Source organism: Schistocerca nitens, chromosome 10 (assembly GCF_023898315.1).
Source record: "Schistocerca nitens isolate TAMUIC-IGC-003100 chromosome 10, iqSchNite1.1, whole genome shotgun sequence".
NCBI lineage: Eukaryota > Metazoa > Arthropoda > Insecta > Orthoptera > Acrididae > Schistocerca > Schistocerca nitens.
In genome coordinates this window covers 62,248,575-62,392,753 of record NC_064623.1, presented here as the reverse complement: position 1 = coordinate 62,392,753, position 144,179 = coordinate 62,248,575, and the positions used below count along the sequence as shown (strand labels likewise).

General features: G+C 40.0%; 3 protein-coding genes and 2 long non-coding RNA genes across 7 annotated transcripts in view; 3 read left to right on the top strand and 2 right to left on the bottom strand.

Annotated features, from left to right (window-relative positions):
- Positions 1–2,311, top strand: part of LOC126210084 (uncharacterized) — a 2,674-nt gene extending 363 nt beyond the window's left edge. The window contains exons 1-3 of the long non-coding RNA XR_007540607.1: positions 1–984; positions 1,129–1,258; positions 1,937–2,311. The exon at positions 1–984 is cut by the window's left edge and continues 363 nt beyond it. This is a non-coding gene — a long non-coding RNA (uncharacterized LOC126210084). The remainder of the gene's footprint in view (positions 985–1,128; positions 1,259–1,936) is intronic.
- Positions 2,312–4,271: 1,960 nt separating this feature from the next.
- On the bottom strand, positions 4,272–12,191 carry LOC126210083 (uncharacterized). The gene is made up of 4 exons (XR_007540606.1): positions 8,228–12,191; positions 7,721–7,853; positions 7,488–7,635; positions 4,272–5,270 (listed from the first exon to the last, which is right to left on the bottom strand). It is a non-coding gene; the product is annotated as an uncharacterized LOC126210083 (long non-coding RNA).
- On the top strand, positions 8,582–44,111 carry LOC126210081 (casein kinase II subunit beta). Of its 2 annotated transcripts, none has more exons than XM_049939209.1 (2): positions 8,582–8,606; positions 41,285–44,111. In XM_049939209.1, exon 2 carries the CDS (start codon positions 41,383–41,385, stop codon positions 42,046–42,048), a length of 666 nt encoding a protein of 221 aa, XP_049795166.1. In that variant the 5' UTR covers positions 8,582–8,606; positions 41,285–41,382; the 3' UTR covers positions 42,049–44,111. The 2 variants fall into 2 exon arrangements, with proteins under 2 accessions (XP_049795166.1, XP_049795165.1); XM_049939208.1 differs by lacking the exon at positions 8,582–8,606 and adding an exon at positions 28,051–28,075.
- On the top strand, positions 12,328–34,658 carry LOC126210080 (casein kinase II subunit beta). The gene is made up of 2 exons (XM_049939207.1): positions 12,328–12,480; positions 30,709–34,658. Exon 2 carries the CDS (start codon positions 30,807–30,809, stop codon positions 31,470–31,472), a length of 666 nt encoding a protein of 221 aa, XP_049795164.1. The 5' UTR covers positions 12,328–12,480; positions 30,709–30,806; the 3' UTR covers positions 31,473–34,658.
- Positions 44,112–60,418: 16,307 nt separating the features above from the next.
- Positions 60,419–143,681, bottom strand: LOC126210079 (1,5-anhydro-D-fructose reductase-like). 2 transcript variants are annotated; one of them, XM_049939205.1, is made up of 7 exons: positions 143,469–143,680; positions 130,989–131,156; positions 120,673–120,873; positions 109,351–109,607; positions 90,821–90,980; positions 65,153–65,250; positions 60,419–60,929 (listed from the first exon to the last, which is right to left on the bottom strand). In XM_049939205.1, the coding sequence occupies exons 1-7, from the start codon at positions 143,541–143,543 to the stop codon at positions 60,887–60,889; spliced, it is 1,002 nt and encodes a 333-aa protein (XP_049795162.1). In that variant the 5' UTR covers positions 143,544–143,680; the 3' UTR covers positions 60,419–60,886. The 2 variants fall into 2 exon arrangements, with proteins under 2 accessions (XP_049795162.1, XP_049795163.1); XM_049939206.1 differs by lacking the exon at positions 60,419–60,929 and adding an exon at positions 61,610–62,601 and having other exon boundaries at positions 143,469–143,681.
- Positions 143,682–144,179: the final 498 nt, after the last annotated feature.

Here is a 144,179-nt window from a genome sequence, read left to right as displayed (position 1 = left end):
TGTAGTGGGAGAGGGGAAGAGAGTGAGTGAACTAGAAAAAAGTGTGGAGTGTGCTATCTGTGACGAGTTTGAAGTACCAGTTCATTGAAATTGAGTGGTTAGTTCACACTTCACTGAAGTGAAGCGTTCATTTGAACGACTCATTCACGAGCTCCCCATCACTAGGTATTACACTGTCATCAAATTTTTCGTCCAAGTTCAAGATGGCTGACAACAACTTGTTATTAACCGCAGCAGTTGTACGAACCCCAATTGCATTGTGTGCACATGCGGAAAAGAAGTGGGGGAAAAATGGACCCATACATACGAGGTTGACAGTCTTAAAAGTCCTGGGATTACAACTTGATAATAAATTCAGTTGGGAGGAGCACACCACAGAACTGCAGAAAGGCCTTAGCAAATCTGTATTTGCAATTCGAGTGTTAGCAGACATAGGCAACATAAAAATGAAAAAAAAGCTTCATTCCATAATGTCATATTGGATAATATTTTGGGGTAAATCTTGAAGTCAAACAAAAGTTTTCAGAGTCCAAAAGCGTGTAATACGTATTATTTGTGGAGTAAATTCATGGACGTCCTACAGATCCCTCTTCAAAGAACTGGACATACTAACTACTGCCTCTCAGTATATTTAGTTCTTAATGAAATTTGTCGTAAATAATGTATCTCTTTTTCCAACAAACAACTCAGTTCATACATACAATACCAGGAACAAAAATGATCTGCACAAGGACTTAAAAGCACTTACTATAGTTCAAAAAGGGGTCCACTACTCAGGAACACTCATCTTCAATAATTTGCCAGGAAACATAAAAAATTTAGTTAGAAATAAAGATCAGTTTAAAAGGAGCCTGAAAAACTTACTACTGGCCAACTCCTTCTAGTCCAAAGGATTGCCAAACAAAGTTTTACAACATGAGGAACATGAATGTTCAGAATAGAAAATGGAAAGAGAGTATGAGAAGCGGAGTTGGAACAGATGATGTAAGTATTCACCGTTCATCTAGTGGATTATTAATAACTTGGTAATTTCTAATAACTTTAATACCAGTATTCGATAGTACACTCTGACCTGGGAAAGAAGTACCGTACAGCACATTTCATAATTTGTTTTCAATCGTTTTTCAGGTGTATACGCCTGCTTTGTGGTACTTTCACAGATAAAAATTTCTGGAAGAACACTACATTCCTCGCAATAGCGTGGCAACACCATTATCGTCGTCATCCTCACCATCAACTGAACAGTTGTATTTTTCAGGTTTGTACATTTACTTAAAACCGATTTTGTCCTAGTGTTTGGTATTCTGAAAACACTGTTAACTGCACGGAAATATTTCCCCGTTATTCATGTAGTTATGTTCGAATTGCATACTATTTGGCATTTGGAAATAAATGTGTTGTGTATAGTGTACTTTTCTATGTAAGATGCAAGTAGCCTGATTGTTAAATGTTGCGTCTATTTACGTAGTAGCATCAAGTGTAATATATAATTGAAGCATTTCGTGTGTTGAGAGTGCAGAAGAGAGGACGGAAATATTACTTTGTCGAGAATTTTCTTCTTTGAAAGTGAATCTGTAATTGTTTTGAAGTTTCTGTCTGTATTTCACTGTCAAATCTGCATAGGCCTCTTTTTAACCTGTTACGTGGTAATGTTGTTCATTGGTTGACTTTAATACTCACCAGTAGCAGGAGTGTAAGGATTACTACTTTCAACTAGCCTAATCTTCATTTGGAGTTTCCGTCTTTAATATTTTTTAAAAATATGATTGGGATGTTGTCTGGCAACATAGCTAACCCATCCTAATGCATTCTTCTGCTGCTGGTGGTTACTGATATCAATGTGAGTTTGTCACATGCTCATAAAAAGTAATTTTTGTTACATCACCCTAAAATACAAAGCTGGATACTTTTATCTGAGTTGTTTTATGTATTTCAGATGGATGAAAGCTCAGTCGATAATAATGCTGTGTGAGCTTCCACACATGACATGATGGTGGAGAATGATATAGATTTCAGTGAAGAAACTGAAGTAATAGCTGAAGTATCTTCGCCAGTAACTACATTGAGTATAGGACAGAGTGGTGCAGCAAGTAATTCTTCACCAAAAAGAAGGACATGGAGTGAGGAATTAATAGCTGAAAGATTACGGACTAATAGTGATGATGTTGACATATTTGTGAAATATTTGTCCACTGAGATGAAGGCCATTAGAAGCCACAAAACAAGAATGTTAGTTAAACAACAAATTCTCCAACTTGTGTATGAGGCTGTTCTCAATCAATAAATGGTATCTAATCATTTTTTCATGGAACCCACAGCGAATCTTATTTTCTTACCAACCCATAGAGATCTGAGAGTAGGCCTAGCCTATTCATATGTGTGGCTTACCAAAATACTGTCAGCAGCAGCAGTTATGTACCTTTGTGCTACCAAATCACATTAAATCCCATCAGTATGAAGAACGATGGTAAGGTGTGGGTAGTATTAGTCATATTTTCTTGTATTCTTCCATCAGTGGTGTGAGTTGCATCATAAAAGTGAAAGTGATACATGCTAAATTAAATGCTATATTTTTGTACCATAACTATGGGACCAAACTTTTAAAAGCACATTAGTGAAAGTTGTAAAAGTAGCTGCACAATTCATATGTACATTGAAGACCACTGCTGGCAGTGTGTTTAGAAAAGTAAATCAGTCTAAAAGTGAAAGTATGACTCCACAATTTATGTGTGCTTACACAACTCCCATTTTTAGTGTAGAATTTTGAAAGACAAGTAGGTTAATTTTTTAGTTATCATTTGGGAATGGCAGTGTGAGTATAGTTGTTACACATTTCAAATCATCACTCTCAGCACAGATTTTTTTTAAAGTCATAAGTGATAACTGTAGACTTCAGCCTCAATATTTTATGTTACCCATTTTGTACATGAGTATCATCAGTACTTAGAGGCAGTGTCCTACCTTGAGGTTTAGTCATCTTCATAACCAGCAGCAGCAACAACAACAACAAATGATTAATAATGGAACAGCAAATAATTGCTAATGCAATACATACCAAAACAATGATAAACTTAATTTAATAAAGTAAATAGTGACGGAAAAATTTTACACCTGTAATAGGCTTCAAGTTCACCTTAGTCATTCTCACAAAGAATAATGAAAACTGTCATAGGGACTGTTAGGCAACACCTCCATATAGCCAAGAAAAGTTAACACTACTGAGCTGTTAACTTTTATATTCCAAAAGAAATAGGTGTAACTTTAACCCAAAACAAATACCGGTTAGTTTCATGGTCCGCGGATCCCTTGCACGAAATATTGTAGTGATGTAGAAAAAGTGATTTTTACATACACATTGTAAATTAGTTTTGAAATATGGCAATATGCTGGACATTTTATAAAGACTGTTTAAAACAAAAAGGCAATTCCTGCCCACCACCTTTTACAAATTATAGTTGTGCATGAGAAACTTTAGTTTGCTTTAAAATTTTAATTTGCTGTCGGACATTTTGTATTGCTGGGTAAGTTATCAATTTTTGTCGCAGCATTGTGCAACACTTCTTTGTTCTAAAGACAACCTTAATATTGAGTAATGAAAGTCAGCTTCCCTTCTGGTATTGTAATTTTGTACATTGTTGTTTCTTTTGAACTGCAGTAGCTTTCAATAAAATTCTCAAGGGAATATACTATGCAGCCCCACTCCTTAATTCCTACAAGATCATAAATGATGCACCAGGTGTTACTCTTACAGCACATTTTTGAGCCAAGAGTGACCCCAAAGCATTATTCCATGAAAACTTACTGATTTAATGTGGCTGAACTCGGTAAACTGGTAAAATTAAGTTATTAATATGTACATTATTGTTAACCAGTATCTGCATACCACAGTTCAATAGTTTTTGAAGAGTAATTAAATGTTTTTGGTAAATTATTTGTGTGGATCAGGAATAAGACGGAAAAGTACTACCAAAATCTTAGAAAATAGCAGCAGGAGTATTTATCCTGTTTGGTTCTAACAGAACACAGTTCATGAGCTCATTTCTCCAATCTATTTCATGAAATAGATCACTTTAGCACTTCCTAATATTTTCAGGAGTGTTACGGTAGGGAACAAACCAATGTTGGATTCAGTAACTATGTGCCTTAAATCATTGCTATTAGAGACTGAATAAATATTGAAATTACCACCAACTATGATGTAACTGTTAATTATATTTACTCTTCTGTATAATTTTGAGCAATAAGCACAACTTCATAGTAATTGCTGTAAGTCTTTATTGTTATGGAAAACTAAATTTTTTTCTCAACTGGGCACTGGTGCTCACAAAATAACATTTATTATGTGTATTATGTACAGGAAAGTACACTAAGTTCTGGATTACAACTTCTGTACACAATAGAAGTTGAGTACAAATAGCAGAACAGAAATATTTGATGATTTAAAAAAAAAAGTTTCTTACATAACAGATATAAAATACATATAATTGTGTAGTTGTCCAAAGCTCTACTGTCATCACCACCTCCCAGCATCAACAGCCTCTTCTTGCCTTGGGACAGTACCTATGGAGTTGAAATACATCTTGAAGTCATCTCTGACTTTCAATGCATCTGCAGCTGCATGCCTTCCATGTTGTCTTGGAATTCCTTCCATAGATATGTTATGTATGTCTCCTGGCACATACCATCTGGGATTTTGCTCCAGAATAAAATTGTGCAGAACACAGCAAGTTCTGATGATTGTGTCAACCTTATTCGGTGATATAATAATTGGGCTTAGTAGAACTCCAAATTTGTTTGACATTATGCTGAAAGCATTCTCCACTAGTCTCCGGGCTCTGCTTACCTTCTGTTCTTTTGACAACCCTCTCTCTGGATAGGGTTTCATCATATATGATTTGAGAGCAAAAGCATCGTCTACCACATACATATGGCAGGTCAGGCCCATTGAAACACTCGACTTTCTCAGGGGGCGGCAAATTCATGTTATTGCTCTGTAAGGCCTCTGATAGTTTGCTTTGGTTAAAAATTGCCACATCATTAACTCTACCATTAGCACCAATGTTTGTATATAAGAACCTATAATGGGCATCAATAACCGCCAGGAGCACAATGCTGTTGTGGCCTTTGTAGTCTCTGAAGTAGGCGCCTGCTGCTCTCGGAGCCTGGAAGGTTACCTTTTTACCATCAACTGCACCTATGCAATGGGGGAATTGCCACAGCAAATTGAATGAGTGCGCTACTTGCTTCCACTCGTTAGCCGTGTTTGGAATCTGAAACAATATATTTCCATTGCACATTAATATCATTAGTGGACGTCTTGTAAAGTCCTATCTTAGAATCCAGATAGGTAATGCAAACTGTAAAGTTTTAAATTACTCAAAAAAGAAACAGTTCTCAACACCAGATAAAGTGATTCAGTCTACTAAGAACAGTTGTAACATGCAGCACCAAAATAGAACATGATGTTCCCTTTCATTAAAGTCATTCACTTTATAGCTACTATTCTTCTCCAAAATGTGAAGTCTATGACTAATAAGTACACCTGCTTCACACTGATCTACAGTCCTTGCACAGCTTATAAGTAGTACGCATTAGAGACCACTGATATGGACAAAAATACAGCATGTAGTGCTGTCAGCATACAAATGTGGAAGTTGCTACTGTAGATCTAGCTGCCTTACAGGGGGAAAGAGACATGGCACACATTTTAAAGCTGTAGAAGATCTGATTGCATATAGCGCAGATAAACGGTCGAATCAGTATCCTTTGAACTAACCAAGCTAGATAACCAATGGAAGTTAATCAGTCTGTGCATGTACTGCTCGCTCGCTGTAATGTGGACACTTTCTTCAATATGTTAAGGCATGGGAAGAGGCTCAGTCCCAAAGAACAATAATTTATGTACACAAGTCATGAATATTAGAATTAGTGTTCATGGTGAAATTAGTGAATACTTCCTGAACATTGTGAACACTTGTGGCACAAATGGTGAACACTGCAACTAGGGTATCTAAAAGCCTAGCATTGTTTAAGACCACGTACTTCAGGCAAAACTACAGGTTTATGAGAGATTTTGGCATCTCTGATTATAACTGTCAACTAATTAAGCAAAAAACAGGCTCCGTAAAGCTGGCAGAACTGCCAGCCTACAAAAGGATCTTCTCATAACTTCAAATACATACTTTCTCTTGGGCATTGGTAATTCAAACTTAGCAATCAAGTGTATATGGAAAACAATGCATATGCACCTTGTTGAAACTAATTTTTGGCATTCCGTAGCTAACTATGATAGGTTCAAACTGCAGATACTGGTACTGCTTGGTGAACAGAAAACCATTCAGTTACAAAATAATATACACCGCAGAAAATAAAAATCTGAGTGGGATGTGTGAAAACACAAAACTAAAAAGACATACCTGGATATAACATACAAATTTATCATGGGAGTAAACAGAAAATTCCCAGGAACTGGCAAATTTTATGAATCAGTTTTCTCTGGTATGGTGGAGTTGCAGGAAAAACAAAAAACCTCAAAACAATTTTATCAGGGAATGAAATTGTACAGTACATTGCACAAGGAGATGGAAAAAGATTTCTAAAATACATCATTCAGAAGAGGCAGCTAAAATGTACTTCAGGAATAACACATACTGCACTATTAACAATTACCGTATAGTATCATTAAGTGATCAAATGTACTACTCTCACAGAGAAATCATCTACCTAGACCTAAAGTGTATGATAGTAATGTCTTTCTCCTGAGCTCAACATGTCATTCATCATGCTGGGATGCTGACTTAGTTTTACAAGTGGACATGAAGAGGTGTAGCTGATGTCTACGGGCATGGAACCACTTTTTTGAACAAACTGGAGGGAGTGCATGGAGCACAGCAGCATGTGTTTGGTTGATGAGTTATTAGCTGGTGTCCATAGTGAGTAAAAGTCTAGAACAGGGCCATGCCAAGACTCCCGCTGGCCCTCATCTAGGCCTTAGCCTCCATAATTTGTGGAGTGATAAACTATGTTTCATATTACTGTATAAGTTATCTTTAAAGTGTGAATTATTTAAACAACATTGTATGACAGAGACCAACCTAGTGATGCAGTGCAGTTCTCAACACACAGATCTCATATGGGGGGAGGATGGAGTTTGCTCTGTCCAGCTATCCTGATTTGGATTTGATTAAATCATTTAAGGGAAATTCTGGGATGATTTCTTCAGTAAGGTCACTGCTGATCAGCTGTCCTACCCTCATAAAGACATAATTACATATTCTGTGTGTATGTACATATGAGCTATCTACTTTCATTAGCCCTATATCATGGTTAATATACTACTGAGAGAGGATTAAAATAAATAAGCATGATCACAACAAAAATCGGACAGCACTATGTACTTAAAGCATTACTCTTCCTAACGCACTCAAAAGTTGATAGTAGGATTACCGTAGCCAATTAGTACTAAATACGTGAAAGGTACACATTACCTTTATGCACTTGTTTTCCAGATTATTAAGAATCGCCTACAGCGTTTCTGGAATGATTTTTGACAATGTATATGGCGCAATTTTTGTTGCATAATCCAGAGACTGGAACGTTTCTCCAGTCGCCAAAAATCTTAAAGTGACTGCCAGTCTACAACAAAATCTGGTATAAGCAAAACAACATTACACGCTGGATGTTTTTGTTATGAACGAAGATTTATGTAAAGTATACTTACCGATAACGGTTTTATCAATTGTCTCATGTTGGTGTCTTGGCGGCAAATGTCATTGCCAGTTATACTCAGTAACTTCGAAAACACGTCTTCATCCATTCTGGTGAAGTTCCGAAACAACTCTGCGTCTTCTAATCTAAGTGAGAAAATAAGTTACATTAGGGCAGTAACTGTATACAAAAAATGGTTCAAATGGCTCTGAGCACTATGGGACTTAACTTCTAAGGTCATCAGTCCCCTAGAACTTAGAACTAATTAAACCTAACTAACCTAAGGACATCACATACATCCATGCCCGAGGCAGGATTCGAACCTGCAACCATAGCGGTCACGCGGTTCCAGACTGCAGCGCCCAGAACCGCTCGGCCACCCCGGCCGGCAATTGTATACAAATTTAAAAAAATTATTTATGCAAAAGCTGAAGGTTGACACTATATTTTAACAGTTTCCAACACAAATCTTCAATGCCTGACAAATTTGTGTTGTTGAACAACTACTACTAGCACGTACCTCAGTTCATGGTGCAGCATATGAATCGTTCCTCTACCATTATCGCGCTGCCGAATCCACTGGCGTGTCCATTAACTTCTGCGGTGTTTTCTCCGCTCATCTTCCACAATAGCCAATAAAGCCAACACAGCTAATTGAGTTTGATCCATATTCACTTTGTGAAACGTGTGCTTCGCGCACTAAATAAATTCAACAACTGCTGCTGGATAGCGCTGAGAGCTCAAGATCACGTTAACTGGCTCATCCTGTGTGCCAGCTGTGCTGTGCCTCGTGACGTGGTGTATCCCGTTTGCGTGCACTTCAACATTAGCTGCCTCATCGCATGTGTAAGCAGCTTAACTGACATAGAACTTTCTTCCATTCTTCCATTTAATTTCTGGTGAGTGAAAACTGAAAAATGTGTTCTAGTAGGGCAAAAATACGTTAACTGAATTTGCAATCTGTGATAAATTGTACAGAAAAAACTTTTCAGTCATAATACTAGGTGACTTTAATGTATGTAAAGTTCCTAAATGAAAGTTATGACAGAATGGAGCTGGAGCAACTGATGAGCTGTTACAATCTAATGCAAGTAGTTAAATTTCCCACTTGGGTAACTGACCACTCCAGTACTCTAATTGATAATGTGTTTGTTGATAAGTCTAGGCGCAATAGCCTGACTGTCAGTCAAGTCCTAAATGGGCTGTCAGACCATGATGCTATACTTCTGACAATCCCCCATTTAAATCTTAACAGAAAATCAAAAGCTATCTGGAAAAATGTGAGACCAATAAATAAAGAAACAATTGAGACATACAGTAAGAAGCTACAGTTAGTTGACTGGTCTGAAGTATTCAACTCAGCAGATGTCAACACAAAATTTAATGTATTTATTAATTTACCGACTGATGACCATAGCTGTTAAGTCCCATAGTGCTCAGAGCCATTAATTTAACATCAAATATTTTTGAAGAGGTCTTTCTACATAAAAGAGTCAGAGAAAATCAATGTAACCCTGCATTTAAGCCATGGATTACCCAGGGCATCAAAATTTCATGTAAAACAAAAAGAGATTTGTATGCCTCAGCTAGACAGTCTAACAATACTGCAGTGATGGGGCAATATAAAGTGTACTCTAAGATATTAAGGAAGGTGATCCAGAAATCTAAAAGTATGTATCTAAAAAAGGAAATTGACAAATCAAATAACAAAATGAAAACCATATGGAAATATGTTAAAAGCGAGATGGGGAAAAGCCTATCTGCCACAGAAATGATTAGCTTAAGAACTGGGAGCCTTTCGGTGGATGCTCCCAATCATTTCCTAACAGTCACCAACCGAATGGGATGCCAGGGTTCTGTAAAGAAAGCTACAGAATACTTCCATAACACCTTAACTAACAAAATAGATGAGATGCATCTTCAAAAAACTACAGTGATAGAATTAGAAAAAATAATTATGTCTTTAAAATGTAAAAATTCTGCTGGAGTTGAAAATATTTCCAACAAGTTACTGAAATACTGTTGTAAAGAAATAAGTACAGTCCCCTGCCATATTAGTAATACGTCATTGGAAGAAGGTGTTTTTCCTGACAGGCTAAAATATGGGCTTATATGACCAATTTATAAAAAGGGAGAAAAGACTGAGGCTACAAACTATTCACCAATTTCATTACTCTCAGTTTTCTCCAAGGTACTAGAGAAATTGATGCATAGCAGAATGGTTGAGCATCTTAGTAAATATAACATCCTCAGCAAATAGCCAGTTTGGCTTTCAGAAAGAGGTATCAACCGTGGATGCAATACATGCCTTTGTTGACAATGTTATGGAAGCCATAAATAATAATATCATGACGGTTGGAATAATTTGCGACCTGTCAAAAGCTTTTGACACTGTAAGTCACCATATTCTCTTGAGTAAAGCCAAGACCCTAGGAATGGGTGGAACCGTAGGCATGTGGCTTGAATCCTATCTGTGTGATAGAAAGCAGAAAGTAATCGTGGAAGGACTGCATGGTGGCCAGGTATCTTCAGAATGGGGCTCCATTACTGCAGGAGTACCCCAAGGCTCAGTACTGGGCCAACTGCTCTTTCTAATATTTATAAATGACTTAGCACTATATACAGAATATGGGAAAATACTCATGTTTGCTGACGACACCACTTTATCAGTTAATAATCTCTCAGGGAATGTGTCAAATGAGGCTGCAAATAAAGCTTTTGCAGATTTGACAAACTGGTTTGAAACCAATGGCCTTACAGTCAACCTAAAAAAGGCAAATTACATTCATTTCTCTTCTAACACAAATGTTACTAATGAAATGAACCTAAAAATGGGTTAGCATGAGATTTTGAAGGTTGAGTCCTCCAAATTCTTGGGTCTGCTTATAGATAGCAAAATGAAGTGGCACCACCATATTCAAGATCTGCGCAAAAGGCTAAACTCAGCAACGTTTGCCTTAAGAATAATTTCAGACACTAGGGAAATTAGCACAATAAAAGTGCATATTTTGGCTATTTTCACCAACTTATGGCCTATGGTATAATATTTTGGGGAAATCAACCAACAGCAAAAAAAAGTGTTCCATGCACAGAAGCGAGCAATAAGAATTGTGTGTGGAGTACATCCTAGGCCCTTGTGCATGGATCTGTTTAGAGCTCTACAAATCCTTACAACACCTGCCCAATATATTTTTTCCCTGATGTGCTTTGTTTAAAAAAATAGCAACTTATTCAAAATCAATAGCTCATACCAGAGTTATAACACCCGAAGGAAACTGGATATCCATTATGAACTAAAAACGAAAAGCATGGTCCAGAAGGGGGTTCTATACAGTGGCACCAAGATTTTTAATGCCCTCCCACCGCACATTAAAGAACTGGTTGGAAACATGCCAAAGTTTAAAGAAAATCTGAAGCAGTTCCTTTTAGATGAATCTTGTTACAGTATTGATGAATTTCTTAGCAAAAATGCATAGAATCTCTTGTTTGTGTTTAAACCTTACTGTGTGACCTCTACAATTGATTAATCATACTCTGTAAGTACAGTGTAACTAATACAATACAAAAATTTATGTATGTCTGTATATGGCGCCTGTGTAACTTAAGAACAATTTTACCCAAATTTATGTATGACTGTATATTCTTTCAGATGTCCTGTATCTTAACTAATATGTAAGGGTATATGCTAAACTTAACAGTTTCTTTAATCTAATGATAAGATCAATGTATCTGTGCACAAAACAATAATCTGTAAAAACCTTGACTCGTTCTATATCCAGGGATATGTTCCCATATGGATCTATGGAACACGAAATAAATAAATGAATACATGCTTTGTTGGCATGCTTGTAACTGACAATTAAGCTTAAACGTAATAACAATGAAATTCGAGAATTAAACTAAAACGTAATAACAGTGAAAAGTATTATTTTATTATAAAAAAACACTTGTGTGTTTACAAATAATGATGCATGCAAAAATGTGTATTTTTAACTTAAATACGTCACAAACATCTGCGTTTCTCTATCAGATAACTTAGGGGAAGCAAATGAAACTAGTGACTGTCGAACGATAGATGGTTTATAATGTGCAGTCTTCTTTATAGGAATCGCAACACGTTCTACAATACGTGTTTCACCAATAATTGCATTGCATTTTCCGTGCACCGAATGACTTTCTTTCACAGAAGAGTCGTTGATGTTTCTATGTCACTTTACAACACACACATTAATGGGTAATAACAATTAACAACCAATCCCACGCTACATCACATCAATTTTTTTCTGCGTTTCTGATAATTTACTGGCTAGGAAGTCTCGTTTTCTTCGTAGCCACCATAAACGAAATTCTTTCATTTTGTATCCAAGTATGAAGCCCGTTAAAAATGTCACTGTTAAAAGCGTCTTCAATCTACCTTCGGATATCTCAACCATTTTTGTTGAATTGAAAGTATAAGTTCTTTCGTCAAGGTAAAGAAGGGACATCAACTAGACCAGTAGACCACGATGATTTCATATCAGAACATTTAAGTATGTGATATCGGGCTTTTATTTGTCGTATAAATATTATTCTGCATTAATTCATGACGGAAAAAAGTGAATAATTATTATTTCCGCTACAAAAATTAAATGACAAATGTCATCCTTGACACGATGCTGTACCATGTCGCTATTCTTTTGTTCGTTATTACGTGAATTGTTGGTTTGCAATAGGTTAGTACACCGGGAAAGCGAAAGTGTGTTGTATAGATTTTTGTGGGCGTTAGTGTTGAAGGCAAGTACATTTTTCATTCAGCTAACGATTTTTGTGTGTGGACATACATAAGTTTTTTATGTAAGTTTTACTTTCTCTCCTGCAATGTCCGAAATTAATTTTAGTTTGTATGGGATCTCGTGGAACTGTGTTGTGTTAATTAGTTGACTGTACTTTCGTCTTATCGCCAGAAATAACATGTCGCTTTTCTAAAAAGTATATAATATTTACATAAGTAGCTAGGAATATCCTGGTAAGGAATCTGTCCATGAAGTGCAGAACGTAGGTGTATACCTGAAAAATGTTAGGTGTCTCCCATTTATTTTCTGACGAGAAATAGATGGAAATGAGTTTGTGGCATGGAAGGATATAATGTCCAATTCAACAAGTCGAATTTTGTAACAATTAAGCCAAATTGATAAAGTGAATGGGGTGGACATGCATTGGCACACACAGTAGGTTGGAAGGAGCTGGAAATCTTCCCAAAGCACATTGGAAACGATAAAGCTAAGCCGACAACTATTCTTTTATATATTTGGATATATGTCGCAATCACAATATTCATTAGGCCCAGGAAATGAAGATGGTAAAGTATTACAGTCCATACTGATTGGTAAATGTGGAACTGCATAGCCTACATATTTTAAAGCACGTGATAAGAAACAAAAATTATAGAGAGAGAGATAATATTGAGCACGAAAGGAAAAACCTGGGAAAATGACAATTTGTGGGAGGAATTTGCATTTTTTCTTCGTTGTTAATCTTTTGTTATTTGCTGCCTGCAGGAGAGGCGTTTTTCTTGCAAGAAATTTGAGAAGAATTACATTTTCATCATGATTTTATTTATGCAGTACTGTGAGGGTAATAAAAACGTTTTCTTGATAAACAACCTAATGAGCAGCCCTCTTGTGTGCATTCTTCTGCCACATGGTTTGAGAGTTACTTCTTTTATTCTCTTAATTTCGTATGTTTATCATTTATAACTTCCTTTTAAGCAGTTTATTCACTCATTGATTGCACCATAAACCATAGTGGTTTGTCCATCTGTTTCACGAAACATTTTCACAATATCACACTGCAAAAGAGCGTTGTCAGAATTCTGTGAGGATCAGTTTCAATTGTGGGTGAACATCAGCAGTGTGTAGTTAATCTGGATTTTATGATAGTTTGTGTGCATGCTGTATTTATGAACTATATTAACTCACGTGTATTGTAATTGATACCAGAGTGGGTGTTTGAGATCTTGAATCCAGAAATTGAATTACCCGTAGAAATGTGGTAGTGCTATTTGCTTTGCTGTGTTCTACAAGGCATTCCGGAAAGTAAGTACAGATTAGGACAAAAATATTTTTCAAACCAAAATTTATTTTTGTGAGGAAGAGCATTTCTTGTACCATTTTTCTACATAGTTGTTACCATTGTTCAGACATGTGTCACAATGGGAAATCCACTTTTGTATGCTCTCTTCATAGAAAGATGTCACCATTGAAGACAGCCATTGCTGAAAACCATCTTTTTGCAGAATAATTACTGTCAAAGTGTCTTCCTCTAACTTAAAGTTCAACAAGTGGTAGGTCAGAAGATGCGGGATCAGGGCCCTATGGCAAATGATCGCACTGCTCTCAACTGAATTGTTGATAAGATTTTGAGTGACACCAGCAGAATAGTGTGTGGTGTTATGGAGCAATGCAATGTCTTGCCTTTTGTTTTGAACTGTGTGCTGAAGTTTTCTCAGCATTTCACGGTATCATACCACATCGACTATTTCACACCTGGGAAGGATTTCAACAAGCAGAAAACTAAGCACAAAATGGTGTTCAGCAGTGGCTGTCTTCACTCTCAGCATTGTTCTCTGAAGAGAGTATAGGAAAGTTGATTTCCTGCTTTGGAAGATGTCTGAACAGTGATGGCAACTACTTAGAAAAATTGGTTGAAGAAATGCTCTTCCCTGTAAAAAGAAATTCCAATCTGAAAATAAATGTTTTTATGAGTTTTTTAAAAGCTTTGCTTACTTTAGAAAGTAGAACTAGACATTCCTCATATATCTATGTCTGTAGGCTTCCAGTTTCCTTGCTTACAACTGTTGGTAGCTAGTTACCATATGAATTTATCACAATACTGGACAGGCTTTGAACTCTAGAGAAACATTCAGAGTGCTCATCAAAATTATTCCCATGTTATGTCTCATGATTCAGCGTTTCTCAGTTTTTTCTTAACTATAACAGCAAAACTGTTGGCATGGTTGCCTAAAAAGATCAGTGATCATGGAAAGTTACATACTGGAATGTTACTACTGCTATGCAGTATTTACAAAATTTATTTCTGTGCATATTTTATCATATTGAACTGTGGCTTGCAAGAGCTAATGAATATGTCAGAGATAGATGAAAAAGGCAATGTGTGAGTGTAATTTTTGCATGTGTATTAAGTTTTTCCTTATACAGGAGTACTTTCAGCGATATAACTCTGTTGTGAGGGATAAAGTGGTGTAACAGGAGACAATGTGACCTATTTTTTTTTTTTTTTTTTTTTTTTTTTTTTTTTTTACATCTTCCTTTGAGGAAAAACATGAGTCAAATTAATGGCTTCGTCTGAATATTTCTCTCAGATAACCTTTCCGTAAGGATCCATAAAGTAGTCCACTTACATTTAATATCTTCTTTGGAGTAAACACACCCTTCCTCCCACCCAGCCCCTTCTGCTCCCCTCCCGCTTTCCCAACTCCCCCACCACGGACTCCCTTATTAGCCGGTAAGAAGTTAATGTTCATGAGGAGTGTTCGAAACACTCCACCGATTATGTGGAATGTATGAAATAATGTATGAAGTTATCGCCACACAGTGCTCTTTTCCTTCTGCACAAGTGCTGATGCATGGAAATAAAAGCGAATGCACAAATATTAGTGAAACAAACTTACTATACACATGTGTGCTTTTATGTCCACACATTGCCTAATTGTAGAAGCAATCTGCTTTTGATCCTCGTGTGTGCTTTCATGTCCACACATTTCCTGATTGTAGGCGCAATATGCTGTTGATCCTCGTGTGTGCTTTCGTGTCTATACATTGCCTAATTGTTGAAGCAATCTGCTGTTGATCCACATTTTTGTTCTGTTTTTATAGTGATGACAGACCTCAAAAAAGGGAGGCAGGATGCAACTATGGGTAAAGTGCTATATAAATAACACAAAGTGGTGAAGAGGTTATGATTGCAAATTTCTGAAGACTGTGATAGAGATTCTGATTTTTCTGCTTGGGAAACTGAGAATGTGTATCTTCAGGGAAGCTACTGTTACAGTTCTTGCAGCAGTATGGCAGTCAATAATGTTTTGTTATTTAGTAACCAGTGATCACATACATGTTTCAGCTACTTATTTTACATTTCAGGGGTTATTTCTGAAACCATTGGTTAGTTGGCTTTTGTAAGGCCATTTATATTTTATTTTACAAGACCAATATTTATACAATTTCTCTCTCTCAAAAAGTGCTTGGATTCCACAAATTAGGGAAGGTCAAAGACCCAGAATCCACTACAATGAAGACTGTGTTTTCCAAATTTGTATTTGCATCCTCAATATCCTGCAATTCAGTTTCTAGTTTTATGAGCTCCACCTGTGCCATCTCTTTCAGTTGTAACATGCCTCAGTTTTTGTACCATAAAGTTGCCAGAGCACGAATAATTGTTCAGTTTTTTACCTGCACTTTTAATAATGTTGTATGCTACTTCTCTGTTTTCCTACACAAAGATTTATCATATTCTTTAAGTCATATGATCAGAAAATTTTTACTATCTAGTTTTTATTTTCCACCATGTGAAGACTCCACTTGGCATTACGGGCATCATATCTCAAATTTTTGTTCAGATAATCTTTAGAAGCAGAGCTCTATAAAACTTTCGTCTGTCTGTGTGTAATCTGTAAATTTCAGTGCACTTCCTTTCAACGTCAACAGGTGTCATTGTGCATAAATCAACTAAAAGCATTACCCAACATTATACAGAATGAAACACACAATGGGCACCATCTTCTTGTTATTGGCTAAACAATGGAAATGATTAACATTAAATGTAGCCAGCAATGCTCTATGATGCCCACTTTTATTTCAAACAAATTACGGTTGCGTACATGCACATGAATGCTTGCTTTGTTGGAAATTTGCACCGCATGCTAAAGTTGAACAGAAAAAAGGCATTGTGTAGGTGCACCTTAAGAGTAGTAATTGCTAATTACTGACCATTTACATATGTGAGCTGTGTTGTTTATCTTAAACTTGTACTTTATGTAAGGTGATACGTTTTAGGCAGTTTTAGCTGTGTGAATGACACATTAAAATCATGGAATATGCAATCTGTTACTGGGAAGTACACCTGCCTGTAGAATGATCATTATTATCCAAAATGGTTACCTTTCCTTTCAGTGTTGCCATACAACTAATGGAAAACAATAATGCAGTGACCCAAAACTTTATATAAACAGTCATCCTTTTTCCTCCTCTTCACATTTGGTCGAAGTATTGGCTCTATACACCTTTCGTCTTTGTTCCTTTTGATAAAATAAGCTTTCCTTACAATAGAGAGCAATGTAAAAGTAAAAGCATTACATCACATTACATGTTTGGAGTTGTCAGCACTTGGAAGTTGTCATCTTTACATTCTGCTGGCTTATAAAAGGTTTGACAAGAGCTTTTTACTATGAATTTTTTGGTTTATATCTGCCATTCCCATGTTACTAATTTCTTTTCTGCTTTCGCCTCTACTGCATATTGAGCTCAGTGGTCACTTCTTTATTAATGGTCTTTAATTAGGGCTTACAATCGTCTTAATGATCTCTCTTTGTGATGGTAAGTTCAAGTTTTTTCCCATTATAACATTTAGCTGACAGTATTTTGCCTGTTGAAGTAATCTATCATGATATTTATATGCAACCATGTACGTTAATAATAGAGATTTTGTGGCAGCTGGCTTCTCAAGATTTTTAGGTCCGCAGCTCATGGTCTAGTGGCTATCATTGCTGCCTCTGGATCACAGCCCTGTTCCACCTCCTTTCCGGGCACCTCTGCGTACACCCCCGTGGTGTGTTCCTCGCCCTTGCCTTCGGTTCGACTTGGCACGGGCCTCGAAGGACTCAGTCCCTCCAGAGGCCTTCCGCCGCCGCTTTTATTCCATCCTGGCCACGTATCAGGGCTCTGGAATTGTTTACACTGACGGTTCAATGGTTGCTGGTTGTGTCGGGTATGCGCTAACTCTAGGGGACCATTCCGAACAACGTTCCTTGCCGGATGGCTGCAGCGTTTACACTGCTGAGCTGGTCGCCATCTTTCGTGCCCTAGAGTATATCCGCTCCTGCTCAGGTGAGTCCTTCGTTATCTGTAGCGATTCCCTGAGCGGTTTACTAGCTCTTGACCAGTGTTTTCCTCGTTCTCGTCTGGTGATGGCTATCCATGAGTCTCTGCATACTCTTGCACGTTGCGGCCGCTCTGTGGTCTTCGTGTGGACCCCAGGCCATGTTGGGATACCTGGCAATGAGAATGTTGACTGCCTGGCGAAAGAGGCCACTAGTAAATCGTCTCTGGGGATTGGACTCCCGGAGACTGATTTGCGGGCAGTCTTACGCCGCAAAGTTCTTTCGGTTTGGGACGCTGAATGGCGCAATCTGCCCACGCCCAACAAACTCCGTTCAATCAAGGCGACGACGACTGTGTGGCGGTCGTCCATGCGGGTCTCCCGCCAGGAGTCTGTTGTCCTCTGCTGGCTGCGCATTGGGCATACTCGGCTTACGCACGGCCACTTATTGCGCCGTGAGGACGCACCTCTATGTCGCTGCGGCTCCGTTTTATCTGTGGTCCATATTTTATTGGAGTGTCCGCTTTTAGCTGTGCTCAGGCAGTCGTTCGCACTGCCTGACATGCTCCCTGCCCTTTTAACAGATGACTCTATATGGCTGACTTAGTTTTACGTTTTATTCGGGCAGGGGTTTTTTATCGTTTAATCTAAGTGTTTCTGTTTTATCTTATTGTTTTGTGTGGATTCTGGCCTTTGGCCTCCGGTTTTAAACTGATTTTTTAATGTGTTTTAAGTGGTTGGCTTTTCCTTTTTTATTTCTATGGTCGGCCAACCACCGTCACACACTGTGTGATTTTAGTTCGTTTTGTCAGGTCTTTGTCTCAGTTTCTCTTGTTCTGTGTCGTCTGTGCTCTAGTCTGTTGATCGTTTTTATTCTCTGTGTGTGTTTTTAGTGCTTGGAATAAGGGACCGATGACCGTAGCAGTCTGGTCCCTTTAATCCCACTAACCAATCTGGATCACAGGGTCCTGGGTTTGATTCCTCATCAGGTTGGGGGTTTTCTCTGCCCGGGGTCTGGGTATTTGTGTTGTCCTCTTCATATCATCACCATCATTCATGACAGTGGCAAAATTGGAATGTTAAAAAATTGGGACTTTGTACAGGCACTGTTGACCGCGCAGTTGAGTGACCCACAAATTCAGTGCAAATTATTGTGTGTCATTAGCCTTAGGAGTGAAATGCTTATTATTTTATCCAATTTCAGTGCATCTAGAAGTTATTGAATAGTCATGGATTAAAGGAGACCACTCCTTTGATCAAAAAGTATTTACATTCTACTAGAATGTTCCTACAACTGGTTGGTTGAATAATCAGCATTACAGTGGTAGAAAGGTCTTCAGATGATAATTGGAAAGGGGCTGTTAAATTCTCACTCTGTGACACTTAATTGTTCACCTCTTGGAATCTAAAGAAATAAGGGAAGGGAAACTAGTATAAGCCAGAAAAGAAGTATAGAGGATATGTGAATGTGTATGCAGTGTGGTGCAAAACATGTATTGTCTCCCAGGTGAAAATATTGAGGTCTTTACATCTGGGCGCTTTTGGATATGGAAGACGAAATGTTGAGGAAGAAGAAATTCTAAATCTGTGCATAAGGTATCACCTTTTAGTGAAGATAGCCATAAGCTTACTAGATATGGCTGGGATGGCAAATCTAAGACAGTTATATACTATATATTAACGGACAAATTAATTGGAGGAAAAGTAAGGGACACTAAAGTCATACCAAGTGAGCGCTTGGATAGCGACCACAGGTTACTAGTAGCTGATCTAAATTACAAGATGCAAAGATTGAATGTTGTACAGAGAATACCAAAAATTAAGGAGTATAACTTGAAAGAAGAAGAAAATAAGAAAAGTTTCCAAAATATTGTAGCACAAAAATTGCCAAAAACCGAAAGGGGTAGTGTAGAGGAAGAGTGGAACCTATTTAAAACATCAATAGTTAACAGTGCTGTGCAGACATGTGGCAAAACAGAGGGTTATGTGAAAGACAAAGAAACCAGTTGATGGAACAATATAGTAAAAGATGCAATTAAAAATGTAATATGGCAAAGAAAAGCATGGAGTCTGAAAAAAGAAATCAGAGCCAGGGGCTGGTGCCAAAAGATGAACACAAGGTGAGAACAGTGGAGAAGGAATACCAACAAAAGAAACTCCAAGCAAAGACAATTGTGAAAGAAGAAAGGAGAAGAGTTGGGAAATATTCACCCAGAAACTAGAGCAGGATAGCAAAGGGAACCAAATCTGCTATATAGGTTATCGAAAAGTAAAAGATCTGATAGAGAAGACATCAAAGAGATTGAAACAGAGGATGGGGATATTACCAGGGACATGGAAGGTAACAGGGAAGAGATGAAGAATTATTTTGAAATCTTACTGAATGGGGAAGGCGCACAAGAAATTGACACCAAAGTCATTGAATTAGAGGAGGAGCAGGATCCAATCTCTTGGTTAGAAACTGAGAATTCCCTGAAACTGATGAAAAGTTGGAAGGCAGCTGGAGTAGATGAGCTGACAGTGGATATGATTAAAGCCGCAGGAATCCAAGGAATACAATGGTTACACTGGGTGCTGTGGGTGATATGGAAAGAAAAAATAGTGCCAGATGAATGGAAAAAAGGAATTATAACAACATTGTTCAAGAAAGGTAGTAGAAAGAAATGCACCAACTACCAAGGAATCACACTGCCTTAAGATCATGGAAAAGGTCATAGAAAAAAGATTGCAGAAAATTCTAGAACACCAGTTGAGGAACAACAGCGTGGGTTCAGAAGTAATAGGGGAACTGATCTCATTTTCTTCCTCTGTCAGTCAATGAAGAATTATTAGGAAAATGGAAAGGTCTTGATAATGGTATTTGTGGATTTGGAAAAAGCATATGACAGTGTACCGAGGAATAAAATATGGGAATGCTTGAGATAACATAATGTTCCTGATTCATTAATTAAAAAAGTCCAGATGCTGTACGATGGTTGAGAGAGCAGTGTACAAGTAGGAGGTGGAATATCAAAATGGTTTAAGACAAAGAGAGGTGTTCAGCAAGGCAGTTTGCTCTCCGCTTTACTCTTCATTACACTTATGGACACAATCATGAAAGAAATGAAGGAAGAAGAAAATTAAGATCTCAGTGCTTTTGTTTTCGCTGATGACATCACCATTTGGGGAGAGAAGGTAGCTTCTTCCACCAAATATGAAATCCATCTGGGACAAGGAAATCCCTCTAAGAACCAAACAGACCAGGTACAAAACTTACCTCCTGCCAATCATGGTGTATAGTCTAGAGGCCCGTGTCATAAATAAGAAAGAAGAGAGTCAAATACAAGCATGTTAAATGAAGTTCCTTAGTTCAGCTCTACAACAAACTAAGAGAGATAGTCAGGAGCGATTACAGAGGAAAGGATGAGTGCTTTGAGATTGAAGAGGCTCGGTCATGTGAAGTGAATGCACCCGACTTGAACTACACGCCAGTATTTGAAGATGAAGGTACCAGGAAGAAGACCAGTTGAGTGGCCTAGAAGGCAGAGATGGACAGATCAGGTTAAGGAAGATCTCAAAAGTAGAGTAACATGAGATATAGTGGTGAAGGGGAAAGCTATACCAGGACAGAAACCAATGGAGGCATATCGCTCACAAAGTTCCTACCCGGCTCGCTGGAAGGCAATTGATGATGATGATGATGATGATGATGATGATGATGATGATGATGATGACATCCATATGCACTGCAAGGAGCGATTAATTCACCTTGGAATTACAAAGTGGCTGGTAAGGAACAAACACGTGGCAGAATTTATAAGTATGCAAGTATACAAACTATTCTGAATTTACACAAACATCTTATTGTCATTTGAAATACTGAGAAATTGTCAGAGTAATGGAATGTTGACTTAATCCGTCCACTACACAAGGTAGGACATAGATCAGATCCAAATAATTACAGAGGTATATCCTTGCTGGATACTGCTAAAAAATATTTTGTAAGGTTCTGTATTTCAGAATTCATGAACATCTTGACGGTGAATTAGTTGAATATTAAGGAAGTTTTTGTGCAGGACAAAGCTGCCCTTATCAAATTATTGGTCTAAATGGATAATGAAACACCAAAGGGCCAGCAACAAGAAGTTAGTGATCACCTTAGTCGATTTAAAAAAAAAAAAAAAGCCTGTGATAGTATCCATCCTGATTCACTACTGTCTATCTTTACAGAATTTGGTTTGTATCAGAAACTTTTCAACCACATTGTGGTCACCCTTTGAAATATTAAATCGAGAGTAAGGTTCAGAAATGAATTGTCTGAACCTTTTGAGATTTTGAAGGTGTCTCCATTGCTGTTTAATTATATGCTAGAGAAAATCGTGCTTGAATGGAACAAGGTGTGTCCACCATCTGTTAAGATTGGAAGAAAGATTTGATTTAATCGTCTTAGGGTTGCAGATGATTTGGTGTTGTTAGCAAACAGTATTGATGAAGTAAAGTTTCAGAGAGAAGAGCCAGAGCAATTAGTGACAAAGGTTGCATTCGAAATTGATTTTGAAAAAACAGAAATGATGCCCACCTTCCCTGTTGACACATCCTATATTATACTCCACAATGCACAAAAATTAAGGTCACCACTTACTTTGATGTTGTGACACTGAAGTCAATCCACCATCTCCTCTTTTCACATTGCTGTGTAGATGCATTGTCACAAATACAAAATGGTAAGAAGTGTTATTGAGAATAATTGTTGACCAATTTTTGAATATTTGGTATTAGTTAGTCTGAGTCACTTATAAATTTATCATAGTTCACCGTCACCTCGCACTCCTACCTTCTACCTACTTCCTAAAATTCACAAACCCAAACATCCCGGCCTCCCCATTGTAGCTGGTTACCAAGCCCCCACGGATCGTATCTCTGCCTACGTAGATCAACACCTTCAACCCATTACATGCAGTCTTCCATCCTTCATCAAAGACACCAACCACTTTTTCGAACGCCTGGAATCCTTACCCAGTATGCTACACCCGGAAACCATCCTTGTAACCATTGATGCCACTTCCCTATACACAAGTATCCCGCATGCCCAGGGCCTCGCTGCAATGGAGCACTTCCTTTCACGCCGATCACCTGCCACCCTACCTAAAACCTCTTTCTTCATTATCTTAGCCAGCTTCATCCTGACTCACAACTTCTTCACTTTTGAAGGCCAGACATTCCAGCAATTAAAGGGAACAGCCATGGGTACCAGGATGGCCCCCTCGTATCCCAACCTATTTATGGGTTGCTTAGAGGAAGTCTTCTTCGTTACCCAGGCCTGCCAACCCAAAGTTTGGTACAGATTTATTGATGACATCTTCATGATCTGGACTCACAGTGAAGAACAACTCCAGAATTTCCTCTCCAACCTCAACTCCTTTGGTTCCATCAGATTCACTTGGTCCTACTCCAAATCCCATGCCACTTTCCTTGACGTTGACCTCCATCTGTCCAATGGCCAGCTTCACACATCCGTCCACATCAAACCTACCAACAAGCAACAGTACCTCCATTATGACAAGCTGCCACCCATTCCACATCAAACGGTCCCTTCCCTACAGCCTAGGTCTTCGTGGCAAACGAATCTGCTCCAGTCCTGAATCCCTGAACCATTACACCAACAACCTGAGAACAGCTTTCGCATCCCGCAACTACCCTTCCAACCTGGCACAGAAGCAAATAACCAGAGCCACTTCCTCATCCCCTCAAACCCAGAACCTCTCACAGAAGAACCCCAAAAGTGCCCCACTTGTGACAGGATACTTTCTGGGACTGGATCAGACTCTGAATGTGGCTCTCCAGCAGGGATACGACTTCCTCAAATCCTGCCCCGAAATAAGATCCATCCTTCATGAAATCCTCCCACTCCACCAAGAGTGTCTTTTCGCCGTCCACCTAACCTTCGTAACGTCTTGGTTCATCCCTACGTAATCCCCAAACCACTTTCCCTACCCTCTGGCTCCTACCCATGTAACTGCCCCCGGTGTAAAACCTGTCCCATGCACCCTCCCACCACCACCTACTCCAGTCCTGTAACCCGGAAGGTGTACACGATCAAAGGTAGAGCCATGTGTGAAAGCACCCACGTGATTTACCAACTGACCTGCTTACACTGTGACGCTTTCTATGTGGGAATGACCAGCAACAAACTGTCCATTCGCATGAATGGACACAGGCAGACAGTGTTTGTTGGTAATGAGGATCACCCTGTGGCTAAACATGCCTTGGTGCACGGCCAGCACATCTTGGCACAGTGTTACACCGTCCGGGTTATCTGGATACTTCCCACTAACACCAACCTATCACAACTCCGGAGATGGGAACTTGCCCTTCAATATATCCTCTCTTCCCGTTATCCACCAGGCCTCAACCTCTGCTAATTTCAAGTTGCCGCCACTCATACCTCACCTGTCATTCAACAACATCTTTACGAACTGCACTTCCGCCTCGACTGACATCTCTGCCCAAACTCTTTGCCTTTAAATATCTCTGCTTGTGTCTGTATATGTGTGGATGGATATGTGTGTGTGCGCGTGCGCGAGTGTATACCTGTCCTTTTTTCCCCCCTAAGATAAGTCTTTCCGCTCCCGGGATTGGAATGACTCCTTACCCTCTCCCTTAAAACCTACATCCTTTCGTCTTTCCCTCTCCTTCCATCTTTCCTGAGGAAGCAACAGTTGGTTGCAAAAGCTTGAAATTCTGTGTGTGTGTTTGTGTGTTTTTTTATTATGTCTATCTACCAGCACTTCCCGTTTGGTAAGTCATGGAATCTTTGTTTTTAATATATCATAATTCATGTATACACTGTAACCTCCTGTATCCTACCAATTTAAAAAGCATGTGAGGTGTCTGCATCCAGTAGAATAAGTCTGCTTCACTAGCTGGAAGGCATTACCATTGTTCCTCGAGTTGTCATCTGCCCAGTCTAACTCGAGAACATAGCAACAATTGACCCAGGTATGATCAAGCCCCACTACTTCATCAGTATTTATTCCCCATACCTGTCTTAAAAACTGGCATCACTTCACAGCTACACCTTTTGAGCAGTAACTTGTCGAAAGTCAATTTTCCCTTTCTGTGATGATAATCTAAACCAGACAGTGTTATTGCATTCACTGTAAATGGCTGTACTGAATGTTTCAGAATGAATATGACTGTTTTTAAACAATTATAAAGAATACATCAAATCAAAAAGTGACTCAGTTTTTCTTTACAAGTATAGAATATGAGCACCATTCGCCACTCAGCACAGCAGTTACAGAACAACATGTGGAACGAGTGTGAGGATCTTTCACATGTAGCCCCAAGAAATCAATTCAGAAGGCTAGTCGTGAATTAGCTTCCAGTGACATTTGTGTGGAGATGCTCATAATTATGTCCTTTTTGTTTTTTTTTTACAAGCTCGAAAGCCTACAGACTAGGATTTATGTGCCAGCTGTGCAAACAAAATGTTACTGCATGAACTTGAAGATTTTCTGGATCATGTCTTCTTCAGTGATGAATCGACAATTAACGTAAGTGGAATTGCCCCCCCCCCCCCCCCCCCACACACACACACACACACTGTGTGTGTTTGCGCATCTGGGGGTTAGCAAACTCCCCCCTCACACACACACACACACACACACACACAAGATGTTACAGTTGCAACGATACTACCATAAATTGAATGCTTTTTGTGTCATATTCCAGTGGAAAGTTTATAGGCCTTTTTTATTTTATTTATTTTTTCCCCCTGCTCAAGATTTGGAAAGAAGTCTCCCAGCGACTTGATCTGTGCCACTTGACAAATGGTGCTCACATTAAACGCTTGTTACGGTTGCTCTTTCATATGATATATTATTTATAAATGTAAATTGGATTTAATAAATACTACAGAGCCTTAAAGCTCAGATATTCATTTTCAAGCACACGGTATGATGATAAAATCAAACAATGGAAAATCCAGGATGAAATGTTACAATAAGTGTGGATTTAGCTGCCAGAGACACTCTCTCTCTCTCTCTCTCTCTCTCTCTCTCTCTCTCTGAGTGTGTGTGTGTGTGTGTGTGTGTGTGTGTGTGTGTGTGTGTGTGTCCGAAAACTTATTTTGTGACAGCCTTTTTTGTTGTGCCTATCTGCAACTCAGTATCCTGGATATGATGAGGTTATCCATACAACATTTGTATCACTTGAGTTTCCAGCCTTGATTATTTTACTGCTTCTTATTTGTGCACAAACCTTTTACTGTCAAATCTTCACAACTAAGTTTTTGTGTGCATTTGAAACTGCAGTTGTCTGCTATTGTTAACGGATAGAAGTGGGCCAACGTTTGTGAATGGAGATAAGTGGGCCAACAAGGGGTTTAACAATGGGAAATTTTCGTCTCTTTGGGAAAATGCCTTGAGTTAGTGATGCATTACGTATTTCAGACAATACCGGACTTATTATATGGGAACAAATCTTTAGTACTGTATTGGAAACACCATCAAAACTAGAAGAGCTTTTATTCTTGAGAGAATGTATGACCTTAATTTCAGAAGTCGAAGATAAGGGTACATTCATATGATGTAATTTTATGAGAGTTGCTTCTTCAACATATTGCTGTGATCTTTCTCTTAACCTGTTAGTCCCAATGCTTTCTGCTATGTTTAATAAATGACTATTAAATACATTTGCTACCTATGACTTGTCATTCATGAGCCTTCCATTCAATTCAGTTGTAATGTTCAGTTGTGTGTTTGGTTGTCCTGTCTCTTGCTTCACTATATTCCTTATTGCCTTAACTCTGTTGTCAGATGTACTTATTTCCGACTTTATGTGCATGTTTTTTTGATTTTATTAGTAATTTTGAGTAGTTTATGTAGTGCACAACTACTGCAGGGTTTCTATTTGTTCTTGCCAAAGGATACATTTCCCTTTTCCTTTCACAAGATACTTTAATGGCCTTAATGATCCTTGACTTTTTACATGGCTGTATAATGTCCCTCCTGATTAGCTTATGTGGAAAGCTATTTTCATATACTGATATGAATTTATCCTGGAATAGATTAAATTTTTTATTGGTATTTGGTTCTTTATAAATTTCATCCCAGGTTGTTTCTTGTAAACTACTCTTAAAAATATTTGCCCTGTAGTCGCTAATGATTCTGTCTTCCACTGAGGTGTATCCACACTGTAAGGCACTATGTCATTTATCCTGATTAATTGTGCATCATGATCAGAGAGAGCATTTGTTACTGGGTGTAAACAGTTATTTTCTTGCTTCGTGCCTCATCAAAGAAAACATTATCAATTAGGGATCTATTGTCTTTATCCACCCATGTTAAAAAGTTAACTACTGAGAGCAAATTGTAGGATACAGATAAGGTTTCCAGAGCATTTTTCCTACCAGAATCCTATAGAAAATATACATTGAAGTCACCACAGACTTGCTGATGTATGACCAAATACAAGCCTATAGAATACCAGATTGGCCTTATACTTGAATTAAAGAATTCTTAATTAATAGATGACAGCATGTCATTCTTAATAGACAGAAATCTTGAGGCGTAACAGTAACATTAGGCCACTTGACCCTCAACAAAAACTAATGTAATGTATAGCCCAGAAATAGGTGGAAAAATGCAGTATTGTGTGACTACATAACTGCAGAACAACGCTGGGAGTGCTCACATCTGTTAAATACCCACATCTGGGAGTATGCATATGGAGGAATTTGAAGTGAAATGACCACATAACAGGTTGGACAGATGCTACAGTGTGATTCACTGGAAAAAAAATCTCAAGAAGTATAGTTCATCTACAAAGGAGGTTGATTACAAAACCCTCGTTCAACCAATGCATGAATGTTGCTCATCAGTCTGGGGCCCGTACCAGATAAGATTTATAGAGGAAACAGAGAAGATCACAACAACAACATCCTTTTTCATCACAGCTTCACTTAGTATAAGCACGAAAGTGCCACAGTGTTGTGTTTGTGTGACTGGGGTAGGGGGGGGGGGGTGAAAGCCTGGTAACCTTTGACCTTTGATATTTTACCAATTTCAACAGTCTTGTATAATCACACTTCATGGTACCATTACTTCACTTTTGTTACTACCGTGTCCTTCCCAACTGTGATATTGAACAAGTCAGTTTTCATTTTCACAATTTATTATGACCTTTTCAGAGGTACTAATTTGAATTGTCTCCTTAGAGAAATTATGGAGGAGGAAAAGAAAGAAGTGATTAAGGAACAAATATGTTGCACCTTTTCAAGCTGAGCAACACCCAGGTCAGTCAAAACAAGATGGTGCCAAAAACATGAAAATTGCTTGGTTCACCTAACTTTTGATACAGCTTGGAAAGATTGGAAAAAAGTATTGGCACAGATGAAGTTCCATCTGAGTTGTAGAAAGTACTACTAAATGTTTGTAATTATTAAAAAATGCTTTTGATGTCATTGGAGTACGAGAGGTCTGACTTGTTACTAATATTTATAATAAAAAAGCTGTAGTTAAAGGATGCAGAGATACAAGAATTGTTAGGCTACCAATATATATAGTTAAGCAGTGCTTTCAGTTCGTGCAAGTATTTTGCTAAAATATAAAAATTCTAAATTTCATTCTTTCTGTCATTTTATTGATGAACATTTAGTAGATAAAAGCTTCCAAAAGAAGTTCTTGATAGTGTGTAATGCACCAGCCGGTATTCAGTGATACACAGCAGAAACGTGCAAATACAGAATATGTCAGTTTAGGTAATAGCTACACTTTTATGTTCCAATGTTACCTTGTTCTCTTACTTATCTTTCAATGTACTATGGGATTAAAACTTTTTGATTTTAGGTGCTATTATGTTTTTGGTATTTCTGATAAAGATCCATGACTGGTCTCATTCTTTGATGTTTTTTGTGTTTTATTTTCATGTTACAAAGCACAGTTTCTGAGAGGAGAGTAAGATAGGCAGTTAGATCCCTGTTATACTGTTGTACAGTGTGTTCCAAACTTCTTGTATTATCACATGTTGTACTCCTGATTCTGGTCAACAACTTAAGATTCTACTTTGAAAATTAGACATGGTGAATCTGAGTAGCACCTCTATAGGAATAAGCAAAGATTTCAGGAATAGTGCTGATACAAGACCCAGGTCTCCCTTTCCACGTATGTTGTAGAGACCCGAGTAGACAATTCCATTCTAGTGAGGGTCCTATTTCACGGCTTTCTTAAAGCCTTTTATTGTAATACATAGATGTGTGTGACCAAATATATATCTGATTGGGCTAGGATTTGCAGACTGAAAGTGTGGATTATTATTAGACCCTATGTATATTGGCAGTCATCAGAAGTTAATATAATGATGCATGATCATTAGTGGAGTTGCAAATAACACCACTGTCAGGGCACTTTTGGGGAAAAAAATATTTTGCGTGAAGACTGTGATTAACTTTTCTATTGGTATATTTAATACTAGAACTTGCTGAAAAGTAATGCCTCCAAATCTGTCATATGGAAACACTTTAAAGTTTTCACAATAAAACAGACACTCTTAACATTCTACATCTTCATTCTTTATGTCTACATATTAATTTTCAATATGTTGATGTTGGCAGCAAATACATTTCACCCAGTGAGAGACCAGTTTGTTGATACAGTCACTATAAAATGTTGTTGATGGAGCCACAACCTCACCTGTGCTTACACTGCTTCGTCACTATCAAAGTGAAGCCCTTGAAGGTCTTCACGTTTGGGGAAACACTCAGAGGTCTGTCACACACATTGAGGTTAGCACAACCATTTCCTTCATTACAAGCACGAATAACTCAACATAGCACATTACAACTGTCGATACAATCATCACCGTAAACAGCTTTTGTCCTTGTATGGATTTCAATTGGAGTCACATTTTCTGTGGTTAGAAACTCAATTACAACAAGATGTTTCTCATACAGTGACGTAGTTATGTTACTCACTACAATTCAGAGCCCTTTAGCAGCAGAGGGTTGCTAATTGGGTCAGCGAAGGGGTAAAGTTGACAGAGTAATATGTGTCACATATACTACCTCTACCGATTTTGAGAACAGAATAAAAACTGCGAAGGCATTACTTTTTGGCAGTCCCTCTCATATTTTCTTTGGAGTGATCAAATAAAAATTTTATACTCTTAATTGGCCACCACCAGAACAATTAAAACAGCATAAGGATCAATGGGAGTATGAAACTTTCACATGAGTACCAAAGAAATGATTATGTATGCCCCCCTCTCCAAGAGTAATTTTTTTTAAAGTAATGGAAGATTAAGCAGGCATGGCATTTGATTGTTGTGACTGCCAGTATCAGATCGAAATACTTTTGAAGCAGTATAGTAAAGCCTAGATTGTCTGTAAAGTAAAATACAACATTCCTATGTAGCCCATTCGTGAGTAGACGCATGTCATCTCTTTGGTATTCTTACCAGTTAGAAGTGCTAAAGAGTGTATGATGATTATAACAAGACTTGCTCATTGTGTGACAAATACCTGCAGTAGCAGCAGTAGTGAATGCACCACAGAAATGTGTGGCAAACTCCAATTGGAGATAAGACAATAGAGGTTGGCGCAGTGCCCAAAAGGCAATAAATCTTACTCCATACCTTCTGCTGTACAAAATGCTCAGGGACTACAGTTAATGACTTGGAGAATTTAGTGTGCATATTGATGTACATTTTCTCCCCCCCCCCCCCTTTTTTTTTTCTTTTTTCCCCACTCTGCAGAAAAGTAAAAAGGGACAAGAGGATGGGCGAGTGATAAGGGATGAAAGTATCCTGCCATGCAGAAAAAGTGGCTTGCAGCTGTAGATGTAGATGAAAAATATATTGGTTAATACTCAATGTTTCATTGACAGTAATGACTAAGTTAATGAAAATGATTTCTCTGGCACTCTGTTCCAGATGATATAGAAGTTCACCTCATTAACAAATTATAAAGGCGCCCCTCTGCACAAGTGTCCTTGACTGATCAGCAAGGAGAGAGAAATACAGATCTGAAGATGAGTAGTTCTGAAGAGGTATCCTGGATCTCATGGTTTTGTGGCTTGAGGGGCAATGAGTTCTTCTGTGAGGTGGACGAGGATTACATTCAGGACAAATTCAATCTGACTGGCTTGAATGAGCAGGTGCCCCATTATCGTCAGGCTCTAGACATGATACTCGACCTCGAGCCGGATGATGAGCTGGACGACAATCCGAACCAATCAGATCTGATCGAGCAGGCGGCGGAGATGCTGTACGGCCTCATACATGCTCGGTACATATTGACCAATCGGGGGATTGGCCAGATGATCGAGAAATACCAATCTGGAGATTTTGGCCATTGCCCACGGGTGTACTGTGAGAGTCAACCTATGTTGCCTATCGGATTGTCAGACATACCTGGGGAGGCGATGGTCAAGACATACTGTCCCAAGTGCATGGATGTTTACACACCGAAGTCATCACGTCACCACCATACGGACGGTGCTTATTTCGGCACTGGTTTCCCGCAGATGCTTTTTATGGTGCATCCAGAATATCGTCCAAAACGTCCTGTTAATCAGTTTGTCCCACGTCTGTATGGCTTCAAGATTCATCCACTTGCATACCAGATCCAGCAACAGGCAGCCAGCAATTTCAAGGCCCCACTTCGTGCTATCAGCTACAACAATGGGAAGCGTTAACATTTGGACTGGCACCTGAGAGAGCTTTTTCAGCTTTTTTCTTAGCATCAATATTTAATAGATATTCGTTCTTTGTCTTTGTAGGTTAATGTAATATTACATGGGCTACTGCCAAATTTAATCACAGTGTACTTGTCATACATTGTGTTGTGGAGTGCTTCGTGTTTTATCATTCCTCTTGTGCTGAAATTAGTCCAGAATAATTTGAGTGTATTTATGTCTGGTACATTTACATCTTGGATAAATTGTCTCAATTGTGTTTACTGTTTGGTTGGGTGAATTTCATTAATTTAATGATTTTATGAGAACAGAATATGTAACAGTTCATTGTTGTCATTGAATATCACATGACATTATCTTCCCCTTTTATGCGCTGCACCCATTTCATGTTGTTCATAGGAATGATGTATTGCAACTATTTATCTTTTCCATATTTCAGTATTTTAAACATAGCTGCACAACAGCAACGGTTCCACGTAATAGAATTATGAACAGCCGACCAGTTGCAATGGGTAAAGAAATCTTTACCTAGGTTTCAACAAATTTAAATTTGTCTTCTTCAGAAGGTGGCAATTTTACATTAGTATGGACTGATGTATCATCGCCGTTTTTACAAATGTCGCTTGTGAGCTCTGCAACATCCATGTACTAATTTATATTTACATGACAAACCCTATTTTTAAGGCTATATTTTAATTTGGACAAATGGATCCATGCAGACATTTGTAAAAACGGCGATGATACATCAGTTCATACTAATGTAAAATTGCCACCTTCTGAAGAAGACAAATTTAAATTTGTTGAAACCTAGGTAAAGATTTCTTTACCCATTGCAACTGGTCTCCTGTTCATAATTCTTTTCCATATTTGTTATTCAGCATCAGGGATTGTAATTTTGATAGAGGTTTATTCAATCTAATTGGATAAAATTTTTTCAGCTTGATGCTCATTCATATAGATAAAATTTTAGGAAGTAGTGGCACAATAAGACACTTATTTACACATACTAGAACTTTCAGTTTTCTAATTTTTTATTTAAAGGATTCATAAACCTTCTTATTTTGTAATAATACAATGCTGGGAACTGAGAGTGGGGCCTGGGCTCAACATTTTTGTGTTTGTAGAGGCAGAAGGGATTGGAAAAATTCCCAGGATATTGATTGTAGTGAGGAAATTGTAATTTGTACTGATAAATTTCTTAACAACCACGTGGTTTAATGAACGCAATAGGGCTGCCACCCATGTTTGTGATATGTAACTATTATTACAGTGTACATTAAAAAGTATTTTAAAAATATTCCTACAAATTGAAGGAAAGATAAAGTTTAAGCTGATGTGATAAATTTATTCTGAGAGCATTGAAAGTTATAATGATACGTAATATGAGCGTATCTCACGCATTGAAACAAGAAATTTCATGGTATGGCACTCGTGTAACAGAGGGCCATACCAGAGGATATTTTTTACATTGGTAATTGAAAGTTACCAGAAAGATAAACTAATTAATTCAACAGGCAGTTTAGGTTTGTGTATAATTGAAAACATGTAAGCCTTTGCATCAATACTGGTAATGTGACACCAGACTACATGGGTCCAATTAATGGCATTCTGACTTCGTGTGAAAAGTTTATGATTTTCATTTTTTAAAAAGAATTTCCACATATGGAAGGGAGTAGGGTTTAAAACAGTTGGGTGTCAAATATTGTTACCATAATTGTTTGAGATCCTCCTCTTGTCAAAATTAGTGCATATTTGGTAATTTAACTATTTATTGAAATATAAGATGCAGTTAAGAGTAACCATAGAATGTCTCATGACTGTGAACTGTTTAATTAAGCTCTTGTAATTGGATTGTTTTTTCATGAATATGGCATTACTTCATCAGATATTCATGTAGGAACACACTCAATGATTGCATGATGCTCTGGAGGCTTGAATACTATGGAACAGAATTTTTATGATAGTAATTGGATATTATTATATACAAGCAGAGTATATTTTAAAAATTACTGTAGATGGTTACGTACTTCTGGGTGATTTCACGCATGAAACAGAAATGAGTTTGGGAATGACTGTTGTTTATGGATGGATCATTCCAATAAATATGTATGTTAATTCTAAGAGTTTCCCAAAGAATATGCTATTCTGTGAACAACTGAGCTGCTCTGCTCTTGGTATCAGATAATCTTTCACTCTCATAATAGTAAGAGTGGAATCAGTGTTCTGTATCAGTTTTACAGTGTTCTTATAGCATCGTTTGTAACTGTCTCTCTGCATTATAAGATTATTGGGAACAATGTACCAAAATCGAATTACTTATTTTAACAAGTGTTAATCCATTACTATTGCGGTGATAATTTTGTGGGTCAAAGGCAAACAATGTAGGTGTGAGAATATTATAATTGCAGACACAGGAGGTCAGTAAATGTGTAACAGCAAATAAGCATTGTATTATGCTCACTTCTGTTTATTCTCTCATACTTTTAAACAGAATGAATTTTCTCATATGCCAAATTAATGATAGTTGCTGTGTTTGGTTCTTGTTATATGCTGACAAGTTTCACAATACTTGAGTACAAAATTTATACAAGTGTTTGCTGACACAACTGTTTGGAGAAATATGGTAATAAATTACCATTTAGCAGAATGTATGTATTGTCTGCATCTTTTAGCTATTCCGATAATATGATTAAAAAAAATGGGTATTTCCACAATGCACTTTTCAGCAATTGTTGACACCATAGTTTCAAACTTTCATTATTTCATGTCATTAAACTAGAAAGTATTACTAGTCAGTCATGAAAGGTTTTACACTTTGCAGGTATAAAAGGTACGTGCATCAACAACACTTGGTCTCGCACAGTAATTGTACATAAATATTTTTGAAATGTGTTCTTAATTAAGATAGAAATATTGTGCTACTTCAAATATAAACTTTACCTTATTTAGTAGGAACTCAAGCCATGTGTGTAATTAGTACTAGTTTCAAATTTTACTTCAGGTCTGAACTTCTTTACTTTCTCAGTCTTTGTCAATATTAAATAAGATTTCTGTTCCTTTGTAGTGTTGTACACACATAATTTGTATGTTCAGTATTTGTTGCAATTACAAGTTTACTCTGTATTCATTACAGTACTCTTTAGTACAAAACTTGCCTTGCAATGTAAAATTTCTTAATAAATGAAATGTCACATACTAAGCGTTTGAAGCAAGCTAATTTCTATTGTTCACCTATATGTATTACATTTGGGTGTTCTGGAAGAAAGAGTGAAATCACAAAGCAAAGCAAAGCAAAACAAAATATGAAGCTGAATACACAGTGTGATCCAATAACAAGTGGTAGAGGGGGTGTCACCTAAGAAGTCTCCATGTTTCCAACAAATCCACATTCTGCACTGATGGATCTACACACACACACACACACACACACACACACACACACACACACACGCGCGCGCAAAGGTAGATCCATCTATGGCAACCAAGTAATCTAAGTGAGCGAACATTTACAGTGCTCTATTAATGTCTGTTGTATCTCTGTTTATCATTTTAACAATTTGTTGAATGATTTGGAGAAATCAGTTTCATTGTTATGAATGAAATGCTGTGGTGAGTAACATACTACAAACTGATGGGGTAACTTCTTATAAAATTGTAAGATGGTAACATAATCTTATACACATACAAAAAACCTTTCCTCCAACATTCCCATTTTTACAATTCTTAAGATGGCAATAGGCCTTTATGTTAAAAGGTATCCTTCTACATTATTAAAGTAATTTTGTAGCAAATAATTATGGGCAGAGGTTTTAACTGTTGAAGTACATTTTATCATTTTGCTGTTGTCAGGTCAGTTTTATTGTACAGCTTCTTCCATATTTGCAGTGATTGTATTTGTTTTGGTGATACATTTGCATACTGGCTATTTGTCCTGTTTAGACAACAGGAACTGTTTAATTGGGTTTAACAGAGAAGAGCAGTAGTCTCTGGAGAAGCTGTTGCGTCCAAATGGGCGAGATGAATAAATAGATGTTGGAGCTATGTTGTAACTCTGTGCAGTAATGTTTTCGTCCACATGGGTAGGCCTGGAGAAAGTGAAAACAGTGAGAGCTTAACTGCTTCTGATCAAAATCATGACAATAGGGATACAATCCCTCCACCCTTGGGTTTTCCCATACTGAATTCTTCCTCACTGCATAATAAATGCAAGGCAGTGTTTTGTTCCTACAGTCCCCATCTCCAGTAAGATATTAAACTTTATTGCATCATGAATCATTGCCTTACTGCACTGTTCTTCCTTTTCACATTACATATTGTATTTCATATTGTTAGCACACTGGACTTGTGGACTCTCATTCGAGAGGGTGACGGTTCAAACTCTCGTCTGGCCATCCTGATTTAGGTTTTCCACAATTTCCTAAAATTGCTCAGACAAATGCTGGGATGATTCCTTTGAAAGGGTACGGCTAATTTACTTCTCCATCCATCCATAACCCAAGCTTGTGCCATTTCTAATGACCGCTATGTCAACAGGACGTCAAACACTGATCTCCTCCTCCTCCTATATTTCATGTTTCAGTTAACCATCACCTTACATAAATTATTTCTTTTACTTTCTAATTTATCATATTGTGTTTACTCTACTATAATCTTTCCACTGTGGGTCAGAAGACAACATAATAATTCTATTACGGAGTTATAGACAGAGTGAAGAAACAGTTTTATGTTCCACTTTTTTTTAAATTATCTGTTCTATTATGATTACATTTCACATTCTGATTTTAATGGCAAACTGTTTCCTTCATCATTCGCCTTTCTTTTCAGTCTTATGTTTGAGTAAATATCTTATGTGAAGTGGTTTTACATTGCAGTGTAAGAGCTGCAACTTCTTCCAGTTGACTGTCAGGAAACCTAACAAATTAATGGTTATGTTGTGTGTTTGGGTCTTCAGTCCAAAGACTGGTTTGATGCAGCTTTCTATGCTACTCTATCCTGTGCAAGCCTCTTCATCTCAGAGTAACAGCTGCAACCTATATCCTTCTGAATCCACTTACTGTCTTCATCCCCCAGTCTTCCTCTATGATTTTGACCACTCACACTTCCCTCTGGTACTCAATTGGTGAACCCTTGATGTCTTACAATATGTACTACCAACTGATCCCTTCTTCTGGTCAGGTTGTGCCCACAAATATCTCTGCTCCCCAATTCTATTCCGTACCTCCTCATTAGCTATGTGATCTACTCATCTGATCTTCAGCATTCTGCTATAGCACCTCACTTCAAAAGCTTCTATTCTCTTCTTGTCTAAACTTTTGATCATTCACATTTCACTTTCATACATGGCTACGCTGCATATAAATACTTTCAGAAAAGTTTTCCTGGTAATTAAATCTATACTCGACATTAACAAATTTAATTTCTTCAGGAATGCTTTTCTAGCAATTTCCAGTCTACATTGTTGTAGGACAGTCTATATTTTATATTTTAATTAGTGGTTAGCCTTCATTTATTATATTTTCTACTCATGAGATTAGTAATTCTCCTCCACATCCATGTAGGAAGTAACATCATTTTTGTCGTTTAGTAATATGTAGTACTTACGTTGTGAGGCTACCCGCCAGGTTAGCCGAGAGCGCTAATGCACTGCTTCCTGGATTCGGGTAGGTACGCCGGCCCCAGATCGAATCCGCCCGGTGGCTTAACGACGGAGACCGGTGTGCCGACCAGCCTGGATGTGGTTTTTAGGCGGTTTGCCACATCCAACTAGGTGAATACCAGGCTGGTCTCCACGTCCCGCCTCAGTTACCCGGCTCGCAGACATCTGAACACATTTGCACTATTCCATGGATTACACTAGACACTGACAGGTGGGGTACACTAATTCCATCCTTTGGGGGGGGGGGGGGGTACAGGGTGGCAGCTGGATGGGGGCATCCGGCCACTCCTTAAATTAACCTTGCCAAATCCGATTAACCATGCTGACACTGAGTACAAATTATGTGCCAGATGAGAGCTACATGGCGAACGAGATGCCGTGAACATTGCGGGAAAACGGCACAAGCAAAAGAAAGAAAAGAGACTCATGTTGTGAGGCTCTAAAGCAACTGCTTCGTTCTTTTCTATTTTCTGTTTGATGTGTTTCCCAAGTTTGTACCAAATTTTAGTTCATTGTGAATACCAGTACTCACAGTTTCATACAACAAGTAATGAAAAATAAGCAAATGTTATTTTCATTCCCAGTGTCTTTACAATTGCAAATGATTATGCTATCCACATAGCTACCACTGAATTCATTAATTAGCAATGATAATTTTATACTTAACAGCTCTCAGAAATCTCTAAGGCGTTTTTAGGGAGGATTCCGTCATATTGCTTTAGGAAATTTTTGTCCAGAATTAAAAAGGGCCAATTTGGAAGGTCCCCTTGTCATATAGTTATCAAAAATCATTCAGAAAATCGTGGATTTTGATCAAAGAATGGAGGAAGCTGGATTTAGTAGATAGACCACAGTGGACCATGTAGGAGTCATCACATTTTTATAGATGGACTAATGAGTACAAATTATGGGATTTCCTGCAATTCATGGAGTTTGATGAAGCCTTTAATTTCAACATAATGTATACTAACAACCATCAAGAAACTAGCAATTAATGGAACCTGTGTAAGTATGCAGAGGAATATGTGCAGAGCAGTTCAGAATGAATTTGCTGATAAGAAATTACTGTAACAATTTAATACAGTGATACATCAATAACAATTACAGGAATGTAAAAGAAATTTAAAAAAAAACCGTACATGCTTCTTAGGTGTTAGACTCGTACATCATACCACTTGCTCACACAGACCACATCTAAAAGTATTCCATTTCACACTGTACATCCTGAAGCGTGTGTGAAATTGTTGTAAGCACATTATAAATGCACATTTTTGAGTTTTCTAAGAGTTTTCAGCAAAGGAGACAAATGCCATAGATCCTTCACAGAACACCACCAAATGAAATCTGTGGACTGGTTTAAGGCCCAATTGGCTGGTTGGGGTTGTAAGCAGAAGAGGGCAGCGGGAGGGGAGGTTGGCAGAATATGTACGGGAAGCGTGTAATAGTTACTAGTGGAAAAACAACCCATTTCCAAACACGCTAGATTTAGATTTATTTTTAAAGGCTTTACCGAGAGCCTGAGGAACAGCAGAGGGGAGGAGGAGGGAGGGAGGGTTAAATCGTGTGTTGCTTGTGTGGAAAAATGTTCTCAGACCAACTCTGTGCAAGGGGGTCAGGTCCAAAGTGTCTAAAACTCCATACCCCAAGGTAGGGTGCTCCTTCTTGCTGGAAAATATAAACCTTATTAAGCTGTGTTGTCAATTATTGCTAAAAATGTCCAGGTAAAAATTTGTTGAAACTCACTGAAGAAAAATGAACCATACAGGTTTTGTGCTGCAAATTAATTTGTCTACATTGTCTCAAAATATGGAGGAAGCAGGTTCTTGAAATATTCATAGAGATAACATAGATATTGGCCAAATATTGAATGAAAAGATGAAGAATTGTACATCCGGAAAATACGTAATGTAGAACTAACATAGATATTGGCCAAATATTGAATGAAAAGATGAAGAATCGTACTTCCGGAAAATACGTAATGTAGAACTAAATATTGTGGACCAAGAATTGGTCGTACAGTGCCAGTCAAATTGTGGTGATCAGTTTAGGGTATCCAATTATACAGTCCGATGGGCTTTGTATGTTGTTGCCAGTCTCAAGACTGAATTACAAATAGTCTGGCTATGTAACATAGTGGTGTTAGGAAGTGACTCTTATGGAAACACACAATTTCGATAGCATTATTGACAGATGCCAAGCAAGGCCACTATAGTTGCCACTGTTGGAAAGGTAGCATATTGTCATGCTAAATGTGCTGAAAACTCGCCCATGTGCGGAATGAGCTAGTGACAGAAATGACAGTGCCGTGTTTATGCGGACTGTGTGTGTTAACAGTTGTCTGCAGGTCTCGAGATCAGCATGACACGCAGCTGGAGTGGTAGCTGTACAGACCAACAGTGTTTCGCAAAAAGAACGTTGTCTTCCCTCCAGGAATTTCAGTTTGAGTTCACGGAGCATTTTCATAATAATTGCTTGTTGATCAAACCTACGAATAACAAATCTAGCAGCATACCACTGAATTGCTGTGATGTCTTCATTTAACCCACTCAGGTGAGCATCTCAAACATTTGAGCAGTACTCAAGAATGGGCCGTACAAGTGTTATGTATGTTGCCTCCTGTATTAATGAGTTTGCGCATATATAGAATTCTCCCAATAAGTGGAAGTCAGCCATAAACCTTCCCTACTACCAACTTTATGTGCTCGCTCGATTTCATATCACTTTGCAGTGTATGCCTAGATATCTAATTGGCATGACTAGGTCAATCAGCACACCACGAATACTGTATACAAGCACTATAGGATTGTTTTTACTACTCATCTACATTGGCTTCCATTTTTCTACATTTAGAGCCAGTTGCAATTCATCACACCAAATGTTGTCTTGTGTCCTATAGTCACTCAAAAATGGTGCTTTCCTGTATGCTACAGCGTCATCAGAAAACAGGTGCAGATTGCTGCTCACACTATCAGAACAAGAACCATCCCATCAGACTTGCAGCAGCCCTGATGATACAGTTGTGTATGCCTGCTTGTTGTCTTTAATAGTGCAATCTGTTACACTGGAGAAATCATTTGGTAAACTTCCACTTTTGTGGATATTATTCGCAAGTACAGTCAATGTGTGTTTTTCACTGCCTCGTAATGCCTTCACCAGATCAGATATTATACCTTTATCACTTTTTACATTAATAGCTCAAACTTCTTTGGTCTCTGAAATTTTAAGCCTTTTGTTGCCATCTTTTATTCCCATTCCACATAAGTTAAATTTCGATGAAATCTTCTTGTTCTACAGATCCTACTTGCATACATCTTGGAATGTTAATGTTTTAGCTTATCAGTTACTCCTCCATTGCTGGCGAGTTTTCTGGGTTGTAAGATTATGGTCCATGAAAGTTTTTTGTACGTGACATATTATCGAGGATAATCTCCGAAGACATTTCGTCTATAACTTCATTGGATGTTGGAAACAAAAATTTTTATGGACCATTACCATACAACCTAGAAGATCCACTGTCAATTTGCACAGCTGGTTGTAAAAGTCTTCATTGTATGATCAGTGACTACTTGACCTTGTTTGTTTATTATGATGCCACTGCATGTGTTTCTTCTTCCATGTCTCCTGCCTTGTTCTTGCACATTTTGGTTCATCGTATCATACCTTACTCATTTTCAAAATTGTGTTATTTCTTTACATAGCTTGTATACATACTTTCCTCTGGCTTTGTTTCCCTTCTGTATTCTTTGTCATCTACATCCTCTCCCTTTGTTACATCATCGTGAGTACTGCCTGTGTTACCCATGATTACATAGTATTATTTTAATCTGCCCCATTAGGATCTCCATAATTTGTCCCCAAATGTTTCACTGTTACCTCCCTTGCTACTTGCTTCCAAGAATGTGGTTTCCATTTTGGTTTCTTATTCTCTGTTCAGTGATTTTTAGCTGTATTCAGTAACTATATTTTATAACTTATACATTTCTTATTTTCTGTCACGTAAGTAGTGATATGACATAACATAGATTATGTTAAAATTCTGCATAATAATGTTGCTGTGAAATGTAAACATGTACATTTTATTTCGTGATCATTGCAATGATTCATTACCTTCCACAAATAAATGACTCAAAATTCTTTTTATGACACTTTGTTCCAGATGGTGTAAAAGTTTCACTCAGTAGAAGTCTATGAAGGTGGCATTCCTCATTAGAGACCCGAGTTCCTGACAGACCAGCAACAAATAATATACTGAAGATGAGTAGTTCTGAAGAGGTGTCTTGGATCTCATGGTTTTGTGGCTTGAGGGGCAATGAGTTCTTCTGTGAGGTGGACGAGGATTACATTCAGGACAAATTCAATCTGACTGGCTTGAATGAGCAGGTGCCCCATTATCGTCAGGCTCTAGACATGATACTCGACCTCGAGCCGGATGATGAGCTGGACGACAATCCGAACCAATCAGATCTGATCGAGCAGGCGGCGGAGATGCTGTACGGCCTCATACATGCTCGGTACATATTAACCAATCGGGGGATTGGCCAGATGATCGAGAAATACCAATCTGGAGATTTTGGCCATTGCCCACGGGTGTACTGTGAGAGTCAACCTATGTTGCCTATTGGATTGTCAGATATACCTGGGGAGGTTATGGTCAAGACATACTGCCCCAAGTGCATGGATGTGTACACACCAAAATCGTCACGGCACCACCACACAGACGGAGCTTATTTTGGCACTGGTTTTCCTCATATGCTTTTCATGGTGCATCCAGAATACCGACCGAAGCGTCCCGTTAATCAGTTTGTTCCCCGTCTGTATGGCTTCAAGATTCATCCACTTGCATATCAGATCCAGCAACAGGCAGCCAGCAATTTCAAAACTCCACTTCGTGCTATGAATTACAACAATGGCAAACGCTAATATTGTTTGACATTTTGAATGTTGTTTAGTTTTAAGATCAACATTTAATAGATGTTTCTCCTTTGTATTTATAGTTTAGTGTCACATAGGCTACGTAATTGTAGTACATGCATGATGCATTGTATGACTGTTCCTTTGAGGGAGCTTGGCAGTTGTCTTTGTTGCTGGAATTTCTGTGTAAGTTGTTTATTATATTTAGTTGTGGATGTTTACTTCTTCAGTAACAAGTTCTTGATTACATGTATTCCTCTATGCTCTAAGTATTTGACATTAAAGTGGGAAATTAGCATTTTCTTCTCTATGTACCCTGTTACTTAAAACTTTCTATACTTTCTGTTAACTCCCCAACAGTTTGCTGTCAAGAGAAAAAACGTTTGCGTGTTTCACACAAAAAGAACATTAGTCATATCATATGTCAAGGTGCTAGATATTTATTCCGATCATAGTTTGTTGTAATTGGAGAAAATTGCTGTTATGATGGTAGAATTGTTTAATGTAGGCACAAAAAAGATGTTTTTACTAATTTAACATTTTTCAGAATTTCTGATAGTCACTTGTTACGTGCCATTGTTTGAAGGATCGTGATATACAAACTGTGGATGTAATGTGGAGTACCTCACAGTTTAAATAAGAGGGGGGTTGCTCAACAATTTACAGTGAAAGGAGGGGGGGGGGGTAGATATATCAAGTTTAGAGTGTAATTTTAATGATTTTTAAACTTCATGTATCGTCTATAACATATAAATAAAATGACAGTAGTGTGATTGTTCTAATCAACAATTACTGCTGTGTCAGTGTACATGTAGTAGTAATTAATGCATACTTATTCCAGCCTGTTTAAATTATTGTCTTTTAGAAATGGAAGCCTAGAAAATATTGATCATTGCAGTCTTTTCAGTGAAGCAGCTAATTTAAGAAAGATTGCGAAATACTGGGATGGACCGACGTTTACTGATGGTAAAATGCAGCTTGTAATCTAACTACTTTTATGACAGGAAGGGCAGAATGGTTTCTGATTAAATCAGACTGCCTTAACGTAAAAGGCCTAATAAGCTGATGTACCATGTTTTGCCTTTTATAACAACTACCCCTTCGATTTGGACCAAGATCTCGTGAGCTCTGCCTGCATCGCACAGTTATTTCGATGAGATGTGTATAATATTCACTAAATAGTGAACGGTATGTGGAATGAAACAGATAGTATAGATAAAATGGACTGTTAATGATAACAGATCATTTACAGTTACAAAACAGTGAGACTTATCGCCAAACAGTCGATTATTTCGATCTGATTAGTTCAAATTCAGTTGACATGGAAGTGGTGGAGATTCGAAAGCTATTGTGTTCAATTTTTTCACGTGTAATTATTCTGAAAACATGATGCTTTCACAGTCATTATGACAACTGGGAATTTACTCAGGTATCATACACATACAGTCACTTTTTTGAGTTTTTGGTAAGATTTATTTAGTATACCAATAACAAATTTTCAAGTGACTGCAGGCTCATCATCAGACAGTGGACCATGTGCAGCTAGATGCTATGGTCGTGGCAATTGCAATGCCTTGTGGAATCACTGGCAAATTTATTCTGATGATGTACATTTTGCATGTTTTACACACACACACACCTTTTGTGATTAGCAAATTGTTATTAGAAAGTAAGTTATTGTCTTGAATCTGACTGTCCAAACAGCAAAGTCAGTCAATGTTGTGCAAAACTAACTTGTTACTCTCGCATAAATTAATAGTAGTATCATTGTAACATTACGTACGATATTCTTTGTCATGACAAAAACGTGTTTTTTGGTTTTGCAATTTTATTTATAATTCACTGTTAAAAATGTTGTGTGTCATTATGGTTATCTATTTACAATGTAATGGTCTGGAGAAGTAAACTGAACTGAGATGATTATACAAAGACACAATGTTTTAATGTCACAGTGTTTATATAAGCCAAAGGGGAATAAGTAGAAAAACTGCAGAGCTCATAAAAAAGATTTTTCTTGTCTATATAATAATGATAAAATGTACTTGTTAATAAAAATTCCATTTTGTATTGTATTACCTAAGTTTTATTTCCTCAAAAATGACTTTTTGTTATTGGTGCACCTTTCAGATGAAAGTGAAACTCATTTTATGTCATTCATTTTTCCTCTTGTCCCTTTCCCTTATATTTTCCTTAATTAAGAATCTTATCTGATGATCCTACTTGAGCACTGAATAATTCTATCCCTCCCAACATTCTTCTAGCTATTTGCAAGATCAAGATGCTCTGTCCTCTCTGTCTGTGTATACCTCCTGGAATCTGAAGCTTATCTTTGTTAAATATCTTTAATAAGCACACAGTTGCATCTATCTTCCTTAAAAGTGAAATAAATCTGCTAAGTTTATTTCTAATTATAAGTTTCTGTAAATGGTTAAACAGAAATTAACTTTTATGGTAATGAGGGCACAAACAGCAAGAGATGTTCAATAATATAAGAGGAGCCCGTTGAAACTATGACTGTGGTAGTGTTTATATATGCCTGGTTTATAAATTTTTTTTATTATACTGATTTGAGTTGCATAATAGCAGAAAAATTGGAACTGTTGTGTTGTATATTGTTAGTCAGGTGTCAGATTAGAAAAACGCGCGAAGAAGATTCTCGTATCTTCTGTTACGCGAGTGAGTTGGTGGCTCACATTCAATATAACTAAACATTTGAGATTTGTCTAGAAATATTTATAGTAAGTTCAAATGTTTCCAAAGACAAATATTTACATAGCAAGTTTATAGCTGAATTTTATTTCATTATTATTTTCAGCCAAAATATTAAAACATGGAAAACTACCATCAGCTTCATATTACTTTTAACTCTATTTATTAGTTTGTGTATTTCTGTTATAAAATTGGAAAATATTGGTCTGTCCTCAAGAGAACGCTTGTCAGGTTACAGTAATTTTAAATACATGACTAGTTTGTCTTTTCAGACTCCCCAAAATGCAGCCTAGTTTGATCAGACTTTTGCCTGTTTGAAATAGAATGTTAGATTTGTTGAATGTTCCCTGCATTCCTCACCTTCCTAAGGGATTTTCCCAGCGTATTTGACCAATTTATATTTAGGTTATACTTGTCAAATTCCTTTCCATTCTCTCAACAGTTGCATTAGTTTGGTGCAAAAAATAATGTAAACATATTAAAATAAAGTATAAATATCATTGTCGATTATTGCACTAAACACAGAATCCTTTGGGTGTGTTTTTAATATGTACAGTATCTATGCAAACTGTGTAGCGACTAAAAGCCCGGAATATTACAACTAGTGTAACAGTGGGAATGTTGAGTTTTGGAAACCAAAGGCCCTTTTAGGAGCCAGAAGGAGAATAGTTTGTAGTATTCTCGTTGTATTTCAGAGTTTAGATTTACTTCAAGCAATGAAGACTAAATATTATTCTGCTTTTCTTCCATCACTGCTAACTGTAAATTGCATGATTTATGCCAGAAGGCAATGGCATAAGACAATTTCTACTGTTCTTCAATAATTGTTCTGATATATATAAAACAGAGATGCTGTAACTTACCAAACGAGAAAGTGCTGGTAGATAGACACAATAAAAAACACACACACAAATTTCAATCTTTCGCAACCCAAGGTTGCTTCATCAGGAAAGAGGGAAGGAGAGGGAAAGACGAAAGGATGTGGGTTTTAAGGGAGGGGGTAAGGAGTCATTCCAATCCCAGGAGCGGAAAGACTTACCTTAGGGGGAAAAGGGACAGGTATACACTTGCGCATGCAAAACACACACACACACACACACACACACACACACACACACTAGACACAGGGTGTCTGCCTGTATATGTGTGTGTGTGTGTGTGTGTGTGTGTGTGTGTGTGTGTGTCCTTTTCCCCCCTAAGGTAAGTCTTTCCACTCCTGGGATTGGAATGACTCCTTACCCTCTCCCTTAAAACCCACATCCTTTTGTCTTTCCCTCTCCTTCCCTCTTTCCTGATGAAGCAACCTTGGGTTGCGGAAGCTTGAAATTTGCGTGTGTGTTTTTTATTGTGTGTATCTACCAGCGCTTTCTCGTTTGGTTAAGTTACAGCACCTTTATTTTTTATATATATTTTTACCACGTGAAATGTTTCCCTCCATTTATTTCCAAAGTTGTTTATGAAGTCGATCACATAATAAAGTACTTCGGTCTCTGTATTCAAATGTGACACACTACTTAAAACATCAGAATTCTGAATCAGAATTGACACTTCAGTTTGTTTGTTTTACAGATATATCCATTGTTACCTGTGTGCATCTATTCTAGGGACTACACACTACTACTACTACTACTACTACTACTTAGGCCAGTAATTCATGGAGTGTGTACACACAGGTACTGCCTCTCACTATACTACTGTGATCGTTCGTGAAGTTACTGTGATATCTGCCCCATTTTGGAGATATGCTTCTGTATGTGCAGATACGACAATAAATCCACACAATAGCTGTATTCTCTTGTATAATCTTTGTCCCTTTTCGGTAAGGCACACAAGAAGTGTTTTTCATTATGGGCAGTTAAAAATTCTTGACTTCCTGCTGCTATGGCTGCTCCTACTCCTGTTTCTGCTTATATATAGCAATTACATATGGCTATAACTATTTAGTGCATAGTGATACATCAACAAGAATTACAGAGAATGTAAAAATAAGTTTAAAAATAGCGTACTTTATAGGTGTTCTTATGACTCTTCGGTCACACAGACAATCTCGTGATAGTCCATTTCATACCATACATTCTGAAGCACGTGTAGAGTCATTCACACAAGCATCATAGAAATGCATTTTATGAGTTCTGGAATAGTTTTTGTCCAAAGAAGCCAATACACTGTTTTTCATATCACCACATAAAATTGATTCTTGGGTTCCATGTTCAGATGGTGTCCAAGGGCAGAACACAGCGTCATTAGTCCATAGTGCTCCCATATTAGGTTCCCTAAAGAGAACTTTTCTGTTAGTGAAAAAAATCTGGTCTACTGTCACCAAGACAGGTAAGTATTGGAGTGAGTTAAGCTTGTAATTTGATTATTTGCTCAGAAACTGGCCAATGACAAATCACTCGTGCTTTCATTAATGACACAGCTGAGGAGGCAGTCCATTATATCTTTGTCCAAATTGATAGTAGCAGTTGGTGGGTAATCTCACAGTGTCACCTTGTCTGGCTTTTATTTCTTTGGGGTCATCCACTTTCTGATTTGCCATTTTATCAACTGTTGTGCAAGTTGAGGTAATGCTTCCACAGCGCACAGCCCAAAGGCACCCCAAAAACAGAGTGCCTCTCAACGCCAACTTTTTTCAGAGAAGGTGGCTCTAACCGCCCCACTTCCCCTCATCCTTGCTGGGAAAGGGAGTGGGGAAAGGAACTCAACATTCGGGTCGAAAACTGAGCCTGGTGCCATCAGACGTCATTCTGGCGCATCTGACTGATGATGACGACATCATAGATTTTGATGCCTCATCACCAGACGCAGTCAGCCTCAGCACTCCGCCTCGCTGTACAAACACCTCACCACCTTGGCACAAAGACGGGTAAGTCAAGACTACAGGACTCATCTGGAGGAATTGAGACTCATTGTACAGGACAGACCCTTTTGCGTTTGCCTTCAAGAGACTCATTGTAAAGAGACTGACACACCAGTACTTGGGGAAGCTATCACCTTTACAAAAAAGATGACCTTACTGGTGACAGGGTAAAAGGTGAGGTTGCAGTGTTCATAAAGGACACTTTTCACACCTCACCTATTCACGTAACAACACTACAAGTGGTTGCTGTTCTGATAGGGGCCCATGTTGTACTGTGTACTCATTGACAGTGGGGTCCTCATTCGTCTTCCTGATGAACTCCCCCACACCTTCCTCCTTTTTTGGGACTTTAATGCACACAGTGCACTATGGGGTTCTCACACCACTTGTCCAAAGGGTTGGGCACTTGAGGATCTACTGCACACAACAGATCACATACTTTTGAACACGGGTCAAGCTACATATATTAGCACCACTACGGGTTCGTCTACCACCATAGACCTCTCCTTCTGCTCACCTGCTCTTGGGGACACTGCTCAGTGGGCAGTGGACGATGACCTTCATGGTGGTGACCATTTCTGTATCTGGATCCATCTTGTTGGAGCTGATTCTGAAAGAAAGCCTCCGAGATGGTTGTTCAAATAGGCTAACTGGGTGCTTTACAGTCAGTTAGCTGTTTTCGAGCAATGTGACGGCATCCAGGACTGGGTGGATCACATTACAACTGTGATTCACCATGCTGATGATGCATCCATCCCAAAGTCTGTGGAAACGCCTAGGAAGCGACCTGTCCCTTGGTGGAACGATGAGTGTTGTTTTGCAATCAGCCACAAGAGGGCAGCAATGCGCAGATTCAATTGATGCCCTACAGATGAGAATCTTGCAAACTTTCAAATGGCACGTGAAAAGGTGAGGAGAATAATTCAGGAGAGTAAGCAGAGGTCTTGGCAAGAGTTCCTGAACTCCATTAATAGGTCCACACCTGCATGTAAAGTATGGGAAGCCATTGGAAGGATCTCAAGGCACAACTCTCGACCACCAATAGCAGGTGTACGAATAGAGGGGTCTCTTGAAACATTGACAAGGGATATAGCTCAAACAGTGGTTGAATCATACAAATTCATTACGGCCGATTCCAGCCTTGATCCCGCCTTCCGTCGATATCAGGAGGCACAGGGGAAGGCTGATCTTGATTTCTGTTCCACCAGCATGAAAGAGCACAACCAGCCTCTCTCTCTGTGGGAGCTGGATTCTGCATTGTCAGTTGCTTGTGATACGACCCCTCGAAACGACACGATAACCTACAGCATGTTGCAACAGTTGGACCGACGGTCAAAAGAAGCCCTCCTTCAGCTCTTCAATAAAAATTTGAATAACTGACGACTTTCCCAACTTGTGGAAGGAATCTATTTTAATCTCAATTTTAAAACCAGGAAAGGATCAGATGGACCCTGGTAGTTTTCATAGTATTAGCCTGACAAGCTGCGTAGGAAAGACAGTGGAGCATATGGCCAATTGGCACCTTGTGCGGGTTCTGGAAACCAGGTCCCTACTCAGTTGCTCCCAGTGTGGGTTCAGGAGGTATCACTCCACTCTCGATAACCTGACCCTGGTCAAAGCTGCAATTCAACAAGCTTTCCTTTTTAAGCAACACCTTATCAGTGTTTTCTTCGATTTGGAAAAGGCTTACAACACTACTTGGAGGCATAATGTTTTGTCCCAGCTCCATCAGTGGGAATTCCGTGGGCATCTACCGACCTTCATGCGGTCCTTTCTCTCTGACAGATATTTTAGATACAGGGTTGGGAATGTCCTGTCTGACCGTTTGAAGCAGGAGAATGGTGTCCCTCAAGGGAGTGTTTTAAGTGTCACAGCTTTTTCCATTGCAATCAATATTATTATAACCGCAGTGGGATGTCCAGTACTACGTTCCTTGTTTGTGGACGACTTCTCCATATTCTGTGCATCCTCCAGCCTCGCCATGGCTACTTGGCAATTGCAAATGATGATCAGGTGGTTGGAGGAATGGTCTTGCACCACAGGTTTTAAATTCTCATTAGAAAAAACAGTTTGTGTTGATTTTAATCGTTCCCACTGTCTGTTTAATTTGCCTGTTTTGAAATGGGGACACTGTTCTCACTTTTAAGGAAAAGGTGAAGTATCTGGGTCTTCTCGTTGATGAGAAGTTCACGTGGTTGCCACGCCTTAAAGACCTGAAACTGAGATGTCTCAAGGCCTTAAACATCCTTACATGTGTGATTCTTGAGTTTCTCCCGGGGCATTTGATAATCAAAATATCCACGGCTGTACTGCCGGTCTACAGTGTCCAACGGGCACAATATTTCGGCGATCATACATGTCGCCATCAGGTGAACTGACGGACTGAGCTCCCGTGAACGTGCCGGCACGGAGATCCGTACACTATGGCTGCTCAGGGGGAACCAGTTCCCCCTGAGCAGCCATAGTGTACGGATCTCCGTGCCGGCACGTTCACAGGAGCTCAGTCCGTCAGTTCACCTGATGATGGCGACATGTATGATCGCCGAAATATGGTGCCCATTGGACACTGTAGACCGGCAGTACACCCGTGGATATTTTGATCCTTATATGTGCTAAGTCATAGGTCTTGGGGAGCCAACAGAGCGCATCTTCTCCAACTTTATAAGGCCTTTGTGTGACCCTGGCTTGAATAGAGATGAAAGATTTATGGGTCAGCAAGGCCTTCATACCTTAAAATGCTGGATACAGTTCTCCACGAGGGTATTAGGCTGTCAACAGGGGCTTATTGCACAAGCCCTGTTAGCTTGGTTGCAGAGGCTGCTGAGCCTCCACACTCTATTCGATGTCGTCTTCTCATGGTACACCAATGCCATCATCCAATTAGATTGTTCAGCTGCCACTGGAACGGCTGTTTGATCATCAACCACTAACATGGCCATTTGGGGTTTGTGCAAGGGAGAGCCTTGAGTTATTACGTGGGCGGCGACATTAAGGTCCAAAGCCAGGGGTGGAGTAGTGTCTCCCCCTGGCTACTACCAAGGCCTAGACTGCTTTTAGAACTGACTGCTTACTAGCAGCATTCTACCCCAGACCATGTTTTTAAAATTAAATATAATGAAATTTTACATAGCCGCCCATATTTTATTACCATTTACATGGATAGTTCTAAGCAGGGAGATGTTTTCAGTTGTTCCGTCATGTTCCACGACATTGTCCTCCGGGTAGGGCTCCCAGAACAGTTTTCAGTTATTACACGGAATTGTTTGCTATTCTGAGGGCAATAGAGCAGATGGGACGGCGTTATGACAAAAAATTTATCGTCTGCTCCGATTCTCAAAGTGCCGTTCTCGCAGTTGGACAGATGTGCTCAGCACATCAGATGGTGCAACAAGTGCAGGACGTTCTCCTCTTGTGAAGGCAAAACAAGGAAGTCATTTTTTGCTGGGTTCTGGGGCACATAGGCATCCAGGGAAATGAACTCTCTGATGCTGGTGCTAAGGAGGCTTGCTCCCTTCCTCCTCCTGTCCCTGTTTCACCACAAAGTCACATACAAGACATTGTCACTATGTTCACTACAAAGAGCACAAGCGACACTTGTACATAAGATCGGTAAATACCAGTGGTGTACATGTTGCGCTTTTAACCCGCCCATGCTTGCCCGGTGGCCAGGCGGGCAGGCCGCCGAGTGTTGTCAACAGAACGGGCAGGCTGCTTCACTCCCAGCCGAGCCAAGCACAACCCAACCTGGGCAGGCTGCGGGAAACTTGCTTGTCTGCCCATATTACTGCTGCGCTGCGCTACGCAGCCGTTTAGTCTGCGCGCGTCATTGTCGTATTATGAACGTTAATTAAAAGTTTTTATTTTACCTGAGCACCAAAAGACAAACCCCAACATTTTATAATTATATATATTAATTTCAGGTCAAAAAATATTGGGTTTTATTTGTACGGGCTTATTATCTATATAAATAAAAATGAATTGCCAAATGTGTTGATAAGCGTAAAACTCGAGAATGGCTGGACCAATTCGGGTTGTTTTTTTTTTTTTTGCTGTGTTCGTAATTCTCAGGACAAGGTTTTCATGAAATAAAATTTTGGAAAATCGACCGAAAAATTGGAAAATTTGAGAAAAACTGAAAGTGCATTTTCATTGTGTCCGTGTGTTCGTATTGCATACAATCTTGACGAAATTTTGCACACTATACCTTGAAACCAAGAGGAAGGTCACAGTCTACATAAAATTTCATAGGGTGCATGGCAGAGGTTACTTCACCTAATGGAATTTGACAAATTGTACGTTTTTATTTCTATCTTGATGAAATTTGTCACACTTGATATTCAAAGCAGGTTGAAGTGCGCTGTCTGCTTAAAATTTGGAATGGTGCATGGTGGGGGGTACTTTACTTACACACTTCTACACCAACCTACAGTTTTATTCGGATCTTGAAGAAATTTTGCACACTTGACCATCATGAGGAACATCACTGTCTACATAATATTTCGGACAGTGCATGGAATAGAGTACCTTACAAAAGATTTTGACATCGTTTGCGGCCTCATAAACACACGAAAACGTTTCCCATGTGGCAGTTGAGCTCTGTTTCGTTCAAATGGCTCTGAGCACTATGCGACTTAACTTCTGAGGTCATCAGTCGCCTAGAACTTAGAACTAATGAAACCTAACTAACCTAAGGACATCACACACATCCATGCCCGAGGGAGGATTTGAACGTGCGACCGTAGCGGTCGCTCGGTTCTGGACTGTAGCGCCTAAAACCCCATGGCCACTCCGGCCGGCTCTCTGTTTCGTTACCAGCATGTCTTCGCCAATTGTCAATTTTTTTTCAATCTCACTAAAGTTCGACCTATTCATCGTGCTGCCCCCACTGTTGCGATAAATGAACTGCGGGCTAACTACCTGGCTACTCTAGTCCGGTAGCTTGACAGCGCAACCTGTTGTCAGGCCCAGCAAGCTGAGCGGGTCCCGTGAAGCTTGGCAGGCCTGCGGGAACCCAGGTAGCCCGGGCTTGCGGGAGCCCAAGTCGGCCGCATTACCCACTATGCCTCAGTACACGCGCACTCTTGTGTTTACGTCGCGACAGGCTGACCTGCATGAATGGTTGCAGAGGAGCTAGGTGCAAGCAGGCTGCAAGGGGAATTTGTACACCTCTAGTAAATACCACACGGGCTTTTGACCAGGACATTTGTGTATAGAGCAGATCTTAAACCTGAAAACAACATTGAAGTAGAAGGTAACCCAAGTCAGCCGAACCGTTTTCACTTTCATCAACTTCAAGAAGACACTGACTCCACTGACACAGTATCTTTTTAACTAGGCCTAAAGACATAAAGTCTCATCAAACAAAGACACTAAGTCCAAAGCAAAATGTTGGGGGAAAACATCAGAGCCTATAACGAAGCAGGATGTTTTTCTATCCCGCAAAGTTATTTTATTTGTTAAATTTTATTATATCATGAATGCTAATTTTGATTCACGGTTTATTCATCTTAACTCTACTACCTATTATATTACTATGGTTATTTGCAGTCAATTAATGTAATTAATTTACCCAAGAACCATGCTAATTACAAAACATCAATAATTTCAGACTTCATTATCAATGTTCATATATAAACATATAACCAATTACTAACTTCATGATAAAGGAAATGAAAAAGCTACATACATAAATGAAGCATCCATACGATCAATGATGAAATTTTTTTAGCAGTACTTGCACTCATTTGATTCCAGAATCATTAAAATATGGCTAAAACTTTGTCATTAAAATTGAGCTGTAACATGTCATTCAAAGAATGAGATGTTCAACTTCCTCGATATCTATTGACTGACAAAAGACGTTCATGGACAAAGGAAGGTAGTAAGTAGCAAGCACCCTACTATTGGGAGGTTTTTTAATTGTACCGATCTTGCACTATCGACAATGTGGACTGTGGACTGGCAGTTCTTCTGGCTGGGTAGAGTCGTTTGCTCCATGGGGCCGCAAGAGAAAGGCTTGGAGCACACATGATCTCTACAATGCCAGTAAATTTCATGAGGGACAGGTGTTTGTAGATCTGACTTTTCACAGTTTTAGCAACTATGGTTTATTGGTACTGAGTTCAGTTTTATCATGCAGTAGCATACAAGGACGACTCAAATGAATATGAGACAAACTATATAATGAGCATGGTGCAGATATCTATAACACAGATAGGTGTGTGTGTATAGTATTGCTTGCTATTTGGAATCAGGAAGGAATGGCACGAACGTTCACCACCGTGCCATTTCTCTGTTAGACATGCTCAATGTGAGATCGGCAAGTTGTGTGTTTTTCTGACTTCACTATGAAGGCCACAAAAGAGGAACAGCAAAGCGTAGTGTGTTTTTTTTGACTGTAGAAGGAGTATCAGGAAGTGAAATTCATGCTACCGAGCCCCAACGCCCAGGAATGTGGACAGACAGCATTATTCTGCTGCAGGATAATGCCTGCCTACATGCTGCCAAGGTTATTTCAACTATGCTGCAGAAGTTTCACTGGGGAGCCCTGAAGAAGGATATTCATAGCTGTCAATTTGCTGTGGATGAAGAAATGCACATTTAGGTACAATTGTGGTTCCATAGGCACCTGCAAACATTTCCCCATGAAGGCAGATCATCTTGTCTGGCAGTGGGATAAAATTATTAATGGTTACAGTGATTACTTTTGAAATAAGAAACAGTTTATTACTTCCCTTTCCATCTGCCTTGTTTTCATTGGACTGTCCCTAGTATTGTGCTGTAAAACTGTTCTGAAAATGCGAGTGATATTATATTTACCATTTTGTAACTTCTTTTGTGAATGGGTCACTTAGGATTAAACAAAATCAACTTGGTGTTCTGTGGAGACCAGTATATTTTTTTGTGCCCAAGGAGTGAGTATGTTTCCAACCCCCCTCCCCCCCTCACACACACACACGTGTACAGGGTGAGTCAGGAGGAAAGGTACATGCTTTGAGGGGTGATACTAATGGTGATTCTGAACAAAAAACTCCTAATAGACATATGCCCTTTTCGTGACCGTTTATGGGAAAACCAATGAAAACAACTAAGAAAGGGAAACGTGTAGTGTTGTCCCTACTAACCATGTCAGTACGCAGTTCACTTGCGCACGTGCAGCTGTTTACATCTCAGTCCGACAGTGTTTGTCATAGTGCACGGTACTACAGTACTGTTACGTGAACAACGAATATAGTTCTGTGTAGTGAAAATGCCATGGATCTTCACACATGCAGAGTATGTTGTCATGTTGTTTGTCTATGGTTTGTCCAATAGGAATTCCAGAGCTGCTGTGTGAGAATACCAGCAACAATTTCCAAATCGCAGAGTGCCAGATAGAAGGGTGTTTCACAGATTGCGTGAGCATGGTACGCTTCCCAGCATAAACATTGTCTCTGAATGTCCCATACAACAAGTAGTGGAACACAACCCTACTACTAGCTCTAGAATAATTGCTGCCCAACTTGGTATTCCACAAACACAAGTGACGCGCACAGTACATGTGCATGGTCTGTATCCCTTTTATTAGCAGAGTGTACAACATCTGCATGAAGGAGATGCTGCCACCCAGCAAGCATTCTGTCAGTGGATCATTGCCAATGAGTGATTAATTCCACATATTCTGTTCACTGATGAGTCAACATTTACCTGCAACAGAATCAACAACATCCACAACTCTCATGTATGGGCAAATGAAAATGTGCACGCAACTGTGGAAATGAATTTTCAATGACGTTTCTCAGTCAATGTGTGGTGCGGTATTATCAATGACCAACTCATCGGTTGAGTTGTTTTAGATAACCGTCTTACTGGAACACAGTATCTTCAGTTTCTGCAAAACGTGCTACCAGAATACATGGAGGATATCTCTTTGGCAACACGAACTCGTATGTATTTTAAGCATGGTGGAGCTCCTACACATTCCATATGGCCAGTGACACAGTATCTCAACACAACATATCCTGGTTGTTGGATCGGTTGCCGTGGAGTCACTGCCTGGTCAACAAGGTCACTCGACTTTACCCCACTGTTTGTGGGAATGGCTGAAGAGCGACATCTGCAAGTGCAGAGTGGACACGAGAGGAACTTCTCGTTCATATTTTACATGCTTGTGCCCAGGTAAAGGAATGCAAAACTGAGCTCTGATCGGCGACACAACACCTGTCTACAAGAGCAGCAACATGCATTGAAGTTGGTGGTGGACTGTTTAACATCTTCTGTGAGGAAACGTACACAATTAAACAAGTCATAAAATAATAGTATCTTAATTTACCATCACCTGCACCTTTCCAGTTCCTAGCTGTTTTCATTAGTTTACCTGGAGACGGTTAAGAAAAGGATATATGTTTATTAGAAGTTTTTTGTTCAGAATCACCAGTAGTATCACCCGTCAGAGCATGCTCCTTGTGTGTGTCTGTGAACTGGTTCTAGTAAACTAACTTTTTATTAATGAAAAAATGTGATGGGTTAATACTAGCTTTAATGTTATTAAATTACTGATTTCAACAGTTGCTTCATCAGGAAAGAGGGAAGGAGGACAGGTATACACTCGCATACACACACATATCCATCCGCACATACACAGACACAAGCAGACATTTGTAAAGGCAAATGTCTGCTTGTGTCTGTGTATGTGCGGATGGATATGTGTGTGTGCGAGTGTATACCTGTCCTTTTTTCCCCCTAAGGTAAGTCTTTCCACTCCCAGGATTGGAATGACTCCTTACCCTCTCCCTTAAAACCCACATCCTTTCGTCTTTCCCTCTCCTTCCCTCTTTCCTGATGAAGCAACCGTTGGTTGCGAAAGCTTGAATTTTGTGTGTATGTTTGTGTTTGTTTGTGTGTCTATCAAGCTTTTGTTTGGTAAGTCACATCATCTTTGTTTTTATATATAAGTATATAAACAAAGATGATGTGACTTAACAAACGAAAGCGCTGGCAGGTTGATAGACACACAAACAAACACAAACATACACACAAAATTCAAGCTTTCGCAACCATCGTAACTTTTCCAGCAAACCTCAACCTTCTCTCATTGCACACAAACCCAGTCTCTCCCATCTACTCAATCTCCCACTTCCAGCTCCACTCCCTCCAAAACCTCAAAATTCCAATCAACACAATCTAGAACCACAACACCCTAATTCAGCAGTTAACGTTTCCTCCAAACCTCTCTCCCAATCCGAAACCTCTGTCCTATCCAAAGGCCTCACCTTCAGCCCCACTCCCAGATTCAACCAAACAGCCCTCGTCAAAGATTTACTGTCCTACACTCGTACTCTCTGCTGGAAATATCACTTTGTCACGAAGAAAAATGATCCTAATCCTACTCCTAATGATCCAACACCCCAAGACACTATCCAAATTGAACCCTGCCTGGAACAGTTCCGTCCTCCGTCACAGCAGGACCCACCTCCTCTTCCTCAAAATCACCCTCTCCAAACCTTCCAGGAATTTCTGACTTCCAGCCTTGCCTCTCAATCCTTCTTAAAAAACCTTAATCCTACTCCTAACATCACCACTGCTGAAGCCCAAGCTATACGTGATCCGAAGGCTGACTGATCCATCGTCATTCTTCCGGCGGACAAGGGTTCCATGACCGTGGTACTTAATCGTTGGGAGTATGTGGCTGAGGGACTGCGTCAGCTTTCAGACAACACCACATACAAAGTTTGCCAAGGTAATCCCATTCCTGATGTCCAGGCGGAGCTTCAAGGAATCCTCAGAACCTTAGGCCCCCTACAAAACCTTTCACCTACCTCCCATCAACCTCCTGACCCCACCGACACCCCGCACCCCTACCTTCTACCTATTTCCTAAAATTCACAAACCCAATCGTCCCGGCCGCCCCATTGTAGCTGGTTACCAAGCCCCCACAGAACGTGTCTCTGCCTACATAGATCAACACCTTCAACCCATTACATTCAGTCTCCCATCCTTCATCAAAGACACCAACCACTTTCTCGAATGCCTGGAATCCTTACCCAATCTGTTACCCCCGGAAACCATCCTTGTAACCATTGATGCCACTTCCTTATACACAAATATTCCGCACGTCCAGAGCCTCGCTGCAATGAAGCACTTCCTTTCACGCTAATCACCTGCCACCCTACCTAAAACCTCTTTCCTCATTACCTTAGCCAGCTTTATCCTGACCCACAACTTCTTCACTTTTGAAGGCCAGACATTCCAACAATTAAAGGGAACAGCCATGGGTACCAGGATGGCCCCCTTGTACGCCAACCTATTCATGGGTCGCTTAGAGGAAGCCTTCTTGGTTACCCAGGCCTGCCAACCCAAACTTTGGTACAGATTTATTGATGACATCTTCATGATCTGGACTCACAGTGAAGAACAACTCCAGAATTTCCTCTCCAACCTCAACTCCTTTGGTTCCATCAGATTCACCTGGTCCTACTCCAAATCCCATGCCACTTTCCTTGACGTTAACCTCCATTTGTCCAATGGCCAGCTTCACACATCCGTCCACATCAAAACCACCAACAAGCAACAGTACCTCCATTATGACAGCTGCCACCCATTCCATATCAAACAGTCCCTTCCCTACAGCCTAGGTCTTCGTGGCAAAGGAATCTGCTCCAGTCCGGAATCCCTGAACCATTACACCAACAACCTGAGAACAGCTTTCGCATCCCGCAACTACCCTCACGACCTGGTACAGAAGCAAATAACCAGAGCCACTTCCTCACCCCATCAAACCCAGAACCTCCCACAGAAGAACCACAAAAGTGCCCCACTTGTGACAGGATACTTTCCGGGACTGGATCAGACTCTGAATGTGGCTCTCCAGCAGGGATACGACTTCCTCAAATCCTGCCCTGAAATGAGATCCATCCTTCATGAAATCCTCCCCACTCCACCAAGAGTCTCTTTCCGCTGTCCACCTAACCTAACCTTCGTAACCTCTTAGTTCATCCCTATGAAATCCCCAAACCACCTTCCCTACCCTCTGGCTCCTACCCTTGTAACTGCCCCCAGTGTAAAACCTGTCCCATGCACCCTCCAACCACCACCTACTTCAGTCCTGTAACCCGGAAGGTGTACACAATCAAAGGCAGAGCCATGTGTGAAAGCACCCACGTGATTTACCAACTGACCTGCCTACACTGTGACGCTTTCTATGTGGGAATGACCAGCAACAAACTGTCCATTCGCATGAATGGACACAGGCAGACAGTGTTTGTTGGTAATGAGGATCACCCTGTGGCTAAACATGCCTTGGTGCACGGCCAGCACATCTTGGCACAGTGTTACACCGTCCGGGTTATCTGGATACTTCCCACTAACACCAACCTGTCAGAACTCCGGAGATGGGAACTTGCCCTTCAGTATATCCTCTCTTCTCGTTATCCGCCAGGCCTCAACCTTCGCTAATTTCAAGTTGCCTCCGCTCATACCTCACCTGTCTTTCAACAACATCTTTGCCTCTTTACTTCCGCCTCGACTGACATCTCTGCCCAAACTCTTTGTCTTGTCTGCTTGTGCCTGTGTATGTGCGGATGGATATGCGTGTGTGTGTGAGTGTATACCTGTCCTTTTTCCCCCCTAAGGTAAGTCTTTCCGCTCCCGGGATTGGAATGACTCCTTACCCTCTCCCTTAAAACCCACTTCCTTTCGTCTTTCCCTCTTTCCTGACGAAGCAACAGTTTGCTGCGGAAGCTAGAATTTTGTGTGTGTGTTTGTGTGTCTATCGACCTGCCAGCGCTTTCGTTCGGTAAGTCACATCATCTTTGTTTTTAGATATATTTTTCCCACGTGGAATGTTTCCCTCTATTATATTGATATCATTAATTTGAACCCAACAATTACGTTTGTTATTGTCACTGTTGCATTTCGAAATCTTTTCTGTCGTCTTATTTTCTCTTTCTGTTTTTGCCAGTAGTTTCACTTTGTATTCACCTTCTCCTTTTTACCGTAATCTGCTATAAAATTTTATCCCACCTATATATACTGAATAATACGTAACCCACTTCCAAACAGGCCCAAACTCTTTGTCTTTAAATATGTCTGCTTGTGTCTGTATATGTGTGGATGGATATGTGTGTGTGTGCGAGTGTATACCCGTCCTTTTTTTCCCCCTAAGGTAAGTCTTTCCGCTCCCGGGATTGGAATGACACCTTACCCTCTCCCTTAAAACCCACTTCCTTTCGTCTTTCCCTCTCCTTCCCTCTTTCCTGACGAAGCAACTTTGTTGCGGAAGCTAGAATTTTGTGTGTGTGTTTGTTTGTGTGTCTATCGACCTGCCAGCGTTTTCGTTCGGTAAGTCACATTATCTTTGTTTTTAGATATATTTTTCCCACGTGGAATGTTTCCCTCTATATATATATATATATATATATATATATATATATATATATATATATATATATATATATATATCCCTCTCTCTCTCTCTCTCTCTCTCTCTATATATATATATATATATATATATATATATATATATATATATATATATGACAGAGAGACGGGGAAGGAGGAGAACAACAGAGGGAGGGGGAAGGCAGGAGAAGATGGAGAAAGGGGGGAGAGGGGAGCTGGGTATTAGGACATACCTCCAATTCCCATGCATATTGAGCAATTGCGAAGTATTGTCAGGTTTGCTAGCTGTTTACGAGTCACCACATTGCCAGATTTGCTACTTATTTGCAACTACAAGATGCACATTTTTTGTTGTTGTTTACTCTATCAAAGTTATGAAAACATTGTGGCAATAAAAAAAATCACCACATACAAAACTATAAAACAAGCACACCACGTTATGTCTTCTACAATATCTTTAGAAAATACAACACTTTGCACTTTGTTTTAATAATAAAAAATATATAATTCACAGTAATTTCATCTATATCAGATGGGCTGCCACAGTAAAATTTAGTCAGCAGTGTTGATTGTTCATCAAAAATATTAGTGCAATCATATCACTGCAGACTCCGAGTTTATGCTACAGGCTTGTCTGTAGCATATGACATCATACTCGAGCTGTAATGGCTTACTGTCTAGGTACGTGGTATTGCATTGACACACAGCTGCTTGATAATATTGGTGTCTCCGTGACCTTGGACTGTCCCACTTGTTTAGAAATTGCTGTCAGGCATTTATTTTACACTATTGTTTTTTCTAGGTATTTAAAGCTCTTGCAGTGCATTAACCACCAATTAAGATGCTACTGCATTTCAGTATCTTCTCATTGCTGTATAATGTTTTCACAACAATATCCCATTAATAGCGGTACTTCCATGGATATTTGGGATGATTTTCTTGTCTGAAAATTTAAGAAACATAAGTTGGGGAGAACATTACAAAGAACAGTATGAAGATAAACTTAACCAGTCATTAAGAATGCAGAAAGGTAACAATCACAGCTTAGTTTTAATGTCAGTAACATTTTCTGTACTACACACCTTTTTTAAAGCTTTTGTTTCTTTCCTTAATCATAAAGCATTCTAAGCAATTAGCACCATAAATACATCTTATACATTTGCGAAAAATTGTGTGTTTGAGCAGTTTTTCATACAAACTATGTTTAAACATCTGTGAAATAAAACTCACTCACAAATATATAGAATACTGACCATAATAAAACTGAAGGGTTGGTAGAAGAAAGTGCTAACCCTAGGTAGTTAAGGGTTAGGATGATCAGATTATCTGTTTTGTTTTCGACTGCACCGCATCTTGGTAACACCTAATTCCATAGGTAATGCCAGAAAACAATGCCAACTAAATAGTTTTGTGTTATTGTTTATTTTATTTATTTATTTGTCCATATCTCTTTTTCAGTACATATATCATACAAAAGGTTATTGGACAGAAAATCTTTTTATCTAATGGTTTTTCAAACATCAAACATACATTATTTAAATTTTTATAACAAATTGGATCTATACAGTTAATAATTACAATTTTTAAAATACTGTATATTTTTAACTTATTTTTACTGTTAAAGCTACAAATTACATTTTTTCTTGCGTGAGATACTGTGAGATTGAATAGTAGCAGTTTTTCAGAAGGTAGGCTGTCACAGACTTTTTAAAGGTTTGTAGTTCAGGAAGAGATTTTATATGTCTTGGTAACCTCTTGTATAGTTTTGTTCCTGCACAATATACACCTTTTTGGCATAGTGTGGTGTTACAATGATTAACATGTATGTCACTGTCTGACCTGGTACTATAATCATGGACATTTTTGTTTTGAGGAAAAAGGTTTTCTTTTCTCAGTATACTTTTTTTTGACATGCATGACTACTTCCAATATAAAAATGCAGGGAAGGGGTAAGATATTTAGATCTTTAAAGATCTGCTGCTCACTTGTTCCATTACTCTTATAATTGTCTTTTGTATCCTGAAAACTGTTATATGTACTTGAGTTTGAATTTCGCGATAGGCACAATAAAAAGATTCACACAATCTTGGCTTTCGGCCATTAAGGCCTTTGTCAGCAGTAGACACACACGCACACACACTGCAGTGTAGTTTCAGCTCTCTGAGACTGCAGACGTGTGTGCAAGTTGCGCTTGTATGAGTGTGTGTGTGCGTCTATGTATGTGTGTCTACTGCTGACAAAGGCCTTACACTGCAGTGTAGTTTCAGCCCTCTGAGACTGCAGACGTGTGTGCAAGTTGTGCTTGCGTGAGTATGTGTGCGTATGCGTATATGTGTCTACTGCTGACAAAAGCCTTAATGGCCGAAAGCTATCATTGTGTGAATCTTTTTATTGTGCCTATCACAACTCAGCATCTCCGCTATATGGTGAGTAGCAACTTTCCTTCTCTCGTATTGTTACATTCCATCCTGGATTTTCTATTGTTTGAATTTAACGCTCTTGGCCTTAGCATTTTCTTCTGCTGAATCCTCCAATTACACATATGCAGATGTAGGATGTTCAAGATGTAATACTTGAAATGAAGAGCTAGTTATTACACTTTGCAAACTCCAACACTGTTAAAAAAAGTAAACATGTGACAGAAATCTACATTTAAAGTGACAACAATGTAGGAAAAGATAGATTGCTACATACTGTAAAGACGACATGTTAAGTTGAAACAGGCACAATTAAAAGACATTCACTCATAAGCCTTCAGCCACAGCCTTCGTCAGAAAAAGGAACACACATTGCTCATTCATACAAGCAAACACTCCTCATGCACACGACTGCCAACTCCAACAGCTCTGACCGCCAACTCTGACAGCTCAGACCAGAATGCGACTGTCATGTCGAATGGAAACAGCAATCTGGAAGGGTGGGGAAGGGGAAGGAATAGCAACGTATGGGTGGGGGGCAGGGGAGGGGAGAGAAAGGAGTGCCATCTGGTGGAGTGTGCAGGGACTACAACAGGTGCAATGTCGGGAGGTTGTGGAGCAGGGAGGTGGAGAAAACGGCAAAAAGGAGAGAAGTGAGGAAAGACAGGTGGGCGCGTTGGCTGAGGAAGCCAACAAAGAGGATGAGGGATGAGAATGGGAGGAGATGATAGGACAGAGGGGATGGAAAGTGCTGGCTGGAGGGTGTGGGAACAATATGTTACCACAGGGTGAGGTTGGGATAATTACGGGGGCACAGAATGTGTTGTACAGAAAACTCCCCCATTTCATAAAAAGCTGATGATAGAGGGGAGGATTCATATGGCTCAAACAACAAAGAAACCATTGAAATTGAGCTTGTTATGCTCAGCTGCATGCTGTGCCACAGGGTGGTCTACTTTGCTCTCGGTCACAGTTTGGCAATGGCCTTTCATCCTGGTGGACAGCTGGTTGGTAATTACACCGACAAAAAAAGCTGTGCAATGATTGTAGCAGAGCTGGTAAATGACATGCCTGCTTCACAGTGGCTTGTTCCCTGGTGGGGTAGGATAAACCTGTGTTAGGACTGGAATAGGTGGGTGGATTTGGCAGTCTTCCACCTGGGTCTTCCACTGGGATATGATAATTGTGGCAAGGGTTGTGACTGGGAGCGGCATAGAGATGGACTAGGGTGCTGTGAAGGTCGGGTGGGTTGGCACTGGGAGTGGCATAGGGATTGACTAGGATGTTATTGAGGTTGTGGGTGACATAACACCACTTCAGGAGAGGTGGAAATTATCTCGGGTATGATGTCCTCATTTCAAGGCAAGATGATAGGTAATCAAAGCTCTGATGAAGGATGTTGTTCAGTTGTTCCAGTCTGGGGTGATACTGGGTCAAGGAGGAGGAATTTCTTTGTAGCTGGTTCTTGGGGGTTGGGGGTGGTGGGGGTATTGGCAGTGTATGGGGATATGGCATGGGAAATCTGTTTGTGGACAAGATCTGGGGGATATTGGCAGTCTGTGAAGGCCTTTGTGAGTCCTTCAGCATACTGGGCAAGGGAGGTCCTGTAACTGCAGATATGCTGTCCCCAGGTGGCCAGGCTACATGGGAAAGATTTTTTGATATGGAAAGGATGACAGCTGTTGAAATGCAAGTGTGGCTGGTGGGTTTAATGAGGATAGAGGTGCAGATGGAGCCATCAGAGAGGAGGAGGTCAACATCCAGGAAGGTGGTGCACTGGGTTGAGGATGGCCAGGTGAAATGGATGGGGGAGAAGACGTTGAGGTTGTGAAGGAATGAATGCAGGATATCTTGGCCCTGAGTCCAGATCATGAAGGTATTATCAATGAATCTGAACTAGTCTAGAGGTTTGGGGTTGTGGGAGCATAGGAAGGTCTCCTCTAGATGGCCCATAAACAGGTTGACATAGGAGGGTGCCATATGGGTGCCCAAGCCTGTGCCATGGATTTGTTTGTACATCTTCCCTTCAAAGGAGAAGTAGTTGTGGATTAGGATGAAGTTAGTAATTTATGAGGAATGAGGCAGTGGGTTTGGAGTCTGAAGGACATTGGGAAAGGTAGTGTTTAATAGCAGCAAGACCATGGATGTGAGGGATGTTGGTGTATACGGATGTGGCATCAACAGTGATGAGTAGGAATTCAGGAGGTAAAGAGGTAGGGATGGTGGAGAGTCAGTGAAAGAAGTGGTTGATATGTAGGCATGGGCTAGATTATGGGCAGTTGGTAAATGAGGGTTGAAATTCTTTCAGCGGGTGCACAATAACCAGCCACAATGGGGCGTCCAAGATTGTTGGGTTTGTGGATTTTGGGGAGCGTGTGTAAGGTAGGTATGCGGGGTCTCGTAGGGGTGAGGAGGGAAATAGATTCAGAGAGGTTCTGGGAAGGGCCTAAGGCTGTAAACAGAACTGGAGGTTGTGCTGGACTTCTGGGATGGTATCACTCTGGCAGAGTTTATAGGTGAAAGAGCAGAAACAGTCACAGAATTTATAACAATCATTCTGCAATTTATAGAAAACTATCACAATGAACAGTGGCTGGTTTTTGTGTAGTAATACATAATCATCTTTATGCAGAAAATAAAAATCTGTCATTGCAATCAAACTGTGTCCTAACAAATCATAAAAATGACTAAGTAGTTTTTGAGGAACAATGGAGTTCAATGACATCCAGTATCAGTAGTAAAAACTTACCCTGGAAAAATTACGTCATTCACTTGTCGGCCACGTTCTCCTTTATCCAAAGCTTCCAGTGAATACATATCTTCTGGAGAAAGTTCAAAGTCAAATACCTGGAATTTAAAGACTTTATTAGTTTAAAAGTACAGAATTAAAGAGATGGGCATGGATAAACTAAAGGGACCAGAGGCTGTTGAGAGTTTAAGAGGGAGCATTAGGCAACATTTGACGAATTGGGGAAAGGAATACAGTAGTAGAAGATGAATGGGCAACTAGCAGATGATACAGCGAAGGTAGCAGAGGAGCAAACAGGTAACAAGATAAGTTTAATTGACAAATTGAAAAAATACAAGAAAGCAGTAAATGAAGCAAGTGAAAGAGAGTACAGGCATTTGAAAACTGAGACTGACAGAAGGTGCAAAATGGCTGAGGAGGAATGGCTAGGGGACAGATGTGAGGCTGTAGAAGAATGCATACCTGGGAAAGTTAGAAGCTGGCTATAGGGAAATTAAAGATACATTTGGATCAGAGAAGCAACTGTGTGATATCAAGAGCTCAGATGGATAGCCAGTACTCAGCAAAGAAGGTAAGCCCAAAAGATCGAAAGAAAATACAATAGGGCTATACAAGGGAAATGAATTTTAAGATAAAATTATATAACCAGAAGAGGATTCAGATGAACCTGAGCTGGGGCATACGATAGTGCAGAAAGAGCTGAGTAAATGGTATTCCTTCATAATTTTTATATCCTCGAGAGAGCCAGAAATTCTAAAACTATTTCTCCTGGTGTGCAAGATATTTGAGACAGGCGGAATACCTTCAGACTTTGAAAAGAATATAATGATTACAATTCCAAAGAAGGCGGGTCCTGAAAGCTGGGAATATTACTGAACCATCACTTTAATATGTTATTGTACTGAAATACTTACACGGATTATTTACATAAGAATGAAAAAACTGATACAAGTCAATCTTAGAGGATGCAAATTCAGGTTCCAGCAAAATGTAGAAACACGCAAGGCAATACTAACCATACAACTTATCTTAGAAGGTAGGTTAAAGAAAGGGAAACCTACAATTACAGTACTTATGGGTTTAGAAACAGCTTCTGACAATGTTGAGTGGAACACACAGTTTGAAATTAAGAAGGTGACAGATATAAATGCAGGGAACATAAGGCTATTTACAATTTATGCACCAAACAGTCTACAGTTATAAGAGTAAAAGAACACAAAAGGGAAGCAGTGATCGAGAAGAGGGTGAGACAGGGTCATAGCCTATCTGCAATGTTATTTAATCTGCATATTAAGTGAGAAGTAAAGTAAATGTTCAGGAAGGAGAAATAAAAACTTTGATGATAATGAAAAATGCGGTAAATCTGCATTTAGCACTACCATTTGACATCCACCAAGCTTTCAGCTTAGCACTCCATGCTGGCCGCGCAAGCAACACCAGACAGGCGCACCAACTTGACAGTAACACTGACAACACTGGTGACCACTACAATGGCACACTGGTGACCACTACACTGGCCTATATCTGGACCCATCCCAGCTTCTGACAATCATTCTTTGTCTTGCTACTGTCACCGTACCATGCTGCACCTCAGATCTGGTTACACTACACTGCTTGGACTTTGCTCTCAGTAACTTAACATATCTGCAATGCTACACTACACACTACAGTGGACTTGAACTTTGCTACGGACCTTTTCTCATCTCCAGCTGTTGCTTCCCTGTTGTTGTACTCTGCACCATTTTGTGTTCGATTCAATAAACAAGATAGAGCACGCACAGAATAACCTTGCCAGTAGACGAACAATCGGCAGGGCAAGTGGGGGGAGAACGGTAGTGGTGAAAGCTGTGGGCAGGCATTGTAAGGGAAATGCCAAGCACTGGACGGGACGTGCCGTCTTGAACTGAAGCCTACACTCACATTTTTTGTAGATATTAAGTCGGCCCTTTCCACAAGGTGACCATCCAAAAAGATCTGCTGTCACCTCTGCTTTGGCTAGTGTCTAAAAAGAATTCCATCTGACTTATTAACAATTTTAAAGTTTCAGAGAAGCATTGTGAGAGGCAAATTTTGAGTAAAACCCACATTCCTCTTGTTGCATGTTAAAATTTGCTGCTTTTGCCAAAATACAGAGGAGTTTACACAATATCACCTCACTAACGAGTTGTGAAGACACAGTTGTGAGAGAATTCTGAAATAGTTGTTTATTAATTTTATTAAGTGAGGAACTAAGCAAAATAAGGTCAATAGCTAACAAAAAAAGCACATCCTTAGTAGAAAAATAAATGTATTATGTCTTCAGTTTTGCTGTTCCAAAATCCACAACATTTCTCATTTTAACAGCTATTGATGGCCCTTAAAAATTACATTCTTTCATCAAAAAAGTATGTAGGAAGCAGAATAACACAGTGCGCAATGGAGTTTTACATAGTAACCATGTGGCAAAGTACTCCCTTCTGTGCGCTCTCATTCGCCAAAACCTTTTGCGAAATATGAGGAATGTTGCAGATATTTCATTCTCGCTTTATCGCTGGTGCGCATGATCACAAATGTATTTGTTACATCAAGTTTCTTGAGATTGGTGACAAACAGGGACTCCACCAACTCTGAAGTAAAATTCAATGTGTTACCCAAATTTCATAAACAGCAACATATTACGTAATATGCACCAAATGCAAAATCATAGTGACTCCTATTTTTCACTCATAGTGACTCCTATTTGTCACTGCAAAGTTTTCCGAATTTTGCATGGAATCTTACTTAATTCCAAATATCACAATAACTATGACATTAACAAAATATGGCCAAGTCATCATGAAGCTGACATATAAAGCTAAAAATAATGCAAAAATGATTTTTTTTTAATGAATCGTTTCTGTAAAATCGTTGGAGAAAGATTGCGGGGCATGCATCTCAATTCTGTCATCGCAGCACGTAGCCATCTGGCTGAAAGTGGTCAAACAATGTCGGCCTCCCCTTCCAAACAAATGAGTGAACTCACCCACCACATTGGATGAAAATTGGAAATTGGAGACAAAGAGATGAATACCGTAAGCAGGTTCCAATGAATGTAGTTTACAGTAGTTATTTGGAGATAAAGAGGTTTGCACAGGATAGACTAGTGTGGAGAACTGTGTCAAATGAGTCTTCAGACAGAAGACTGCAACAACAACAACAACACAGTACAATATCAAAAACAGACTTGTGACAGAGCTTCATAGTTCAGTTGAAAATATGTGTAAAGCAAATGGATTGCTCCACGGGCTGAAACCTAGACGAGAAGTGGGCACACATATATCTCAAGCTATTTTTCACAATCCAGTTATTACACACAGTTAATGAATGTGAAAAGCAGAGAATGAAAAGAATGTTCTTGGATTTCAAATTGTGTAGGTTTCTGACTGAATTTTTGATTGTTCATTGTGTGGATACATGTGCTGCAAAACACTGTTTAGTGCACGACAGAGATACCCCATAACATTATCACTTATTTCCTTTGCTGTTTCATCCATGTACATACTGACAATCCTCAATATGTGTTCTGCTCTCTTTATCTTATCCTCAAGGTCCTTGTACAATATGTGTGACCGAGGCATTGTAAGGATTTTTCAGTCTACTTAAAGTATCAATTTTCTACACAAGGTATGATCAAAAAGTAATAGGGATTTTGTAAATTTGCATGCTGTATTAGCTTCATTCACATGAGGATCCTGTATTAGCCCAATTGCATGATTTCTTTTGTTGTTGTGTTGGTAAACAAGTCTCAAAAGTATCTGTACAGTGCCATACCACATATTAAGCCTGCTATCAGCTGTCAAAAGTGTTACATGTGTTTTGTTACCATTGGCAATTAATCGTGTGGTCTATAATGGATCAGGTAATTCATATTAAATTTTGCTATGAACAATGTTTAATGCCATTTGTGTGAAGCAATGAAACAATTCATGGTTTATGCACTATGATAATGCATTCTTGAATGAATTTTTGGCCAAAAACAATACTTAAATAGTGACCCACCTCCATATTTGCCAAACATGGCCCGATGTTTTTTTTTCTGTTCCCGAGTACAGATGAGATTAAAAATACACTATTGAGAGAGCTAATATTAAGAGTTATAATAAAGATCAATTTCCACAAGTGTTTTGGGGATTGAGAGTGTATAAAAATGTACAATATCTAATGGGAACTATTTTTAAGAGGATTACATCAAAGCAGAAGAATAAATAAAATTATTTCCCAAAACGCCAAAGATTCCCATCATCATCATTTAAGACTGATTATGCCTTTCAGCGTTCAGTCTGGAGCATAGCCCCCTTATAAAATTCCTCCATTATCCCCTATTCAGTGCTAACATTGGTGCCTCTTCTGATGTTAAACCTATTACTTCAAAATCATTCTTAACCGAATCCAGGTACCTTCTCCTTGGTCTGCCCCGACTCCTCCTACCCTCTACTGCTGAACCCATGAGTCTCTTGGGTAACCTTGCTTCTCCCATGCGTGTAACATGACCCCACCATCTAAGCCTGTTCGCTCTGACTGCTACATCTATAGAGTTCATTCCCAGTTTTTCTTTGATTTCCTCATTGTGGACACCCTCCTGCCATTGTTCCCATCTACTAGTACCTGCAATCATCCTAGCTACTTTCATATCCGTAACCTCAACCTTATTGATAAGGTAACCTGAATCCACCCAGCTTTCACTCCCATACAACAAAGTTGGTCGAAAGATTGAAACGGTGCACAGATAACTTAGTCTTGGTACTGACTTCCTTCTTGCAGAAGAGAGTAGATCATAGCTGAGTGCTCACTGCATTAGCTTTGCTACACGTCGCTTCCAGTTCTTTCACTATGTTACCATCCTGTGAGAATATGCATCCTAAGTACTTGAAACCGTCCACCTGTTCTAACTTTGTTCCTCCTATTTGCCACTCAATCCGTTTATATTTCTTTCCCACTGACATTACTTTCGTTTTGGAGATGCTAATCTTCATACCATAGTCCTTACATTTCTGATCTAGCTCTGAAATATTACTTAGCAAACTTTCAATTGAATCTGCCATCACAACTAAGTCATCCGCATATACAAGACTGCTTATTTTGTGTTCACATATCTTAATCTCACCCAGCCAGTCTATTGTTTTCAACATATGATCCATAAATAATATGAACAACAGTGGAGACAGGTTGCAGCCTTGTCTTACCCCTGAAACTACTCTGAACCATGAACTCAATTTACCGCCAACTCTAACTGCTGCCTGATTATCCATGTAAAGACCTTTAATTGCTTGCAAAAGTTTGCCTCCTATTCCATAATCTCGTAGAACAGACAATAACTTCCTCCTAGGAACCCGGTCATATGCCTTTTCTAGATCTATAAAGCATAGATACAATTCCCTGTTGCACTCAAAACACTTCTCCATTATTTGCCGTAAGCTAAAGATCTGGTCCTGACAATCTCTAAGAGGGCTAAACCCACACTGATTTTCATCCAGTTGGTCCTCAACTAATACTCGCACTTACCTTTCAACAATACCTGAGAAGATTTTACCAACAACGCTGATTAAAGAGATACCTCTGTAGTTGTTACAATCTTTTCTGTTTCCATGTTTAAAGATTGGTAGATTACTGCTTTTGTCCAGTCTGATGGAACCTGTCCCGACTCCCAGGCCATTTCAATTATCCTGTGTAGCCATTTAAGACCTGACATTCCACTGTATTTGATGAGTTCCAACTTAATTTCATCCACCCCAGCTGCTTTATTGCATTGCAATCTATTGACCATTTTCTCCACTTCCTCAAATGTGATCCTATTTCCATCATCATTCCTATCCCATTCTACCTCGAAATCTGAAACATTACTGATCGTATTTTCACCTACATTGAGCAACTCTTCAAAATATTCCCTCCATCTGCCCAAGGCATCCACAGGATTCACCAGCAGTTTTCCTGACCTGTCCAAAATACTTGTCATTTCGTTCTTACCTCCCTTTCGAAGACTGCTAATTACACTCCAGAATGGTTTTCCAGCAGCTTGACCCATAGTCTCCAACCTGTTTCCAAAGTCTTCCCAAGATTTCTTCTTGGATGCTGCAATTATCTGTTTGGCTTTGTTTCTTTCTTCAACATAACTTTCTCGGTCTACTTGAGTTCTAGTATGTAGCCATTTTTGATACGCCTTCTTTTTCCTTTTACAGGCTGCCTTGACTGTGTCATTCCACCAAGCTGTTTGCTTCATCCTACTTTTACACACCACTGTTCCAAGACATTCTTTAGCCACTTCTAGTACTGTGTCCCTGTACCTCATCCATTCCTTTTCCAATGACTGTGATTGACTACATTCAACTAACTGGTACCTTTCTGAGATCGCTGTTATGTACTTGTGCCTGATTTCCCTATCCTGAAGTTTCTCCACTCTTATCCTCCTACATATGGACCTGACCTCCTGCACTTTCGGCCTCACAATCCCAATTTCACTGCAGATTAAGTAATGATCAGTGTCATCAAAGAATCCCCTGAATACACGTGTGTCCCTCACAGCCTTCCTGAATTCCTGATCTGTTATTACCTGTATATAGTCAATGACAGATCTGGTTCCCCTGCCTTCCTAAGTATACCGGTGAATGTTCTTATGTTTAAAAAAGGAGTTTGTGATTACTAAGCCCATACTGGCACAGAAATCCAAGAGTTGTTTCCCATTCCTGTTGGCCTCCAAATCCTCTCCAAATTTACCCATAACCTTTTCATACCCTTCTGTTCGATTTCCAATCCTGGCATTAAAATCACCCATGAGCAGAACACTGTCCTTGTCCTTTACTCTAACAACTACATCACTGAGTGCCTCATAAAGACTATCCATCTAATCTTGATCTGTCCCTTCACAATGCGAATATACTGACACAATCCTATTTTTCTCGCTAGACACTGTCACATCTATCCACATCAGTCGTTCGTTTACATACCTTATTGCAACTACACTGGGTTCCATTTCTTTCCTGATGTAAAGCCCTACACCCCATTGTGCTATTCCTGCTTTGACTCTTGACAGGTAGACCTTGTATTCTCCCACTTCCTCTTCTTTCTCACCCCTTACCCGAATTTCACTAACAGCTAAAACGTCCAGCCCCATCTTACTTGCAGCCTCTGCCAGCTCTACCTTCTTCCCAGAGTAGCCCCCATTGATATTAATAGCTACCCATCTCATTACCATTTGTTTGCCAAGTCGTATCTTGGGAGTCCCTGGTTTGTCAGTTAGAGGTGGGACTCCGTCACCTCCAAAGGTCCGAGGCATTTTGCTCTGATTGTTGCCAGCATCATATTTAAAGTACCAGGGAAGCAGGTTGCTAGCCTTACTTGCCCCGAGTCCCATTGGGTTTTACCCCTACCGGTTGAGGGACTAACCGGTGGATTTGGTAGTCTTTGCCGTATGAGCACAAAGGTGACCACGACTCAGAATATGTCCGAGATGCCCAGCCTTATTCCAAAGTAACTGGTATCCCGACTGTCGGGACCACTTACTTGGCCACTCATACGTTGCCCGTGGTTCATGAACTAGGACATGACTACAGGAACCCACACCATGAACCACAAAGATTCCCATTTTTTTTTTTTTTTTTTTTTTTTTTTGTTTTTGAACACACCTAATCTTTACTTATCTATGAGAAGTCATTATGTTCCTTCCAATACTCACATTCCCATGAATCACTTAGCAATTCTGAATGGACTACACCAACACATAACAACCCATGTAGCATATGTCTAAATTTATTCAAGCTCTTCATTCAGGCCAATGTTATAAAAATCAAATACTGGAGGAATTATGAATACCAACATAAAAGTACAGAATGCAGTGTGCTGGTTGCCGAGCCTTTCTTTCACATTTTCATTTTAATATTTTCAAAAATGTAGAAAAAAAACCAGATTCCTACTTATCATAAAGATGCAGATAGGCAGATAGTGCAGATAGGCACAATTAAAAGACACTTGCATAATAATTATTTTCTTCTAATGGTCAAGTATAGTTCATTGTGACTTACATCCCAAGTAGGTTCGCACTTTAGGGGAGGTCGTACATTCCTGTGGATAGTGGGCTCCCAACGACAGGCTCCCTGTGCACCCATTGTTGGTAGCTGATACGATGCATGTCAGAGAAATCACACCACACCTGCCAGTCGCCACCTGGAGCACACTCTAGCTAGCTCTGGCTTCCATCTAGCAATCTTCATCTACATCTACAGAGATATTCCGCAATCCACCTTAGAGCTCATGGTGGAAGGTACCCCTCAGCACTGCTACTAACTTCCTTTCCTGTTCCACTCGCAAACAGAATGAGGGAAAAATCACTGTATATATGTCTTTATACAAGCCCTAATTTCTCATACCTTATATCTGTGCTCCTTACATCCAATATAGGTCCAAGGCAACAGAATCATTCAGCAGTTAACTTCAAATGCCAGTTCTCTGCATTTTCTCAACGGTGTACCTTGACAAGAACGTCACCTCCCCTCCAGGGATTCCCATTTGAGTTCCTGAAGCATCTTTGTAACACTTGCATGTTTTTCAAACCTACCAGTATCAAATATAGCAGCCTGCCTCTGAAATGCTTCAAAGTCTTCCTATAAACCGACCTAATGCAAATCTGAAACACCTGAGCAGTATACAAGAATAGACTGCACTAGCATCCTATATGCAATCTCCTTTACAGATGAACCACACTTTCTCAGAATTCTCCTACTAAACTGAAGACGACAATTCACCTTTCTTTCTACAACCCTCACGTGCTCGTTCCATTTCATAATGCTTTGCAATGTTACGGCCAGATATTTAAATGATGTGACTTTGTCAAACAGGACACCACTAATGCTGTATCCAGACATTATGGGTTTGCTTTTGCTGCTCATCCACATTAACTTTCATTCTTCTACATTTAGAGCTAGCTGCTATTCATCACGCCAACTAGAAATTTTGTCTAAGTCATCTTGTATCCTCCTACAGTCACTCAACTTTGACACCTTACCATGCATACAGCATCATCAGCAAACAACCACAGATTGCTGCCCACACTGTTTATGTATATAGAGAATAATAGCTGTCCTATCACACTTCACTGGGGCACTGGAGATAATAGATTAATATCTTTGTCTCTGATGAACACTTGCCATCGATGACGCGATACTGGTTTCTGTAACTTAAGAAGACTTTGAGCCATTCACATATCAGTGAACGTATCCTCATATCTTCTTTAACAGCCTGAAATGGGGCACCATGTCAAATGGTTTCTGGAAATCTAGAAATATAGACTCTGCGTGTTGCCCTTCATCCATAGTCTGTATTATATCACATGAAAAAAGGGCAAGCTGAGTTTCACATGAGTGATGCTTTCTGAAACCATGCTAATTTGTGGACATAAGCTTCTTGGTCTCAAATTTGTTGTACTTGAACTGAGATTATGTTCAAGGATTTTGCAGCAGACTGATGTTAGGGATATTGGCCTGTAACTTTGTAGGTCTGTTCTGTTGCCCTTTTGTACACAGGAGTCACCTGCACTTTTTTACCAGTCACGTGTGACTTTGCATTGGGTGACAGATTCACGATAAATGCAAGCTCAATAAGGGGCCAATGCAGTCGAGTATTCTGTGAAAAACTGAACTGGGATTCCATCACGACCTGCTGACTTACTTGTTTTCAACTCCTTCAGTTGTTTCTCTACACCAGGGATGCTTATTAGTATGTCATCTAAATGGGAGTCTGTTCAATGGTCAAATGATGGTTATGATCCACATCTACATTTATACTCCGCAAGCCACCCAATGGTGTGTGGCGGAGGGCACTTTACGTGACACTGTCATTACCTCCCTTTCCTGTTCCAGTCGTGTACGATTCGTGGGAAGAAAGACTGCCGGAAAGCCTCCGTGCGCACTCGAATCTCTGTAATTTTACATTCGTGATCTCCTCGGGACGTATATGTAGGGGGAAGCAATACATTCGCTACCTCATCCAGAAACCCATCCTCTCGAAACCTGGACAGCAAGATACACCTCGATGCAGAGCACCTCTCTTGCAGAGTCTGCCACATCTGCTAAACATCTCCGTAAAACTATCACGCTTACCAAATAACCCTGTGACAAAACGCGCCGCTCTTCTTTGGATCTTCTCTATCTCCTCTGTCACCCAACCTGGTACGGATCCTACACTGGTGAGAAATACTCAAGTATAGGTCGAACGAGTGTTTTGTAAGCCACCTCCTTTGTTGATGAACTACATTTTCAATGAATCTCAACCTGGCATCCACCTTACCATCAATTAATTTTATGTGATCATTCCACTTCAAATTTTTCTATACGCATACTCCCAGATATTTTACAGAAGTAACTGCTACCAATGTTTGTTCCGCCATGATATAATCATACAATAAAGGATCCTTTTTCTATGTATTCACAATACATTACATTTGTTTATGTTAAGCGTCAGTTTACATCAATCCTATAATGCAAAAAAGTAGTGTGATTTTGCCTGTCTTTTCATCAATTTTATGAACATTACTTAAAGCTTTTTTGCCCTATCAAGTATATCCATTGAACATTGCTCTGACCAAGCACACCTACAGTACAGTATCCATATTTCCAATATCAAAACATGGGACACAAATTAGAAGTTGAAATGAATCAACATTTTGTGAAACTTTCATTAATACAATATCTACAGGGTGAAAAGTATTTAAACGGACAAACTCTGGGAGGTTGTAGGGGACATCAAAACAAATATTTTTCCCTAATGTCATTCTTTCCTAGGAGGATTATTTAAACTGGTGGAGGCCGTATTACACACTTCAGTTATTAGAGGGCGTATTACGCTCTTCAGTTGTAGGCAACTGCTGTCCACCAGTGTAGTAGTGCATTGTCTCTGTTTACTAATGGAGCGATACACCTGGAGTGAGTACACTGATATGGTTGGTGCATACTACGTAGCGCACTACAACAGACAAGCTGCACAGCATGTTTATCAACAATATCCTAATCACCGTATCCCGCATCATACGACCTTTGCTGCTGTGTACCAACGCCTGCGTGAGACCGGATTATTTAGCAGATTACCTGGACATGGACTCCGTCACACAAGAAGAACGCTGCAATTTGAGGAAGCTGTCTCGCAGCATGTGGAATGGGATCCTTCAATCAGCACTCGTGCAATTGCACGTAACATGGGGACGAATCAGACGACTGTAATAACAGTCCTTCGAAAGCAATTCTTACTTCCATTACACTTACAGAGTGTCCACAACCTGGAACGAGTTGATTATCCACCCAGAGCACAATTTTCGCAGTGGTACCTGGAACAGTGTGAAATGCATCCTACATTTCCATCCTCTGTGTTGTTTACCGATGAAACAATGTTCGGGTGAGATGGAGTCTTCAATGTGCACAATTAGCATGTTTGGAGTGAGGATAACCCACGTGCCACAGTTACTAGCGCTCGTCAAGTGCAGTTCTTCGTTAATGTGTGGGTTGGTGTTGTTGAGGCCGTATCTGCTACCTAGGCCATTAAATAGCAGGCGCTATTACAATTTTCTCGCCAGAGCATTGCTAGAATTGCTGGAACACGTTCCGCTTCCTACAAGACAACGTATGTGGCTCCAACATGACGGGGCGCCGGCACATTTCAGTCATCATGTGCGTCGATTTCTGGACCGACGGTTCCCAGAAACATGGATTGGCAGAGGTGGTCCTCTACCATGGACTGCTCGATACCCAGATATGTCCCTTCTGGACTTTTTTGTGTGGGGAGAGATGCACAACTCCTGTTGCATCAGAAGAGGATCTGTTTGCCCGGATAGTAGCAGCAACAGGAACAATTCAGGATACTCCTGGGGTTTTTGCCCATGTCAGACAGAACATGATCCGACGGTCTAATCTTTGTTATGTGTTGTTTACAAGGCATTTTTGAAAATCTACTGTAATTGAAAGTGGGTTGTGTTAATGTGTTGCCTCTTGGTCATAAAAAATTGGAAAACTGTTTGTTGGTTTGATTAATTTGCCGCCAGAGAAATCTTCCTCTACCGGTTTAAATACTCCTCATAGGAAAATATGACATTAGGGGAAAATATTTGTTTTGATGTCCCCTACAACCTCCCAGAGTTTGTCGGTTTAAATACTTTTCACCCTGTATACAGTAGTTCTTTGTTAAAACACACGGTATGTGCTACAACTACATAGACCAGTGTGCTTTTTGTTAAAACTTGCACTAAAAAGAATATTAAAATACATTACATTAGTATGCAAGTAAATCTTTTATTGTATTATTGCTGTCACGTGGAAACAAGCATGTAAAATAATTTCTCACTTCGCTGTTCTAACTTCAGAAATGGAAACTCAACTTTAATTTTATCAGTAAATACTAACATTTCATTGGCATGTCAGTGAAAAGTTAGCAATATATCACACCAAGTAACATAAACTGTGAGTCTGACGGTCTAAAATAACACTTCTAAATGCAGTGACCTGAAGCAGTAGGTAATGCACAAAGAATGTGGAAGTGATAAAACTGCTTGCCACGTAAAAGTGTTACATACTGTCAATCAAATAACTTTACAAATCAATCCTCATTCAGTATGGCTTAGTCAAAGAGTGAATTTATTTTATTCTTTGGGTACGACCAATTTGTGCAACATTTGGTTATGCAACACATTACTTAGAAACACAGTGCTTCAAAATGTACATGACAGGTAATGAAAGACGTGATAATATATGTCCAATAAGTATTTTGCTGAGACAATGGGACACTTAATCTAAATATGGGACAGTCCCATAAAATACAGGATGTCTGGTCACTCTAACCTATTGACACTAGAGGAAAGTGCTGTCCTGCTTTTGAAAACTTGAAATAAATTGTTCTTAAGTTCTATAAAACGATCTGTGTTCTCTGCTGTATCACTGTGTGATTATTTAGTTGCTACATAAGTTCTGACAGCTGCAGCAATACAGTGGCTTAGGACCAAAACTGTCATTTTCACATTAATTTTCTGGAATGAGTCTGGTTACAAATGGCTATCAGTGAATTTTTCTGCTCTTTGTGTGCTTCTTGTCAATGTTGAATGTCTTCTGGATCTCTTTACGTGGAACAACAGCATTATTGAAAGTGACGTCACCACTGACTGTTCTGTACACTTTGGAACAAATGTGGAAGAACATTGTTGTGACTCGCCAATCTTTCAAAGTGCTGCCGCACAGTTTCACGCGTCCTCTACATGCGGCGCTGTCTGCCAGCCATGCAGCAGCAGTGCCACCTAAGCGGCCAGCCAGCCAGTGGCCGCTGGACTCGGACTCAGTTATGATTTGACTGTTAAAGTGTACACACGTCTTACTCTGTTTACTTGATCTGTGACTTTCATGTAATGCGTCTTCCTTGAAATATATTTGTTCCAAGAATCGCTGAAAGCAAGTTTAGTGAACAATTCTTCAGGTCGAGGCACAGGGTAAGTGTCGATAAGGCATTGAGCATTTACAGTGGCTTTGAAATCGCTACAGAGACAAATATCACCATTTGGCTTAGCAACGACAACGACAGGAGAGGACCACTCACTGGAAGTGACAGGAAGCAAGACCTCTGAAGCAGTGAGACAATCCAGCTGCCGTTTGACCTGATCACAAAGGGCCACAGGAATGGGCCAAGCCCAAAAAAACTTAGGCCGAGCAGTGGGTTTGAGAGTGATATGAGCTTCAAAGTCGTTTGCACAGCCTAACCCAGGAGAAAAAAGGGACGAAAATGTCATTGACAAGGAATCCAGTTGAGCATAAGGAATAGCATCAGATACGATTTTGACAGAGTCATCTATGGAGAACCCAAAAACGCGAAAGGCATCGAAACCAAAAAGATTCTCCGCGTTACTATGGTTGACCACAAATATGGGAGCAGTGCGAATTATAGATTTGTAAGATACCTCAGCATCAAATTGTCCCAAGAGAGAAATCTTCTGTTTATTGTAAGTCCATAATTGCCTAGTGACTGGTGACAGGATTGGAGAACCCAACTGAAGATACGTCTGAGAATTGATAGTGGCAGCAGAACCAGTATCCACCTGCATGCAAACATCTCGACCAAGTAGTTGGACAGTGAGGAATAACTTCCCTGAAAGGGAAGAAGTACAATTGACAGACAACACAGAATCAGAATCAGCGTCATGTTCATGAACGTCATGTATGTGCTCGGATTTGCAAACACATGACACATGACCCTTTTTTTTGCATTTGTGACACGCGGCTCAACGTTGTGGACAATCTTCTCGTGAATGTTTCTTAAAACACCGCAGACATGAAGGAAGTTTCCATGGGTTTTGCTGCAGTTTCTTAGAGGTTTGTTTACAGTTAGGCCGAGGCTGCACTTGGGAGTATACCGAGGCCACGTTGGCCGGCGGGGACACGCCACACGCTTCGTCAACATCGCACAGAGGTCGTATTTCACCGACGTCACCCCATGCCTCTATTTGCTCTCCAGTGGCGCGAGAAATTTCAAAAGACTGAGCAATGGATAGGACTTCATCTAGAGTCGGATTTGCCAACTGAAGGGCACATTGCCTAACTTCTTTGTCGGGTGCCGATCAGATAATAGCATCCCATACCATGGAATCGGCATAGGATTCTTTGTGAACTTCAGTAACAAATTGACACTTTCTACTGAGGCCGTGAAGTTCAGCAGCCCAAGCGCTATAGGATTGATTCAGTTGTTTCTGACAACGATAAAAGGCAACATGAGAGGCTACCACATGCGTTTGCTTTTGTAAATAGACGGACAGAAGTGAGCACATTTCAGCAAAGGACAAAGACGCAGGATCTTTCAAAGGAGCCAATTGCGACAACAACCGATACATTTGTGGTGAAATCCATGAAAGGAACAGAGACTTACATGTTTGTTCGTCCGCGACATGAAATGCGAAGAGTGCTGTCGAAGACGTTTTTCGTAATCAGACCAGTCTTCCGCTGTCTCGTCGTAAGGAGGAAAAGGAGGTGGAGACGACGAGAGACGCCCCGTATTTGATGCCACGACAAAATCATGAATCGCATTTGTGAGAAGCGTTTGCTGTTCTATGAGGCCTTGCAATAGTTGCTCTAAAGTAGCCATGGAAACATGTGGGTCAACGATGAAAAAGAAAAATCACTACCTCATCGCCAATTGTTATAACTTCAAGTTGAACAATTATATTTCAAGGAAGACGCAATACATGAAAGTCACAGATCAAGTAAACAGAGTAAGACGTGTGTACACTTTAACAGTCAAATCATAACTGAGTCCGAGTCTAGCGGCCGCTGGCTGGCTGGCCGCTTAGGTGGCGCTGCTGCTGCATGGCTGGCAGACAGCGCTGCATGTAGAGGACGCGCGTAACTGCGCAGCGGCACTTTGAAAGATCGGCGAGTCACAACAATCATAAATAGCAAACACTCTCTGCTCATTAATACCAAAATACCATCTTTAAGGAGTAACATGTGAAAGCTTGAATATACACTCCTGGAAATTGAAATAAGAACACCGTGAATTCATTGTCCCAGGAAGGGGAAACTTTATTGACACATTCCTGGGGTCAGATACATCACATGATCACACTGACAGAACCACAGGCACATAGACACAGGCAACAGAGCATGCACAATGTCGGCACTAGTACAGTGTATATCCACCTTTTGCAGCAATGCAGGCTGCTATTCTCCCATGGAGACGATCGTAGAGATGCTGGATGTAGTCCTGTGGAACGGCTTGCCATGCCATTTCCACCTGGCGCCTCAGTTGGACCAGCGTTCGTGCTGGACGTGCAGACCGCGTGAGACGACGCTTCATCCAGTCCCAAACATGCTCAATGGGGGACAGATCCGGAAATCTTGCTGGCCAGGGTAGTTGACTTACACCTTCTAGAGCACGTTGGGTGGCACGGGATACATGCGGACGTGCATTGTCCTGTTGGAACAGCAAGTTCCCTTGCCGGTCTAGGAATGGTAGAACGATGGGTTCGATGACGGTTTGGATGTACCGTGCACTATTCAGTGTCCCCTCGACGATCACCAGTGGTGTACGGCCAGTGTAGGAGATCGCTCCCCACACCATACACCATGATGCCGGGTGTTGGCCCTGTGTGCCTCGGTCGTATGCAGTCCTGATTGTGGCGCTCACCTGCACGGCGCCAAACACGCATACGACCATCATTGGCACCAAGGCAGAAGCGACTCTCATCGCTGAAGACGACACGTCTCCATTCGTCCCTCCATTCACGCCTGTCGCGACACCACTGGAGGCGGGCTGCACGATGTTGGGGCGTGAGCGGAAGACGGCCTAACAGTGTGCAGGACCGTAGCCCAGCTTCATGGAGATGGTTGCGAATGGTCCTCGCCCCAGGAGCAACAGTGTCCCTAATTTACTGGGAAGTGGCGGTGCGGTCCCCTACGGCACTGCGTAGGATCCTACGGTCTTGGCGTGCATCCGTGCGTCGCTGCGGTCCGGTCCCAGGTCGACGGGCACGTGCACCTTCCGCCGACCACTGGCGACAACATCGATGTACTGTGGAGACCTCACGCCCCACGTGTTGAGCAATTCGGCGGTACGTCCACCCAGCCTCCCGCATGCCCACTATACGCCCTCGCTCAAAGTCCGTCAACTGCACATACGGTTCACGTCCACGCTGTCGCGGCATGCTACCAGTGTTAAAGACTGCGATGGAGCTCCGTATGCCACGGCAAACTGGCTGACACTGACGGCGGCAGTGCACAAATGCTGCGCAGCTAGCGCCTTTCGACGGCCAACACCGTGGTTACTGGTGTGTCCGCTGTGCCGTGCGTGTGATCATTGCTTGTACAGCCCTCTCGCAGTGTCCGGAGCAAGTATGGTGGGTCTGACACACCGGTGTCAATGTGTTCTTTTTTCCATTTCCAGGAGTGTACTTAGATTATTAGCTACTTGATCCAGGACTACTTTTGGTTCCTGTTTTGCATGCTACAATAAAATAAATAGTTGCTTGTCACGTCCCACTAAACGTGTGTTTTGCTCCTGAATTAGACAAAAAGCATGCAACAGGCGTAATTGCAGTAAGAGTTTCCATCCTCCAGCACCCAAATCCCATGTATCATCTACTAAATCCAACAACAAAATCAATGAATTTTTGACAAAATAATACAATTGGATAGATAAAAAATATACTCATCAAGTGACGGCAGGACACACACATAAAAGAAGGTTGTAATTAGGCAAGCTTTCGGAGCCAGTGGCTTTTTCTTCAGGCGGAAGGGTTGAAGGCGAACAAAGTGGGTGAAGGAAAAGGACTGGAGAGGTCTAGGAAAAGAGGTAGATTTTGGGAAAGTCACACAGAACCACGGGTCAGAGGAGACACTCAGTCTTTCCTTCTCATGCCGTCTGGTAAGTCTCCCCTGACCCACGGTTCTCGGTAACTTTTGAGATCTACTAAAAAAAAAATACTAAAACTACCCCCGAACAGACCATGAAGGTCCAACGGTACCGACCAGCTGCCATGTCATCCTCAGCCCGTAGGCATCAGTGGATGTGGATATGGAGGAGCATGTGGTCAGCCCACCACTCTCCAGGCCGTATGCCAGTTTCCGAGACCAGAGCCGCTACTTCTCAATCAAGTAACTCCTACCCCTTTTCTTAAACCTCTCCAGTCCTTTTCCTTCATCGCTCTTCCTTTCCCTTCAACCCTTCTCCTGAAGAAAGAGTCACTGGCTCTGAAAGCTTGCCTAATCATAACCTTCTTTTATGTGCGTGTTCTGCCACCACTTGGTGAGTAGATTTTTATCTGTCCAATTATATTATTGTACTAAATCCAGGACTTTTTAGTATTTCAGATGCCACACTGTCGACTTCTTGTCAAAAGATATTACACTGGCCATACCTACAGAAGTTTTTGTCGCAAATTTCTTGCTAAGTTGGTCAAAAAGTTTTTTGGTGAAGATTGGTACAACTTTTGTGTCACCAGTGCATCATCCAATTGTAGACATCCCTAATAATATGAACCCAACACAAAAAAGTTAGTATACTACTAGAGATGTATAAAACATCACTAGAGATGCATTTTCCTCAATAGGAAACAGCTGATGTTTTTTTTCTACTCTTGCATTGCATTTCAGCCACTGCCTTGGGACAATCAAACAGGAAACAAAAATATGTTGCCCAAGCATACTACACAATTACAAAGAAGGACAGCACTAATGATTACTTGTTTGACCCATGGGAGAGTGTCATGGAGATGCTGAAAGAACTGAAGTGCTTGAGAACCAGCTTTAAGTGATGATTGTTTAGGAATAATCTACAAGCCCCTACATATTGCTCCTGCACAGTCCGAAAGCCCACGGATGCATTTAAGCAATCATTCTTCCTGCACCCTACAATATGTGAAATGAGGGAAAAGCCATAATAACTGACACAAAAGTAACTACTCTCTGCCATGCACTTCACAGTGGTCTGCAGAGTACAACAGTAAATACAAAATTGTTGAGGCTTTCGTGGCCACTTGTTGACAAACTGCCTATTGGCTTCTGTCTCGGGTTCTTCGGCCGACGTTCATCTAATGATTTTTCTGACGTTTCGCCAGCACGAGTGGCTGGCATTGTCAAAGCTTCACCCTCCATTGCCGGTGGTGAACTGGAGCCGAGCTCGCGGGCGCAGGCTATATGTACCTGGCGCGCCAACGTCCGAGGGCTTCTCCGCGGTCATTTCCGGTGCGGTTCTCCTCTTGCTACCTGCGACGGTCGTTCGCTGCAGTACAGGAAGCCAGGATCCGTTGACCTTAAGGCTTTCCTCTTTCTTGTTCAAACTGTTTGCGTGTTTTTGTATTTCTACAGCTTCTCTGAACAAGCGCGTGTGATAGTGGTTCTCTATAGCCAGAACTTCCGTGTCGGCGAATTTTATTACGTGGTCGGTCTCATTCAGTGCGTGTTCTGCCACGGCCGATTTCTCCACCTGCCCCAACCTGCAATGTCGCTTATGCTCCTTGATCCTGGTGTTAATGGATCGTCCAGTCATCCCGACATAAACTTTTCCGCATGTGCATGGTATGCGGTATATTCCAGATATTGCAAGCAAAAAAAAAGAGACCCACTTGCAAAGATATTATTTGTGTGTGTGTGTGGGAGGGGGGGGGGGGCGGAATGTACTGAAAGTCTAAAAACAATTAAATTCGAACTGTTGCATCAGTCTGAAGCTTAGAATACTTTCATAACTTGCCTGTAATTGTGCTTTCATTTTTTAACATTCATATTGTGTACATACTGTGAAAAATGGGTCTTACATAAAGTTCCAGCTCATTATCACTAAGATCGACTGCACACATTTGGCTCATGCGTGACAGAGTGTAAGGCCACAGCCTTTTATCGACCATAGTGCCACTTAGTGTTGCACAAGTAACGCTGTGGCACTGCCAATGTCTGGCGGCTGTTCCCCAAGGAGGGTTGCCTGCCAAAGAGCATCATAGGGCAGTCTGGTTCTTATGCGGTCTAGGGATCAACAAACAAATCAGCAAATACAGAAGAAAAATATTTAAATACATCGATACAATGGCAAACTCAGATGAAAGCATAATCTTCCCAACAGAATTTGTAAATTTCTTCCATATTCCTGGTACAGCATCACAGAAAAGCTTCTAAACAACAACACAGAACTGGAAAGGTAAGGACATGTCAGCACTCATAACACGAATTCCACCCACTTCAACTAACTTTCCATTCAGTTTTAAAAGGCTCCAATTTACAATAAGACTATCATACAGTATTACTCTCATACAGCACAAGGACAGACTTTAGAAGAATAATGTTTCTCAATTGGAGAACTACGTGTAACAGATTCATATGTACAAACAACAAAACTTATTTGAAAACAAAAGCAAAACACCAAATGTAATTTATACGAATATACTTCGAATAATTTTAATGGAGAAGTAATGGTGAAAAGGAACGAATCTGATAACAATGTTCCAGGATTTGGGAAAAAATGACAATGTACCAAAGAGTGAAATATGGGAATGGTCCAGAAAAGATAATGTCCCTGATTCATTGATTATAAAAGCTCAGGTACTACATGAAGGTTGTGAAAGCAGTGTACAAGTAGGAGGTGGAAGATCAAAACGATTTCACAGAGAGGTGTTCAGCAAGGCAGTTCATTTTCCATGCTATTCTTCATTACACTTATGGACACTATCATGAAAGAAATCAAGGAAGAAGAAAATGAAGATCTCAATGCTCTTGCTTTTGCTGGTGACATCACCATTTGGGGAAAGACAGCAATAGGGGTTCAGCGGAGGCTAGATTACTGGCACGAAAAATTTAAAGAATTCAAGTCAACTGTCAGTAAGAGCAAGACAGTGACAATGAAGATGAGCAGGACGCCCACACCTGTGAGATATACAAGAAGGTGAGAAGGCTGAATGTGTGAAAAGTTTCAGTTATCTGGGTAGTGTCATATCAAGTGATGGAAGTGCCAAACTAGAAGCTTTAAATAGAGTAACTAAAGGAACCAGCTTCTTCCGTCAAGTAAGAAACCTAATCTGGAACAATGGAGTCCCTTCAAGAGCTACACAGACCATCTACAAAATATATCTCCTGCCAATCACGATGTACAGTCTGGAGACCTATGTTGTAAATAAGAAAGAAGAGGGTTAGATGCAGGCATGTGAAATGAGGTGCCTCAAGTCAGCTCTACTAAACACCAGGAGGAAAGGGAGGGAGGGAGGGAGGGGGAGAGAGAGAGAGAGAGAGAGAGAGAGAGAGAGAGAGAGAGAGAGAGGGAGGGAGGGAGGGAGAGTCAGGAATGAATATGTAAGGAGAGACCTGAGGTGAACTTGGCAATAGAGGAAAGAATGAGTTCTGCAAGTCTGAAATGGTCAAATCATGTGAAGCAAATGCACCTGACTCTAACCCGACATAGTATTTGGAGATAGAGGTACCAAGGTAAAAGAGTGGTTGGGAGGCGCCTAGGAAGAGATGGACAGACCAAAATAATGAAGCCCTCAAGAGGAGAGGAGTAACACGGGATTAAAAAAAACTATCAAGCAATGGAGGCATATCATTCACAAAGTTCCTTCCTAGTTCACTGGAAGGAAATCCTGATGGCGATGAATTTTGGATTAAAGCAGACCACTCATAGAAGAGCATAAGTGTTGTCTGCAGGCACACACAAAAGGAAGAAAACTTTTTTCTGGGCAGCAGTTTGGCAGTGTTCATTTGTCCTGGTTGACAGCTAGTCAGTAATCATATGAACATAAAAAGCTGTGCTGTGTAGGCAGCAGAGCTAGTATATAACATTGCTGCTTTATAACAGGTGGTCCGGCCTCTGATGTGGTACGATAAGTCAGTGACAGGACTGGAGAAGGAAGTGCTGGGTGGGTGGATTGGGCAGGTCTAGCACCTGAACCTTCCATAGGGATACGATCCCTGCGGCATGGGTCATAAGTAGGAGTGGTGTAGAGATGGATGTTGTGTAGATTGGGTGAGTGATGGAATACCACTTCAGGAGGGGTGAGGAAGCATCTTGGGCAGGATGTCCCTCATTTCAGGGCAAGATGAGAGATAATTGAAGCCCTAGTGAAGGATACAGTTTGGTCATTCCAGTCCACCCCTTAGTAGCTGATTCTTGGAAGTGGTGGGAGGATTACGGGCATCTGGGGATATGGCACAGGAAATCTGTTTGTGGACTAGGTTTGGGAGGTGTTGCCTGTCTGTGAAGGCCTTAGTGAAACCTTCAGCATACTGAGCAAGGGAATTCTTATCATTACAGATGTGCTGTCCACACGTGGCCGGGCTGTATGGGAACGGTTTCGCTGTGTGAAAGAGATGACAGCTGTCAAGATGCAGGTACTGTTCGCAGTTAGATGGGTTTAATGTGGACAGAGATTTTGATGGAGCCATCAGATAGGTGGATGTCAGTGTCCAGGAAGGTGATGCACCGGATAGAGGAGAACCACGTGAAGCAGATGGGAGAGAAGGTGTGAGGTTGTGAAGGAACGCAGATAGAGTGTCTTGGCTGTGACTCAAGATTTGAAGATATGATCAATAAACCTGAACCAAACTAGGGGTTGTGTGGTTTTGGAGGCCAGGAAATTTTCCTCTAGATAGCCCATAAACATGTTGGCAGAATAAGGTGCCCACTGATGTGCCGCAGATCTTTTTGTATAACTTCACTTCAAAGGAAAACTAGTTGTAGTCAGCATTTAGCTGGTAATATGTACAAGGAATGAGGTGGTGGGTCAGGATTCTGAAGGATGTCGGGAGAGGTAGTGCTCAATAGTGGCAATGCCACAGACGTGAGGATGTCCGTGTATATGGAGGTGCACCATCAGTCACGAGTATGGATCCAGGAGGTTAAGGGGTGTGATGTTGGAGATTCGGTGAAGGAAGTAGTCGGTGTCTGTGATGTGGGAGGCTAGATTTCAGGTAATTGGTTGGGCATGTTGGTCAATGATAGCCAAAGTCTTTTTCAGTGGGATCGGAATAACCAGCTACAATAGTATGTCCTTACCAGGTGGGATTGACGGAGGACATCGAAAGGGTGCAAAAAAGGGCAGCTCGTTTTGTATTATCACGTAATAGGGGAGAGAGTGCGGCAGATATGATACGTGAGTTGGGATGGAAGTCATTAAAGCAAAGATGTTTTTCGTCGCGGCGAGATCTATTTACGAAATTTCAGTCACCAACTTTCTCTTCCGAATGTGAAAATATTTTGTTGAGCCCAACCTACATAGGTAGGAATGATCACCAAAATAAAATAAAAGAAATCAGAGCTCGAACAGAAAGGTTTAGGTGTTCGTTTTTCCCGAGCGCTGTTCGGGAGTGGAATGGTAGAGAGAGAGTATGATTGTGGTTCGATGAACCCTCTGCCAAGCACTTAAATGTGAATTGCAGAGTTGTCATGTAGATGTAGATGTAGATGTAGAATGTGTGTGTTTTGGGTGTTGTTGGGGTGAGGAGCAAAATGGACTTGAGAGAGAGGCTCCAGGAAAGGCCTATAGATTTCAGTAGGGACTGGGCATTATGCTAGACTTCTGGGATGAATCACTCTGGCCCAGCTTATCAGTGGAGGAGTCACACAACTGGCAGAGGCCTTCTGCCAGGTAGTTGCTGCGATTCTTAATGACAGTGTTTGAGCCTTTGTCTGCAATTAGGATGATTGTGTACAGCTATCCTTTCTTCTGCTGAAACAGAATTCTTTACCTCCAACTTGTCCTCATCATCCTTCCCCAGGACCATTCCTAAGAACACTAACCTTTTTCCCAATTCAGAAAACTAGTAGGGAGGAAAAAGAGGTGAAGCAAGTCCTTTTCAGCTAGTGGTGGTGGTAGTAGTTGTTGTTGTTGTGGTCTTCAGTCCTGACACTGGTTTGTTGCAGCTCTCCATGCTACTCTATCCTGTGCAAGCTTCTTCATCTCCCAGTACCTACTGCAGCCTATATCCTTCTGAATCTGCTTAGTGTATTCATGTCTTGGTCTCCCTCTACGATTTTTACCCTCCACGCTGCACTCCAATACTAAATTGGTGATCCCCCGATGTCTCAAAACATGTCCTACCAACCGATCCCTTCTTCTAGTCAAGTTGTGCCACAAACTTCTCTTCTCCCCAATCCTATTCAATAACTCCTCATTAGTTATGTGATCTACCCATCTAATCTTCAGCATTCTTCTGTAGCACCACATTTCAAAAGCTTCTATTCTCTTCTTGTCTAAACTATTTATCATCCACGTTTCACTTCCATACATGGCTACACTCCATACAAATACTTTCAGAAACGACTTCCTAACACTTATATCTATACTCGATGTTAACAAATTTCTCTTCTTCAGAAACGCTTCCCTTGCCATTGCCAGTCTACATTTTATATCCTCTCTACTTCGACCATCATCAGTTATTTTGCTCCCCAAATAGCAAAACTCCTTTACTACTTTAAGTGTCTCATTTCCTAATCTAATTCCCTCAGCATCACCTGATTTAATTTGACTACTTTCCATTATCCTAGCTTTGCTTTTGTTGATGTTCATCTTATACCCTCCTTTCAAGACACTGTCCATTCCGTTCAACTGCTCTTCCAAGTCCTTTGCTGTCTCTGACAGAATTACAATATCATCGGCGAACCTCAAAGTTTTTATTTCTTCTCCATGGATTTTAATACCTACTCCAAACTTTTCTTTTATTTCCTTCATTGCTCGCTCAATATACAGATTGAATAACATTGGAGATAGGCTACAACCCTGTCTCACTCCCTTCCCAACCACTGCTTCCCTTTCATACCCCTCGACTCTTATAACTGCCATCTGCTTTCTGTACAAATTGTAAATAGCCTTTCGCTCCCTGTATTTTACCCCTGCCACCTTCAGAATTTGAAAGAGAGTATTCCAATCAACATTGTCAAAAGCTTTCTCTAAATCTACAAATGCTAGAAACATAGGTTTGCCTTTCCTTAATCTAGCTTCTAAGATAAGTCGTAGGGTCATTATTGCCTCACGTGTTCCAACATTTCTACGGAATCCAAACTGATCTTCCCCGAGGTCGGCTTCTTTCAGTTTTTCCATTCGTCTATAAAGAATTCGCGTTAGTATTTTGCAGCTGTGACTTATTAAACTGATAGTTCAGTAATTTTCACATCTGTCAACACCTGCTTTCTTTGAGATTGGAATTATTATATTCTTCTTGAAGTCTGAGGGAATTTCGCCTGCCTCATACATCTTGCTCACCAGATAGTAGAGTTTTCTCAGGACTGGCTCTCCCAGGGCTGTCAGTAGTTCTAATGGAATGTTGTCTACTCCGGGGGCCTTGTTTCATCTAAGGTCTATCAGTGCTCTGTCAAACTCTTCACGCAATATCATATCTCCCATTTCATCTTCATTCTACATCCTCTTCCATTTCCATAATATTGTTCTCAAGTACATCGCCCTTGTATAAACTCTCTATATACTCCTTCCACCTTTCTGCTTTCCCTTCTTTGCTTAGAACTGGGTTTCCATTTGAGCTCTTGATATTCATGCAAGTGGTTATCCTTTCTCCAAAGGTCTCTTTAATTTTCCTGTAGGCAGTATCTATCTTACCCCTAGTGAGATAAGCCTCTACATCCTTACATTTGTCCTCTAGCCATGCCTGCTTAGCCATTTTGCACTTCCTGTCGATCTCATTTTTGAGACGTTTGTATTCCTTTTTGCCTGCTTCATTTACTGCATTTTTATATTTTCGCCTTTCATCAATTAAATTCAGTATTTTTTCTATCACCCAAGGATCTGTACTAGCCCTCGTCTCTTTACCTACTTGATCCTCTGCTGCCTTCACTACTTCATCCCTCAAAGCTACCCATTCTTCTTCTACTGTATTTCTTTCCCCCATTCTTGTCAATTGTTCCCTTATTCTCTCCCTGAAACTCTGTACAACCTCTGGTTTAGTCAGTTTATCCAGGTCCCATCTCCTTAAATTCCCACCTTTTTGTAGTTTCTTCAGTTTTAATCTACAGTTCATAACTAATAGAGTCCACATCTGCCCCTGGAAATGTTTTACAATTTAAAACCTGGTTCCTAAATCTCTGTCTTAGTAGTCTGGTAGTAGTAGTAGTACTAATAATAAAAATGATCTTGATCCCTCCAAAAAGTTTTCTGGTGTTAATTTTCAAGATAGACACTGACATATAGTGAAAGATAAATGTTTACTTACTCACATCAAAATTTTGCCGAATGTGCTCAGGATTAGTACTCTTCGGTATGACAGCCACTCCCAGCTGCATGACAAACCGAAGCAGTACCTGTGCAGCTGACTTCCCATGTTTCTGGGCAATGCGCAAGACAACAGCATCGCTCAGGGGATGTTGTTTTGGTATTCTGAAACAGGAAGAATGATGGCAGTTGCATGTAAGATCCTACAACGTTTTGGCATGTCCCTACTGGTCGATAGTGCAACAAGGGTTACTACAACAACTGCATCAGTAATTGACCATGTGGCCACAAATATGGACAGGGAAGAATGTGATGTTGCGGTAGAAGATATTGGATTACCGGACCGTCTCTGTCAAATAACAACATTAAAATCAGTCATCGAATCATTCCCTAAACTACAAGCCCACAAACGACATCTATCAGAAATCAAAATAAAAGATTTTTCAAAAGAGCTAGAAAAACAAAGCTGGGATGAAGTGTATAAGGAAACCAATGTGAATATGATATTCTCTAAATTCTCCGCATTGTTTAAACTGAACTTTGAAAAGGCATTTCCAAAAGTATGCATGTCTATATCAACATCTCACAAAAACCGATGGATAACAGCAGGTTTTATGAAGTCCTCCCAAACACTTTAACACCTCAGTTCCATGAAAAAGATCCACAATGATCCAGAATTCTTAAATTTCTATCATAGATACAAAAAGATCTATAGGAAGGAGCTGATTGCTGCAAAAAAAAGTCATTTAATGACAATATAATATATAATGCAGAGAATAAAAGCAAAGCAGTCTGGGGTATTATAAAAAGGAAATGGGGAAAGGCAAACAAATGCAGAATAACATACTGCTAAGGGAGGGGGATAAGGTAATAAATGATCCACAACACTTAGCAAACTATGTAAATGAAGATTTTTCAAGTATTGCAGAGAAGTTACAGCAAAAATTCCCCAAAACAAATATACCACCTGTAAATAATGTTGCACTAAATACAATGATGTTACTTCCAACCACAGAGAATGAAGCCAATAAAACTGTTCAAAAACTAAAAAATAAAAAGTCAATAGGCTTAGATGAAGTACCAATGTGTGTACTGAAACAATGCATAGGGATTATACAAAACCCCTTAACAAGTGAATCCTTCACATCAGGGACATTTCCAGAGCACTTAAAACAGGCAAGAGTTGTACTTTTGCTTAAGAAAGGTAATGCAGAAGACATACAAATTACCACCCCATTTCCTGCTGTCAGCATTCTCAAAAATAATAGAAGCAATTATGAAAGACAGATTAATGAATTACCTGAATAAATACAATCTTTTAAGCGAATCACAGTTTGGTTTCCGAAGTGACAAAAATACGGAGTCAGCCATAGCAGAATTCACAAAAGTTGTGCTTGATGCTCTTGATAAAGATTAGTGTGTCACAGTCATATTTTTGTATCTTTCTAAGGCATTTGATACAGTCAACCACATGATTCTATTAAATAAATTAGAGGCATTAGGAATAAGAGGGGTAGCTAATGACTGGTTTTGATCATACCTAACAGATAGGGTACAAAGAGTAGGGATAACACATACCTTAAATAGATCTAAACTTTTAGTAAAACACTTATTAGAATCAAAATTCATTAATATAGGGGTTCCACAAGGTAGCATATTAGGACCAACACTGTTCCTGATTTACATCAATGGAGAAAAAATTCTCTTCGCTGATGACAGCAATATTATAGTCACTGAGAAAACAAGAGAACTCCTTGCCGAGAAAGCAAATGAAACTCTCAAGGAAGTTTATGATTGGTCAATAAGCAGTAAAGTGACAATGAACATAAAGAGAACTAATGCCATGAATTTCAGTTTGAAGAGGAAGAATAACCATGTTAAATTAAATGTAGATAGCACATCTATAGATTGTGTAACAAATGCAGAATTTCTAGGAATTAATATTGATTCTCAGTTGAAGTGGCATGAACACACAAAGGTACTTGCAAACAGAATGTCATCACCATGTTATGCGCTTAGAATCCTATCATCAGTGCGTAACATAGTGTCTTTTAGTTACATATTATTCATATGTACACTCAATTCTTAGCTATGGCATTCTTTTTTGGGGAACAAATGCACAAAAATGAACACAATTTTCAAACTCCAGAAAAGAGCCATAAGAATAATAACCAAAAATACTAGTCAAGCTCATTGTAAAGATCTGTTCAAAACACTAGGGATTTTAACTGCTCCATGCGAATACATTTACCAGCCAGTTGTACACATCAAAAATAACATTGGTAATTACTGCACAAACAGCTCTGTCCATGACCATGCAACAAGAAGTAGAGTCAACTTACATTTACCAAGAAAAAATAAACATAAAACTCAAAACAGCATTTTCAACCAAGAAATAAAACTGTACAATAAATTGCCAAAAGAGATTACAGAAATTGCAAAAATACACTTATTTAAAAAGGCAGCTAAAAAGTACCTTTTATGCAATACATTTTATACATTGCAGGATTACTTAGATAAAACAGAGTAGGGGTTTGATAAAAAAATGTTATACAAATAAATAATAATAATAATAATGATTATAAAACATCCAACAATTCCACATAAACTTCACTTTATGTTTTTTCCCTTCTTCTTTCCTTTCTAGAAATACTTATCCCCAAGCTATGTATAGCACAATACTAACACCTCTTCCTCTTTCTGAGCTCAACATCTCACTCATTATGGAGGGATGCTGACTCAGGTTTTCAGGATAGTAAATGAGAAGTTGCAGTACAAAAAATGGCCCAGAGATCACCAGTGTGTGTGTGTGTGTGTGTGTGTGTGTGTGTGTTTGCGCAGTACAAAAAATGGCCCAGAGAACACCAGTGTGTGTGTGTGTGTGTGTGTGTGTGTGTGTGTGTGTGTGTGTGTGTGTGCAGTGAGTGAAGTGTTATGAAACAATGTGTGTATAGTCTGTGCAGTGACTGATAGTGAGATATGAGTGAACAATGTGGCATTACATTATTTAATAAGTTACTTGTAAGAAAAGTATTGTATACCAGGAGTAAATCTAATGATTGTCTCTAACTAGAATTCTGTAAATATATGTGCAAACAAATTAGCTTATTTTAAATTGATCTAAACTTGTAAATACTTTGACATGTCCTAAAAAAGAAATCTACAGATGAATAAAGCTACTACTACAACTGCTACTACATTGGAAACTGAGCAGGGAAACAGTCTGAACAAAGAACAACCCACAGAGGTGTCTTTGGCGATGTTATGCTTGATGAAACATTCTTCTGAATCACTTGCAAAGGAAAATCTTATATTTATCTTTAATACAAGAGCTATTCAAAAAATTCTGGAACTATGTCCACAGAATTTTTCAACATTTACTATTTCTTATTGTGCATAGTCTCCTTTGAAATACTCTCCTCCACAATAGATACACAGCTCCCACCAGTGTTTTCACTTCTCGAAGCAGAAGTGGCTCTTGCTGGATCGCAAGAAGCGCCATCTGTGAATTTCCTTATCTCATCTGTCATCACAAATCTTCATCTTTTCAATGGGGTTTTCAACTTTTGGGGGGGGGGGGGGGGGGGGGAAGGGAGAGAGAGAGAGAGAGAAGAAAGAAATCTGCAAGGGCTGGAGAGTATTGAGGATAAGGGAGCAGAGTTATTTTGTTTTTTGTGCAATAGTCATGCACCAACATGGATGAATGTGCGGGTGCATTATCGTGAAGCAAGAGCCACATTTTAGGCTGTTTCCTACTCACATTTTCTTGCAGGTGCCACAACATGTCCCAACAGCACTATCAATTAACGGTTCATAATGAACTAAGCCTTCAAAGTCAAACAAAACTATCAGCATGGCTTTCACATTTGACCTGACCTATCGAGCTTTTTTCGGTCTTGGGAGGACCTTTCCTGACCCATTGTGAAGATTGAACCTTGGTCTCAACAACACCAGTTATGATTCTCTTAAAGAACATCTTGTCCTCATTTGTGCGATCCAAATGATCTTCACAGATTGCGTGGCCATAGTTTTTCTGTTGTTGACTCATGAGCCATAGGACAAACTTGGCAGCAACATGATGCATTCCAAGATGCTCTGTCAGGATTTCATGATATGATCCAACTGAAATGTTACATTCTTCTGCAATCTATTGGACAGTCAGTCTTCCACTGGCATGCACTATACTGTTGACGTTCATGATATGGAGCATCGTTGATAGACATCGAAAGGCATCCTGAATAATGGTCATCTGTAACTTCCATTTTCCAAACGTGTGAATAATTTGTAACACTGAGTATGGCTTTAGCACTCATCACCGTAGGTTCCTGCATCATCTGGTGTTCCTCTGTACAACTTTTCCTGAGTTTCACACAAAATTTAATGCAAACACATTGCACCTCTAACTCTGCCATCTCGAAATTCACAAACTGTGGAACACAATGTTCTACTCAATACAGGACTGAAAAATAAGTAACGCACATACAACAATGAAACTTCCAGCAATTACACAGTAAACACCGAGCAACGTGGTGCAGTGGTTAGCACATTGGGCTCACATTCAGGAGGACGGCGGTGCAATCCCGCGTCCGGCCATCCTGATTTAGGTTTTTTGTGATTTCCCTAAATTGCTCCAGGCAAATGCCGAGATGGTTCCTTTGAGAGGGCACGGCCAACTTCCTTCCCCATCCTTCGCTAATACGATGAGACCAATGACCTCACTGTTTGGTCTCTTCCCCCAAACCACCCAACCAGCACATAAAATGCAGGCATATTCAGGGATGCCAAATGCATTTTGCTCCAACACACCATTGGTGCGAAATTATGAATGTTCTGGAATTTTTTGAACAGACCTCGTATTGCTTGAAACCTTTCTTTATTTACATAATGCATTAATTTTTGCAGCTCTCCTTGCTAGTCTAGCTTGTGCAAGCCTCTTCATCTCTGTATAACTACTTCAATATACATCAATTTGAACCTGCTTACTATAGTCAATCCTTGGGCCCCTCTACAATTTTGACCCCCTGCCCCATTCCCCCCCCCCCCCCCCCTCTTCCCTTCATTATCAAATCAATGATTCCTTGATGGCTCTATGTGTTCTGTCAATGAGTCCCTTTTTTTAAATTAGGTTATACCATAAATTTCTTTCCTCCCTAATTTAATTGTTATCTCCTTCATCTGCCAACCCAGTTCTTCAGCACTCTTCAGTAGCACCATATTTCAAATGCTTCTATGCTTTCCTTGTCTTAACTGTTTATCAAGCATGATTCATTACCATAAAAGGCACACTTCTGACAAATATCTAAGCAAATATTTCTTAATATCTAAATTATATCTAAAAACAAAGATGATGTGACTTACCAAATGAAAGTGCTGGCAGGTCGACAGACACACAAACGAACACAAACATACACACAAAATTCAAGCTTTCGCAACAAACTGTTGCCTCATCAGGAAAGAGGGAAGGAGAGGGAAAGACGAAAGGATGTGGGTTTTAAGGAAGAAGGTAAGGAGTCATTCCAATCCCGGGAGCGGAAAGACTTACCTTAGGGGGAAAAAAGGACGGGTATACACTCGCACACACACACACATATCCATCCACACATATATAGACACAAGCAGCTAAATTTTTATTTAATGTTATCAAATTTCTCTTTTGAAAATGAAACAATGGAAAAACCAGAACGGAATGTAACAATATTGTGAAAAGGAAAGTTGCCACTCACCATATTGGGGAGATGCTGAGTTTCCGATAGGCACAACAAAGAAAAGGTCACAAATAAGCTTTCAGCCAGCAAGACCATCACCAAAAATAGACAACAGACACACGGACAGACACATAACCACACACAGACACACACACACACACACTCAGTCATGCAAATGCAACTCACATGCACACGTCTGCAGTCTCTGGCAACTGAAGCCACACTGTGAGAGGCAGCACCAGTGCTTGATGGGAATGGCAACTGGGTGGGGGTAAGGAGAAGGCTGAGCTGGGGAGGGGGAGGGATAGTAGTGTAGGGGTTGGGGGACAGTGAAGTGCTGCTGGGGAGCACGCAGGGAGAGAGGTTAGGGCAGCTACGTGCAGTTGGGAAGTTAGATGAATGGGGGAGGAGGGGGGGTAGCAGAGGGGGTAGCAGAAAAGGAAAGAAGTAAAAAGACTGGGTGCGATGATGGAATGAGGGTCGTGCTGGAATTGCAAATTTTTTTGGATGTAACTCTACATTATTTACACAATTTTTCATATTTTTTCCATCACCATGGAGCCTTGCTCCTTCCATCTGTGTCAATACAGAAAAGTCTCCTTATCACTAGCCAGAACCCAATCCCACATACTGTTCCTGCATTGTTGCTTGGCTCATGGAATCCCTCCAAATGGCCTTACCATCAAATTCCCCACCTCCAGCTGCCACCCCTTCTTCCTCAATGACCTCCATATGTTCAGATTCCACCAATCCTTAGCCCTCACAAACATAGTCTTGCAGAACCATATCAACCAAGCCCAAACCTCCTTGCAGTATCTTCTCTCCATCCACAAAATTCTTCCACTATGCAATCCCAAAATTCCTGGAACCCATAACATACATTGAAACTAGAGCAACATGCACAACGCCACCTCAAAAAACTCTCCATTCTGCTCACTTTCCACTCTCGCCTTAGAGTATCACTGCCCACCACCTCTACAACCTCCAAACCTCCCCCATGTCCCCTCGTGGCTGACAAACCCTGCCTCGCAGATCTACTACATTTACCCCACCCTCCAAAACTCTCTCCACCACCACACAGAAGCCAGAACACAAACAGACCTGAAACACAGTCATGAACCTTTCCTCCAGAAGCTTTAGCTGCACAGAAATATTCCTAAAGGCCTCGCCTTTTGCCCCACTCCAAAATTCAATCGTGCAGGACTTGTTAAAGATTTTCTCTCCTTCTCTCGGTCTCTACAGTGGAAACACTTTTTTGCCGCCAACCCTACCGAGCAGACTCAACCAAAGACCGATGCTGAACCCTGACTCCTCCATCCAACCGTGAACCACCACCACTACTCCCAAATCACGCCCTGTTAACTTTCTAAACTTTTTTAACCTTGAACCTTGCCTCACCATCATTCCCCAAATTCCTCAACATGCAAACTACCTTTACAACCGCAGAAAGAACTGCAGTCCACCATTTAAAAGCTGATTCCAACATATAATCTGACCTGTGAACAAAGGCTCCATCACTGTTGTTTTGAACCGCAAGGGTTATCCGGCAGCAGAACTCCACCAACTATCACCTATCAAGCTTTCCACAGTACCCCATTCCAGAAATCCAGCAGGAGCTCCAGTCACTCCTCAAATTCTTAGGCCCTTCCCAGAACCACTCCCCAGAGTCCATCTGTCTGCTCATCCCTACCACTCCCTGCACTCCTATCTTGTACATACTTCCTAAAGTCCATACCCAACCACCCAGGATGCCCCACTGTGGCCGGTTACTGTGCCCCCAAGAATCTCTGCTCTCATAGCCCAACACCTTCAAGCTCTTACCCGGGATGTACCCTCCTCCACTGACTCATCGAAGTTCCTGTCCCTTTACCACATGGTGCCCTGTTGTCACTATTGATGCCACTCCATTTAAACGAACATTCCTAATGCCTATGGCCTTACCGCTATTGAACACTACCTTTCCCAATGCCTGAAGGATTCCAAACTTACAACATCCTTCCTAGCAGCCATGACCAGCTAATCCTCATCCACAATTACTTCTACTTTGGAGGCATTACCTACGAATAAATCTGAGGCAAGGCTATAGGCACCTGCATGACACCATCCTATGCCAACCTACTCATGGACCATCTAGAGGAACCCTTCCTAAATACCCGGAATCCTAAACCCCTTACCTGGTTCAGATTCACTGATAACATCTTTGTGATCTGGATCGAGGGTGAGGACACCCTCTCCACATTCCTCCAGAACCTTACTAGGTTCTCCCCCTTTTGCTTCACCTGGTCCCACTCAACCCAACAAGCCACCTTCCTAGATGTTGGCTACATCAGTACCTCTGTCCATACCACATCCACTAACCATCAGCAATACCTCCACTTTGACAGCTGCCAACCATTCTGTACCAAGAAGTCCCTTCCATACAGCCTAGCCACCCGTTGTCATCTCATCTGCAGTGATGAGTGGTTCCTCTCGAAATACATCGAGGGTCTCACTGAAGCCTTCGAGGACCATAATTATCCTCCCAACCTTGTACAAAAACAAACCTCCTGTGCGTTATCTTTCCAGTCCCCCACCACCTCTCAAAGTCTCACTGACTGGCCATAGAGGAGCATTCCCTTGTAACTCAGTACCACCCAGGACTGGAGCAATTCAATTACATTCTCCGCAAGGGTTTTGACTACCTGTCATCAAGTCCTGAAATTAGGTATGTCTTATTCACTATCCTTCCCATCCCTCCCACTGTGGTACTCCACCACCCACCAAACCTACGCAACATTCTTGTCCATCCCTACACAATCCCTGCTACCAATCCCTTACCTCATAGCTCATATCCATGTAATAGAGGTAGATGCAAGACCTGTCCAATATGTTCTCCCACCACCACCTACTCCACAGGCATCACCTATCCCATCAAAGGCAGTGCTGCCTGTGAATCCAGTCATATGATCTACAAGCTAATCTGCAATCACTGTGCTGCATTCTATGTGGGCATGACAACCAGCAAGGTCTGTCCACTTGAGTAGCCATTGACAAACTGTGGCCAAGAAACAGCTGGACCACCCTATTGCTGAGCACGCCACCCAACAAGGTGTTCTTAATTTCAGTAACTGCTTCACAGCCTGTGCCATATGGATCCTCCCCACCAACACCAGCTTTTCTGAATTGCGCTGGTGGAAACTTTACCAGCAATATATCCTACGTTCCCATAATCCTCTTGGCCTCAACCTTCGTTAGTCATTGTTCTGACACATCCAGCATCTTCCCTGTTCTCATTCCAGCACTACACAGCACTCATTACACCATCGCTCCCAGTCTTTTTACTTCTCTCCTCTTCTGCTACCTCCCCCCCCCCCCCCCTGTTCATCTCTCCCCTTCCCTCTGTCTAACATCCCGACTGCACATAGCTACCCTATCCTTTATTTATTATTTATTCACACGTCAAGTTACGCAGGACCAAATTGAGGAGCAAATCTCCAAGGTCATGGAACGTGTCAGTACATGAACTTACAACATAAAAGTAATAACAGATATAAATAAATGTTCATGAACCTGAAAAAAAGTCAGTCCATAAGTTTAAGTAAATGCTATCAGCAATACAATACGAATCAGCTTAATTTTTCAAGGAACTCCTCGACAGAATAGGAGGAGTGACCCATGAGGAAACTCTCGAGTTTCAATTTTAAAACGCGTGGATTACTGCTAAGATTTTTGAATTCGAGTGGCAGCTTATTGAAAATGGATGCAGCAGTCTACTGCACACCTTTTTGCACAAGAGTTAAGGAAGTCCGATCCAAATGGAGGTTTGATTTCTGCCGAGTATTAACCAAGTAAAAGCTGCTTATTCTTGGGAATAAACTAATATTGGTAACAAGAAACGACAATAAGGAATTTACATATTGAGAGGCCAATGTCAAAATACCCAGACTCATGAACAGAGGTCGACAAGAGGTTCGTGAAATCACACCACTTATTGCCCGAATCGCCCATTTGTGAACGAACAATATCCTTCTAGAATGGGAAAAGTTACCCCAAAACATAATACCATACAACATAAGTGAATGAAAATAAGCAAAGTAGACTAATTTACGTGTTGAAGTGTCACTCACTTTTGATACCGTTCGAATAGTAAAAATGGCAGTATTAAGTCATTGAACAAGATCCTGAACGTGGGCTTTCCACGACAGCTTACTATCTATCTGAACACCCAGAAATTTGAACTGTTCAGTTTCAATAATCATATGCCCGTTCTGTGAGATTAAAACATCAGGTTTTGTTGAATTGTGTGTTAGAAACTGTAAAAACTGAGTCTTACTGTGATTTAACATTAGTTTATTTTCTACAAGCCATGAACTGAGGTCATGTACTGCACTATTTGAAACCGAGTCAATGTTGCACACAACATCCTTTACTACCAAGCTAGTGTCATCAGCAAACAAAATATTTTAGAGTTACCCATAATATTAGAGGGCATATCATATACATAAATAAGGAACAGGAGCGGCCCCTGGGGCACCTCCCACTTGACAGTACCCCACTCAGATCCCACATCACAGCCGTTATCAACATTGTGAATAATGACCTTTTGCTGCCTGTTGCTAAAGTAAGAGGTGAACCAATTGTGAGCTACTCCCCTTATTCCGTAATGGTCCAACTTTTGGAGCAAAATTGTGAGATCAACACACTCAAATGCCTTTGTTAAATCAAAAAATACGCCAAGTGTTCAAAACTTTTTGTTTAGCCCATCCAGTACCTCACAGAGGAAAGAGAATATAGCATTTTCAATGGTCAAACAACTTCTAAAGCCGAACTGTACATTTGATACCAAATCGTGTGATATAAAATGATCAATTAACCTTACATACACAGCCTTTTCGATAACTTTTGCAAACACTGATGGCATAGAACTAGGTCTAAAATTATCTACATTATCCCTTTCTCCCTTTTTATAAAGCGGCTTTACTACTGAGTACTTTAATCGCTCAGGAAACTGACCATTCCTAAAGGAAAAATTACAAATATGGCTAAATACAGGGCTAACATGTGCCGCACAGTACTTTAATATTCTGCTAGACACTCCATCATAACCATGAGAGTCCTTAGTCTTCAGTGATTTAATTATTGACTGAATCTCCCTCTTGTCTGTATCACAGAGGAGTATTTCAGACGTCAATCTCGTAAAGGCATTTGCTAAGAAATTTATATGATTTCCTGTATAAACTAAATTTTTATTTAATTCACCAGCAATTCTCAGAAAATGATTGTTAAATACTGTACATATATCTGATTTATCATTAACAGAAATATTATTACTGCGAACTGACTTTATATCATCGACCTTGTGCTGCTGACCAGACACTTCCTTCACAACTGACCATATGGTTTTAATTTTATCCTGTGAATTAAGCTATTCTATTTGCATACCACATACTTTTTGCCTTGCTAATAACATTTTTAAGCACCTTACAATACTGTTTGTAACGGGCCACCATAGCTTGATTGTGACTACTTCTAACATTTTGATATAATTCGTGCTTTGTTCTACAAGATATCCTTATCCCACTAGTCAGCCAACCGGGCTGTCCATTACTGTTAGTACCCTGTTTAGAATGTTGTAATGGAAAGCAACTCTCAAAGAGCACGAGAAATGTGTTATGGGAAGCATTGTATTTATCATCTATATTATCAGCACTATAAACATCTTGCCATTCTCGTTCCTTGAAAAGTTTTAAAAAACTCTCTATTGCTGTTGGATTAACTTTCCTACATAGTTTGTAATTAAATATGACATTGGTTTGAGTACAAAAACCTTTTAGTGTTAAAATTTGTGCATCATGGTCTGAAAGGCCATTCACGCTTTTACTAACAGAATGCCAATCTAGTAATGAAGAGTGAATAAAATCCTCTGTCCACCTTGTCCCTGCATGCTCTCCAGCAGCACTTCACTGTCTCCCACCCCTACCCTGCTACCCCTCCCCCTCCACACCACAGCCTCCTCCTTACACAAACCCAGCCACCACTCCCATCATGGACTGGTGCTGCTGCTCACAGTGTGGCTTCAGTTGCCGAAGACTGCAGTCATGTGTGTGTGAGTTGCATTTGTGTGTGTGTGTGTGTGTGTGTGTGGTCTATTTTTTATGAAGGCCTTGCTGGCCAAAAACTTATTTGTGACAGTCTTTTTGTTGTGCTTTTGGCGATTCGGCATCGCCGCTCTCTTGAAAGTTTCCAGGTTGGAATATCAACAATGTTATTATCAGGGCTTTGATTATCTACCATCATGCCCTGAAATGAGGGACATTCTACCCAAGATCCATCCCAACCCTTCTAAACTGGTATTTCATCACCCATCTGACCTCCACAACATCCTAGTCCATGGATATGCCTCTCCCAATTCCAACCCCTTGCCCCAGAGATCATATCCCTAGACACAGGTGCAAGACTGGCCCAATTCACTCACCCAACACTTCCTGTTCCAGTCCTGCCACAGGCTTATCCTACGCCATCAGAGGCCAGACCATCCGTGAAAGCAGCTGTGTCGTATACCGACTGCTGCATCATTGCACAGCTTTTTATGTTGTTATCAACACCAGCTAGCTGACCACCACAAGACTGGCCGAGAGCAAAGTGGACTATCCTGTGGCACAACATGCAGCTGAACATAACATGCTCGATTTCAATGACTGTTTCACAGCCTGGGCCATCGCGATCCTCTCCTACACCATCAGCTTTTCTCAACAGTGCAGATGGGAGTTATCCTTAAAACATATTCTCCACTCGCGAAATCATTCCTACCTCAACTTACAGTGTCCCACACACTCCCACGGACAGTTTCTGCCCCCTCTGTCCTACTACCTCCTCCCAATTCACATCCTGTCACCCTCATTGCTCGCCACTCTCTGCCAATGCACCCACCAGTCTGTTCCCCCCCCCCCAGTCTTTTCCCCTTCTCCCCCCCCCCCCTGCTTACCCCATGCCTCCACATCACACAGCCTTCTGGCAACCTTGTCCTGCCACCTAGTTGCTGCACGTTCTGCCAGACGATGCTGACTCTTCCAACCCCCCCCCCCCCCCCCAAAAAAAAATCCCCTCCCAACTGTATGAGGTGTGTTCAAAAAGAAACCCAACTTATGAAATAGTGCACCAACCAGCAGAGAGAGAGTGCTGTGGCTACTGAGCGTTCTTAGTGGTAGGTTTAGACAACAAACTGCCATTTCCCTCATATCGCTCAGACAATTATCAAGCGAACCACAGCAGCTCATCAGAATAGTGCAATGAAGGAGCTTGAAGAACAATGTGTGTGTGTGAAATTCTGTTACAAACTTGGCAAAACTTTCACAGAGACATTCCAAATGCTTAGTCAAGCAGACAGGGAGGACTGTATGAGTCATGAGTCGCACACAGTGCTACAAGTGGTTTAAATGTTTTCAACAGAGCAGAATGCCTGTCTGTGAAGATTCCAAGTCTGGACATCCTTCCACATCAACAGGAGATGGCCATGTGGATAGTGTTTGTGCTGTGATTCACAGAAATTGTCATTTAACTGTCCAGGAAGTCGCTGAGGAAGTGGGCAGCAGCATAGGATCATGCTATCAAACTTGACATGCATCGTGTCAGTGCAAAATTTGTATCACATTTGTTGACTGAAGATCAGAAACAGAACCATGTTGAAATGTGCAAGGAACTGATTGCCACTGTTAATGACAATTAAAACTTTCTTAAGAACATCATAACATGTGATGTGATGTGGGTGTATGGCTATGATGCTGAAACAAAGATGCAGTCATCGCAGTGGGTGGGCAAAGGGTCACCTCATCCAAAAAAAAGCACGCGTGAGTCGGTCAAAGATCAAGGAGATGTTGGTTGTGTTTTTTCACCAGGAAGGCGTTATCCACCATGAATTTGTGACACGTGGTCAGACAGTAAACAAGGAAGTCTTCCAGGGAATCCCAGTGCACATGAAGGATGCTGTATGCAGTAAGAGGCCTTAACTGTGAGAAAACCAGAGTTGAATGTTGCATCATGACGATGCGCCAGCTCACATGTCACTCCTTGTCTGCAGCTATCTAGCAAAACACCACATTCCTGTTGTGCCCCATCCAGCGTATTGTTCAGACCTAGCCCCAGCAGACTTTTACCTGTTTCCCAAACTTAAAAACACATTCAAAGGACAATGTTCCCAAACCATAGAGGAGATATACAACAATGTGACAAGAAATCTGTGTGCCATCCCACAAAATGTGTTCCAGGAGGCATTCTAAAATTGGAAAAAATGATGGGAATGGTGTAAGGTAGAGGGGACTATTTTGAAGGGGACAGTACTTAAAATGTTGTACAATAAGCAATAAAGCTGATACATCAAAAGTTCCTTGGGTAACAGAAGAGATATTGAATTTAATTGATGAATGGAGAAAATATAAAAATGCAGTAAATGAAGGAGGTGAAAAGGAGTGAAAAGTCTCAAAAGTGCAAACTGGCTAAGCAGGGATGGCAGGGAGGACAAATGCAAGGATGTAGAGGCATAATAAATACTGTGTACAGGAAAATTAGAGAGACCTTAGGAGAAAAGAGAACCACCTGTATGAATATCAAGAGCTCAGTTGGAAAACTAGTCCTAAGCAAAGAAGGGAAAGCAGAAAGGTGGAAGGAGTATATAGAGGGTCTATACACGGGCGATGTACTTGAGTACAATATTATGGAAATTGAAGAGGATGGAGATGAAGATGAAATGAAAGATATGACGCTGTGTGAAGAATTTGACAGAGCACTGAAAGACCTTAGTCAAAACAAGGCCCCAGGAGGAGACAACATTCCTTTAGAACTACTGATAGCCTTGGGAGAGCCCTGACAAAACTCTACCAATTGGTGAGCAAGATGTATGAGACGGGTGAAATACCCTCAGACTTCAAGAAGAATATAACAACTCGAATCCCAAAAAGCAGCAGGTGTTGACAGTTGTTCAAATTACTGAACCATCAGTTTAATAAAAAATACTAACATGAATTCTTTACAGATGAATGGAAAAACTGGTAGAAGCCAACCTCGTGGAAGATCAGTTTGGATTCCGTAGAAATGTTGGAACACGTGAGGCAATACTGATCCTACGACTTATCTTAGAAAATAGATTAAGGAAAGGCAAAACTACATTTCTAGCAAGTAGACTTAAAAGAAAGCTTTTGACAATGTTGCCTGGAATACTCTCTTTCAAATTCTGAAGGTGGCAGGGGTAAAATACAGGGAACAAAAGGCTGCTTACAATTTGTACAGAAACCAGATGGTAATTACAAGAGTCAAGGGGCATGAAAGGTAAGCAGTGGTTGAGAAGGGAGTGAGACAGGGTTGTAGCCTATCCCCAATGTTATTCAGTCTGTATAATGAGTAAGCAGTAAAGGAAACAAAACAAAAAATTTGGAGTAGGAATTAAAATCCATGGAGAAGAAATAAAAACTTTGAGGTTTGCAGACTTGGATGAGCAGTTGAATGAAATGGACAGTGTCTTGAAAGGAGGATATAAGATGAACATCAACAACAGTAAAACGAGGATAATGGAAAGTAGTCAAATTAAATCAGGTGATGCTGAGGGAATTAGATTAGGAAATGACACACTTAAAATGATGATGGTCGAAGTAGGGAGGATATAAAATGTAGACTGGTTATGGCAAGGAAGGCGTTTCTCAAGAAGAGAAATTTTTTAGCATCAAGTATAGATTTAAGTGTCAGGAAGTTCTTTCTGAAAGTATTAGTATGGAGTGTAGCCATCTATGGAAGTGAAACATGGAGGATAAATAATTTACACAAGAAAAGAATAGAAGCTTTCGAAATGTGGTGCTATAGAAGAATGCTGAAGATTAGATGGTTAGATCACGTAAATAATGAGGAGGTATTGAACAGAATTGGGGAGAAGAGGAGTTTGTGGCACAACTTGACTAGAAGAAGGGATCAGTTGATAGGACATGTTTTGAGGCCTCAAGGGATCACCAATTTAGTATTGGAGGGCAGCGTGGACGGTAAAAATTGTAGAGGGAGACAAAGAGATGAATACACTAAGCAGGTTCAGAAGGATGTAGGTTGCAGTAGTTACTCGGAGATGAAAAAGCTTGCACAGAATACAGTAGGATGGAGAGCTGCATCCAATCAGTCTCTGGACTGAAGACCACAACAACAACAATGGCAAAACTTTTAGTGTCCGATTTTCTTATCTCATTTCCTTGTCATCGCCTGATTTAATTCTGCTACATTAAATTATCCTTGTGTTACTCTTGTTGATGTTCATCTTGAAACCTCTTTGTCAAGACTCTACCCATTTCACTCAGCTGCTCTTTCAAGTCCTTCAGTGTCTATGTAAGAATTACAATGTCATCAATGGACCTCAAAGTTTTTATTTCTTCCCCCGACCTTCAGTTCCCTTTCCATATTTCTCTTTGGTTTCCTTTAAAGCCTGCTCAGTGTACAGACTGAGTAACATTGGGGATGAGCTGCAAATATGTCTCACTTCTTTCTCAAACAGTGCCTCCTTGTCAAGTCCTTTGATTCTTACACCTGCAGAACAGTTTATATACAAATTGAAAATAACATTTGCTTAAACTAATTTATTGATGCTACTTAATAATTTCAAAGGGTATATTCCAATTAACAACAGTAGGGCAAGGATAGATTGCTACTCACTGTAAAGATGACACACTGAGTTACAGACAGGCATAACAAAATATTGTTACACATTTCCAAAGCTTTCTTCAGAAAATAATACATGCACACATTCATACAAGTGAGCACCCCTCACAGATAGACAACTGCCATCATCAGCAGGTCAGATCGGAATGCCATTCCTTTTAAAAATGCCAAAACTGTTTCTATAAATCTCTAAATGCTACATATCTAGATTTGCCTTTCTTTAACAGTCTTCTAATAAGATGTACAGTCAGTACTGGCTCGCACGTTCAGACATTTCTCTGGGTCCCCAACTCATCTTCACCAAGATTGGCTTCTGCTACTTTTCCCATTCTTCTGTAAATAATTTGTGTCAATGTTTTGCAGCCACAACTTATAACAGTGATAGTTCCATAATATTCACACTTGTCAGCATCTGCTTCCTTCAGTGCTGCAATTATTACATTCTTCTCTAAGACTGAGGATACTTTGCCTGTCAAGTACATCTCAAAACTAGGTGGAAAAGCTTTGTGATAGCTATCTCTCACAAGGATGTCAGAAATTATGAGGAATGTTGTGTTCTCCAGGGGATTTGTTTTTGATCTAGGTGTTCCAGAACAATCAAATTTTTCTTTCAGTGTCATAGCTCTCTTCTTATCTTCATTTACTTCGTCTACTCTTTCTATGAAATTACAATATGTGATCGAAAGCATCTGGACACCCCCAAAAACATACGTTTTTCATACTAGGTGCATTGTGCTGCCACCTACTGCCAGATACTCCATATCAGCAACCTCAGTAGTCATTAGGCATCGTGAAAGATCAGAATGGGGTGCTCTGTGGAACTCACTGACTTTAACATGGTCAGGTGATTGGGTGTCACTTGTCTCATACGTCTGTACGTGAGATTTCCACACTCCTAAACATCCCTAGGACCACTGTTTCCGATGTGATACTGAAGCGGAAATGTGAAGGGACACATACAACACAAAAACGTACAAGCCAATCTTGTCTGTTGGCTGACAGAGACTGCTGACAGTTGAAAAGGGTCATAATGTGTCACACATCTATCCAGACAATTACCCAGTAATTCTAAACTGCATCAGGATCCACTGCAAGTACTACGACAGTTAGGCAGGAGGTGAGAAAACTTGGATTTCATGGTCGAGAGGCTGCTCATAAGCCACACATCACACTGGTAAATGCCAAACGATGCCTCACTTGGTGTAAGGAGCATAAACATTGGACGATTGACCTCCAGTAAGAGCGAAAGCAGCTGAGCTCAATCTGTGCACAGTTCCAGAAATGTGATGTTTCCACTTTAGTTTGGAATCTAAGTGAAAATTCAGGAACTTAGTGCTGTCAACTTTAACTTCTGGTTAAATCAAACAATGGAAGCTCCAGATAGGAATATCAACAGTGTAGAAAAATACAGATTGTTACTTACCGTAAAGAAGACACATCAGGTTGTAGACAGGCATGATTAAAAGACACTCACATATACCTTTCAGCCACAGCCTTTGTCCGTAAAGAAAGACAGACAGACAGACAGACACACACACACACATACATACGCGAGAAAACACACATCATGCACACATTACCGCCCCGCCAAATGCTGGAGCTGGTGGTCATGTGTGTCTGAGGTATGCTTTCTTGTGTGTGTGTGGGGGGGGGGGGGGGAGGGGGGTTGCATGCATGCATGTGTGTGTCTCTTTACTGATGAAGGCTGTGGCTAAAGCTATATCTGAGGGTCTTTTAATCGTGCCTGTCTGCAACTTGACGTGTCTTCTTTGCAGTAAGTAGCAATCTATCTTTTCTATATTGTTAACTTCCAGTTACTGATTTTCACTGTCTATTCCTCTGATTTTTGTGACTCAATGATTGAAACTGCCCAAAAATTTATCTTATTAAGGTTAGCATAAACAGAGCTAACAGCAAACCAGGTACAAACTTATGATAATATGTTATGGGTGAGGGTGTTCTCAGATTTTGTTACATTGCTGGTGTCATCTGCAAACACACAAAAATTGGCACTTATCACCATTCTCAGCTGTAGACAAATTGTTGACATAGATCGGAATCAGTAAAAGAGCCAGGAGAGAGCCCACCTTCCCTATTTTCCAAATAAGAACTTTCCTTACAAACAATGAGTTACAGAATCTGATGGCTGGGAGTATTTGCTTTACCTACTAACATCCAAGCCCAGATTTTCAATGTAGCTGAAGTAGCGAGGAGAACCGAGAGTGAAGTATGAGACGATGGTGATGTCAAGAGCCCGGCAGAAGGCACGCAGTTCCCGCTGCTGATGGTAGACATGGAGCTCCACTTGCAAGTTGGCTGGTCTGACCCGTGCTGACCGCCAGATGCGTTTTATCTGCTCGGCACTGAAGTTGGAGAGACCAATCGACAGGGCACGGCCCGTGTCTACCTGGACTTCCATTGCCTGCACAAATTACATAATGTACAAGTTAGAGCTTCTGTTGTTAAGTTACAAATTTGATCACTTAATATACTGAATTTCTTTCAAATTATGTTCCAAAAAATACACCACTGGCCATTAACATTGCTACACCAAGAAGAAATGTGGATGATAAACAGATATTTATTGGACAAATATATTATACTAGAACTGACACGTGATTACATTTTCTCACAATTTGGGTGCATAGATCCTGAGAAATCAGTACCCAGAACAACCACCCCTGGCCGTAAACGGCCTTGATATGCCTGGGCATTGAGTCAAACACAGCTTGGATGGCGTGTACAGGTACTGCTGCCCATGCAGCTTCAACACGATACCACAGTTCATCAAGAGTAGTGACTGGCATATTGTGATGAGCCAGTTGTTCAGCCATCATTGACCAGTCGTTTTCACTTGGTGAGAGATCTGGAGAATGTGCTGGCCAGGGCAGCAGCCGAACATTTTCTGTATCCAGAAAGGCCCATACAGGACCTGCAACATGCAGTCGTGCATTATCCTGCTGAAATGTAGGGTTTCCCAGGGATCGAAAGAAGGGTAGAGCCACGGGTCGTAACATATCTGAAATGTAATGTCCACTGTTCAAAGTGCCGTCAATGCAAACGAGGTGACCGAGACGTGTAACCAATGGCACCCCATACCATCACACACCAGTATGACGATGGCGGATACATGCTTCCAATGTGTGCTCACCGCAATGTCACCAAACATGGATGTGACCACCATGATGCTGTAAACAGAACCTGGATTCATCCGAAAAAATGACGTTTTGCCATTCGTGCACCCAGGTTCGTCGTTGAGTACACCATCGCAGGTGCTCCTGTCTGTGATGCAGCGTCAAGGGTAACCGCAGCCATGGTGTCCGAGCTGATAGTCCATGCTGCTGTAAACTGCGTCGAACTGTTCGTGCAGTTGGTTGTTGTCTTGCAAACGTCCCCATCTGTTGACTCAGGGATCGAGATGTGGCTGCATGATCCATTACAGCCATGCGGATTAGAAGCCTGTCATATCTACTGCTAGTGATACGAGGCCATTGGGATCCAGCACAGCATTCCGTTTTACCCTCCTAAACCCACCGATTCCATATTCTGCTAACAGTCACTGGATCTCGACCAACGCGAGCAGCAATGTCGCGATACGATAAACCGCAATCGCGATAGGCTACAATATGACCTTTATCAAAGTCGGAAAAGTGATGGTACACATTTCTCCTCCTTACACGAGGCATCACAACAACGTTTCACCAGGCAACGCCTGTCAACTGCTGTTTGTGTATGAGAAATCAGTTGGAAACTTTCCTCATGTCAGCACGTTGTAGGTGTCGCCACCGGTGCCAACCTTGTGTGAATGCTCTGAAAAGCTAATCATTTGCATATCACAGCATCTTCTTCCTGTCGGTTAAATTTCACGTCTGTAGCATGTCATCTTCATGGTGTAGCAGTTTTAATGACCAATAGTGTATTACTGATGTAGTGTATGTTCTGAGGCATCAAGGGATCGCAAATTTAGCATTGGAGGGCAGCGTGTAGGGTAAAAATCGTAGAGGGAGACCAAGAGATGAATACACTAAGCAGATTCAGAAGGATGTAGGTTGCAGTAGGTACTGGGAGATGAAGAAGCTTGCACAGGATAGAGTAGCATTGAGAGCTGCATCAAACCAGTCTCGGGACTGAAGACCACAACAACAGTGTATTACTATTTTTATTAATGCAAAACATCCTACACGGTGATTCAAAAAAACATTTACAAACAGAAACGGCACATCAGGCATAGATCAAAGATCAGTAATCACATGGAAACGAGTCACAAATGCCACAAGAGAGTGTTACTATACTAACACTGGAGTGCAGAGAGACTGTTGCCATTCAGACCATGGAAGCATCTACAATGGGCTTCCATTGCCTGCACAAATTACGTAATGTACGAGTAACATGGCTAGCTACATGCACCTCGAAATGGATGAGATGCATCTGATTTATGGCACAACCAGATCATGTTATTGTATTGTGTGAAATATCCTGCTAGAAGGGTGCCACACCATACATTATTCTCCATCCTCCATCGCCAATTGTGCAAAACCGGCTCATTCCATGTGCACAGGTGGGTACCTGGTTGTCAATGAACAATATGGAGAGCTACAGCGGATGAAGGCAATGTTGAAAGGGTGCAGCTTACGTCATCAACAAGGACACGACGTGTATCCTACACCACTGATATCCACAACCCCCCTCCACCTTGCACACTGTACACGATGAAAGTTCCATTTCACCCATTTCATTTCCAACACGTCCAGGTGCTGCAACCAGGGGACAATAGTAAGTGCATAGTATCTGTGTGGTGGTTTCTGTAGTAATCCACTGCAGACTGAAGCTTCACACAGAGTGTGTTCTTCACCGATTAGACTGCATTCTCACTCGAGGGTTTGATGAATTTTCATAACTTGCATATGTGGCAGATGTGAACCCGCATGCTACAAGTATGCATGCCTCACATTGCAAATTTACCTTTAATGTGTGGGCTGGCATTGTTGGAGACTGTCTAATTGGGTTCAGTTTATGTGATCGCTCTAAGCTCGTGGTTATAGCTTGATACCGGTGCCTACCAATTTTAATTGTATATTACAGCACTAAGGATGGTCACTAAGTGACTGAAAATCGATTTTGCTGACAATAAAACAACAAAATACAGCCAATGCTGATTTTCCTTCCAATTCAATCCACTACTTGGTCATGGTGCACATAACTCCACGGAGGCGCCAATCAAAGAATCCTGTTTGCATTCCAGAACACTGATGCCATGACCTTTCCCACCAAAAGAATTGTCTTTGCTTGCTTTGGTGGCAGAGAATCAGCGTGTTTCCACTGCTTTGACTGTTGTTTTGTCTCTGGTGTATAATAGTGCATCCAAGTTGCATCTGTGGTCACAAACTGGCACAAAAAATTTGTTTGTTTCTCCTAAAACGGACCAAACATTATTCCAATATGTCAATTATAATGCATTTTTGATCCAGCATCAACAATCGCAGCACCCATCTTGCAGATAATTTTTTCATTTCTAATTCTTCAGTTAAAATGTGATACCCTTTCAGATGACATCTGGCAACCGTGAGCAATTTCATGCACTTTCAATCGCCGATACTCCATGACCATTTTGTGCACTTTTGCAATGATTTCTAGAGTAGTGACACATCTTGGCCAATCACTGGGAGGATTATCATATAAGCTCTTCCAACCAAATTTAAATTCATTTGTCCACTTGGAAACAGTTGAATATGAAGGTGCAGAGTCCCCCGGTGTATTCTGGAAATTGGCATGAATGTCCTTTGCTTTCATACCTTTCTTTATGAAGTATTTAATCACTACTTGAATCTCGATTTTTTCCACCTACACAAATTACTACACAGGAACAATAACAGAGCCACATCACCGCCACAGCTTTCTTGCAAGAGCACTGACATGGCACATGTTTACAGGCAACAGTCCAATGAATATCACATGAACAACTCTTTTCGCTAGTGCTGACCTCTCTTGGTGATTCCGAGAACTTTTCAAACAACCCTCATATTCTTTACGACTGTTGTTATTCTGTCATGGATTTTCCACTGTTTGTACTGTTGACCACTTAAGAAGTACTGCAAATTATAACAACACATAATTTACTGTACATTTTTTATGATTTCTGTACTATAATTCAATGATATGCATTTGTACAGAAAACCATAAAAAATGGATACATAGTCAGGTTGAGTTTTTGCCCCAGCTGCATTATCTTTTTTCTCCTTTATATTAATTTATCTGTCATCTCTTTTTACCTCTTATATTTTGCAGCTTTTCTAATGCATTTTCTTTACTGTGGCCACTGCTTCTTACATTATGGGTCTCATTGAAAGTTTTGGGTTCACTCTGATCTTTCCTGTTCAGCAAGTTCTTTATTGTACTCTTTTCTATTCCTAGCTTATCTTTTTTAAAAATATTATGTACCAGAATAAAAATGCTCATGTCATAGCACAAAAAGGGGAATGTGTCCTGGGCAGAGTTAAGATGAAAAATCAATCTCGTAGATTCAAAAACATTTAAATCAAAACATCTTGACATATTCACATTTTTTACTTGTTAGTGTTAGTACCTGTGTTATATAACATATTGCTTTGTGTCAAGTAAAGTAACATGATACACAATATCATGTTGTATAACACGATACATGACACCATGTTATCCAACATAGCATTTGTCATGTTGTGCAATATGAAATAACGTGTTGCTAAAGTTTAGGATGGATGCATCTCCCCTCTGGGATGCTTCCTATTATAGATGCAACCCCACTCTTGGATACTTCCTATTGTGGTGCACCTCATTCTCTAGAAGCACTTAAATGTTTGTCTATTCATTCTTACATCCCTCACCATACATAGTATACATTTTTTTCCCCCAGGGAAAAAAAAATCAACTCCCCTGTACCTGCTCCAAATACTGAAATCAAAAAATTCCCCCATGAAACACCCCCCCCCCCCAAAAAAAAAAAGTTTTTTAGCTATTACATATATGATCTTCAGGCATATATTATATATTGTCTACTATTGCTGGTGAATCTTTTGGATCTTGGGCACAGGACCAGGGACTTTGGCCCATAAATTGCAAGATGCAGGTGGGCCAACATCTTGCAGCTAAGACAGCTCACTGTGTGGGGAAGTGGAGCTAACTTGTAAAAAAGCACAAATATGTCAACATTGTTTAATTTAAATGTCTTTGAAACTGCCAGATAAGTCAAAAAGCTAGTTGTTCCCTTTTTTTACATCCCTAACGCTACCCAGGACACATTTGTCTTTTTTGTGCTGTTACAGGAACATTTCTCATCCTGGTTCTCAACTATTACTCTATCATAATTCTGACATTAAATCACCATAGCTTGACAACTGATGTAGATTTTTGTTGACTCGGGCAATGACTGTTCCAGTACAGGTTTGCTTATTGACTTTCAAACTATGTTTCTTGAATTGGACATCATTAGTCTGGGGCTCCTCTATTGTTATCTGCCTGGTATGGTTGAATCTGTCCAGTATAGCCTGCTGAGTCCAAACTTTTAGCTTAACTGTGCCATGTTGGAAGAGAATGAGTATTTTTGAGCTGCACATAAATACTTGTTGTTGTTGTTGTGGTCTTCAGTCCAGAGACTGGTTTGATGCCGCTCTCCATGCTACTCTATCCTGTGCAAGCCTCTTCATCTCCCAGTACCTACTGCAACCTACATCCTTCTGAATCTCCTCAGTGTATTCATCTCTTGGTCTCCCCCTACGATTTTTAACCTCCACACTGCCCTCCAATACTAAATTGGCGATCCCTTGATGCCTCAGAACATGTCCTACCAACCGATCCCTTCTTCTGGTCAAGTTGTGCCACAAACTCCTCTTCTCCCCAATCCTATTCAATACCTCCTCATTAGTTATGTGATCTACCCATCTAATCTTCAGCATTCTTCTGTAGCACCACATTTCAAAAGCTTCTATTCTCTTCTTGTCCAAACTGTTTATCGTCCATGTTTCACTTCCATACATGGCTACACTTCATACAAATACTTTCAGAAACAACTTCCTGACACTTAAATCTATACTCGATGTTAACAAATTTCTCTTCTTCAGAAACGCTTTCCTTGCCATTGCCTGTCTACATTTTATATCCTCTCTACTTTGACCATCATCAGTTATTTTGCTCCCCAAATAGCAAAACTCCTTTACTACTTTAAGTGTTTCATTTCGTAATCTAATTCCCGCAGCATCAACCGACTTAATTCGACTACATTCCTTATTCTCGTTTTGCTTTTGTTGATGTTCATCTTATATCCTCCCTTCAAGACACTGTACATTCCGTTTAACTGCTCTTCCAAGACCTTTGCTGTCTCTGACAGAATTACTATGTTATCGGCAAATCTAAAAGTTCTTATTTCTTCTCCATGCATTTTAATACCTACTCCAAATATTTCTTTTGTTTCCTTTACTGCTTGCTCAATATGCAGATTGAATAACATCGGGGAGAGGCTATAACCCTGGCTCACTCCCTTCCCAACCACTGCTTCCATTTCATGTCCCTCGACTCTTATAACTGCCATCTGGTTTCTGTACAAATTGTAAATAGCCTTTCGCTCCCTGTAGTTTACCCCTACCACCTTCAGAATTTGAAAGAGAGTATTCCAGTCAACATTGTCAAAAGCTTTCTCTAAGTCTACAAATGCTAGAAACGTAGGTTTGCCTTTTCTTAATCTAGCTTCTAAGATAAGTTGTAGGGTCAGTATTGCCTCACGTGTTCCCATATTTCTATGGAATCCAAACTGATCTTCCCCGAGATCAGCTTCTACCAGTTTTTCTATTCGTCTGTAAAGAATTTGCGTTAGTATTTTGCAGCCGTGACTTATTAAACTGATAGTTCTGTAATTTTCACATCTGTCAACACCTGCTTTCTTTGGGATTAGAATTATTATATTCTTCTTGAAGTCAGAGGGTATTTCGCCTGTCTCATACATTTTGCTCACCAGATGGTAGAGTTTTGTCAGGACTGGCTCTCCCAAGGCTGTCAGTAGTTCTAATGGAATGTTGTCTACTCCTGGGGCCTTGTTTCGACTCAGGTCTTTCAGTGCTCTATCAAATTCTTCACGCAGTATCATATCTCCCATTTCATCTTCATCTACATCCTCTTCCCTTTCTATAACATTGCCCTCAAGTACATCACCCTTGTATAGTCCTTCTATATACTCCTTCCACCTTTCTGCCTTCCCTTCTTTGCTTAGAACTGGGTTTCCATCTGAGCTCTTGATATTCATACAAGTGATTCTCTTTTCTCCAAAGGTCTCTTTAATTTTCCTGTTTGCAGTATCTATCTTACCCCTAGTGAGATAAGCCTCTACATCCTTACATTTGTCCTCTAGCCATGCCTGCTTAGCCATTTTGCACTTCCTGTCGATCTCATTTTTGAGACGTTTGAATTCCTTTTTGCCTGCTTCATTTACTGCATTTTTATATTTTCTCCTTTCATCAATTAAATTCAGTATTTTTTCTGTCACCCAATGATTTCTACTAGCCCTCGTCTTTTTACCTACTTGATCCTCTGCTGCCTTCACTACTTCATCCCTCAAAGCTACCCATTCTTCTTCTACTGCATTTCTTTCCCCCATTCTTGTCAATTGTTCCCTTATGCTCTCCCTGAAACTCTGTACAACCTCTGGTTTAGTCAGTTTATCCAGGTCCCATCTCCTTAAATTCCCACCTTTTTTCAGTTTCTTCAGTTTTAATCTACAGCTCATAACCAATAGATTGTGGTCAGAGTCCACATCTGCCCCTGGAAATGTCTTACAATTTAAAACCTGGTTCCTAAATCTCTGTCTTACCATTATACAATCTATCTGAAACCTGCCAGTACCTCCAGGCTTCTTCCATGTATACAACCTCCTTTTATGATTCTTGAACCAAGTGTTAGCTATGATTAAGTTATGCTCTGTGCAAAATTCTACCAGGCGGCTTCCTCTTTCATTTCTTCCCCCAAATCCATATTCACCTACTACGTTTCCTTCTCTACCTTTTCCTACTATCGAATTCCAGTCACCCATGACTATTAAATTTTCGTCTCCTTTCACTATCTGAATAATTACTTTTATCTCATCATAGATTTCTTCAATTTCTTCATCATCTGCAGAGCTAGTTGGCATATAGACTTGTACTACTGTCATAGGCGTGGGCTTCGTGTCTATCTTGGCCACAATAATGCGTTCACTATATTGTTTGTAGTAGCTTACCCGAACTCCTATTTTTTTATTCGTTATTAAACCTACTCCTGCATTACCCGTATTTTATTTTGTATTTATAACCCTGTATTCACCTGACCAAAAGTCTTGTTCCTCCTGCCACCGAACTTCGCTAATTCCCACTATATCTAACTTTAACCTATCCATTTCCCTTTTTAAATTTTCTAATCTACCTGCCTGATTAAGGGATCTGACATTCCACGCTCCGATCCGTAGAACGCCAGTTTTCTTTCTCCTGATAACAACATCCTCCTGAATAGTCCCCACCCGGAGATCCGAATGGGGGACTATTTTACCTCCGGAATATTTTACCCAAGAGGACGCCATCATCATTTATCCATACAGTAAACCTGCATGCCCTCGGGAAAAATTACGGCTGTAGTTTCCCCTTGCTTTCAGCTGTTCGCAGTACCAGCACAGCAAGGCCGTTTTGGTTAGTGTTACAAGGCCAGATCACTCAATCAGCCAGACTGTTGCCTCTGCAACTAGTGAAAAGGCTGCTGCCCCTCTTCAGGAACCACACGATTGTCTGACCTCTCAACAGATACCCCTCCGTTGTGGTTGCACCTACGATACGGCTATCTATATCGCTGAGGCACGCAAGCCTCCCCACTAACGGCAAGGTCTATGGTTCTTGGGGGGGGGGGGGGGGGGATAAATACTTAACACAAACAATCACAGCTGGGAAAAAAACTCAGCCTATATGATTAACATAAAACCAGATTTATATGCATTTTATGAGCAACTTAAGACTGCTATACTGTGGAAAAGGATAAAGCTTTTACAAAACAACAGGACAACCATTAATTACATGTATTCATCTGCCTTCTTACAAAATTTGAACTGATTTGCACAAGTTTGAAACACAGAAGTGTCACACATAAAAAACTTACAAAAAATGAGTTATTTGTAGGTTAAATTCAAATGAAGCTAAATTTTTAAAAGATTCAACTTTATCATAAGAATACATTTTTTAATTATGGATTAACTTTAAACCATTTTTGCAGATTCAGTTCACTTAACAATGAATTTTATTGTACACTTAGCTCGACTTTAAACCATCCATCTCAAAAATGGGTAAAAATTATTGGATAAAAAATTCAATTTGAGTTTATCCATTTACCTTCATGTGAAGTTTGAACCAATTCATACAAGTTTAGAGCACAGAAATGGTGCGCTTCAAAAGCCTTCCAGAAAAATTAGCTTTTGGCGCTTAAAATCCAAACACAGCAGGATTTTCCCAAACTGTTAAAACTTATCTTACACAAAGCTCCGATACATCAGTGGACCAAATTTCAACCATCAGTCTTGCACGTAACATCTGAACAATGTCACTGTTTCTTCATGTAAAATCCAAGTGGTGCACATACAAATGGTGCCATTAGCTGACCATTAATTTCACCCCAATTAAAATCTTCTGCAAAACGAATTAATCGATTTGCCTGAGTGCCAGCTCTGGTTTGTCTTTCCTTTCTTGCTTAAAGGCCACTGGTTTGGAATACATCAAAAATTTTCACCCCACGTTTCTATCTCAAATTGGAACCAAGCTCCAAGAAACCCCCCCACTCCAAACCACTATTCAGTGTGCAGGCTTTTCACACATACTTCATTACAGTGCTTTCTTGCTGGCTTTCCTATTAATGCACGAATACTCCTCGTTTGTTCACATTTACCATGTTGTCAGTTTAGAGGAACTGCGAGTTCATTACGAGGGTGAGTCAAATGAAAACATTAAATATTTTTTTTAATATTATTTATTGTGCAGAAGTGGTACAAAGCTGTGTCACCTTTCAACATAATCTCCCCCATGCTCAATGCAAGTCCTCCAGCACTTACAGAGTGCATAAATTCCTTTTAAAAAGGCGTACCTCTTCATTAGAACTGAACTTCTTTCCTCCCATTGCATCTTTGAGTGGTCCAGACATATAGAAATCACTTGGGGCAAGGTCTGGTGAGTATGGTGGACGAGGAAGACACTCAAAATGCAGGTCTGTGAGTGTTACAACTGTTGTATGGGCAGTGTGGGGCCTTGCATTGTCATGTTGCAAAAGGACACCTGCTGACAGCAATCCAGGTCGCTTTGATTTGATTGCAGGCCACAGATGATTTTTAGGAGATCTGTGTATGGTGCACTGGTGACAGTGGTCCCTCTAGGCATGTGATGCTCCAAAATGACGCCTTTTTCATCCCAAAAGAGAGTCAGCATAACCTTCACTGCTGATGGTTCTGTTCAAAACTTCTTTGGTTTTGGTGATGAGGAATGGCACCATTCCTTGCTCACTCTCTTCATTTCCAGCTGGTGGAAGTGAACCCAGGTTTCGTCCCCAGTAATGATTCTTGCAAGGAAGGCATTACTTTCCCGTTCAAAGCACTGAAGAAGTTCTTCACAAGCATCAACATGTCGTTCTCTCATTTCAGGGGTCAGCTGCCATGGCACCCATCTTTCAGACACATTGTGAAACTAGAGCACATCATGCACAATGTGGTGTGATGACCCATGACTAATCTGTAAACATGCTGCAATGTCATTCAGTGTCACTCGGCAGTTTTCCTTCACTATGGCTTCAACTGCTGCAATGTTCTGTGGAGTCACAACTCGTTGTGCCTGATCTGGACGAGGAGCATCTTCCACTGAAGTCACACCATTTGTGAACTGCCTACTCCATTCATAGACTTGCTGCTATGACAAACATGCATTACTGTACTGAACCTTCATTCGTTGATGAATTTCAATAGGTTTCACGCCTTCACTACACAAAAACCGAATAACAGAAAGCTGTTCTTCCTTGGTGCAAGTCGCAAGTGGGGCGGCCATCTTTATAGTGATACTGCGACGGTATGTGTGCATCTGCACTATGCTGCCACCTACAGGCCATTCTGCACATTGTTTGTAGCATGCTTACCAACTTACAGGATAACTGCGCGAAATTTCGATTTGTTATTACAAATTTAAGGTTTTCATTTTACTCACCCTCGTACATTTACGTGTGAATGCCCATATAAATTTTATTTCGGTTATTGGGTAAATCCATTTTGACCCCTCAGCCATTTTCAGTAACCTGTAATGCCGCTTCACCACTGGTTGTGTCAGGCTATAGTAGGATACACCTGTAGTGGGCCAAAACAGTTTAGTTGACCAATAACATACATACTCACTTCTTGTCCCTTACATTATGTTCCACACTCTTGCTAGACAAAGTAAACTCCAATACCTAAATGATTAATGCATTTGTATAAAAACCTTCCATAGGCTGATATGATCCGTGTTCATATCAAACAAAATATTTCCATCCTTGTCCTTCGGAAAACTTTCATCTTGTAATTCCTGGAGGCCAACAGGGTAATGTATAAGATACAGATCCACATACTGCAGCTGCAGAGCAGCAAGAGACTTCTTCAGGTACTTCTCAACACACTCTGCCCTGTTTCCCACTGGTGGTAGCTGAAACAACACAACAAAGATATTTTCGGTAACAATGCAAATTTATTACTAATCTCAATCAGAGACAGTTGTAATTGAGAGGAACGGATTGACTCTTTAGTGGCATATGCACCACAGTGGATGCCAAATACTGTATACCTGAATGGAATTCAAACCCAGACAATTGGTCTCAGGGGGTGGTGGTCAGTTGGAAGAACAATGCCCATAACAGGTCTACCTGGCATGTTCAGTATTAGTTTTAGTCAAATTTGGTGTTAGTTGTTGAAGACTTTGGTGTTTTTTTTTGGCAAGTTCAGTGTTACTTTTTGTCACACTAAGTGCCATTTTGGTGCCAATTCTCTCTTATTTTATTTTCTCTATTTCGGTATATTTCTTCAATTTCAGTGCTATTTTTGGCCAATTTTGTTGTTATTTCTATTTTGGCCAATTTCCATATTATTTTTTGTGAAATTTGGAATTTTTTGCCAAATTTTGTGTTACTTTTTGCCAAATTTCATATTACTTTTTGCTTTCTGTGTTACCTTTTTACCAAATCTAGTGTTATTTTTATGAAATTCTGTGTTACTTTTTGCCAAATTTGGTGCTACTTTTTGCCCAGTTCAGCATTATTTTTTGCCAATTTCAGTGTTACTTAACTGCAGTTTGTTATTCGAGACACGAACCGTCATTTTTAGATTACACATGAACCTCAATCTTGAGAAAAAAGGAGGCAACATGCAATTTCAGTGTTCAGTAACAATCAGCTATGAATATTGTTAAACTGTTGCCCTCACTTTTAAACACATCTTACACGGAAAAGTGACAAATTTCACAACATTTCCTAAAAATCCAAATTTCATATTATTCTGCTAAAAACCACCAATTTCGTGCCGTTTTTCACGTTATTGTTTTTGCGAAATTTTCATGTCCTTATTTAGACCTTCTGATGAAAAAACATGTTTAAGATTCCACAATGAATTTTCACTCTGCAGCAGGGTGTGCATCAACTTGAGACTTCCTGGCAGATTAAAACTGACTGCGAACATTTGGCTTTCACAGATGACTGCTTTGCTGACTGAACTATCCACCCATAACTCAACACCTGTCCTCTCAGCTTCACCTTTCTCGTACTTTCCAAACTTCACAGAGCTTCAGCACACCTGCTGGACTAGCACTGCTAGAAATAATGACACTGTAGAGAAATGGCTTAGCCACAATCTGGGGGATTGTCTCCAGAATAAAGGTTCTGGATTCAGGTCCCTATCTAGCACACAGTTTTAACTCACTAGGAAGTTTCAAATTGATCTGGCAAAGGTCACAAAATATCCCCTTTTTTTCAATACAGCTAATGTATTGCAAACCACATGCACACACATCATTTACATTTTAATAGTAGAACCTATTACATTGTTCTAGCAGGCAGAGGGGTGATACTCCACTGTGGGCATGGGCATCCTCACTGGTGGCCTTGAGCAAAATCAAATAGCTCTCAGGGATCAAACACAAAACAGCCACTACGGTTAATGACTGTACTCGTAACTCCAAGCTTTCTCCATATGAGGTTGACTGCCTTTGAAACTCAAACACGGAAGGATATCTTTTAAGGAAAAATCCCCTACTTGGCAGCAATCAAAGAAGACTGCACTCAGATACAGTAGGCAGTCATTTGAAAGATAACTTAGATGAGTCAGGGAGCACCTGAAAACACCCATTACTGACAGAAGGTCAAAATTTAGATTCAAGATAGGACATATAAACTATATAGTAACACATAACATAAATTTCATCATACAACCAGGGGAACTCAAATTTTGACACACAAAATGGATCACAAAGGAATTCTAATAACTGGAATAACAGGAAATAAGAAAGACAGATCATAAATGAGGAAGACAGATCAGGAACCAGTAGAATCACAATGATATAGAATTTATGAGGGAATCTCATGAAAAAGAATAATTAAGCAATGTCCACAACAAATAAAAATTACATCATTATTTTAAATCGAGATTTTAATGCCCAGTTAGTAAGGGACAAGAGATACAGGGACATGATAGGGAAATTGCCAGCACAAAGAAGAACAAAGACAGGTGAAATTCTGCAGAAACCATGACATGATCTCAAAATCAACAGTCTTCAAAAGAAAAACAAATAATCTCAAAGCTTGGAAACCAGACTGGAAAAAAGGAGAATAGCAACTGCATCATGTCTGTAAAGATAAAAATTACCACAGAAATCTACACTGTGAAAGTTCTGAGAGGGAAAGATACTGGATCAGATCATTACATGACTAAAAAATTTAGTTCACCCTGTTGACAAAGAAAAATTCCCATCCCAAAAAGAAGAGAACCTACGACCCTCTTAAATTGATAATTACAAAGAATATGAAGAACAAACAAGGACTATACAAATAGCAGATTACCTAAAGGAAATAGTTCCCCAGTTGAAACAAACAGCTGAACAGGCAGCCCCAGTAAATCCAAGGAAAGAACACCAATGGTGGAATGATGAGTATGATGAAACAGTGGTTGATAGACACCAAGCCTGGTTAAGGTAGCAGAGTCATAAAAAAAGAAGAATTACACTTGGTTCTCACAGAATAAAGAAAGATAACCCAAAAAATAATAAGAAGGATTATGTGCCAATATCAAAAATATACAGTTCTAATAATAGAAACAAATAGCAAGAAAACAAACTCAAAGGATTATTACAAATTATTTAGCACACATCTACAAAGACATGACCATCCCACATTAATGTTAATGGATAAAAATAATAAGATGGTCCACAGAAGTAGAAAAATGCAGACATTTTAGCAGAAACACTTAAAAAATTACTAAATTGCAAAGGTTCTCCAGAACCACTACAAATTAACACAGATAACCCTATTAAAACACCAGCAGAAAGCATAAACCCACCCACAATTCATTAAGTCTGCAAAGGTTTGAAAGAGCTCAAAAACTGAAAAGCAAGTGGAGAAGATCAAACATTTGCAGAACTTTGGAAATATGCAGCAGAACCAGTAAAGAGATCATTATACCGATGCAAAGTGAAAATCTGAAGTAAAAAAGAATTACCAGAACAATCGACTACAGCTATAATCCAACCGTTACACAAGAAAGGAGATAAATCAAATCCAGACAACTACAGAGGAAATTCCCTGTTGTGTTAACATATATACAATAAAAATATCTATCAATCAAAATTAAATTAAAATATTACAATACGATGGTTGAACCAGAAGTGACTTACAGAAGTGAAACTCTTTTCAAAGTCATCCAGAAATACAGAATTGACAAAATCCTAGAGGTAGAGAGAAGAATAAGATAGAACAGGCATAAATAAGAAATATCAAAAACATGGAAAATGACAAATAGTGCCAAATGAAATGGTGTACAGTGAACTGGAGCCCATTACAAATACGATAAGGAAAAATAGGATTTCTTTTCTTGGTCACATTATGAAGACACCAGAAACCAGATTATCAAGAAAAAGTATACAGAAACTTTGGTACATGAAGCAACAAGTATATGGATAAAGGAAATCAGAGAGGAAATGAAACAACTACAATTAATTCTGGACCATTTGCAAAACAAAGGAGAAAATTTAAAGAAACTGAAAAACATAAAAATAAGATTTAAACCAAAAAGAGCCAAATGAAAAGAGATCAGAATGAATGAAAAGATATCTAGAAATTTGGAAAGAAAACCAATTGGAGAAGATGACCAGAAAACGACTGACTAAAGTGGTCAAATGGGGCCATAATGAAGTGGTCAAATGCCATAAAAGCAGAAGGAGAAGAAAAATAAGAAGAAGCCACTGTTTAGGGGTTCCAAATTGTTGTAGACTTACCTCGTCAAGCACAGTGGCAACTGAAATGAGGTTTTGTTTCACAGTATGGCTGAACAAAGAATTAGCTCAGTAACAGCATGAAATTGATATATGATAGCTATACATATATGAGAACTCTCTGAAATTAGCAAACTGATTTAAGCCTAAATACACAAGAGTTCGTAATTCAAAACCTGCACAAACAAAGCAATGACACTCAACAAGTACACAGTTAACAAGGAACAGAAATTTATCCAAGATTCTGAAATTGAATTTTTTTTATTTAACTGATTTGGTGAGATTGAGGAAGTGTAGTGCCGCAAGAAAAAAAGGCATGTAGCTAACCATGTATTATAGTTTTGAAAGTAGATTACTTTGAAACCTCATAGTTACATTTTCCACTATGTTATTAACATGATTATGAAAACCATTTTTTCATGTTAATGATATGACATTAAAGCCTCATTTGTTTAAATCTAGTGTGTCCAGTGAGTTAATAAATAAAGCTAGAAAGTATTCACAAAGATACTTTTAGTACTCACAAAGATACTTTTACTGATATACCAATAATATTGGGCTGAGACTAAAAAATTAAAATGTAAAACAGAAAAATATCAGCATGACATAGAAAATCTTGTTGCATATCTACAAAAATAAACAGGAGAAAGTTCCACTGATTAACACTCTTCAAAGTTCACGTGGAGAGAGAGAGAGAGAGAGAGAGAGAGAGAGAGAGAGAGAGAGAGAGAGAGAAAGTGCAAGCGGAGGGGGGAGGAGATGACTTACTCAATGTCAGTGGCATCTACAACACTATGTTTGCTTATAAACCTACCCATCTAATCATGTTAATGGATGTATTGCATTATTTTAATGTCTTCTATGCTTTTATGTTAACTGGCATCAATATAGTTCAACAAAGGTATCTCAAAGAGCACTTCTTGAGCTGCTTGAGTAAATTGTAACTCAGGTTCAGCATCCAAGCAAATGGATATGGGAAACCTCCAAAAACCGAGCTCTAATAGTTTGGTAGAATCAATTGTTCACAATTTTGGAGTGAACCAAGACAACGCTCATCTTCTCAGTTTGATATATTATTGTGCATCAATGTCTTATAACAGCAGAAGTGGAAGGAACAGAAAGGCTGATGCCCGACGTGATATGGACTAAAGCCAAACCTGCACTGAAGCAGACAAGTGTATCCTCAGTATTGGCTGCGCATCAAATTGTTCAACCTACTCATTTGTTCATCCATTCATACTGTTCTGAAGGTATTGTCAAAAAGAACCTTCGAGGATGTGGACTGAGTCGAAGTACATATTAACAAAGGACGAGGAAACCATAGAAACTTCATCTGTATACTACGCGCATCAAAAAAAGTTTTGCATCACCTCAGTTCTGAGAGTTCCGGAATCTGTACAGAAAATTGGAACAGATATCAACATAAACACCATTTACACCCTTTTATTGCTAATGAAAACCACACATTGCATGTTGTACCACCATACAGCGAGACCTTCAGAGGTGGTGGTCCAGATTGCTGTACACACCGGTACCTCTACTACCCAGTAGCACATCCTCTTGCACTGATGCATGGCTGTATTCATTGTGGCATACTATCCACAAGTTTGTGAAGGCACTGCTGGTCCAGATTGTTCCACTCCTCAACGGCGATTCGGCGTAGATCCCTCAGAGAGGCTGGTGAATCACGTCGTCCATAAACAGCCCTTTTCAATCTATCCCAGGCATGTTCTATATGGTTCATGTCTGGAGAACATGCTTTCCACTCTAATCGAGAGATTTTGTTATCCTGAAGGAAGTCATTCACAAGATGTGCATGATGGGGTGCAAACTGTCATTCATGAAGACAATGCCTTGCCAATATGCTGCCAAAATGGTTGACATTCACGTATCATACAGCCATTACGGCACCTTCGATGACCACCAGTGGCGTACATCGGCCCAACATAATGCCACCCCAAAACAGAAGGGAACTTCGACCTTGTTGCACTCATAGACAGTGTGTCTAAGGCATTCAGCCTGACCGGGTTGCCTCCAAACACATCTCCGACGATTGTCTGGAGAATGTGATGCCAGTCCTGAGCGGTTCATTCAGCATGTTGTTGGACCCATCTCTACTGTGCTGCATTGTGTCATGGTTGCAAATAAGGACCTCGCCATGGAAGTCTGGAGCGAAGTTGCACATCACACAGCCTATTGTGCACAGTTTGAGTCGTAACATGACGTCCTGTGGTTGCACGAAAAGCATTATTCAACATGGTGGCGTTGCTGTCAGGGTTCCTCTGAGCCATAATCTGTAGGTAGTGGTCATCCACTGCGGTAGTAGTCCTTGTGAAGCCTGAGCGAGGCATGTCATTGACAGTTCCTGTCTCTCTGTATCTCCTTCATGTCCGAACAACGTCGCTTTGGTTCACGCCTCGACACTTCCCTTGTTGAGAGCCCTTCCTGGCACAAAGTAACAATGTGGACGTGATCAAATCATGGTACTGGCCATCTAGGAATGGTTCAAATACAGACAACACAAGCCGTGTACCTCCTTCTTAGTGGAATGACTAGAACTGATTGGCTGTCGGACACCCTCCATCTAATAGGCATTGCTCATGCATGGCTGTTTACATCTTTTGGCAGGTTTAGTGAGATCTCTGAACAGTCAAAGGGGCTGTGTCTGTGATGCAATAGTCATAGTCAACGTCTATCTTCAGGAGTTCTGAGATTTGGGGTGATGCAAAACTTTTATGATGCGTGTATATTAACAGCAAACTATCATTATGCTGTTTAATCTTGTGCTCACAGAAAATATCAATAGTTATACGTTAAATGAACTCTGTCTCCAACTTTTCTGAAGAATAATTTTCAGAGACCTATGTGTGAACATTGCTTCTTCAAATAGTACTATCGTAATTTTTGCTGCTAGTGTTGCAATCCTAAAAAGAGACAGATTCAGTGGTGTTTCACTCTTTGAAATCTGATTACTCGTTTCCGAAAAGGACATGCACTACACAATGAAAATTCTGATTAATGCCTTGGACAATCACAAACTGACAATAAACGTAAATATTACAATAATGGTGCTAGATAAATTGAACAGAGAACTAAGGGCAAACATTAAGATAGGAAATAAAATATTAAAGCAAGTGAATGAATTTTGCTACATGAGAAGTACAATACCAGATGACAACAGAAGCATAATGGATATTACAAGATGAATTCCAAACAAACTAGACTAGGCTAGACTACATTAGACTAAACTAGACTAAACAAGCCTTCAGAAATAAGAGTAATTATTAACAAACAACCATCTTTAGATAGATACAAGAAATAATTCTTGAAGACAATTTATTCTGTGCATTTTAAGCAATGGTTGTGAACTCGGGAAACAGAAAAAGAAAAAATTTGGAACCAACAGCGATATGGTTATGAAACGGTGAGTGCAGAAACCACTTCAGTCACAAAAATGCGAAAAACCGTTTTCGACCTAAAGATGCTTACAAAGGAAAGATGCGTGTTGAGTGCAAGAACCACGTTAGTCTGTTTAGTAGATCCATAAATGCAGGGTGACAGGGTGTCTTTTTCAAACACTGAGTGCAGAAATAACATGAGACAGTGACTGACATGGTTTCTGTTCCCACCGCTAGATCGCATGACCAGTCTTGCCCCTTTTACCGAGCATGTGCTGCTCTTATCAAAGTCTTTGTTTTGTTGATTTTTTCAATGCGTTCCAAGTTCGTGCTTAATGTTTCCTGTTCTATGTTAAATATGTCTGTGAGTAGCACAAGCAGTGAAAGCGATCGTGAAACAGCTCATAAGAAGAGGAGGAGAAATGAAGAAAAACATTGAAGAAATGTCATTAGAACCTCTAAAGTTCGTGAGGTTGAACACATCAACTGGAAAGGGCATCTCATGCCATCTAGAACAACAGGTGCTGCTTATAACGATAAATTACAATGCTTTACTATGTTTAGTAATGGTGAAAAATCTGAATTTGTTGCTAATCTGAATCAGTTGAAATCCAAAGGCGAGCAAGATATTTTCTTACAACTGATTGAAAAATATGCCATTAAGTACCATAGGCCTTGTTCTGAACAGCCTAGAGAAACAGCAGGCAGTTTTTAATATTTCTTACTATGCAGAGGGAAAAGGAAAAGGGTGTGTAAGAAAGCATTTATTTCATTCTATGGCATTACTGAGGGCAGGATTTGAAGGCTTACTGATCTCCTAATAGAGGATAAATCACCTCAAGATAACAGGGTAAAAATCTCAAGAACACAATTTCTGCCGAAGTTTGTTCTAAAACACATGAGCATATTTCATCATTCCCCACCAAGATTACCCACTATGGCATTAAAGATATCAGTTATCTTGATGCCCGCCTTGATGTTAAAAAAATGCATTCCTTGTTGAAAGAAACGTACCTTCATTTGGATGTAAAATATGAGTTTTATCTTACATATTTTCATGACAACTTTTCATTACGGCTCGGATGTCCGCAGGTAGATACCTGCATAAAATGTGAAGAACTTGATGTAAAAATCAACAGCTTCTCCATTGGTGATGCAGCTAAAAGGGCTGCTCTTGCTGAACTTACTATCCACAGAAGACGAGACAAGAAATTTTGTAATAAAATTCAAAGTGTCACCAAGCTGTGAGTGGAATGTGAAGACACAGTCACACTTTCATTCAATTTTATGCAAAATCTCCCCCTTCCAGCGATCCCAGTTCAGGATATATTTTACTTGAGGCAACTTTTGGTGAACTGTTTTGGGATAAAGAAACTAAAAAGTATGAAATCTGAAATATTCCTGTACCATGAAGTAGTAGCCCACAAAGGAGCCAATGAGATATGCAGCATGCTGTTGAAATACATTGACACTAGTATTCCATCAAATGTTAAAAATCTGTGTTTCTTTTCCGAAGGCACCTGTGGACAGAATCAGAATCACACTATGATAAGATTCTGCCTTGCTCTTGCAGATGCAGGACATTTTGAACAAATTTTTCATTACTTTCCACTTCGAGGGCATTCATATCTTCCAAATGATCGAGATTTTGGTACTATTAAGAGGATGATACGTAAAAATGATCGGATATATACACCTGACGAATAGGAAGAGTAACAACTTTCACATCGCCAAGCTACTCACCACTGACATAAAAGATTTTGATGGTTGATGGAAGGAATATTACACAAAAAAACCATTAGCCAAAGAATGTTGAGGGAGGAGTGTGCCAAAAGTAGCAAAATTCAAGTTTGCTCCCACTCGATATGCAGAATTGCGCTATAACTCTAAAGAAAAAGGGGTAATCGCAGCACACACTTCCATTAATGGATTACAAAAACACAGCTATCAGCCGCTGAAACCTGCTTCCCAGAACATAGATAATGATTTTCCTTCAAGTATTGCAGTGTACCCATAAGGGAAAGTTCCAGTCAACACCAAGAAAATGAAAGACATCAAGAAGACGATAATTCATATTCCTGAAAATTTCAAAGCTTTTTATGATGAACTATTTACCTGGCCAACCACTGCACATGACAATGATACAATGGTCGAGAATGATCTATTTTAAGAGCGTTTTACTTTGTCATATTCCTGTTTTCTGATATCTTTGCAATACTGTAACTCCATTTTTGATATAATATGAAAAAATATACACTTTAAATGAATGATTACCTTTTTCCAAGTTTTCAGCTGTCTGTAAAAACCAGTTGAGAACAGAAACAGCATACGTCCAGATCAAATTTTAAATTTTCCTGAGCCTAATTTATGTCAAAATTAGGAAATTTTTGCATGACAGCAACATAAATGCATGTTGTGACAAGAAAAAAAAGTTAAAATATTTGATAATTTGGAGGAGCTATGACGTTTTTTCCCTCTCCTGAAAAATTTGCAATTTGTGACTGAAGTGGTTTCTGCACTCACCAATTCATATCGATAAGAGCTACAAAAACACCCTGAACTGTAAGAACATCTAATGAACAGACTCTATAGGAAATTAAAAAGAAAACAGCATTGATTAACGACATAACCAGAAGAAAAACTAAAGTAACTGCACACCTAATTTGACATAACAAAGTCATAAAAAAACACTCTAGAAGGAAAACACCCGAGGAAGAAAGTCAAGTGGTAAGTGCAGAACATTTTTATTACAAAGTGTTATCAGTGGAATGGACTGCAGCAGCTACAACCAAATTAGAGACAAAGGACAGAGAAGGCAGGCTAAACCGGCAATGCTTTGCCTCTAGTATTTAAAGATGATGAGTGTGACATCCATAAAAGTTCTCTTACCTTAGTAACAATAAACAGCTCTTCCCTTTTTATTTTTCCAGACTCAAACCATTTTTGTAAAGCTCTCCCAATGGCAGCCTCATTCCCATAGGTAGCAGCTGTGTCTATGTGCCGATATCCAGCTTGTAATGCAACATCAACAGCTTTTTCCACTTCATCTGGAGATGACTGAAATTTTCAGAGTATTGGTAAAAGCCACATGAGCAGAAAGTAACAGTAAAACACAAAGCAAATACATCTAAGTGATGCAATTTGATTCCCCAAGATTCATCTTCACAGTCTTAACGTATTATGTTGTCATAATTTGTACACAGCAGTTTTCGCTGGCCTGCTTCTGTTATCAATTGTACAGACACCGTAAAAACACAATTTTTTTTCCTATTACATCAAATTTTCATTCACTTGTTAACACTCTGAATACTTATGTACAAATGCCATGTATAAATATTGATGAAATAATATGTTGAGCACATGAATATAGATTTATTTATTTATATCTAAAAACAAAGATGATGTGACTTACCAAATGAAAGTGCTGGCAGGTCGATAGACACACAAACAAACACAAACATACACACAAAATTCAAGCTTTCGCAACCAACGGTTGCTTCATCAGGAAAGAGGGAAGGAGAGGGAAAGATGAAAGGATGTGGGTTTTAAGGGAGAGGGTAAGGAGTCATTCCAACCCCGGGAGCGGAAAGACTTACCTTGGGGGAAAAAAGGACAGGTATACACTCGCACACACACACATATCCATCTGCACATACACAGACACAAGCAGACATGTACTGTATGAATGTTGTCAGCACATAAATGTGCACAACACAGAAACACTATTACATAAATGTATCAAAGTTACATGTCTGTATATCATATGTCACTATTTTATTAAATGTATTGTAAAATGCCTCTGAATTGTAGCAGTTAATCATTAGCAGACTTGTCAAATAGTCCTCGATAGTACAAAAATATTTTTCTAGCAGATGATTTTTTAAAGAGTTTTCCTGAAGGCATGTATTTCACTTTTATCTTTGATTACATGTGGAAACTTGTTTTATAGTTTTATTCCACTGCTAAGCACAGTCCCCATCCCCCATCCTCACCCCCTCCTACTGAGGTGTAAGTTGTAGTTGGATATGGTTCCATGTTCATGTAGAGACCTGTTTGTTGAGCACTGGTCAATGTCTTTCTTTATGTGGATCACCGTTTGCAAAATGTATTGACATGGAACAGAATTTTTATTTTACGTGGAACACTGTTCTAAATTTGTATAGCTCTATTTGTAATGGAAAATTTGAAAGCTGATGCCCTTACTGACTGTTCATGGATATTAAAGTTTTTATTTATATATACTGCAGGCAGAACAACAAGGCTAGCATATGGGCAAAGGAGGTAATGTGCGTTCTAATAGAGCTGACGCAGGAATGTTACACCCGTCTTTTCGTAAACAAAATGTGGTGTGCGAGTACGATACAGTAAACTGCCGCTGGAGCACGCTGCGATCGCTTATACCACGTTGAGACATGTGACCCGAATGCACAAGTTGCTTCGTTTCTGAGCGTTCAGCAGCCATTGAACTCAACACGCTCAATGTTGGCGTTTGAACGCACGGTCTGTCAGCCGACGGTTTAATGGACCGTAGTCGAGATAAATCCTGTTCCCTACACGCTGTCTATAGATACCAGGCGACATATTTTAACCACTTAGTCTGTTTACACGTTTACAACGTATCAGTCCTAATTGTCCGCAGCTCGTGGCCTTTCGGTAGCGTTCTCGCTTCCTGCGCACGGGGTCCCGGGTTCGATTCCCAGCGGGGTCAGGGATTTTTCTCTGCCTCGTGATGACTGGGTGTTGTGTGTTCATCATCGTTTCATCATCATTGACTCGCAAGTCGCCAAAGTGGCGTCAACTAAAAAGGACTTGCAATACGGCGGCCGAACTTCCCCGCATGGGGCCTCCCGGCCAACAAAGCCATACGATCATTTCATTTCATTTTGTTCTCCAGAACACTATGCTGTAACTAATTCTGGAATGGCTATATGTAAAATATGTCGTTCTAGTGCAAGAGCTACAATACACTGAATTTATTATTCAGTACTGAAGCTATTTACTTCCTGAGGACAGTAACATGCTCAGTCAACTTTAACTGCAAGTCAATGTGCATTTGGTACACATTCTATGAGCTCATCTTTCACTTTTAGAGAGTTACACTTGGGTTTCTGTTTATGTGGAAAATAATACTTTTTTTACATGCAGGATTAATCTGTTGTTTCCTACCTACATCCATAAATGTAGAAGTGATTATTCAAAAAAATACTGTGATTTTTAATAAAAGCCTCAAATATGACCAAAGTCAAATGTTTTCCCCATATAATTAACAAATATCAATCAGTCACAACACCAAAAATGACCACTATGGGTAAAATTGAAGTGATTATGCTTGGAATAGGAATAATGATTATTAAGCTGCTATTGAGAAGACATTTGACATTATGAGATAGGCAATCATCAGGAATCTGAGATAATCACATGTCAATATGCACAGTCGGTAGAGCACTTTCCCGCGAAAGGCAAAGGTCCCGAGTTCAAGTCTCGGTCCGGCACACAGTTTTAATCTGCCAGGAAGTTTCATATCAGCGCACACTCCGCTGCAGAGTGAAAATTTCATTCTAGAAATATGCACACTGTTTATGGATGAGCAGAGAATCTGTGAGATTAGAGTTACATTTGGATTTAAAAATCCACCTGTATAAAATTCTGGTGGATTATCAGGTTAAAGGTAGGGATTCCAACAATGAGAACACTTAACGTCAATGTTAATATTCCAAAATATTAAAATTTTATGTTGATTGTATTTTTGCAAGTGGGAAACTGTTCTATATAGTATCTCTGTGAAGACATCAATATTGCCATCATATATATGGTACCTGTATGCAGACATTACAATTAGTTTGGAACCTGGCTATAATATAGCAGCTGCCTCAAACACACTAGCAGTGCAGAAATTACTGATGTCAAGATTGGCTGAAAGATCATTGTTGAATATCGAAGTAAGGCAATAGTTGTTCAAACTTGTACAAAAAAGTGATACTAAACAATAGCCTGATGGCTCTTAAAAATATAGTTGATTCTGATTTAGCCATAACTTCGAGGCGAAGTATTACACATGGGTTTTTATCTGCTCAGTAACCTTACTACAAGCATAAAGTCTACTGAAGACAATACATAATCTTGTCAAGCCATGAAGCCATGAAGTCTTATTTGCCGTGTCACAATTTTTAATGCCTGTAAAAAATACCTAGAACAGTACATGCACAACAGATGAATTATTCAATGGGCAAACCTGATGTGTGCTATGATAAACAGCAACACAGTGCTTATGTAGAAGACTATGGTACAATAACATGGAGAAGATAACCTCGAAAAGATGTTGCCAGTATCACGCTGAAAATATGGAAGCCCTCCCCCAGGAAAATTTTTAAGAATTAGGAACTTGATTTAGGATCTTAAACACAATATTTCAGACACTTTCAACCCTAAAACTCCAATTCTGTGTTTCTTTTTTTTTTTTTTTTCATATTCACGGGACACCAATAAACAATTTACTCAACCTTACAACTGATGAAAAAGATTCACTTTTCCTAGAACCTATGTTTTTTAAGAAGTCATCAACTAGTGGAATTTTTTTTGATGAAGTACCTGAGTTGAAGGAGAAACTTGTATCTTCATAAAATTTTATAGCAACGGATTTTTCAAACCTTGCATGCTGAATGTAGCTATACCAGTGACAACATGCTGAATGTAGCTATACCAGTGACAACATGCTGATCCTCTTTCTAATATTTATTTTTTTTGAAATTTCAATCCCAGCTGACAAGGTCTTATAAAACTCATAATCAAATCTGTAAATAAGGTATTTAGGACACTATGAAGTTTGTTTAATTACTGGCTCTTCTTTCCGAAGGAACACGTTTGACATTGACAAGTGACGAAAGAGTATTACATTAGAAAAAAGAAGATATAATTTAGTAACTGGATCATTTAGAATAGGACGTATTCTACTTAAGTGAGAAATGGTTATATTTTTGAAGCTTCCCCACTGAAAAGTTTTACCAGAGGTTCTCACTGTTCAGTTATTCTTTCTATTGATTGGAGCATAGAGATCCATCTTGTACAAACAAAACTTCACTATTTTATGTGGTTTAGTGCCATATATATTTTAACATAACTTAAAAGTAGACTGTCTTGAGAGAGAGTAGTAAAGATCTATTACCATCTCTTCAGCATTGAAATATTTGAGGTTTTCCATACCTCTTTGCACAGCTGAACGAAGCAAGCAGCAGGAACAAGTTTTAATTCTTATGCATGTTTGAAATTTCTTACGTCCCACAAATTTATTTGCATTATCACACACGAATAAATGCAATTTTTCCAGGGAATTCCTTTTCTTAGCAGGTCTTCACTCTACAGATTAAAAACATCGCCTAGTTAGAAAAACTTGAGCCTTGTGGCATCACTTGATTCCAAAGCAGTTATATTATTATCCTTTAAGCTGAAATGTGCACACCCAAAAGTTTTCGTCATCACTGAACGTTAACTATCTTAGTAAGCTGTGGTTATGAAATTAGGAGTAGTGGCATAATACATTCAGCAAAATGTAAGCAGCAAAATTTCCCATTTTCTTTTTAAAACACCAAATTGTAAAATGTCCATTCCTGTAATTTTTAGTAACTTCCTTTAACTCCGTAATTTAAGAGATACAAAAAATGGTTCAAATGGCTCTGAGCACTTTGGGACTTAACTTCTGAGGTCAACAGTCCCCTAGACTTAGAACTACTTAAACCTAACTAACCTAAGGACATAACACACATCCATGCCCAAGGCAGGATTCGAACCTGCGACCGTAGCAGCAGCACGGTTCCGGACTGATGCTCATAGAACTGCTCGGCCACAATGGCCGGATAAGAGATACATTAAAGAAAATCTGTACTAGTTGACAGCCATGGAATAGCGATCAATCAAAGGAGGCAGTCCAGGTTTTAAGAGACTAACCCCATATTCAGGAGGATGGAGTTTGCTCAGTCTGACCATTCCAATTTTGGTTTTTCATGGTTTTCCTACATCATTTCAGACAAATGCCAGGATGGTTCAATGATCACAGCCACAGCTGACCACCTGTCCTATCCTCATATAGCATCCCTATATCTTGTTTTCTGTATGTCCTATCCTCATAAAGCATGCCTATGTCTTCTTTTCTGTATGTATATTTTTTGAGCTTTCACTGTATTATGACAAATTCTGTATCACTGTAAGATGATCCCACTATGTAACATCAGATCCTGTGAAACTAGTAAAGAAATGATGTTTCTCCTAAAACTATATACCAATTTTTGTGTTTTAATGAGACCCTGTACATTAAATAAATGTCTTGAAGTTGTATATTGTGAGAAATATATCTATTCTTTTCTATACACAATCAGCAACAAGCACATAAGGAGAAACCTGCATGACAACAGACAAGACTGATGTGGTTTATGTTTAGCTATGTGAAACTGATGCAGGCTGACCTTGCAAAGAAATGTGCCAGCATGAAGATTAGTTGCACATTCAAGTAAGAGTTGACTGGATGAGATTAAGGAACACCATGAAAAGACACAGAAGATGTGGTGAGGAACAAAAACCAAGACAGAAACAGATGGAGGCAAATCATTTGAAAACATTCCATATGGCTTGTTGGAAGGATGCCATGATGATGTTGATGACAATGATGACATAACTGCTTTCTATAAAGTTGATACATCAAATATCGCTATAGAACAAGCCACTAAATTGTGACTATCACTGAAATGTGTCAAATATGCAGAGTCAACTCTGTAAAGAAAGGAAAATTTGAACTAGCTTAATCTTTTAGGATCAAGTGAACAATGCAAACAATTGTGCAGATGGCAACTACAACATTTTTGTTTGGATAGTTCAATTGTGGATGATATTTATCATTCGTGTGTTTTGTTTACACTCTATCATTTTATTCTTGTGTGGGTGGCTAGATTTATATAGTTCTAGTGGAGATAGCATATGCAACAAAGATTGTGACAGTGCAATTCTGCTTCCACTAATAACATGCCTGGCCACACTCCATACCATACTTTTTCCTTTTTATTGATATTATTCTGACAGACTGGTCAAATTAACTGAAGTGTCTGATAGCACTCTGACAACTCAAAATCTAACTGTCTCCTTCCAACCCAACTTACACCTCAGAAAGCAATACAGATGTCTGTCACTGCCACCTACACTCCAAAAACTTATACAGGCACAAAAGGAATACTAACAGTGTCCTGTTCTCTTTCTGTCTCTGCACATATGATGTCACAACGAACAGCAACATTACATTACATGATGAAGCCAACATCTTGTGTCTGTAGGCTCAGTTGCTCTGGCTGATCTGTATTATAGAAGTCTAGATCAGTTTTGTATATGACAGTTTGGTTGTCAGCTGTCAAAACCAACAGACGTGTCAAGGAAACGAGCTTTCTTTAAAAGAAATATATAGTTTGTGGTTACAGACTAATTTGTAGCATAGCTAAAAGTCTAAATTAGGTTGAAAGGTAATAAGCAGGTTTTAGGTTGGCAAAGCTAACAAATGACTCATGGTAATTTCTTTTATGAGAGTGCACTCCCATAGCTACACTTAAATCCTAGTTGAAAACCCTGTTTTCCAGCAGTGGTCCCATATTTTCAGGGGGTTGTCTGAAGGTGTAAAGGACTGTCTAGGGACAAGCCAGTGACATACTTACATGTTTGTGCAACAATTCTTGCCTTGAGATATAGCTGGAACAAAAAGGGAGCGAGATCGGGGAGGAGGGGTGACGATTCAGCTGTGTCAGGCTATGAGAGAGTAAATGTATGACACCTAAGGTAAAGCCGAAATAAGACTCATGGGGATGGTGGCTCAAATTCATGATATAACAATCATATTCGATGATTACTTACTTACTTACTCCTTGGCACTACAGCCTGTGCACACCCTTGGCTTCCTGGACAATCTCCACCCACTCTCCTCTGCTGACTGCCTTGGCTCTCCATCTTCTAACTCCCATTCTTCTCCAGTTTCTCCATGTTGTCAAGCCATCTGGTCCTTTATTTGCCCCGTACACGGTGTCCACCTGCTTTTACTTTGAAAACTTCCTCGATTGTGCTGCTCTCCACCATTCTTTCTACATGTCCCAACCGACATAGTCTATTAGTATATATTTCTGTCACAATATCTGGTTCGGTATAGAGCTCTCTGATCTTATTATTTTTGATTTGCCAAAAACTCCTATTATTCACTGGCCTGAAGATTTTCCTAAGTATCTTCCTCTCCCATCTCCACAACAACTCCTCATCATTTTGCGCCATTGTCCAAGTCTCTGATCCATACATCACCACAAGTCTCAATACTGTACAATACACAGTCAGCTTCAGACTCCTAGTAAGGCTTCTTGCTTTAAATACTTTAATCAATACAAAGTAACTCACGTTACCAGCTGTAATCCTTGCATGTATTTCTTCTCGCATATCATTATTTTCAGTTATCTGTGACCCAAGATATGTAAAGCTCTCACAGCGTTCATATTCTTTCCCGTTCAAGATCAGGCTTCATTCTCCTCCGCTATACCTTTTCCCAGATGTTAACATATACTTGGTCCTTGACTGATTAATTATCAGCCCCATTTCCACTTCATATCATTCTAATTTTTCAAGATTTTCTTTCGGGTCCTGTTTCCTCCTGGATAACAGATCAATATCATCTGGAATTGTAAGTTCCTGGGTCACTCTATTAAATAGTGCTCCTCCAGGGTTGCTGCTTTATGTCTTTCGCATTACCCTCTCCAAGGCGACATTAAACAGAATAGCAGAGAGCACATCACCATGTCACAATCCTTGGTTAACTTCAAATGTCTTTGATAAAGACCTTTACCTCGCATACTGTTCTTCTCAAAGTCATTTGAACTAGTTTTTATCAGTTTGTTGGGTACTCCTGCCTCTTGCATTGCCTTCCAGAGTTGATCCCTTTTGATACTATCATAAGCTTGTTTGAAATCAATGAACGGCTGGTGGACATCTATGTTATAACATTTTTCAGGGCTCTGTCTGATAGTAAAAATCTGGCCTGTAGTGGATCTATTAGTTCTGAAACCCCACTGGTAGTCTCCTAGGTATGTTCTGAGTTGCCCAGCCATGATTTTTCCTAATACTTTATGTATTATACAGGGCAGTGCAATTCCTCTATTATTTGCAGTTAGCTTTGTCTTGTTTCTTATGTATAGGGCAGAGTATTGCTGTATTCCACTGTTCCGCATCTTTTCTTTCCACCATATTTCCACTATAATTTCATGCAAAACCATTATTAGTTTCTCTGCCATATTTTATCATTTCTGCTGTAATGTTGTCTTTTGCCAGAGCTTTAGTTTTTAAGAGTCTTGATGCTAGCTTTAACTTCTTCCAGTGTAGGTTCCTTGACGGATTCCTGGTACTCTTCTCTGTTTACATCCTGCTCCACCTCTTCGACCATAGCAGCATCAACTTCACCTTGGTTTTCTCATTCTGTGTTCAGTAGTTCACTAAAGTACTCCACCCATCTGTCTAAAATCTGACCTTTTCCTTCAATCAAATTTCCCTCCTTATCTTTAGAGAAAACTGCTCTGGGTTGGAATCCTTTCTTTACATTTTTCAATCTCATATAGAATTTCCTTGTTTCCTGAACAGTATTTCTCTCTTCTAATTCATCAATCCACCGTTTTTCAAATTCTCTCTTTTTTTCTCCTACATTCCTTGTCTCCTTCATTTCTCTTCTCCTGATATTCTTCTATAGTAATTCTGGTTCTCCTCTGCAGAATTCTTTTCTTTCTTTTTTTTTTTTTTTTTCTTTTTTTTTTTTTTTTTTTTTTTTTGCCTTATTCCTTTCTTCTTCTGTCTTCCTCTTACAATCATGATCAAACCAGACCTGGGTTCTCAATTGTTTCTTTCTACCCAGAATAGTTTCAGCTGTCTCCTGCATTATACTTCTGACCGTTTCCCGTATTTCTTCAATACCCTGTCCTGCCCGATCTTCAGCTTCACTAAGTCTATTTGCCAAAGTAGTTTTACACTGTTGTACTGTATTTTCATCATTTTTTAACTTGGTACCATCGAACTTTGGCACAACGGTTTTCTTGGTCTGTACATACAATTGCCTATCCTCTGTCTGTATTTGATTCTTACCAAATGGTGACCACTATCTCCATCTGCACCACAACTACCCACTTCTAATATATTTGAAGCATGTTGTCTATTTATGAATACATCATCAATATGATTTTTTGTGATCCCATCTGAGGAATACAATGTAACTTTCCTTATATCCATCCTTTGCACCCATGTGATTTTAATAATCATGTTATTGTCCATGGCAAAATCAGTTAGTCTGAAAGCATTATCATTAGAAGCTTCATTCAAACTCTCCTTACCAGCTGCTTTTCTGTATGCAATTTCTCTTCCTACTTGAGCACTGAAGTCCTCACACAATCACCATAACATCATGCTTTGCCACCCTTGCTATTTCCTGTTCCAGCTGCTCATAGAATGTATCTTCTTCCATTAGCTCTGCATCTTCCGTTGGAGCATACATACATATGAAGGATGTATTGAAGAAGTGGCCTTTCATTTGTAATACAGAGACTCTGTTGCCAACAGGCTTAAATTTCAGTATGGCAGCCTTGTGAGCATTATCAGCCTATCCCCTGCCTCCACAGCTGTAGAATAATGTATGTGTTCCAGATACTAATATTCCCCTTCCTTCCTATTTCACCTCTTGTATTGGCACCATCATCACATTATATTTCTTCATTTCATTTTTTCAGATTCTGTAGTCCTCCAATCTTGTTCAGTGTTCTCACATTCCATGTCGCTAAATACCAATTCATATGCCATTTCCATTGTCAAGGCCATTAATCCATTACATCCACCTGGCTTCCTTCATGCTCTGGTTCCGTAATGAGCTCTTTTTTCTGAGATAGGGTGTTAGCCCTGCACACAACTCTCCTCGTTTATCCACACTTGGGACTGCCACTGGGATTTCTATGGTGTCTGCCAGTGACAGAGTTTGTTCAATGATTTTGCCAATTCATACTCAAAATTATCACCTTCCAAGCTAACCTAGACATTGCACTATGCTACAGATCAGTCTGTCAGCACAACATTCATTTCGAGAGAAAGATTAATTTTATGTGTTTTTTTCTGTCAGCTCCCAACCAAATTTCAGTTTAGGCACTTCAAACACTTTGCCTCTTCTGTTGCATCTGATTGCGTTATGTGAAACTATTATCCCATTGGCTGTGCATAACTGATGCAGGAAATAAACATCGTTGGGATGAGCACTGGCCCCAGCCTAGACTAGCCTGATAATGTCATCCTTCCTCATGTATCTGTCTCCGACTTCATCAATATATCGGCACTTAGTACTGCATCATTAAATAATGCACTTCTCGGAGACACAAATGTTTTATGTTCCACCTATGAAACATCAGACTAAAAGTAAACATCTCTATCAGTGTTTAAATTATTTTGTAGAGTATGTACCACTAGTGAATGTAACCTATCTTCAGTCCTCATTATTACAGTTTAAATAGCATTTCTCACTGATAAATAACACTCACGAGTAGACCTCTGTCTCCAACACAAGCATTTTGCAGATTCTTCCAACAGTTTCAAAATACGGGGTAAAAGTGAAAAAAAAAAGATAGAATCAATTTTCTATTGTAAAAGACTTTAATTCAGTCATGTACGTACCTAATAATAAATAAAACAGTAGCACTGAATCTCCATGCCATTGAGAGAAATTGTAAAGAGGACATAAAAATTCAGATGTTGGACACAAACATCGTTAAGTGTGACCAACACTAAATTTATGGAGGTCTGGCTTCAATACAACCTTTCCCTCAGGAAAAGGAATAATATACTGGAGTCAGGTGCTTCCTTTGAAGAAACTGATTTAAAAGTAGATATTACACAGGTTTTATTAGGGCTGAACTGAAATTTTTTTACAGCTACTTTCAACTCACAAATCACTACTTACAACCAACCAATGGTCTTCCAGAATATTAAGAATACACCATACCCCAGGCCTTGGGGCCCTTAGAAACTATCATATACGTTTCTATGGATGGGATACGCATATTGATGGTGTATTTAAAAGATTAAGTACCATGTGCTGTTTAAGATGTGGGTGAAAACTTGCCATAACCATATGTTAACGTATATTCTGTCCTAAAGTACGGGATCAGCTTCTGGGGTAGCTCATAATCCTGTTTAAAATATTCTACGACGCAAAAAAAAAAAAAAAAAAAAAAATTGCAAGAGTTAGGACAAGAGTGAAAAGGATCCAACTTTGAAAGGGGCTCTTTAAATTAAGGAATTTATGATATGTCCACGTGTCTTTCTCAAAATCGAAACTTTTCATAATCGTATTACAAAACGGAACATACACTTTCGCATGCACCAAATAAAAAGTCTTTGCAAAAAAAAAAACTTAGGTAAAATTATCTACAATAAGCTTCTAAACGAATGTAATATAACGACCTTATAAAATTCACATGAACTGCTTCTACAGTCTGGATGATTTCCTCCAGAATCCTTCAGTCAATAGCATAATCAATACAGCAGGAATTCAATTGTCATTAACTATGAGACAACTGTAATATGAAGTTTCAACCACGTGTCTTTCTTGGCGAATCTTCGCGTCACTGAAAAGTGAGTACTTGGATGAAGACAGAGGGAGAAAAAAAACCGTGGTCTAATCAGGATTCGATACCCCTACCTTTCGGTTTCCAAACCCGCGCTTTGACCGGTAGATCATTTTTTACCTCATTTAGTTCGTTAAATTTGATCGTCTTGGGCTTCCTATGATGCTTGTTCTAGGTCATCGGTGATCCATTAACTCAGTTCTTTATTACAAACGGTAGCTAAACCGCTAACCGAATATGCTGATCTACTGTGGCGGCGAATATCTACTTAATGTTGACATGAACCAGACATGCTCAAAAATATTATTATTACAAAATTATCCTGTAAATGCTGAAGTTTACTTGTACCATATATACCGATGATAGTCAATGAAAACCTCTTAACTCCATTTTGAAGCAAAAACGGTTTCTAGAAAAATTTGTGAAGTGAGACAGACAACGTTGTTACACGTGCAAGTGTATAAAGTAGAAGCCTAGATATTTACAGATTAGAGAAATCCACGCACTTTCAAATCTCCCTCTGCTAACGGATTGCTGGTTATTGGAATTGCGAAGTTTTCACTTACCGTCGATATGTAAAAAGATATTCAATTGTAAATATATGTTCTATTTTGAATTGTTATAATGACTTGGTCAGTATCTAATGTACTGTACGGTACGTGTGAGACTTTACGGACCAGATAAAATTGTGTACCGAATAGCGTGTAATACTTGCCTGCCAGGTCCCCAGCCCAATAACGGGCATTTTCCTTCCATTGTAGAAAGTGATAGGCGCCAACACTTTTTCCATTGTCGTCGGTACTTATTGTAGTATAAAAGTATGGATACTGGGCAGCGCGACGGAAACGTGGCTTCTCTTCTGACATCCCACACGTGACACATGTTTACTATGCTGCGTTGCAACAGATCTGATCTGTAGCAGTCGGCAGCAGACGGGAAACTTCGCGCCGTAGTGATTTGCAGATTTACGTAAGTTCGTTGCCAACTGTGCAGCGTACCAGTGGCGGGTGTCGACTGCACTGTCGTCTGCTTTGTCGCTGAGCTGTGTTTTGTTGCCTAATTTTCATTGCCATTTTTCAGAGAATGAATGATGATGCGCTTGCTGGCCCTTCGCGGTAAAGGAAGGCCGTTTTAAGGAGCGAGTGGTGGAAAATAATGTTGAATGTGGTGAAGTGCTCCGATGCTGAGAATATTCAGAAAGAAATGTTACGCCCTATTGCACAGTCTTCCGTCAGGGCTGCGACGTACGCCGGCTAGAGCTTGCGTAACTGTTCCAAAATTACAACGTTTGCCAGGAATCACCCAGGTGCGTCCCTGGGGACTCCTGGAAAGCTCGTCGTTTGGTCTCAATTACTTTAAAATGCGTACTCTGTTACTGTCAGAACACTTTGTTTTGGATTCGTTAGGCCAGCACAGTTAATCCGCT

Excerpts from the sequence above, each read along its gene's own strand:
- LOC126210081 (XM_049939209.1), top strand. The coding sequence starts at position 41,383 with ATGAGTAGTTCTGAAGAGGTGTCTTGGATCTCATGGTTTTGTGGCTTG.
- LOC126210079 (XM_049939205.1), bottom strand. The coding sequence starts at position 143,543 with ATGGAAAAAGTGTTGGCGCCTATCACTTTCTACAATGGAAGGAAAATG. Across the intron at positions 131,157-143,468 it reads TTGGGCTGGGGACCTGGCAG|TCATCTCCAGATGAAGTGGA; the intron begins GCAAGTATTACA and ends TGAAAATTTCAG. Across the intron at positions 65,251-90,820 it reads ACATTCGGCAAAATTTTGAT|GTATTTGACTTTGAACTTTC; the intron begins GTGAGTAAGTAA and ends TTTAAATTCCAG.
- LOC126210080 (XM_049939207.1), top strand. The coding sequence starts at position 30,807 with ATGAGTAGTTCTGAAGAGGTATCCTGGATCTCATGGTTTTGTGGCTTG.